This window comes from Scomber japonicus, chromosome 7 (genome assembly GCF_027409825.1).
Source record: "Scomber japonicus isolate fScoJap1 chromosome 7, fScoJap1.pri, whole genome shotgun sequence".
Taxonomy (NCBI): domain Eukaryota; kingdom Metazoa; phylum Chordata; class Actinopteri; order Scombriformes; family Scombridae; genus Scomber; species Scomber japonicus.
The window spans coordinates 12,725,044-12,869,222 of NC_070584.1; the positions used below are offsets into that span (position 1 = coordinate 12,725,044).

Here is a 144,179-nt window from a genome sequence, read left to right on the forward strand (position 1 = left end):
CCCCTCTCCTTTCAACCCCCTAGATGCTGGCCCTGCCCAGAATAAAATGCAGGACAACTCAGCCGGTGCTTCCACAGAAGAGAGGACTGACTGACTGACTGGCTGACTGCACACAGCAGAGCATGAGGCCGTTCACTTACTGCTTCACTGCCCCATGCTAGCTGACACACACTTGCTGACTGCCGCTCACTCTGACATATACAGACACACTCTCACTGCCTCTCTCTCTGTCTGTCGCAACCACACACCAGCTCTCTCCCTCCCATACTCACTCACTCACTTACTCACTCCCTCTCTTTCTCTCTGCCTCTCTCTTTCTCTCAGTATCACACACTCACACATACACACACTCACACACGCACAGTCACCAACACTCATTCAACTCCCTCTCAGCCACGGGTCAGCAGCTCAGACAGGCACCTTGTTCCTCTCCAGCTGGAAAGAGCAGAGCATCGCAAGGTGCACACACACACACACACGCACACACATACACACACAAAGACACACACATACTTAATCATAGTAACACACACATCAATACACATTCACTTACACACAAACAAACACATACATGCGCATCACCATACATCCCAGGACTTTATCTCTGGAACGGGAAAGAAGACTTCAGTCCAAGGAGGAGAACAAACAGAAACCAGGAGCACCACTAGAGAGGAACTTTTAAAAGTGGATTCATAAAATTACAACATTATATGAAAGGAGCGGACAAATAGAATCAAACAACAAGAGAGACGATGACAACTGGGGAAACTCTGACAAGCTGGTTGCTGTAGGAAGGCCTTCTGTCATCCCATGTTTCCCAAAGAGCAATTGGGTCATCGGTGACATCCAGAGGGTCTGCTGTGAGTGCCATTTCCCTTCCGTTCTCTCATCAGGACACCCACTCTCTTGTCATCCCTCCACTGGGACATCTCCCTGATCATCAGCATGCCTACAGCTTGCACAAGGTGCACCTTGGGAGTCTGACCCACCATGTGCAGATGGACGCCGACCGTAGCTCATCTCTATCCTGAACCTGCTCTTGGCACCATCACCACTGCAGCCTTCGCCGGGCGAGTTCTTCCCCTGCCCAGTGCAGCCTCCATTTGCCTGGCATGCTTCACCCTGCTCCTGGTCACCGCTGGCACTGCCACAGGGGCCTGTCCTCCTGGGTTAGGGCATGAACCCCTTCAGGTGCTGGCGAGTGGCATCAACTGTTCATGGACATTGGAAAGGCACACTCGCAGTTACAATCACCTAGAGGGTGACGTCCGACTACGGCGGCTTTACTCTGCCAACAAGTTCTTCCTCTGCATTGACAAAACAGGCAAGGTGGATGGCACTCGGCGGAAAAATTACGCAGACAGTAAGTAGCTGGCACAGCAAGAGTGCTTCTGTGTTCTGTAAAGTGTGTTGAGTGTCATTAAGCAGATAGGATGCCCTATGACGTTCTCACTTTTATTTTTATTGTTGGACTTTCTTATCTGTTCTTTTTTATAGTTAGTGCATAGGAATATCCTGCAGTTGTATCGCTGCTGAGCTATTTGTGTTGTGTTTAGAGCATGAGAGATGCGTTGCTAGGTAAGAAGGGAATACCCTAGTGTGGATTTAGGCTCCTCGTGGGACAGCCGGCACTGAGTTTACAAGAAAGCTGACTTGTGGAAAGACATTGAGCATCAGTTGGCAATGCAAGTTGGGCTTGGAAAAAATGCTACAGGGTCACTGGGGATTAACTTGTCAAAACTGTGATGAAAGTGCATCAGTTGTAAGTAGCAGATGTACACAGAAACAAACACAAACACAGACTCATTTATACCCATCACAGTTTGATTAGTAATTATTAATGAGACATACATTTGAAGTCTGATGTAAGCTCCAGAGAAAAGAGCTGGTTCTCTGTGTGCATGCATGTGTGAATAAGTAGTAACTTCAATCTAAAGCGGGTGAGTTTGCCTTTTGAAATGAAACCTGCAGAGGCATTCGGGCTTTCTCTGCGAGGCACTTTGCCATCACATTTTTCCGGAAATTGTGCACACGGAGTATCCTATCGTTATTGCTCTTCTTTGCACCACATTATGCCTTTCAGCACCTGCTCAGACACTTCCCAACATGATCACTGTGTTTAGTATGTGCAGATCCACATAGGTTATTCTGTTGGTAAGCCTGTAGTTCAATCTGTGGTTCAGGGACACCTGAGAAGAGGAGTTTCATAGAGAAGCTGTGCTTCTTCGGTGTGTCCATCAATGGGTGTCTTTCAGATGTTTGACCAGGTCAGATGAGCCGACTCTGGTCATGAGCTGACCTCCCTCTCCATTAGTCACTGACTGACTGACTGACTGGATGGTCCTTAGAGACGTTTATGCCTTTGACGGTAATATTTATGTATTTGGTCGTTAATGACTTTTTATACAAGTGGGTGAGTCAGAGTTTTTCCACACAGCTACTGGGGGCAGGAGCAGCTGCGGCATCCAGCGAACAGGCCAGTCAGTCTCTTGCCACTGTTTCAATAAGCTCCAAGTTGCAGACTGGATGACATTTGTTAACCTGTCGGGATTAGTCACCTGGCAGAATCATTTAAAACCACACACACTGGTAGAAATTCAAGTTGTGATGAATTATTATGGTGTTAAATTTGGACCCATGAGCTTATCCAAGCTGGGACATTATTCCTTCATATTAGAGGTAATATATGTCAGCTACCATAATAAAATATTAGTCCCAAACTCTGCTTGAATTTGACACTTCAGAAGTCATGTTATAAGAGTCATAGCAATACTAATTTGGCAACATGAGGGAATTTAAATTGAAACAAGTGTTCTTTGGAGAGAAGCAAAAGTTATGCCTGAGGACTGTGAAATTCATGCCTTTTCTTGCCATGGTCATGTCATTAATGCTTAGTTGCCTGCATTGGCTCTCTATGAAAAAGCGCAGTTCTCTTACATGTAATGTCCTCATACACTTCAGCCATCATCTTCTCATTTCCTTTGGTGGAAAGAACGATTCTCTCTGTGCTCACACAGCGCAAGGATGTGTACCTGCACCCTGAGCTGAGCACAGTGCCAAGCTAGTGGTCATGTAGGCTTAGCCTTAAATTGAACAAAATATACTTTGTGGTCAGTCTGTGGTAGCGCCTCACAATGAGACAGATCTATTTTAAGGCCATTTTGAGGTCTCACTCTGTTTCTTTGTGAGGCTACCATTACTACCATCATATCAGACTTAAAGCCTCCTGAACCAGATAATTTCTTGATACCGATACGGTGACCACGCTATAGAAGAGAGTGGGAGGACTAGCAGGAAGTTGTACATATTTAATGACAGGACACAGTGACACAGATACTAGACTGCAACATCAGCATAACGCCCACTGAAGTTAAGTATCACAAAATCATGCTTGAATATTTGTCACACAAGTTCAGACACATGCACAGACACTGTTTTTGCTTGTGCGAGATGAAGCACTACCGAGCACAGTTTAACCTACTGCAGCTCAGGTCAGGACTGTCCTCAGCCTGAATGCCCAGCAGTCTGGCCGACCCCTCCTCTGTCCTCTGTGTTGCCCTTACACTCTTGTCGACACAGCTATATTGCCCTGACAGCTCTGCCTGCTACACCCAGCCCCAACCCTCACCTCCACCCCACTCAGTTTTTCCAACCCCAACTCCCAACTCCCTCTCAGGTGCAAAAACAGTCGGAATTAGTCAACAGGCTCTCTCTGCTAATTGACGTTGGAAAATATTGTATCAATCCCAGTGGAACAGTGGCATGGAACAGCTGAAGGAAGAGGCGAGAGGGAGAAAATCTGACTGAGGGATTGTGGACAGGTTTGAAGGTAGAGAAAAATGCAAAACAGTGAGCGAGTGAGTGAATTTTTGTCAATTGGTCTTGAGTTTTAGATTATGAGAATTATAAGCTATTTGTATTACCTGCAACTATATTGAACAGAAGTTATTAAAATGCCCTTTTCAATTGTTACTAAAGGACAGACAAGATACTGAGTCTCTTTTTTTCAAAATCTTTCATCAGCAGACACAGGACTGGCTCAACCGGTATGAATAACATGTCTAAAGTGTTCCAAGAAAAATGTAACACACAAATATGTTCAAATACACATTAAAACACACAGACACTAAGGTGTCAGGTATCTGTTCCTGAAGTTTGTTATCGGAATCTGGCTTATCTGTCCTTTAAAGCGTTTGCTAATCAAACCAGAGAGATAGAAATCAGACAAGCTAAACAATGATATTATCATTTGACTACAGTCTGTGACACTAAAGACCTTAAATATAGATACAACTATTACTACAAAGCACTTAATCATAGAAGTTACTAAAATAGCTAATTGAAATAGCCACAAGAAGAGACAAAGTACATAACTTTAAGGGCCCGAAGAGGAGGGCCTCGGCATGTTTTTCTTTTGACCTATGGTAAAGTAGAAAATGATTGAGGGGAAAAACATACCCATGTGTTTACAAAAGCTCCAGAGGTACGCATCATATCCTGTCCTGGGTCATCGGTCATAGACCGCTAATTAGACAGTACTACAACACAACAGCTGTGCGGGCACACCCAGCAACCGTTTCATGATCAATTGTGACAGCATATCATGAGGTTAAGTAGCACAGTAAATGGAATACAGTACGGAATAAAGTGCTTGATATGCAGTCACTTAAGTCAAATTCAGTTAACACATGTAGAGTAATTGCAATTTTATAGCTTTATTTACAAGCCTGTGTTCTGTTTATTCATCTCTTTCTATTCCGCTTTACAAATTCTTAGGTCTTCTTGTTGGCATGCTGCTCTGCATACATATATATTTTTTCAGCCCATTTTAAAGGATGGACTGTTAAATTTTGGGTGTGTGGCTGAAGGCATCAAACACTTGTGCAGCCTCCAGGTAGTGACAGCCCATTCACCCTTAGGAAATAAGGTCACCTCACCACACCACTATAATCGCAGAAGTCACCGCGGCCAGACTCTATTCTGCCTCTACAGCCGTGTAGCTCTCACAGCCAGGGTGTGTTGTGTTTACCAAATTTCCCTTGGTGTGCAACATCTCGCTGTTTGATGTGAGAGTTTTCCGAGTTCATGAGTGTATTTGAGTTGGATGAGGCCCACGGGAAGAAAATCTTCCACCCCACTGAAAAATGTTGTGGAAATTATTCAAACTTGTTGTAGACAGGGGAAACTGTCACTCACCGAGGAGAATTCGAAAATTGGAAAAGACACAACGAGTGCTGCAGACAGATGACTTTATCCACCTAAAAGGTGTGACCAGTTTGACAGCATTGGCAGGGATGAGAATACGCAGAAAAAATAAACTGATAACAAAAACTATGTACATTTTTGTACATTTTTAGTGTGATATCCTACGCCTGATTCATTCTGGATTAATCGGTTGATTTGTAGCTTTAATTAAAGATAATTATTATTTTGTTGAAAAGAAAACAGTTTTATTATTTTATGGGAATATCAGAGCTCACCATTCTTGCATTTAAATATAGAACTTGCTCACTAATGGTTACATGCAATGTATGAACTGATACCAATCTCAATAATGGTATTTTGGCCAATAGTAATTTTTTGAATAAAAAACATTTTTTGATTAGGATCCTTTCAATTCCTTTTTTTGTGACAAACATATGTGCTAGGGTGTGCAACATGGATCAGTATATCCTTCTTGTAAACTCACTCTAGTGCAGTCTTAAGCAATTATCATTATTTTCCACTTAAGATGAGTCAGTAATATACTCACAAAGGCTCTTGTTAAAGGAACAGTTTGAAATTTTGAGGAATATACTTATCCATATGATAGTTAGACTGTGATAGATGAGAATATCGATAACACTTTCATGCCAGGGTTAGCTTAGCTTAGCATAAAGACTGGAAATAGCAAGCTTGGCTCACAAGGTCACAAAATTAAACTAACAACACCTTTAAAGTTCACCAAATAACACATTGTATCTTTTGTTTAATTTGGAAAAAAAAGTATAAAATGCACAATTTGGGTTTTTTTCGGTTTTGTGTGGGACTGTTTCTTGGCTGGGTGCAGTGACTTCCTGAAGACTTTTGTTCACTGTGAAAAGGAAATGAGCGAAGACTCCAAAAATAAACTTTACAAATGCTCTTAGGCAGAAAAAAAAAATCTTTGACAGCCTCAATGGTAAGCTAAGTTAACCGAATGCTATTCATATTGAATAAAAAAGATAAATTGAGCCAATAAGTGTATTTTCAAACATGTTTAACCAATCATTTTTTATACTAGCCACCATAATAAACTAAAACAGAAGACACATAAAATAAATGAGCACAAATCAAATAAAACCTGGACATTATAACCTTCAGGAATGTAGGACATATTGCATATACATATTATATAGATGTAACTATAGATCTGACAAGTGAGTATATATTTCTATTTGTAAATATATTTGGGAGCTTTCCATATGGATATTCTTTTATTTACATTAACATAAAATCAGACCTTGCAAAACCAATTCTCCATCAACAGCTCATGCTATATCTTTAGGCCCCAGTTTGGGGACAATAGCATTCACATGCCAAAGTGGCAGACATTACAAAATGCCTGTTCTGCGCTGTCTGCCATTTTAAAGGTGCAAGAAAGTTTATTCTGTCCTGGCCTTTCTACATCCTGATCATGACTCACCATTAATTCTGGTAGAGCTCAGACAGGGATGTGTGACTGGATCAACAGCACCAGGGCTGGAGGGGCTAAAGAGGGAAGCACCTGGCTGAAGGAAGTGCTTTGGTGTTTTGAATCGGGAGAATACACATGTTAATGAGGCTAGGAGAAGGGCTGGGGCGTGCTCTGCTCAGTATTGAGGTGGAAATTAAAGGCTGGAGGAGTGCTGGAGCGTTTCCCGTTGCTCATTAGGCATTATGTAAGGTTTCCTCTGGGTCGTCTCAACTGAGAGGGCATTCGTGGACATTTTGGATGCCAGCAGGAGGGTAAAATCCCACGAATCGTGCATTTATTATCCCCTCAATAAGGACAGTGGCCTTAGCCTGTGGGAGACAAATGAAAATTGACCCTTTGCCAGCTGTTCCCGGTATGAAGAGGTCAAAAGCTAAATAAAACATCACAGGTGTGTGCATACATGTTGAACATGCATCTTAAACCCCACGCAGTAACACAGACACACACACACACACACACACACACACACACACACACACACACACACACACACACACACACACACACTGTCCTGGGAACATTGCAGGACAAGAGTGTCAGTGTCACTCTAATTAGCCAAGCATCCCTGGTTTCTGCCACCAGGGTTTGATATCATGAATGGGCTCTAGAAATGTAGCAATTAGTAGCTAACAACCTTTACCAGTCTGGCTCCAGCTCCTCTCTGGGATTTACTGGGTTCATCAGCAGGTTTATAGAGTCTGACTTTGGCTCCAGCAGCCAATTCTTTTATAACATCCCACAGCTCTGGACATCCTGTGGGTGTGAAGGGAACACAAAAGAGAGAACTTCACAGTGCCAGTAACCAGCTACTTGGACCTTAAAGCAATTGATTCGCACTGATGCTCTGAAAAGCTTGTAAAAAACACCCAAGACAGACTCTGAATACAATGTTTAAATATATCAGTTTCTAAATTCTTGCAGGATAAAATAGTGTGAACATCATAAAGCAATTTAAGAGTGTAATACAGCAGGACTATGGCTAACACTTAAAATATTTCCTGAGCCAGAGAAAATAACCATTATACTTGCATCTATATTCCATCATTTTCCCCTGAGCAGACTATCTGTTGCCGTCCAAAAGCTACTCTGCCAATGATTTAGGTGCTTTATACACCATTGTAACGAGCCACAATTAATTACAGTATGGCAATGCAATATTGCACAGGGCCTTAGCCAAGCAGTATGTTTTTAAAATGGGAATGAAGAGTTTGGCCTTTTCCTTAATAACAGGACATTAGTGCAGTTATTACTAAGCGTGCTTTTTTTGTGAAAGGTGTAAAATAAGTATTAATTAGATCATCTGGGAACAGTCGGCCAGCTAGTCTTACTCATGCAACACAACGTTTGAAATCATTTGCCAAAAGAAATACTCACCAAGGAGCAGCTCACACATCACATCGCGGACCATACACACGCGCACACGCACACACAAACACACACACACACACACACACACAAACTGACGCAATCAGCCCATTGAGTCAGGGGTGACAGGTCTTGCCTCAACCTTAGATAGACCAAGACAGATTAATGGTTTTGTTTTGACCCTTCCAATAAAGCCTCTCACCTCCCTGCTCAAACTGAGCCAGACATCATGTCTTGGAAGGCATTTAACCACTGGCCCAGGAATAAAGAAGCTGAAAGAGAACCCCTGCTGTAGACAGGGGAAAAAAGAAACAACTTGGCATCCCTAAATACAGCTACGGCTGACTGGCTACAGGAGTTTAAAGGTTTACAAATTTAACCTAAAATCACAAGGAGCCTGGGACTGGGAAGCAATAATAGCAGGAATGCAATGCACCTGTTGCCCTAAAGACAGATATCCCCCACAGTATGATTTGGTCCAGATCATAAAGGAACTACTAAGAGTCAGTAAAATCAGGCGTGTCCGTATTTCTCACTGGTGACACTCAGGTATATCTGGAACTCCCTGCCCTTTTGTCTGTGAAACTGTAAGCTGCAGGAGCACATGGAAGCTTCATGGTGTTTGAATAGACTTTAATCTCTCTCTCTCTCTCTCTCTCTCTCTCTCTCTCTCTCTCTCTCTCACTCTCTCTCTCTCTCTCTCTCTCTCTCTCTCTCTCTCTCTCTCTCTCTCTCTCTCTCTGTCAGCCACAAACAACTCGGGCAATTAAGTAATAAAAATCCAAGTGCAATGCCTGGAAATCCATTAAGTTACAATAATTGTCTGATCTGTTCAGTTAATCAGAAAATCTTAACATTTCTTATCAAGCAGATATTGCATCATGTATTCCTGTGCTCTTATCTTAGAGCACTTTCAAAGAAGACTCTACAGTCGTGCTAGCAGCTCTATGAGGCTGTAATGCTCATTACAAAGAAAAGCAATATTTTATGTCAAATAAATATTTAATCATTTTTATCTAATGATGGCATGAGATTAATAGTCAGAGCATCAACAAAGTTAGCTTTTAAGTCCATAAATGCCTGCATTAAATTTCATGTTGATGCATACAACAGTTGTTCACTTGGAACCACAAATGTCAACATCATGGTGGCGCTAAAGGTACTGTTGTAGGATCATCCAAATCATTACTATCAGGACCATGAATTATCGTTGCAATTCATCCAACAGTTGTCGAGATATTTCAGCCTGGACGAAAGTGGCAGCACGATGAACCAACATTGCTGTCCCATTAAGCAATGCCAGACAGTATGAGACCATGATAGTGAGCCAGTAGTAGATACTATTCAATTCAACTCCATTTTATTTGTTAAGCACCAAATCCCAACAGAAGTTATCTTAAGGCGCTTTTCACATAGAGCAGGTCAAGACTGTACTCTTTCATTTATTTCAAAGTGACCCAACATTCCTCCATTGAGCTAGCACTTGGCGAAAAACTCCCCTTTAACAAGAAGAGAACCAGGCTCTAGGTGGGCAGCCATCTACCTCGGCTGGTTGGGTTAGCAGTAGATAGAACGATTAAAAAAGAAATCATTCCAGACCAAAGAGGTAGTGAGTATAATGAATGACTTTGATTGTGTTTCATACAGCTAGAAGTAGAATATAGCGCTGAGAATATGCAGTTCAAAGAGTCAATCATAATCATACAGAAGCTGACACTATTGCAATTTATAACTCGTAAATATAACAAACTCTTAAATTCGAATCTTAAACCCCCAGTCTGGGATTGGAGTACTCACATGATCTGCATTCCATTTATAGTCCATATACCAGCAGAGTTCAGAGTTCATATTTGAATATGGACCGTGCACAATCTAGTACATGGGTGGCAACTTAAAAATGCAAACCATATGGGCTGACGAATAGGTGAAAACAGGGTACATCTACTATCTCAGATTGAACCGTAAACGACGTGAGTAATGTTGGATTTTGACGAAATTTGAATAAAAGCAAACAATCTGAAAGTGTTTTGTTCTGCTACGTTAACAGCCTCCATGCTGTAGTTCTTGTGCCTTTAAGAGTGAAGCAGAGAAGTCATTATCTGGACTGAATAACTGTTTAGCAAACGCGTTTCCTGAAAGTAGAAGTAAGATAATTGATGCAAATGTGGCTGGCTAAAAACAGCAACTCAAGTGCAGGTCCGTGCATACCAACAGGTTGAAACCATACAGCTTCTTCTCTGAACTGCATTACACACATCCACCCATACCTGCTTTTTATCTCTAAGGCTATTTCACTAAACGAATGCGAGCAGGATGTGAGTATCGTGTCAGAACTCTTTGAATGTGTGCGTACGTTTAGAATGCATGGGCCTGTGTTTATGCTTGTGCCATTGCAGGAGCATGAAGTGGACCCTAAACTGAAAAAGATGTGCGTTTCCTCTCCCTAATGGCTAATATGAACCAGACCTTACCTTGCACTCAATTCAGATGCACGCGTGTGTGTTTGCATGCGTTCTGACTAGTGCACATGGGTGTTGTCTGGAAGACCATGCTCCTCATTAGAACGCAGAGGGTGGCACGAAGTGATATTGTTGAGGCAGTACAGTCCACACCGTACATCACTTTTTACTCTCAGGCTAATTTTTGGTTCTCAGACAATAAGAAAGTAGACATAAATTTAAAGAGTCATATACAGTATGACATTGGCTCTAGATAGATAACTTAACATCTAATTTTGGATGACTCAAGGAGATAAAATCTAGGTTTTCATATTAAAAGTGGACTGACACCTCTGCTGCTTTAAGTCTGCAGTGATCAATAACATTTAAACTCTTTCACCTTCATAGGCAGAGGCTGCTCTGGTGTAAACCTCTTGTATAACCCTCTATGTATGTTTGTATGCTCATATCATTCACTATCATCCACTTGTCTCCTTCTTTTTGTCTGTCTGCCACTTTCTACCTATCACCATCTCTCTCTCTCTCCTGCTGTCTCCATTTCCCCTTCTCCTCCCCTGCAGTGGATAGGATTGAGGTCAGGGCCCTTTGGCCAGTGGAGCAAGTGACAGCTCTGACAGAGCCCTGATTTCGCTCTTGTGCCTTCTGTCACCTCCCTGTATGCTCATCTCATTTTAATAATGTAAATATGGGGCAAGCTCAGGCCACAGAGAATATTCTGTGTCCTGGTGCTCACTCACTGTAACCTCACTGCACACCTGAGCCACACATGCACGCACATGTAGTTGGCAGTACTCTCCAAACTGAATCGGATCTGCTGTTGAATATGAAACTAGCAGAGAAAAACAGTAAACTTCTAAAGTCTTCCAAAAAAGATACCACAGTCAATAACATGAAGAGGCAAAGCGGATGTTGGATGGATAATGGGAACGATTCACCTCCAACAAGACAGTTTCATGATCATAGAATTGGTCATGTTAGTGTTAAAAAGTATCATGCACTGACAATATGACACTATGTCCATTTAATTTGGGTTTAATTTTCTTTGACAAGGGAATTTGGCCAATTTGAGACATCCGTGCTGCAAAATTGGATACATCAGTGATAAATCCGAATTTACCAGGTGTAATTGCGATTTGGATATTGACATGAAAGCGCTTTACAAGCTGGAAACTTGTTATTCTAGACAAATTCAGCAAGTTTACTGTTTATCTACAACTTGATTTTGGAATCAAGAGGCATTAATAGCTTCTAAAGCTAACTAATCTTTTGGAATATTGGCCAGTGTAAATTCACTGTGGTTTTATATTGGTTTTGTTCATAGATGACTACTCGTCTTAACTGGGTGAAGAGGTTTCTGTCGAGATCTCAGTGAAGATGAGCATAGGAAACTGTAAACAAGGCCTTTGTTTTCTCTTGATTATGTTTCCACTCAGAGTGGCTAAGTCTGGTCTGGACAGCCAACCAAACCAGCCACAGATGCAACACAACAGCTTACTGCAATTTAGTGGCAAAGGGGTATGACCTCAGTATAATGTGGATCCCACTATCCTGCCTGCCTCTCCCTGGGTACCAAAGCGCAGGAAACTGCAGAAGCTGTGAGTCACAAAGCTCTCGGCGGGCAGATCTGCTCGTAACTGTCTGTGAAGCCTTTGATAGCTTGCCGTTCGCTTGTTATGGATGTGATGCATGATTTGGAGGCAGTTTGCCCTCTCCTCTCTCCCTCCTTGATTAAAGAAAAGGCCTCTTGTCGGTAAGATTGTGGCCCCTCAGAACCACACAGGCACAGACAACCAAGCAGGACGCACACTGTGGGCTTCGTTAACCTTTTTCACCTCTGCTATTCCTTAGCGTCACTACACCAGTCCTCCACCACTCACCCACCCTGCGGGTTGTCCTCTAGTGTTACCTTTTTAGGCTCGCTTGCCCCCACCATGCTCATAAATTTGGGGTTTGATCAGTGGAGGGTCTTTGCCCTCTGATTCAGCATCCTGGAGGTTCCTAATGAACTGATTGATGTTCCATTACATACAATCACAGCTTAGCATGCCCAAGGAAATTAGTGCTATGTACCATGGAGTGCATGCTGACAGGACATGCAGGTACACTAATTACTGCCTAATGGGGAATGTATGTGTGTAGTAGAAGAGATTTCAGTGCTGGGATCAACTTTAACCTCCTAGTGGTCTTAGTCCAATTGAGATTCTTTAAGAGCTTTGTCATTGTCTTTCACTATACCTTCCTCTTTCCACTGTATCATTGACTGTAAAAGCAGTGTTCAACCACACACACACCACTGCCTCCCCACATAGATATCTCCAGATGTGGATGGTGATTCTTGAGTACTGGGCAAGTCTGTCTAGGGATAAATCAGAGAGACTAATCTGTCCTGTGAGGAGATGGAGGGTAATTGGTCACATTTGACCCCCGGCCTTGTGGACTGTGGGAACGCAGGCTTTATCTACCAACGGTAATTGGCTAATGAAACACTTCCGCAACTCCTCCACTAGATTGTCATCCACCAGTCGGGATAGAGTGAGGCATATTTGTGTATTTGTGTGGCCTGCACAAGTGGCCAAGAGGCATGTGTGCAACTGAATATGTGTGTATGTGTGTGAGTAGTCTAGAGAAAATGGCAGGATGCGGAACTCCCTGTGGCCATCTCCAAAACATTATCAACTGCATCAGTCTTATGACGCCTGCAGCATACCGATTCATCGACAGAACACACATTAATGGCTGTGTGGTTGCCATTACAGTTTAAATGTAGACTTGAAGAAGGAATGGTTAATGTAATTCAAATTAAATCTTTGGCCTAAGGCAGGGCTTTTTGTGTGCTGCATGTTGTGTAGCTACATGATTGAACATTTAGGTCATACTCACAACACCAAGGTCTAGAGGTGATCATCAACTGATGCATTGCAGTCAGAGCTGTGCATCATATTTTACTGAATTTTTCTCCTGTTTTGTAGTACTTCTGTGCAATAATTTATCTGGGCAAAGTCATGCCCACATCAATCGAAAGACAAGAAAACCAGGGTGGGGAGAGTGAGGTGTGGAGGTGGGGGGTTTACTAAGAAAAAAAAGGCTAAAGTTACGGTGGTGAGACAATGTCTCTGAGGTCCCATCAAGTGAGCCATTCATAGATGCAGGTCTACCAGTTTGTGGAGCCAGGGAGACACTCCGATAGAGTGGGGCCCAGGGTGGCCTTGTCTTTTTGTCCCAAGCTGACCCCTGCTCTCCTGCCTGGCCTCTGCGCCCCTCACCTGGCCTGTCCCAGCGTTTTGGTAACAGGATACCTGTAATTTGCTCTAATGGCCTTTGAAAGACCTGGCTGGGCTAATCCCTGGAGTACTTCTCCCAGCAGCACCGTATGAAAGGGTGGGGGTAACAGGGCCGAGCGCGAGTCCTGAAAGAGGACCAGCCAATGGATTGTGTGTGAGAGAATGTCACCCCTTGCGGCCGGTGCTTGGGCCGACGGAGTGTGGGAGTCAGCTTTCAGCAGATCACCACCATGTGGCTTGTTCACAGGCTCAAAAAACTGTAGACCAGGGCCTTGTAGAGAAGTAGATTTACTGCTTTACACCTCCCTCAGTGGCTCAGTCTGCCAGGCAGGGGGACAGGCAGAAGACCAGCCTGTATACAACTTTGAGAGCGTGCACTTCTCTAAAAAGTCTCTCAAATTGATTCCAGATTCCTTTCATAATTTGTACCATGTTCTTTATCAATGACATTTTGTCATTTAGTAATGGAAGAGATTGGTATCCCTGAGACAACTGTATACTACACCAAATGCCTTTCACACTACAGTATCTCCAAATAAGTGTTATTATTGGTTTCATTAATAATAACAAGAACCATTTGCTGAATAAAAGTTGTTGGATGTGTACATTGACTGATTAAAAAGACAGGGGGAAATAATGTTATCAGTTTCATCTGCACTCTCATCCCTCCAGAGATTTTAATGGAATGTGGGAACGGCAAGCGATATGTGGGCAAAACCAGCCCTCTGCCAGTCTTTTCTCTCTTTTCTTCCCATCCTTTCTATCCATGGTCCTTATTTTTTGACTGGGCGGGTCACATCGTGTGTTGTGTAAAAAAATGCACAAAGACAACACACGCATGCAGACCAGTATTCCTGTGTCCTACATCCTCAAGGTGAAGAGAAAAGTTATAGCCTATTCAAATGACCACACACATGCACACTGTGTGTACAGAGTGGTTTAGAGAGTGACAGCATGTTTATATCTGTGAAAGTTCAAGTGTGTAAGAAAGAAAAAAGAGGGTGCAAAAATAACCCTGTTTCTTATTTCCTTTTCTGTTATTTAAATGATGTGTGTTTAAATTTTTATTTGATCAAAGCAAACATGAGTTGACTGTCCATGAACTCAGAGCTAAATTATATTTAAAAAAAACACAGTTCAGGCTTCCAGACAGTCTGAGTTCATTTGAGGAAGAGAATCAGATCTCAGAGCCAGGTTACTCGTCATGTTGGCTTGGTCGTGTTGCTCTGTCTAATACATGGTGGCTGATCAGAGTGAAGGCTGGACAGTTCATTCACTTACTTAGAATTTTTCTTAACCTTCATACCTTGTTTTTAATCTTCTTTCTTCTATCGCAAATACGATAAAAAAAACCCTGAGTGTAATCAGTGTCTGCCTCAGTCACCCTTTCAGTCTTGTTCTTGTGTGTATGTTTTCAGAGCTGACATATCTCATGGCTTTGGCAAGAAGTGAATAAATCATCCCAGTCCTGTGAGAGTTAATAGGTATGATGCATGTCCGGAGACCCAGAGCAGACAGGCCGGTAGGGAGGGAGAGGAGGGGGTGACCCAGGCAGGGAAAGAACCAGACTGTGAGAGACAGAGAGAAAGAGAGAGACCAAGTATAGGACAGAGCTATAGTGGAGTGAGGGACAGACGGGCAATGAAAAGCAAGCAGGCTGGCAGATGGGAGACAGGAGGAAAGAGAGAAAGACAGGTACAGTATGAAGGACGGGAGGGAGGTGCTGCCTGTAGAGCAACAGCTGCCCTGCTCTGCAACAAAGAGCCACTCACACACAGACACATACCATTGCACACAACACACACACAACACACACACACACACACACACACACACACATAGACCAAAGCACAAATCGTCTGCTGGAACAGTAGAACTCTCAGAGTGGCAGTCACAGCCTCTGTTAATGAGACTGTAAATTTTATATTGCTGCCCAGCACTGGTTGGTCCATTAAATCAACCAGGGTATTGCATCATATTGTGCCTGATCACACTTATTCAAACAAAAATAAATGTCATCATGTCATCGCTATGTGTGTGAAACATTGTGGACAGTGACTCAACCATGGTGTTTTATTAATGAAAGTGTAGCAAAGCCTCCACTTTTCTCCCTCTACATCCACTCTCCTACTTTAACCAAGTCAGTTTACCTTCACTTTAATCAACATAGTTTCCTCTGACCATTACCAATATGTTAAGTGCACCTTAATGCCCCCACAAAACAAAAAACAGGGTAAAAAGTTTAATGGTTCTATAGGTTAATAAGTAACTCCAACTCACGTTCGAGAGCTGAAGAACATTCAGTGATGGAAATAATATATTCTAACTTGAAAGAAATGTCAAATGATGGCCATACGTTACAATGACAGTAAACCTCAAATAGTAAGGAACTGAATTGTAAGGTACATTGCATTGCATTTAATGTACAGTGATGTAAGTGTTATCCTGTCTGGGCACAGAGAGTAATATGATCCAAAGACTTCATTTCATAATGTTAGTATGGGTTAAGATCAAATCATTACCGGGCATAAAATCACCGTGGCACCCCAATCAGTGATATCAAAGCAGGAATGTTGCCTTTAAAAAGCAGATATAAAACAACTGCTGTGACATCACTCATTTGGGTGTGGCCAAATGAACGATAAGTTTCAGTCTGAAGAGCGGTGTCATATGATTTCATGCTTTATGTAATTTAGTGATGATAAATAATTCTATTTTGTGTAAGTGGAGTTCCTTGCAGATCATTTATGTTGTGTGTTGTGCATGTGTTTTTCACTTTAGTTCATCAAGTCCATAAACTACAGTGCTTCAAGATCAATCAGTTTTCAGTTATATGAAATCTGTTTTTCTTGGAAATCTTTCTGTTGATTCTGTTGATCGCCGAATTGTTCTCTGGAATACATAAAAGTATATCCTATCTCTTATCTTGATGAAGATAGTCTTGAGTGTCACAGACACAGTGTTCACAGATAGTGAGACTATAATATGTGTTGTCATACTTTTTATTTATTTATTATTTTTATGAACTGTACAGTGTTTACTATCAATCAAGCTACAGCAAAAGATAGAAAACCTGTGTCTTATTACACTGACAACCTGTCGAGCACCTATCTTGAGTAAATCCCAAAGACCGGTGGCTTGTGTGGCTGCAGGAGATGAAACACAACCTGGTGCAGCTGCTACATGATAGTAGAAGTAGCACACAGGTGTAGGAGTTAGCTAGTATGCAACAAAGAAAATATAATATGAATTACTTCTTTAAAGGAATATTCAGTTGATTTCCCATTATACCCATCTGTTAGTCATCAGTTAATGTGTATTGATTTGCATTAGACCATAGCTCAGAATAGACACTGTTTATTCCCACTGAAGTCCTTTTAGTGGGATTCCACATCATCTGCTAATCAAGGGCTCTGTGCACTTGATGGATTTCTCCCAGAGGTCAAAAGTTTGGTTGATAAAGTATACCCCACCAAAAGAAATTCTCAGTCAACCACTACAGTCATGGTTCATCAGGACTGTGTTTACTCTAGTGCTTCACTCAATTTGTGTGTGATTGTGAGTGTGTATGTGTGTGTGTGTGTGTGTGTGTGTGTGTGTGTGTATTGGGCTGATTTGAGCTGTTCCTCTCTGTGCTTTCCTGATCTGCCCTGTCATATGCTCACCCGTACGGATGGAAGGGCATAGGGATAATGGAAAAAGACTGTCCGTATATCTTCTGCAAACATAAAAATGCTGCTATTTTGGCATTCTGGTGATGGTGCACTTAGCCCCAATCACACTTGTAAACCTTAAATATTCAGAGCCACCTTAAAGTAAAAGTAGGTATAGCTGTAGCTCAACTGTCACTTTTAGTGCATGAGTTTACCTTCACAACAAACACTTGAAATGATTTAAAATGTCATTTATAAGGGATAAGACTACACAATAATATTTAAACTGTAAACTATTTAACCATACCAGCACACTGTGTTCCCTGTAGACGATCTCTAACCGTCTCAGCAGCACTGTCATATTTCACAGAAAATTGGAGATCAGCTTTCATATCAGCCACTTACCACAGTGAGATCATCACTGACCCACTATCACGTGCCACACAGCAGACATATCAGGCTCTTAGTATATGAGGCTCCTGTCAAGGCATTCCTTCATCTGTCATCCACCAATCAATATAAAGTGTTTTTCTTTCATTCACATAAAGTATTAGGAAGGTAACAGGCATGCATGAGTTTCAGACCCAATCTAAAGTCAATGGAACCAGCAGTGACAGTATATCTTTCACAGCATGTTTGAAAAAGAAGGAGCACTAAGCGTTTATCATCTATATGTTCAGTGTGACCTCAGCCATTGCAACAGAAGCAGTAATTCGGACACACCTTTTGTCTTGGATTTGATCAGTCACCACATGCAGTGTCATGATCACACCCTGACAACATTATGTTGTCAGGGTGTGAACAATAACCTCTGCCCCAAATCAATTTCATGATTGTGCTTTATTGCCTAAGTGAAAGGGCAGTGTGCAATCGTTTATGTTTTATTTGGCTGCCTTTCAATCTGCAGGTAAAACTGACCCAAATGACTTTTTTCCCTCTTTTATGTGAAACAAATCACTTTTTAATTGAAGCATATTCAGAAAAATCACATGCAAACAGGAATTTCTGTTGTGTTTTATATATGGTCTACTGTATATTCATGTTGTTGTCGTACATTAGAAAGCCTCAGTATGATTAAAACAAACTAGGTCATATGAGACCATACCTACAGGCAAAAGGGCCACTTTGAAAAGGGGGAAAAAACTTCCATCACAGCCTTCTCCTTACTGCATCCCACTTCCTTCACAATATTTCTCAAGGAACTCTCAACACAATGAATTGTACCTGTGGTAATTACAATGCATAACTTTGAAGAGTCTCTTCTCAAGTTATACATACAACAAGTGACAAAAGTAGCTACATAGAGAATGTCAAACCCTGGTTGCTTCCACTCCTTCATACCTCAGATTAATTGCTGCTAATCTGACTCCTAAAATTGCAAAAATGGTCAGACACTGGTTCCACCATTGGCAAGCAGTTTTCAGACACTGTTAAAAGGTCCATCAATCACTTCATATGGGGCATACTGAAGCAGAACTGTGTGACATGTGTGACAGACAGAGAGGTGTCAGGCCTCAAAGGTTTTGTAAATCAGCATCCATCAGCACCTGCAACACTTGAAGCTATAATGTTGGCTTGTTGCAATTTAAGCATTTGAAAGCATATTAAATGCTTAATTTAATGTCTAGTTGAATATGATTGTAATGACAGTGTAAGTTGTATGCAGGTTAAACATTTCCTTCTGAAATTAACTGAACAAAACCATCCTTCAAGCCCTTGCTAATCATTGGTTGGTATTTTACTGTACATTAAAGGGTTAATGTGCAAGTTTCCATATCACACCACCTGTGAAGGCCTCCAATACAGCGCCTGTTCTCATGGTAATCTCTCAAGGTGTTTAAAGCAATAGTGAGTGATGCAGCCTTTGTCTGAGTTGATACACACAGGCGGCTGCTTCGCCCAGTACCAGACCCTTCGAGGGGGTCATGGCAGATCAAAGGTGCTGGTCACAGCCATTAGGCCCGGCAGCCCAGACCCGACATGAAAAGCTTGTGTTTTGAAAAGGAGGGCAGAAGGAAAAAAACAACAGGGCCCTCTTCGTTTAAAAAGCAAGCAAACTGTGAAATAATTGAAAAGGTATGTCAATCAAGAGCAGGAGCACAGCGGGAACTCCAAGATTCCCAGGCTCTGCTCTGGTCAAGCACTGAGCCATGGAGGGCTGCTCAAGGGGGCAACCCAAGAAATTAAAGACCTGGGAAAGGAACAAAAAGAAGACAGGAGGAAAGGGGCAGACAAATCTCTTTTTCTCACTCTCTCTTTGCTCAGTCTTTCACTCTTTTCTGCTTTAAATGTGTGATGGAAGGAACCATTTTTCCACACTTTGCAGAGCCCTATTCAAAACCCTTGGTCATTAATAAGATCTTGTCTAGCTCTTCACCTCTCAGGTGAGTAACAAAGACTTATTGGGGGGAGCAGCCATTGGAAGCACCCGCCCCCACCACTGAAAACCCCATCTTAAAACCAGCACCTTCACCCTGTACCCGCTCCCTCCTCCTCCCCCATACCATGAGTCTGACAAAAGGGAACCCCGTGAGAGTGTCTCTCTCTTTCCTTTCTGCCTTTTTTTTTCCAAGGTCAGAAAAGGCTTGAATGATCTGACGATGGGCTAACGTCCAAAAAATGGGCTACGGAAAGAAAAGAAAGAGTAAAAAAAAAGACTGGGTAAAAGACTTTTTCTGTGCTTTTAAAAATCCCATAGAGGAGAAATAAATAGCAAGTCCACAGTTGACTAGACATGTATAGTGCAGGATTTGCTTGTAATGGCAGCTTGAGCTTATTGACAGTCCCAGCCAAAACATGTCAAAGGTTAAGAGATCTTGCCAATTGCAAGTGGGAAGCCAAAAGTACCTTTTTCATGAGCTCAATAGGGCCATCAGTTGATACTTGCTCAGCAGAACACGGCGAAGAAGTGACCCTCAGTTTCCAATGCAACTCAGGAACAAAGAGTTAATTTGTCTCCATTATTTCCTCTTTCTTCTTTCTTATTTTGATATTGTTCAAAAGATCTAAAACATCTCTTGAATGAAAATTATTTGCAATTTTCAAATACTTTAATTTTCTATCAACTTAGCAAAGAGACTAAAATAAGAAGTTTAAAATAAGCAAACTACATATTCTGGCCTGTCTGTTTAAATAAAATTGGTTCTTAATTGACACCAAAGCATATGTGATATTAGTGATAACTGCACTAAACAGCACTTAAAATATGTTAGATGGCACAAAGGACCTACATTTTAGTTGGTCTTACGTGGGGACATGAGTGTCCAATTGTGATATGTTGCATTGTTTAAGGATTTTGTGAAAAACGAATCAAATCTCTGAGCAGCTTTTAAAAGAGATTTATAATAAATGTTCAAAATGAAAATGTATCAACATGACAGTACATTTATGCACATCTGAAACCTAAACTCAGCATAAAGCCTTCCAGTGCAATGATTTGAGCAGTTAGGAAACCCCTCTAATAGCTTGAAATACCTCTCTCTGATTTCTCAGGCTTTGCACACAATGGCATGACTTTTCAAAGCGGGGACTGTGAGTTATATGGATCTAACTGGCCTTTATAGATGTGTGGTCAAGCGTCCAGAGCCCAAGTGATTCCTCGAAACAATGTGAAATCCCTATTTCATGTTCTCAGATCTTTTATACCTGCTGCTGGCTGCTACACCAGCACATATGAAATAACATGTAAGGTACTTATGAGACCTAAAGAGATAAAGGAAATAGGTTAGTTAGTTGAAAATGAAAATTAGAAACCTATTGCAACAGCTATGACCCAGAAGAACCCTTTTTATTGGTGTTCATGTTATAAATGAGGTTATTCTGTAAACCTAACAACATATTTTGCTGCACTTTAGTCTATTTTCTAGTAGTAAAATCTGTGTTTTAAACCTGACATGTTAAAGTAAAGGAAATGTGACTGCTCACACCCAACTCCTTGTAATGTGTTAGATGTGACAAACATGCTTCCAACACACCTACTGTGCTTGGAACTCAAAGCAGTAAATAATGGCAAATACTGCTGGCACCACTTTCAGGCACCAGCGGTTTTCATTGGCCTGGACTAATCCCCCATAAATCCTTGCAGCGCTCCAATCACCAGTCGGGCCTCAGCTAATTGCTTATGAGTTTCTTGCACGCTCCAGGTGCCACCATAGCACACCCGGTGTTTGTAAACACAGCTCGTAAAAAAAAAAAAAAAAAAGAGAGAAGAAGAAGAAGAAGGAAAAAAAAGAGAGAAGGCTGCCATCAAAGTGTTAATGTTTTCTCGGAGGATCAGAGGCAGCAGAGGAATGATGTGGGTGCAGCTGGGTTGATACCTGGATGGACTCGACTGAGGCGCTCCCTCACTTCCCTGCAGCTGAAGTGAGCAAAGCGAGTGCTTCATTTACACAGTGCTTCATTTTCCTGTCAGAGAAGAAAGACACTCAACAGGAGTTTGTGTTTGTTTACCTTCCCTTTGTTTTTAGTCTTTGTGTCCATGCTTAAAAGTAGATGATCTCACTTGGTAAGCATGACTAGTGATATTCCAAGGTGAAAAAGAAGTGTTTTTTAGTATGATGGGAGTAGCAGATGTGTGTTTTTCAGTTTTGGATTCCTTCAGATGTGCCCTTTAAAAGACAAGCAGCAATAGTATGATCACGTTAACAGCTGTCCACTAAATAATGTGTTGTTAAAGGCAGCTACAGCTATTAGATACAAAAATGAACCCTGTATACCTGACTTATTATTTCAACCACAAACACATTAAGTCGAGCCTTTACGCCAAATTCAGTGTTACCTTCCTTTTCGAACAAAAATGCTGGAATTGCATAAATAAATAGGTGGAAAAAATGGCAGTGCAGGGGGAGTAGCACCTGTGTGTGCGTTTATTTTTCATAGCAGAACAGTTTTAACCAGCGTGACTGTTCAGGAACTCAGTCGCTGCCCTGTTCAGGACTTGCGGTTGTACCAAAGCAGCTGGGGATCAGTTGGGTGGCCAGTGGTCCACTGCTGCTTTTATGACTCCATTTCCTACCACCTCTCGGTCACTCTGTCCCTCAGCACCTTGATCCGGTGCTGTGTTTACAGCGTCTGTCCAAAGCCAACAATCTGTTTTTCACAAATATCCAGCAGTGCCTAAATGACATGTTTTCGCTGCATAAACCTAGTTTTCAAGGGCGTAGAAAGAAGATTTCGTGCTCTGATCAGATAGCAGGCCACATCAGGGTGCTTTTGAAGGTACAAGTGAAAAGTCATCCAAACGAGAGCTTCTTATCCTTTAATTAGCTCCTATTCAGGACCCTGCGGTAAGCCTTCAGGTCATCTCCAAAACATCTCCCTGTCGTAGCCATGACAATGGGTGCGTGCCTTTATTTTTGTATGCACACAAAAACCAGATCAAGAGTGAGCCACATGGGACTTGTTTGCAATCAGTGCCCAGAGGAAACAATTAGCCCACAAACTTGCCAGCTTATTCATGGGGTGAAGAGAGTTAGAGAGGCTGCTTAAGTGGCCAGCAGACACGGGTTTTGTGTCCCTCAGTAAACAACATTGGACATCATCAGGGTGGAGTGTCACATCTGGAGTCAGAACGCTGTGCAGGCTCAGACACGGTGTGTGTGTGTGTCTGTGTGTGTGTGTGTCTGTGTGCGTGTGTGTGTGTGTGCGTGTGTGTGTGAGAGGAATATTATGTAGTTCAGGGAGGATACTTGTGCACTTGTAAAATTGTTCAATTCAAGCTTTTATGAGAAAATAATGATAATTTCCTGTCCTTTCTGATATGATCCAACTTATCCTGTTGTTCTAAATTCTCTGAGCTCGGCTGGTCTCCTCACAAAGGAAGCTCTCTAAGGGCCAGTTGTGTGTGTGTGTGTGTGTGTGTGTGTGTGTGTGTGTGTGTGTGTGTTTTCTCTTGTCTTGGGCTCTCTCCCCAGAGCATATGGCTGTCTGGTATCCTAATCGCTAATGATAGAGTAGCTTTTGATGGGGAAACTCCCAAAGCTAGATGTTGCTAACCCAGACTCTTGTTCTCTCTTTTATTTTCCAGGCCTGATGGAAATCCGATCTGTCAGTGTGGGAGTTGTTGCCATCAAATCTGTCAGCACCGGGCTGTACTTAGCTATGTCCAAGAAAGGCACGCTCTTTGGATCGGTGCGTATACAACCTGGCAACATTGTTTCACGGGGTCAAGATGGGAGGGCTGGTAAAGGAAGGGGGGAGCGGGTGAGGTATATATGTATAGGGGTCTTAAATGAGTGCCTACCCAAACATGTTTGATTCTGCTTAAGTGAAGAGAAATCTCAGGAATCTTCTGTTGGAAAGTCCAGAGAAAGGTCAGAGTGTTGCTATCAATCATGTCTGTACACCTGGGCCATGGTTGATGATACCTGCAGCCTGAGATGGCTTGTTCCACTGTCAAAATAGATAGCAGAGAAAAGAAACCTAACCAGCAATGACAAAGAGCCAGCTGGGCTCCCTTAAAAGTCTTTGCGTGCCATCTGCCAATTGCTGTTTTGTACAGCAAGCTTTCAGAAGTATTCACCCCTCTTTGTTAATGTCAGCCGCACATCAGACCTGAGGTGTGTGGTGTCTAGCTCATGAATTTACATCTTAGAAGAGGAGAAATCAGGGACAGGCAATCAGTCAGCGAGCAGTGATAAGACAGATGCCTTCAGCAAGCTACACAGTAAACAAGACATAGATAGACCCGAGGACTCATACCTTTACTAAAGTCTGAATCCTCCCATAATGACAAAAAGACAGGTGAATCACGTCAGGCTCATACCATCTTGATGCTATCACAGCCTCATTATGGCAATGAGATAGTCATCTAGAAAAGGGAATGCAGCAGAATCTCTTGTCACCTCAGTATCTTTCAAGACTCTCAAGACTATCTGATAAGAAGTGGTAACCATCCATGGAAAGTGGCTTTGCTGAGTACTGACTATTGTGTTACCTTTACAAATCAGTACATCTTTAGTCAAACTGGTAACTTGAGTTAAAAGCTGGACAAGACAGAGGATTTTTAACATATTTTAACGTGGATGTAGACTTTAAAAAGTAGCTTTTTTAAATTCACATCTACATTATGTTAACATTAAAGGATCAGTTCACCCAAATCAGAAAGAATTGTTTTCTCACACAGTCATGCAGATAGTTTTAATTTTATCTTCCAAAGATTTCATGATGAAATTGGTTCATGCTGCTCAATGCATGAAGGAGTGACATTCAAAAACTCTACAGCAATGTGTTTTTCCAGTATCAGCCACCCAGTTACTCAGAATATCTCACAGACCTCATTGTGATCGGTTTCAGAGATCCATGAAAACGTAACTGTGAGGTCTGTGAATTATCCTGAGTAACTAGAACACTGTTTCTGGAAAGCTGCTTTGCTGTTGGGGGATTCCACCTGTCATTCATTAATGTTTTGAGGAGCACAAATGAAAACTTATTGACCATCACTGTACTGGATTGATGAAGAAGACGATTTAGAGATGGATATCTCAAAACCTCCAACAGATTAAGGAGAAAATGTTTTAATTATTTTGATTTGATTGAAGCAACCCTTTACTTCAAGTCCAAACACTTCCACTGTGGTATTTTCAAGACAAGCTAAATACTCTGTGATGGAAAAACTCCAAAACAAAACAAATTCCCCAATAACAACTAACTGGAAACCTGGAAAATATTTTACTGGAACAACACCCATTAACTTTTGTTCACTTCTTGGAAGTTGGCTGAGTATAGTACAGCAGAAATAGCAGTCAGCCATTAAGTTTAGCTAAACTCACTTATACTAACTTCTATGTCTTTATTTATAGGTGAAATACAACCCGAGCTGCAAGTTCAAGGAGCGTATTGAGGAGAACGGCTACAACACATATGCCTCCCTCCGCTGGAAGCATGGCGGCAGGCAGATGTTTGTGTCTCTTAATGGGCGGGGGAAGCCTCGGCGAGGTCACAAGGCTCGACGAAGACACCCATCAACTCATTTCCTGCCCATGCTTCCGTCCTAGCTGCCCAAGTCTGAACTCTGACCTGCAACTGTGGCTGGGTCACCAGCCACCTCACACTAGTGTTCTAGCCATGATGGCAATCTTTATTTTTATTATCCCATCCTCCATTTCATGTACTACATTTTCTCTAATAGTGGCCGGGGCCTTTATTTACCTCAATCACAGATGGTTATCAGGCCTTTATTGGAAACAGGCTTATATTAGAGAGAGGCCATTATTTCTAGTTCCCTTTGTTTGATAAAGCACATTATTTTCTGATCTTCTTCTGTTTGCTCTGTCAAATTTTTGTTGCTGCATTACTAGTAATTACAGTAATCCACTTAATCTAACATGCAGAACAATACTTTAAGTTCCACCCACAACATATGGCAGTGCACCACTTGTAGCATACAGGTAGCATACTCATAGACGTATGCTTGTATTAAAATATGCGCCATTATCTCCATATTTAAACCATATCACATCTCCTCCATCCCCCTCCCCTCTCTGTGTAAGTTGGCATTGGGTGATAATATGTATATTGTTGACTTTATTAAATAAAAGCAGTGGGAATATATTCTACATTAGAGGTCTCTGCATGTACACATCGAACTGGAGTGACATTGAGGTAACTACTATTTAACTAGCATGCACATTATATAACAGGCACCATGAGTTTATCCATCCTTTTTTTCCCCCCGGCCAGTATTTGGGGCCTGCATTTATTTACTTGTGTTGACCATGGCCCCGGCCGTTATTGGAGACCCAGCTTGTAATTGAATACTGGCCACTGTTAGAGAAAATATGGTAAATGTACATTTGTTGAGGTTTGTAACATTTGTAGAATTAGAATAATTATATGTACTTTTAAGTTATTTTCTCCGTTTTCTAATGATGTTCGGTAATAAGGTTCAACACAGTAGAGTTATGCTATCCTCAGGCTTCTGTCTGGCTACAGTATCTGTCTGTGTGACTCTGTATGTACATGGAAATTTTACAGGATCATCTGTAAAGCTGTTTTTGGGTGACTTTAAGACAAATGACAGCAAAACCCATTTTAGATGTTCAACTAAAGAAAAAGGAAAGTATGTGGTGCAACACAACACAGAAGTGATATTTCTTAGTCTGAAAGGGCTTATTACTATTAAAACAAAAACAATGTTGAGATAGCTACAGCCTCCACATCTTCCTTGTTGCTTGGGATATACTGGACTGAAACTACTGGTTAAAGGACACTGACCTGCATCTGAACTGTGGAGATGAGATGCAAATTTCTTACTGACTCATTGAACAATGTACTGTTCTGTCTGTATATAAATGTCTATATAAGACAAGAACTCAACAGAAACAAAGATAACATGCTGGATTTCCTGAGATTACTTGTATGTTTTTGCATGCTTCTGTCTGATTGCTTCTCTCATCCAACAACCCACAGCTATTAGATTAGGAGTCTCGTCTACTCTCTAATTATTGGTCACTAGTTCAGTTGTGAAATAATAATAATAATAATAACATTCATTTCAGTCAATTAATGCATTATAGAGGCTGTAGGTACACCCACTGTCACTTCATTAATTTTGTACACACAGTAGTAAATGGTTGAAGTCTTGCTAACATTTTCTCGACCACAAGGCTGATGCTAATAGAACATTTAATATATTTAAGACATTTTGTACTCTTTAACTGTTTGAAGTTGATGTTTGTTATTGTTGACTTTTTGTGTTGGATTGTAGTCCTACTGTTAAAAAAAAAGACGGGAAAAAAGTAATTGTATTCAAGTCCATATACAGCTCATTTTGTATGGTATTTTAACTGGATAATGGTACATTTGTGATCCATTTATCATAAACAGCTTTCAGCTATAGGCCAGTAATAGGAGTTTGTACTGTATATAAGGCCAAAGTCTCAAGAAAAAAACATCCTTAGATACATTTCAGCAAAGTAAAATCATTTGAGTGCCTTGGTCCATGCTGAGTTTGGTAAACTTCAATAAAAATGTGGATAAATCATCGAGTCATGGTCCAATCCCTCATGCTGGCAAGCCCATGGATTTGTTCTTCATTTGTTTATTTATTTTCCATTTTGCTGTAAAATTGTGAAACATGATAATGGCATTCAATTCTGGCACACTGATTAAGTGTTGGTAACATCTCCATCTGAGCTCTCTGACACAGTCCCCCTCCTCATCGTAATCATGACAAAATTCACAGTGGGAGAGGCGTTGATGTGGAGGACCTCCCCGTGTCTGATGAAAGGTCCGTGGTTATGAACTATGCAAGGGAGCATCAAGGTCATTTACACACAGACAAGCCCTCCAGTGGCACAGGAGGCCACTCGGTCTTTTCAGTGAACAGAAAGGAGAGTCGAGGATGAATAGTGGCTGTTTGGGGTGAATAAAGGCCAACCTTTCAGCCTGTCATAATGTGAGATTACTGTGACGGGGTACATGTCTGGTCAGAATGGTGTGAAGTCACACTGTAGTTCAACTCCAAAGGTCTGGGTGCGGCACACAAATATCAGTATGGGGGGTCTGGGCTTACTGTTGCCATGCAAATGTCTTTGTATTCAGCTGTGCACCCTTGGGGGGGGGGGGGGGGTGTTACATTTTAAAAAGCAGAGACTTCTTGTAGTCTTTATTCTGGTTTTATTCAAATTGTAAAAGATATTCATCAAAATTTTAGTTACAAATAATTTTTGTACAGCAAACAGATTGTACTGTATCATACACAGTATATTTCAGCTTTTTTTAGCTTTCTTGTTGTAAGGAAATATTGTGTAGTAATGCAAGAGGAAGTAAGTTCCTTGTTTTACAGGTGTCTCTGAATATATGATTGTATGATCCAGTCCTCCGCTGGCACACTAAAACATGCACACCAAAGTAATCCCATTTTCTGCCTGTTCTCTCGATTGACTCGCCTCTTTGTCAGTGTCCTCCAACTCTTCTCTTCTACTTCTCCTCTCCTCTTTTAACTGTCCAAGAATCTCTCCCTTCTTCTTGGCCTGAGGGTGCAACTGGCTGTTGGTGCCAGTTCCAGGGACACCAAATGGGAGCTGTAATTATCATTGCTCCACCACTGTCCTGTCAGTGCGCTCGCCAGCAAAACAAGAGGGATCCTTTGGAAGTCCTGATCAAAAGCTCTGGCCTTTGATCATGAAGCAAAAGGAAAAACCTAAACACTGTGCAAAATCAACGTGGAATGTCCCAAAGAGAGCACTGGAGAATGGAAATGACAGCCATCCAAAAGACATCCTCCACTCCTCCTCTGCAATAACGTGTTGATGTCAGAAACACAGGTGTTTGGGCTGTGTTTGATCAGATCGCTGTGAGCAGAGGACAATGATGCTAGGTGTGATGAGTGTCCAGATAGTTAGCACCTGGTAGGTTGCAAAGCGGGTCGTGTCTTTAAGTTTCGGCAAAGGCACAATCTGAATTTGACGAGAACATCTGCAAACTTTAAAAAAAATGTACAGCACATTTCTCGACATCCACACATCCGTGAAAACATGAATGAATGCTTCATGCACAACCCAATAAAAATGGTGTTTATAGAGAAGGTTACTTTGAATTCTTCAAAATTAATTTGCAGCAGAGTGACAAAAAAAAGTAATAATAGAAGCCCATTTTGAGGGCCTTAGCCAAAATCTACAGGGGCACAAGTCATGCTGTTTCAGCGACAACAAACCATAGCCTCTGGAACCTTTGAAACCCTGTGTGGTCATTTTCTCTCACAGTGATTGAAAAGAACTGTGGTGGGTGGGAAAGAAAAAAAGAGCCCCTCACCACTCATAATACCAATCTTATGTATGTAGACGAAAATGGGAGGGATGGGAGGGGTTGCGGGGTGGCAGACGGACTAAGGCACAATTTTAAAGCGCTTATTGAATTGCCATTACAGCTCCTGAGACTAATTGTGGCTGTTGTGTGTCTCTCGGTGGCCTAGGGGGCTCTGGAGTGGCCCTGTATGCTCTTACTCAGTGGGGTTTTCAAACCGAGTGGCCCTGAAAGCGAACAGGACCACCATAGATCAATGGCAAACCTTTCACTCTTTCACAGGCCCTCGCTAATCCTTCTCATTTGTCTGCCATTTGTTGAGGCACATTCACAACTCCCTGAATTTAGGATTAGGCCTTGTTTTGTTACAAAAACAGCCCAAGTTATAATGCTGAATAGATGGACTAAAGAGTGGACAACGGATGAGTGTGCATGTGAGTTTGTGAGCTTGTGTGCATGTGTGCGTATGCTTATTAGGTATACACTATGTTTATAAGCAAATTTATGAGAATACAGAAACTGTTCAGTGTTTTGTTTTAATTCTCATTAAGTGGTACAAAGATGATACTGTAATGGGTGATGGGAAACAATACAACATTTTTACAATATCATGTTATCATTTAAATATTACAATTTGAGTTTATGTGTGTGTATACTTTCAAATTTGGATTTTGAGTTTCAAACTTTCTTCTACCCTGATAAACATGTCCATCCATCATTAAAATGTATATCGTTTAATGCAGCTTTGTTTAAACTCTTAAAACTTTATTTTAAATTTGGGCGATGATTACTAAACTTCCAGAGATACCAAATATGTCATGCTGTATAATAAAAGGACAATGTGTGCATAGTAATGCACAAAATATCCAGATATTATGATGAATGGCACAGATAAAACTAAAACAACAGGACATTTTAAAATGATTTTTTATCAATTAAAAGTTATTTTAAGAGGAATTTAAGAGGAATTCAGTTTAAAAGGGAGCTGACTGACTCTTTGCTGCTTGGATGAGAAGGTTGTAAAATGAGAATACTTGTATGACTGTGACTGTGCAAGAAAGCAGTCTCTGACATCTTAGTCTAGCTTTTGCAAGGATGCAAGGAAAAAACTATTATTCTTGCTCTTCTTTCCAACACTTCCAAAGCTCTCTTTTTCACATGCCTGGATACTGTATTGGGTGCTGGGAAACAATACGTCATTTTTACAACATCATGTCACCATCTTAGTAACCATGTCTGCCATTTCATATGTGTGTGTGTATTCACACAGCACATACACAAAAAGAAAAAGCAGAGACATAGTTAACTGTCTTGTGTTTCCTTTGGTAAATAAACCTTTCATAAAGGAGAGGGAAAACATGAACAAATTGATTCATCACAGTCAAATACCTGCAAACAAAAAACACAATTTCATTAAAGCAATGATTCCCTTTGAAGCACACAGTTTGTTCCTGATGTGCTCTGTCTGAACCCGAGAGTGTGCACGGACAGTCTTGGCAGCCTGCTGCAGAGCCATCATACTGAGGCCTTCTCATCACTGAGTGGATTAGTGTTCATGTCTGAAGGCACTTACTGGACATTAGACAGAGCTGCTGAGTGGCACATGCGCCACATTTCCCCTAAAGCCCTGCCATGCCACGCCGCAGGTATGTGGTGCCGACCAGCCAAACCCCATGTCAGGCATTCTCTGGATGCCTGCAGTCGTGCCAGACACTGGGGGACAAGGTGAAAGATGGATGGAAAGATGATTGTGTGAATCTGAATGGATGAGAGAAAAAGAAGAAGGGAAGTAAACAACTTGTTTTCTAATATGGGTGTATAAACAGGAAATACTATTATGACTGCAAGATGTACCGTGGAAGAAAATAATAATTGCCTGCTGTTTAAATTTTAAAGGGGAAGGACACATTTATAATGTGTGGATGTGTGGAGACATATAGTAAATCTTCAGATTCTGGTTCCAAGATTAAATTCAGTCCAAAGGAGGGCTATTTAAAGAAACCAAAAATTAGCATATTCATTTTCTTGCTGAGAATAAAGGTGCATTTAGGCAGTGTGATAACAATGTCTGTATAAATTTGCATGTCACATTGTGCCAGACGCTTATGATAAAATCTTGGTCATAATATTTGTCAGACTACATGATATCAATTTGAGGCATGTCAGTTTGTACACTGAATACATGCTGACTGAGTCACTGCAAGGTAAACAGAAAAAGTATCTGAAGGCAGAGGTACATTATCACCCTGCATCATCCATTTACACCACATGTACTGTATGTTTTAGAAATGCAGTAAAGACACATTACTTCATATTGTTTCCCCTCCATCATTGGTTTTTGTGTGCCATGGGCATATTAAGTAGATTGAGTGCTTCCCCCCCAAATAACCCCCCCCACCACCACCACCACCAAAAAAACCCCCAAACAAACAAAAAATCACTTATGAAATGTCAAATTGGCAGCAATCACATCGTAATTTCTGCTACTGTCAGAATTTTGTCTGTTAATCCAAAACCCCAAGATTTTACCATGTTTCTCTTCCAATTGTAAACATTCATATCAGACAGCCCAAAATGTAAGGGGGCCTTAAAGGATGACTTCACTGTTTTTCAAGTACCTATATATATGAAGGTGAATGCGAAATTGGACTCTTATAAGTCTATTCTGGCACCAGTCCTATATAAATGTTAAACTAACGTTACACTTTCCTTAAACTTCCCTGTATTAAAATTTCTATCTAATGTCCTTCATCCAACTGTAAAAGTCCTCCAGATGATGTGAAACAGTCTGAGTTTCTTTCAGCTTCAGGTGGACAGAAGAGCTCAATCCAAAATGTGTTTGAAAAAAAAAGAGTCAGATAAGAGGAGGAAGCGACCACCAGAGCCATGATACAACCACGGTCAAAAGAGAGGTGCTATGGGCGAGCTGTCTTTGCAGCATCTACCAGTACCTGGTGAAGATCGTTAGAAAGAATGAAGATGGGATTGAAAACTGTGCTGCAAGACTACTTTGTGGTACTTTGGTAAACCTGACTTCATTTTCTCACAGAATATATTAGATTTTGGCAAATCTCTGAACAGCAAACTGGTGAATATGTGTTAACTGTAACTTATGTGGCTGCATTCAGCTTGAGCACAATTAGGTCCCAGTTCTTATTTGTCCATAGTGATAAAAGAAACAGTGTTTGGTTGCTGTGCTTTTACTCTTTTCTTACTGCTCTTGTCTAAGTTAAGTATGAAGCTATGTAAGTATGAAGTGTGGGCATCACAGACCAAACATACATATATCTCTTTATATGTAGCTTTGACTAGTGGCTGTGATGCTGATTCGACAAGAACAGGTATTTTGTGTCTATATGTAACTGAGACAATACAGGATGGAGAGCAGACTTGCAAATGCCCTGTAGAGACATACTGTAAATCAAATATATCGATCAGGCTAGCAAGCCATACTACACCACTGTGACCAGTGCTGTGTGGGACTGGAGAGTACAAAGGTTACACACTCCTGGGACTAGTAAACCATCAAAATATAGAAATATAATCAAAATCTATACAAGCAATCAAAGGATAAAGACTATAAAATATCTACGACTATAAGAAGCAGATCACTGAAAAGGTGTTGGCAGCCTAAAGGTGCACAGACCATCCCCTATATAGTTTGGCTAGCTGAGACAGCCTGGCCACATATTGGCCAATGTCCCAGTCAACATCATGAGGTTGTCTTTGGCTGTTAGTGACTGGAAAAGACCAAAGTCAGGGCCGCTTCATGCAAAGTTTGAGTAAAACCTATCCACCCTGCCCCTCAAGCCCTGCTGTGTGAAGTAATTCTTCATGCCAGTGAAGCCAGACAGACTCTGTGTTTTGTCACTGTGTGCATGGTGTGATTTCTTCAGCACTGCAGTTTCTCTCAGTACAAGGATTAACAGGTGAATGTCAAAATCTGTTTTCTTTTTCCTGTAATAAGGTTTGAAATAAAACAGGTGAGAACGTTTTTATTGGATTAAAACCTTTGGGTTATATCAGACAACAAGCATGACAAGCATGTGTCAGTTTCCTAAGTCAAAGTCTGTCATCATGTTATACGTAGTAGAGAGAACTAAATGGATGCTGCATCCACTCCAACTGAGCTTGTGGTGGAACAAACTTCCTCTCAAATCATGGCAACTCTGAATTAAAAAAACAACCTGTATGATGTTTATGTTTAGTGATGGCTGTTATTCATACAGGTAATCTCTGAGAACCCTTAGCTCACAGTTCATGCTATAGTAGTGTATTAACATACAGTATTAATATTTTTCCTGTTGTTCAAGGTTCAACCTCAACATCACAGACTGTAAGACATGTACCCTTGTATTAGCAGGAAGACATGCTTATTGTTTTGCTTATGATGAAGGCAATGATCCGAATGCAGCCTACTCACTATAGAAGGCACACAACTACTGTTAGGAATACCCCTTACAGCCCGGTTCCTGACTTTACATTAGATTTGCATTTATGGAGAAGCAGCACCCTCTAATGGTCAAAAATCAGAGCAATATTAAAACACTTGTGTTGAACTCTGTCCCACTCTGCTGGATATCATGAGGTACTAACCAAAGTAACAAAAGCAAACATAGCAAGTAGTTGAGCTATGTAATGGTAGGCCCTATTCAAATGCCAAAACTTGTACAAGGCTTCAAGGGTCTGGTTAAACCAAGTCAAGTGAAGGGCATCTTTCATTTGGCTTTTAATGCAAAAGTCCCTCTTTGTGTTACTATCCCGCTGGCTCAGCACCCTGCAGAAACACTGTCCTGCAAAATTAAATCTCAATTCAAATTGTTATATGTTTCATTAGCAGACACAAATGCATTTTTATTTATAAAAGACAACATTCACACAGACACAGAGGAGGAGGAGACAGACAGTGCTGGTATTTCTCAATCTTAGCATGCTTTCCTCCCTTTACTGACTTCTCTATCACTGCATGCACAGATTCTGACCTCACAACCTGCACATAAAAGGCTCCACTGAGTCCAACACAAATCCAACGAGTGCACAGAACGTTTGTATAAAACCAGCAGCAACCCCATTCAAACACATTATGACATTTCACTTAAAGAATTTAATTCTGGATTATAAAATGATGCTCCTTTTGACTGCTAGCTGTGGAGTAATGCTCAAATAATTTAAATAATTTAAATTTGAATACGTGGTTGGTTTCATAACTGTGACTGTGGGAACTATCCATGCTCACATCTGCAGCTGAAAACTGTGGTTTTCATGTATATCCACACCAAAGAATATTATTGTGCTTGTTCATTTGATGTGGCTACATGCTATCCACAAAATTAAGAGAATACCCGTGTCTTCTGAGAATGAGAAACTAAAACACTCTTCGGTCTAACTCTTGTGCTCTGATGTGGGCTATCTGTTCAAGACTACTTCTTAGGTGACAGACTCATGCTTTGAGAAAACCTAATGTGACAGACATGTTATGCTGTAATAGTGCAGAATATATCTATAATTATCATCTATAAAACATGCAAACCTTGACAAATTATTTGCATATGTGTGTGCTTGTTTGCATGTATTATAGGTTTTGTGTTCAGGTGAACAGAGTTACATAAAACCTACAGCATAAGTTAAAAATGCTTCTTTAGATTGCTATCAAATTGTCAAAGAAATGTAACAAGAGCATTAAAATAGTTTCACAATTGTGACTTTGAGACACCAGAAGTAAACCTCTCAATTGTCACAGCCATTAAGTGTATCCACAGCGATGACCCTTGACTGTGCATCTATTTTCTTCACTTCCAAGTCCCAAAAAGTACAGAATGAACAAAGCAGAGAGACTGAAAGATACTTGAAGTGCAAGGCACAAAAGGAAAAAATAGAAATTGTTATTTAACTTAAAGAAAGAACAGAGTGAATAGATTCATGTGACAGATTGTACTCATCTATCAAGCAGTTGCTATTGCCTGTATCAATGGAAGTATTGCATCTTGACTCCTCGTTACAACAGGAATAAAGTTGTGCTGACAAAGGAAGGATGTGAGTCAGGGTGAAGTATGAGTATGAAAACCACAGAATTGCCCACAAGGCAAAATGGTATATAAGAAACGTCTATCTGAGACCCCCGAGATGACAGGTTGAGTTTCCTGCCAGCACGATGCATGGTCTGCACAACTTTCTGCTTATTCATGTTCTGACATGTCTCGGACGTGGTGAGATTACAAAGTCTCATTGTTTTTCTCTAGTCCTCAAATAGGACATTGATTCGTTTTCATTTCATTTTTATCATTTCAGGACTTGGGAGTGAAATCATACACTGAAATCAGTAGGTTTATGGTATGACTAACGACACATTGGAATTACTGTGGGCCACCTGCTGGGTGCACATGTGCGCTCTCGGGCCAGCACTGGTACCTGCCCGCACCCAGAACAAAGTGTCCCTCATTTGGAGGTGAGAAAGTTGGCAACCCTATCCTCATCAGTGAAGACTTTGTGGTTACTGCAGCACACTGTGATAACCCGTGAGTGACCTTTCCTCTTCAAGCAATATATATCATTTAAATAAAACTGACTATTCTGTCAATTTCTCAAGCATTATTTATTCAGATATCCTTTGAGTGTTGTTCTTGGCACCCGCAATCTCAAGAAGATTAATAATGACATGATGAGATACAGTGTAAAGAAATGCAAACATCCAAATTATGTTAATTTAACATCAGGGAATGACATCATGCTCCTCAAAGTAAGTATCTATTCAACCAAATAGTCCAAGGTAATATAATGTTAAAATCCACAATGCAAAATGTTATTTCCGTGGAATATACTGTATGTAACATTATAAAGTTATACATTATGTATAATTATTATTTGATAACTTGAAGTCTGATGGAGAAAAAGACTATGTGATAAAATAAGATGCTGTTAGTGCTTAACTTCCATTTACTTATCTCATGTATCTGTAGCTGTCTAGGAAAGCTAGCCTTTGCAAAAAAAAACTATTAAGCCAATAAAGCTTCATTAAAGTCATCGTATGAACCTAAAAGAAAACAAAATGTGCAGTGTAGCAGGATGGGGTTACACAAGAACTGCTGGTCAACCTGTTGATGAGCTACAAGTGGTGAATGTTCCTATCATTAACCAGGAAGAGTGTCTGAGGGTGTGGATTCAACTTCCTGCCAAGGTTATCTGTGCAGGTGGATATAAGACAAAGAAAGGATTTTATCAGGTATGTTTTCTGTGTGTTCATACAAATTGCCAGCTGTATTCTGGTTTTTAAAAATTGCAAATGCTTGCAGGGTGATTCTGGTGGCCCTCTGGTGTGCAATGGGAAGCTTGCAGTTGGTGTTGTTTCTTTCAATAATAATACCCAACATTTATACAGACATATCACAGTTTATTCCCTGGATCAACAAGATACTCAAGAAAAAGGATTGGATTCACAATTGTGTTTGAATTGTGGATGTATTACATTTGATGGTATTGTGGCTGTATTGCTTTGTGTAACTCACTTTGTCATATTTGCTATTTGACCAAATAAAATATTAATTCAAACTGTGACATCTTTCATTATTAGACATAAATTCAAAACTTCTTTATCCAGGAAAACATTCACAAAACCATCATCAACACATCACAGTAAGTTTAAGGAAGTTCACTTGTTTAAACATGATGTATACACTGCAGCATTTTCATATGAATTTCTGAATGCTCTCTTTTCTCATTTTCCTATGGCTGCATGAGGTTCACAGATTCAGAACTCACAGCCTGCACCTAAAAAGAGTCCAACACAAATCAAACAAGTTATATACAGAATATTTGCATCAAATCAAAAATTCACAGGTATAACAATGCTCCTGTGCTAGCTGTGAAATAATGATAAACTAATGAAAATATTAACAATTAATAATTGAAATCTAATTGCAACACTTTTACTTTCATAATGGTGAGTGTGAGAACACCGATGCTCACAGCTGCAAATGGAAACTGTGGTTTCTGTGGTTAATTTTTCACATCATATTAGAGTCACGTAGATCCAACTCAAAGAACATAATTGTATCTGTGTCACATATAAAGCTTAACCAGCAAAAGTTTAAATGATGTGGTAGTTATGCAATATCCACAAAAAATGAGAGCAGGTAAAGCAAATCAGTCCAACATGAACAATATTCAAGAGAATAAACATGCAAATGAAAAGGAATTGGATGACTAGTACAGAAAGGATACAGAATAGATTTGTGCAAAATAATTCTGTATTAAATGCATGATAATGGCTGGATCACCACTTTGTTTAAATTTCATTTGAAGACTATACAACACAAGCAATATATCAGTGTATGTAGTGTAAAAAACAGGTGATAAAGTGTGCTTGTGTGATATGTAATCCATTGCATCTGTCACTGACAGAAAGACTTTTAAATGTTGAAGTACTATATGTCACCAACAATACCCAAAACAAGACCAAGCACATTGCTTAAATTGTCTGCCTTCCTTTCTTAAAAGTTTGCAGAATGTGTATGCAATTTTCCAAATTTTGCAACCACACCACATAATCAAGCCATCTGAGGAAGCAAACTGTAGCATGTATACTGTGTGATAACATCATTCTATTGGACATGCAAGCCCATTACAGTTGCTACTAAGTAATTCAGCCTACTGATATTGAATTGCAGCAATTTCTATGACACCTTTATTTTCTTGTTACATGAAAAATGATTACTGTAATAGAAATGTCCAATTTAAAAGTAATGTGCATTCAAAAGTAATGTGCATTTCACTGAATGTGGCCTCTTCAAACATTCATGTCCTGTGTATTAAGCATAAAATGCACGTCACTTCTCGACATTGTTCCACTGTGGTAAAGTAAAACAATGCCAGATGAGTCATGAAGCCCCTTTCAGGCTGTCAGTCATTGGTTAAATGTCTTTAATTGTAACATGGGGCTCATAATCCTGATCATGAGCATACCAAGGCTAAACCTGAAGCTTGAAACTGTGGTTTCTATGACTCATCTTGTTCTCAAAGATTTTGGTGCAACATCTCAGTGACAAAAGCTCTCAGCAGCCCAAAGGACAAAGCTAAAAAGTAGATTAATAACAAAAGCATTGATGTTCATCTAAAATAAGCACATTTCAATGTGGGTAAGTATAATTGCATCCTAACAATGAAAGAAAAAGGTCTTAAAATGCACAAAAAAGAGAGCGAAAGTGCAGAAAAGCAAAAATGGTATGTGTGGTCATCACATACTGACTACACAATGTATGTGCGTCTTGCTGCTGAGACAGCAGAACCAAAGGCACTATATTTACTGGAACAGGAGTAACACTGCATGATACCACACCGCTTTACTGACCTCAAGCACTCGCTACAAGTCAATTAGTCGTCAACAGAGGATGTAGCCCATGATGCAAGTTTGAAGTAAGCAAACCACAGGTTGGCTTACTGAGCATATATATAACGGGGTCTACTTGACACCTGAAACACCACATGCTGTTTTTCATGCCAGTATGATGCGTGGTCTGCATACATTTCTGCTTTTTCTTCTCCTGGGATGTCTGGGAAAAAACAGTAAGATGGCTGAATCTATTATTATCCAGAGTACAAAAGGGATATCAACTCATCCTCTGTTTCTTGTTGTCTTTTCAGCACTGGGGAGTGAAATCATAAATGGAAAAAAGGTCCCGGACAACTTAATGCTGTACATGGCCTCTGTACAGGACAACAGAGGCCATCATGCATGTGGAGGATTCCTGATCAGTGAGGACTTTGTAGTCACTGCAGCGCACTGTGATTCCTCGTAAGTTACCATTCCTTTTCAAGAAATCCTTAATTCGTCTAAATTATTCAGCTTTATACATTTTGTTTGTTTTTTGGCACAACTTAAGAAAAAGCTACTGACAATGTTTGAATGATTACTTTCTTAAGGAACCCTACAAGTGTTGTTCTTGGCACCCACAATCTCAAGAAGATTAATAATGACACGATGAGATACAGTGTAAAAAAATGCAAACATCCATCTTACAAGAATGCCAAATCTGGTAATGACATCATGCTCCTCAAAGTAAGCACACATTTAAGCTGTCTCAGGCAAAATGAATGAATATTTATTTTATAGTACTCTTGTTTAGAAATAAGTATGCTATAGAAATAAAATCAGATTTTGTGTGTCTCTAGCTGTCTAGGAAAGCTCAACTGGACAACAGAGTACAACCAGTTCAGCTTCCACCACCTGAGATGAAGATGAAAGATAAAGCAAAGTGTCGTGTTGCTGGATGGGGTAAAACAAAAACTGGTAGAAGTGATGTGCTGCAAGTGGTGGAAGTGCCTATCATTAACCTGAAGACCTGTAAGACAGAATGGGATCAAATTCGAGTTAAGCTTCCCGACAATGTTATTTGTGCAGGTGGTTATGACACAGAGAAAGGATTCTGTCAGGTATGTTTTATAGAAAATGGTTTCTGGTGTTTAAATGGTTCAAACATCTTGACCAAACAAATAATTTTACTTCTTTCTCACAGGGTGATTCTGGTGGTCCTCTGGTGTGTAGCGGGAAAGCAGTGGGTGTTGTGTCCTTCAACATGAATAACAATTGTGACTATCCAAATGTACCCAACATCTATACGGACGTATCAAAAAACCTTCAATGGATCAAAACTATTCTCAAGAAAAAGAATTGTTAAATGTTATGTTTCAGCATGCTTGCTTTGTGTAGTTATTGCTGTGTTCTCAGTGTCAGTGTCTGCTCTTTACCTGAAATGCAAAATTAAACTCAAATTTCAAATGCTGTGTTTTCTTTCCCGTGGGCCCATTTTTCAAGTCAAGACATAAATGGTATATACGTTTAAAAAAAAACATTAACATTTAACATATCATTAATATATTACATAATATTAAGGTTTTAGGGTATGTTTGACATAGAGTATAGCATATATTTAAAAAAGTACCTCTTTCCTTCTATAATTTCTGTGGCTGATCTGTAGTTGATTTTCTGGCTATATTTACAGTATCCTATTACAGAAACAATAACAATAATAAATAAGCCTCAGTTTCATTTGGAGTAGAACCCCATGGTTTTCGATTAGACAAATGTCAAGAAATGATTTTTGATACCTAATCTTCAATTAATCAATCAATCAATCTCAATCAATCTTTATTTGTATAGCGCCAAATCACAGTTTATTTCAAGGCACTTTACTCAACAGTGGCAAGAAAAAACTCCCTTTTAACAGGAAGAAACTCAGGCAGAACGAGACTCAGAGTGGGCAGCCATCTGCCTCGACCGGTTGGGGTTGAGAGGAGAGAAAGGAAGGATAGAGGAGAGAAGCACAATGAAAATCAACAATGAAGCTAGAAGGTCCGGGACTGGAATCTGTCATCCGGACGTCTGCAGGCCCAGATTACCTGTGAGACCAGAAAGCACAGACAACTCCGGGGAAGAAGATTAGGTTATTGAATGCATTTATAGTACATGAATGTTAATGGATATAGATGGATGGATAGAGAGAGAGAGAGAGGAGGAGAGAGGAACTCAGTGCATCATGGGAGTCCCCTGGCAGTCTAAGCCTATAGCAGCATAAAATAAGAGCTCTAAGGGCCCTAACTATAAACTTGATCAAAAACAAACAATATTGAAGCTTTTTCAGACTGGTAACTGCACAGTCATTTGAAAATGATCTTAATAGAGCATTTTCCACCGGTTTCTGTGAGAATGTTGATCAGCAAATCTGAGGCTGGAAACTGTGGTGTTTGTGGTTCATCTCTTCTGTCACACTTATCAAGAAGTGCTTGTGGGTTGAAGTAAACCAGTACCAAAGATGTTATATCATGTCTGCATTGCTTTTTCAGTGTTTACTCTTTAACCTGTATGCAAAATACTTCTTTAACCTGTATGCAAAATACTTCAACCATTTCTGGTTGTGAATAACGATAGTGATTTTCATTAGTCTGTGATATAACCCATTGGTTTGTGTATTTGTGTTTTGAAGCCTTTGGTTTGGCAGTTTGACTGTTGCCAGCTTTTTGAGCCAAAAGTGACCATATTTAGATGAGAGAATGAAGCATAATGCTAGCTGAGATAGTGCTAATTCTAAAGTATTTTTTTTTCTAGAGAAAAAAAGCTTAAAACCATAAAAACAAATGTCCTTATTGTAAAACTGAACATCTGACTCCTTAGAGGGCCTTTTAGTACAGCCAAATACTGAATAAGACTTTTTAGGTGATCAAAGTGCTACAATTAACTTTCATGAACTGAAAACACCCTGAAATAGTTAGCTAAGGCTATGGCTATACTCTGTAAGTCAAGGGTTAGGACATAGTTACATTACTTTGCTGTATTGAAGATGACTTGAAGCTAATGATTGAGCAAATACACCCTTTAGGAAATAAACTTAGGAAACTGTTTACTGAGCTAATAAATCAAGCAAGAACTAGGGTCAATTGGACTTTTTTTTGTAGCAAGTGGAGTTGCTAAAAAAAAAAAGATTAAATAAAGATTTTGTTTGACAGTCTGCCACATACTGATAATACATATTCTTCACATTGCTGCATGATCAGATTCATCCACTATATTAAAAGAAATGGGGGGGCAAGTTGTGTCCAAGATTTTGGATAAAATGGAAGAACCTAAGAAGGCACATGCTACATTTATGGCAGCAAAACATGACTACTGCCATTAGTGGTCAGGTGGTCCTGTAGATCTGGATGGACCACAAACTGGACTTAATTCAAACCATTCCTGGAATAACGAAATATAAAGGAATGCTCAGCTAGCAGCAACCCTACACATAAATGAATACTGGTGCTACAGACCTACCTTGCATGGTCTTGTTGCTGCCACTGCCCTTAAAGCCACTTCCCATGGTGTCACTCAATTCATTACACAACACAGCTACTGTGAATGATATTACACATGTCAACATTACAGCTGAAGCAATTACTTACAGTTTCCCATAATGCAAGGATAAATATGAAATATTCTTTGCAAATATGCATCTGTTTGCAAATTTGTCTCTAGAACCAATCTAGGAATGACGTCACCATTTTGATTTTCTACAATCCACTTCTGATCCAACTAAAGTTTGATATGTTTAAGTAGTATCCACAAATATTGAGTGAGAAGAATGTACAAAAAGGCCCATATTGAACTAAACAGAGACACATCAATGAAGATGTTGAGGTTTTGGGGTCTCCACAGATGTGTATTTCTTCATATTCTGACATGCCTCAGGGCTGGATTATGCCAGCAAGGGGCCTTATAGTGCAAAAATGAGCAGCGGATCCACTCTCTGCCAAGTGTGTATTGTACAGAACGTATTTGTAACTTGATTGTGCATAATGTTTTTAAATAAAATGCACAATGTAACACTAGAAGTCACCTTTGATAAAACCAAAAGATTCCCATCTTTATACCGACACCCAACAGTTTCATTTTACTTTTCAAACTTAATAACCTGCATCATGGCAATCGGTTGTTGTTGAGACAACTGAATGTGGCCTAAATACAAAAATGAAATAAGAAGAAAAGAAGAAATTGATTAGAATAACAGATTATGGCGACCTAATTCAGGCTGTTGTACCATACGTACCATAAGGACACATGATAATGCAAAGATAATAATCGTGGAAACTTGCAAACTAGCATTGCTCAAAGGATGTGGTTATATAGAAATCAAGATGCTAATCATGTTACCACAAGTGACAACAGACAGCATTTCTGTATAAAAGTCCTCCTAAGACTACAGAAGTAATTCTTCCGCTGGCAAGATGCATGGTCTGCACACATTTCTGCTTTTTCATGCTCTGACATGTCTTGGTAAGTTTACCAAATTGCATTACCATTCTCCAGCCTTTATAATTGCTTTAACCTAATTTCGATTTTCTGTTAATCTTGTCAGCACATGGGAGCGAAATCATAGATGGGGAAAAGGCGAAGAAGTATATGTATATGTATATGGCCTCAGTCCAGAACAATGCAGGACATGTATGTGGAGGGTTCCTCATCAGTGAAGAGTTTGTAGTAACTGCTGCCCACTGTGACCGCCCGTGAGTTATCTCTCCTCTTTAAGGATGTCATTTTTTATTGTTTTCTTTCTTTCTTTCTTTCTTTCTTTCTTTCGTTTCTTTCTTTCTTTCTTTTTATAGTAAGAAATATATTAATTGTACTGACAATCTCTCAATGATTGCTCATTCAGAGATTTGAGCTTTGTTCTTCTTGGGACCCACAATCTGAAGGATGCTAAGAATAAAAGAAGAAGCATTAAAAAGAAATACAAGCACCCATCTTTCAAGAAAGTGGGACTTGGTAATGACATCATGCTCCTTCAGGTAAGTAGTTTTTGTGGTCAAATTTATTTGCATTGAAGTTGGGTTAAAATTGATAAGATTATACAACTATCACATGTGTTTGCTGTGGCCAGCAACAGCGTCCATAACGTGCGAGACAAAATCAGAAAGAAATGAAAGAAATGGGTGAATCACATAAGACCAATACAATATTGTGCAATATTCCCTTTTTTAAGTCAGACATTTGATTTGACAAAGGAAGATAAGCACAGCTTTAAATAATAAGGTTAACAATGGATCCGTTCAATCAAATGTTCCAGTAAGCATGTCAGTGAGTAAATATGCATAATACCAAAGACCTGGAAGTGGAACTGGTGCACCTTAATGCAAAACAGCCATACCACTGACTAAAAATAGAGAGGACTATCAGTGAGCAGCTGCCCTAGATGGGCAGGCTGGACGGTTGCTTCTGAACTGCATTTACCAAATTCAGATTTTAGCACACCACAAGGTATGTATATAGTGTTTTTGGCTTAATCCATCTATGAAATTACCAGATAAGGTAAATGTAAAAAAGATGTCAGTGCTACTGCCAAAATAGAAAAAATAAACTTGATATCACAACTACTGAGGGTAACTACAGTATGTTAGCCTGAAATCTGGTGAAGGAAAACAATTATATTAAATTAAGATTAGGCTACTATTGTTTTATTTTACTTTCTGATTTTCTGTCTCCAGCTGGCACAGAAAGTTCAACTGGACAACAGTGTACAAAAAATTCAACTTGCAAGATCTGGAGAGGAGATAAAGGACACTGTGCCATGTCATGTAGCTGGTTGGGGTGCCACAAAAAGTAAGGGAAGCGGCGTTGATGAGCTGAGAGAGGTGAATGTATCGATCATCAGCCTGCGATTATGTAAGGAGAAATGGCCTGGTCTTCCTGCCAATGTGATCTGTGCAGGTGGATATCCCACAGATAAAGGATTCTGTCAGGTACGTTTTCTGACATCAACTGATTTCTAGTCTTAAAATGGTATAAAAATCTTTAATTGAATAATAACCAAACAAAAACAAATGATACTTCTTCTCAACAGGGTGATTCTGGTGGTCCTCTGGTGTGCAATAGGATGGCAGTTGGTGTTGTGTCTTTTAACAAGAACTCAAACTGTACCTACCCAGATGTACCCAACGTATATACAGACATATCAAAATACCTGCCCTGGATCAATGACACTGTCAAAGGCAGAAGACATTATGAGTAACAATCTTGCACAAAGCTTTGCTTAAACATAATCTTCATGCAATATGGGTGTGTCATTGTGTCTTAAATCGTTCTTTCGCAATTTTATTATTCAGTCAAATACCAAAATTAAAATAAAATAAAAAGATACAATGTTTAACTTGCTTTTCTAGCATAGCATTTTCTAATCAAAGTGTATAGACAGGAGGCTCCAGCAGGTTTCCAACAGACCCGGTTCTTTTAATCACAAAAACTCTGTCCATCTTTGCAATATTCAATCAGGGAAAAAAATTAGCTATGGGTTATCACTCCATGGTGTTATTCACTCATCAAATTCACTTTTACTTATTGTGAACTTCATAAACAGTGAGTAGCAAATCCAAAAGGGCTCAGAATAAGCACAATCAAGACAATAAAAGATGAAGACTGTAAAACAGAAATAAAATCATGAATGTTGTCAATAGATGAAGTAGTATTTTGCTTAAGCATGCATGTAAATAGTAGATTAGTTTAGTAGCTTAATTGTCATTATATTGAGGGTCAGACAACAATATAACGAAATTTAGATAGCACTCCCTGAGCCTTAACAACATTTAAGACAATTAAGAAACAACTTAAGACAGAAATACAACATTAACAATCTAGAAGAAGTAGTTTTTAAGTCTTGTAGTGTGTGACTGAATTGTCCTGTATCGCTTGCCAGAGGGAAGTAGTTGGAAGTGGTGGTAGCCAGGATGTGTTGGGTCACCAATTACATTTAAGGCCCTGCCCTGACAGCGGGCTTGGTAAATGTCCCCAATTGCAGGAAGCTGAGTCCCAGTGTATCTCAAGTTGTTTTGTCTACATTGCATTCTTTAGTGAAATATCAAAATTCAAAATAAAAATGCATTTCAGACATCATGGTTGAATTCCTTTCTTGTGTCATTCTGATCAGAAACAAATGATATTTAAATTAATATGATGTAGCACGTTTTACTTCTGGGTGTAATTTTTTGAAAGTAGCTGTTAATCGTATTCTAATCCTCTATAGGCCATCTTTTTTGATTCAATCTTTTCTGACACTATCCCTGCTGCTTTAAGTATAAAGATGATGCTTAATATTCTGTCCATCTCTGCAATATTCAAACAGAAAAACACACAAAAAGTTGACAAAAAAATCAGTTTCTGTCATTAATTCAACATAAAAGGAAAAGCAAATAACCTGAGTGTATAAGACAGTACCTGACCCTTACAAGGAGAACCTGCAAACTGCAGGTTAAGAGTAATAAAATCAGGACTGTCACACTGCACTAAAGCGATGCAGCTCACAATTTTAGAAAAAATTGCACCACAGCAACGCAGCTTGATTTTGAGCAACCCCAAAAATGTTTTACCTAACCTAACGTCTCATTTGAAAATAGTTCCTAACCATAGAAACATTACCCACAAACCTGTCTGTATCTCACTATGCTGGCAGTGGTTCTGTCTCTAAAGTGACTGTAGAGACGTAGAAAGACTTAATAATGTCTAATTTATCCCAGTTTATTCACCTCACCAGAATGAATAAAACAGAACCAACTTACACACATTTAACCAAATTCATAAGTAATATTACCCACCAGTAAAAGGTCAAATATTATATACATGGTGCACACGTCCATCTGAATATGCAAATTAGTTCACTTGGTGTGGTTAAATAATATCCACAAACAGTAAACAAGGAGAAGAAAGTTCAAACAGGTCTAGATTGAACAATTTTTTTTTTGAAAGTGTAATTTACTTAACATATAATATACAAATAGCAAATGAAATAAAGGAGGGAGAATAGTTTGAAGATACTGATCACATTATGTTGTTATCAGTATATTGTCATGCAATGCTGATGGACCAAAACCACAAGCAAAGATACTGCAAGCAATAGAGATATCACAATCTGCACATATTCATTTTTCCGTTTTACATTTAAAAATAAACAAACATAACACACAGTATGCAAAAACTTCTGCTTCATGTTCTGACATGTCAAGGACAACTTAATGAGACTAGCAAATCATATTATTATTCTCTGGTCTAAAAATTGAGCATTGAACAATTTTCAAATAATACAATTCTACTGTTTAATAAACCATCAAGTCTGAAGTTACACATACACCATGAAGTATGCATTTATAAATCTAAGTAAGTCTTTAATAAAGGTCAACAATTTGTCATAAGCTAAAATCTACAGTTACAAATCTTTATGATGTCATTTCTGTAAGGTCATGAGTTTTTCACTTAATAATAAGAAATCACCAAAGGTTAGTGAGTCATCTGCATCTGCAAATATCAACAAGACATTAATAAAGGATTCTTTCAGTAATGCATATTGTCTTCAATTGTAAATATGAATGAATTAAAGGTACATGGTCAAACAGTTCATTGCAGGGTGTCTAATGAACTATAGAGTTTGTAAAAGACACAGTAAGTGTTAAGATAAACATACAAAAAAACAAAAAAACAATCTGAAAATGCAACTTTTGCTGTTATTACAACTCAGTTATAAAGCATGAATACATGGGTAGATATATTAACCTTTAAGGCAATTTTTCGTACATATTTCATACACAAAGAAATTCAAAGTGCTTTACATAATGCAAAATAATATAAAAACAGGAAAAGTACATTATTAGAAAGTGGTAGTGTATAACCCATATCAGACTCACCTGCAATGGAAATATCAATAGAGGTAATGCCACAAGGGTTTATTGACCTTGTACACATGCCAAGATTACTGCATAGCTGCACTGACATAGACTTCTTGTTGGCAATGGTATTTGTGATGGAGACATGTCCCGTGTGTCTGGTCCTTGCAAGAACCAAAAGCAGTACAGGTTGCTCTCGATGAAACCAGGAGCATCCCACCTTTGTAACTATAGTTCCTTTCATTTTCCCTGATCAAAGCCAAATGCCACATCCTGCCCACCCAGTTTGTCTTTTAACATGAAGGGAAATTTGCTGGAAAGACTAAACTGCAAGGTATTACTCCATCCTACTCCCTGTTACTGTGACATAAAAAGTTGTTTTTTCAAGTTGCATTTTTTATGTAGCTAGATAGGATGTAGCTAGATGTCAAGATAAAGTAGTTGGAAATTAGATCATACTAATCAGATTCTGCTGTTTAAAAGAAGTCTTTTTTACAGCCTTAAGACAAGTTGACTTTGCTGTTGGCATAAATAAAGCATGTTATGCACAAGATCCTGCACTTTCATGTCTTAACATGTCTCCGACAGGTTAAATTACATAAAACCACACTTTCTCAAGAGCAGTCTTTTTAAACCAAACATGATGTAACCCAAAACAAAACAGGAACATGAAATGATTCACGTAACACTTTGCAAGATTTAAATTTGAGCAACAGTATTCAGAAGTAAACCACAATTTCTCTTTTTTTATATTTCTTTCTTTGGCTGTGTAGTGTTTGTTAAGATGCGGTCACATACTGTCCGGGCCTCTTCCTCAGAACTATAGGAAGGTAAGAAGTTGGGTTTCTACGTAATATTACGGAAGCGTATTGCATTCACTTGAAAAAAAAAAAGAAATGTTTTTCTGAATTAACTACATCATTTAAGGCAACAGGCACTTTCATTCCCCTTTGGGTTTGAGACACTGGGAGATACTCCTGTCTTTAAGTCACATTGATGGTATTGTCATTAGTTGGTTGGCCATTCAGATCTGCTGGACATTGCAAAAAAAAAAAAATTCAGAAAAATAGGAAAAATTAGCAGGAAAATGATCTCATTAAGTCAAAAAAACATAACCCCCCCCCCCCCCCCCCCCCCCCCCCCCAAGTGAATGCAGTATGCTTCCGTATGATATAAACAACAAGTTGCTGATGGCACAATACATGTTCCGCACAAGATTCTGCTTTTTCATATCTTAACATGTCTCCGATAAAATGATAAGGATGCACAATCTTTTTTACAGTGAGCAATTGGGATATTAACTGATCTTAATGCCATTTCATCTTATTAATATATTTTTAGCATTATACATGAACTCATAAATGAGGGAAAAGGCTGCAGAGAAGCAAGCTTTCTGATTGTGTTGTGTCTGTAATGGACTAATGTAGGAAATCTAATCTATCTAATCTTCTGTCAGTCTGACTAAAAGTTGTGCTTCAGCATGCTTTTATTACATTGTGTAGTGTAGTCAGTGTACTTCATATTGTGTGCTATGTTTAGTTTTGATATCTGGTCACCGAAGCAAAAACAGAAGCATTATCACTTCAGTTTGGGTGGAAAGCTTACTACCACTGAGGTGTAAAGTGGCAGAAAGGATTTGCAGATGTATCAGTGGGTGAATTAATACATTTGTCTTTTTCACATACCTGTGCCTCAATGCATGTGCAAACAGAATTATTCTGAGGCCGCAATACGTTAAATGACACAAAGGTACACTATGACACACATGATGTAACCCAATATGAAACAAGACAGTGACAGTTAACAATCATACTCAGGAATAGTTTTGTCAGTATTCACACACACACACACACACACACACACACACACACACACACACACACACACGCACACGCACACACACACACACACAGACTTTTGCCACTTTGTTAATCATTTAGATATATGTGTGTCATGATACTCTCACAGTCTGGCTTTATGCTTCTTCCTGTAGACCAAGGGGAGAAGTTGAGAAGATGGGTTCTATGTTAATTATGTAAATTACACATCTTATTGCTGCTTAGCTAATTATTGTTTGTTTAGACAGGTTACAGCAATGTGTTCTTCACAGTTTTGCAGTGACTGTTGCAGGTTACAAAACAGTCTGTGCTGCTGCTTGTCTTATTTGACTCTAATCAGTGTTGTTCTGTTGGAGAAGTAACATGATTGTGTTTCCAAGTTTTTTTCTGCTGCTCTGTTTTTCCTCCTGTGCTCTTCCCCCAACCTGCTGATCTAACCTGCTCTGTATCAGCCTCATAAGTCCCCAGCCAATCAGCTCTTTTCCTGTTCTCCTGTTCTCCTGTTCACCCTGCAGCTCATCAGTTTAGTTTGTATTTAAGTCGTGGTTTTCAGTTCAGTTTTGTTGGATGATGCTTTGTTCCATTTTGCTGTGCCTGCATGCCTGAATCGAATAAAAGTTATTCCTCAATTTTACTTTGCCTGCTGTCCTGCATTTGGGTCAATTTCCTGTAACTCATTTAGACATCATGGATTTTCATTGCAATGTATCTAAAATGTTGCCTTCTAATCCATCTCAAGACATGACTTTGGCAACCTGAACCTTTTTAAGTATTGTCGAACCGGGTTGGTTGCGTATATGGCATGCGCTCTAACCGTGCTCTAACCACCTGCACGCCACTTGTTACAGCTTTAACACCACTAATTCCTTGTATTGATGATGAAACTATTTGAAAAGCATGTCTTTTGTAAACCCACAAGGATGTTAGCAAATACACTGAAGCAATAGAGACCACAAAATATGCAAGATTGTGTTCTCCAAAAATTATAAGAACAAGGGTCGAAGAGTTACATTTGACAAAAGACCATGGCAGTCCACTTTGTGCTTTTGCTGTTCTTTGTCCTAAATGGTAAGTAGTCTAATAACTAGAAGCATATTGTGTGTTCTATTCATAGGGAAGATATAAAATGCAAAAATAACTCGGATAAACATTAAAAAATTAATACATAAAGTATTTTGTGTTTCAGGAGCTGATGGGTCTCGTATTGTTGGAGGCAGAGATGCTCCCCCACACTCGCGGCCCTACATGGCCTCACTGCAGTTTCGAGGTAACCACAACTGTGGAGGAGTGCTGGTGAGAGCAGACTTTGTGCTCACAGCAGCACATTGTGAGATATCTAGGTAAGAATTCAAAGACAGGCCATTCTTCACACTACTTCTTAACACTTTTAAAAACCTCTCCTGACACAAATGAATTAGGAATGTGGACTTCTATGAGACCATGCAGGTCAATTCACAAATTAGACAATAACTTGACCTTAGTTGTTGTGTGCAACATTAATTCATTGCAACATCTGGTTTCACTTCATGTCTAATCAATACAAAATGAACTTGCCTGGTCTGAATATTTGCCAGACTCGGTGAGTAATTAATCACAGTAAATATTAGTTTTATATTTCTTTTTTTTAAACTGAAGCTAAGTTGCAAGGCTGAACAATTAGTAAAACTTCCATGATACATTTCTGCCATCAGCATTCATCATCATCATTCAATTTTATTTCCCAGACCGTACACAGTTGTGGTCGGAGTTGATTCCCTGACAGGTAATGAGTCGACAAAGCAGGAGTTCACCGCTGTTAGATCAATTCCACATCCCAATTATGATGGACATGAAAATGACATCATGCTCCTAAAGGTGAGGACACTTTAAACTGTTTAAATTGATGTGTGTGTGACAAATCTGTTGTCCACTGCTTCAAATTTTGAGTAGAATTTATTATTATTTCTAGCTCACACAAAAACAAAAAATGTGATGTTAAGACCACATAAATTTGAAACACACCATGAATATCTCTCTCTCAGCTCAACCGCAAGGCCAACCTGACAGCAGCAGTGCAGCTAATCCCCCTTATGAGGGGCCGTCTAACAAGAACCAGTCCGTGCATCACAGCTGGGTGGGGAGATATAGGTGATAATAACACCTTACCAAGCACGCTTCAGGAAGTCAACGTAACCATCATATCACGGAGGTCATGTCGTACAAGATGGGGAATGGTTCCCATCACCGGGTCAATGATTTGTGGCACTGGTTCCGGTGTGTTTCAAGGCTTTTGCTCGGTAAGAAAATACACTGGCTACACATGAGATCAGTATGCAAAGCAATCTTTGAAGATGATGTCTTTAGTGTGTATAGATGAGGAAAGACATTTTAGGTGTGCAGTTCACAACACATTTTTGGACATAAAGAAAAAATAATTCAGGTTATTCTAAACAAAGTACATCCATTGTTAAGTGTGTTGTGTCTTTTGTGTTTAAGGGTGATTCAGGTGGTCCATTGGTGTGTAATGGAGAAACAGCAGGCGTGGTCTCCTTCTCTGGCCGGAGATGCGGAGACCCCAGAACCCCTGATGTCTACACGCGCATTTCATCCTTCAGGGAATGGATTACAACTGTACTGAACAACAATTAGGAAAATTATGATAAACAGTAGTGCGCAAATATGCTGTATTGAATCATATAGTTCAAGACTCTTAAAATCTTAAAAATCTTAAGATAGTGCTGTGGTTGTTAAGGCAACATATTTTGTTATTGCTACACAAAAGGACTGATTTTGTTTAGTATTATACATCATCCACGAATCAGAGGTCAGACAAACTGTTACTTTCGACTTTACATTCATTCTGAAGATATACAAAGTTGAATATAATAATAAACTAAAAATATAAATGTATTTCCATGCATTGTAATGAAAATATTGTACCAAACAATGATAGCACCTTCACATGTAGAATAAAACAATGAATTCTATTAGTTGTTACAGCTATTTTGTCTCTTACTTCATATCTGCCGCATTGGTGAGTTGGCCGAGCTTATAGCCACGTGTTATCTAACAAAGTGTAGCTTTGGAGAGTGTTGTGTTTAAGTATTTGTGCAACAGTTGGCTTACATTTGAACAATATACCTGCAACTTAGTAATGTCAGATTCATTTTTGGAGCATAAATGGGCCACACGTACTGTACTTGCTTCCTGTAGATAAGCAATACGTGTGGTTAGACAGCACGAAATGTAATCAGATGATCTACCAATCAGCTGGCTGGCTTATAGGCCTATCTTATCTTTTTATCTGGTCTTTGCCTCAATAAGCATAGGGTACAGACAGAGTCTGCATAAACTGTTGCACAACTTTACAATGTTGTTAGTAACATAATAATATAATTACAGGTCATTTGAGGTTCTGCAGAAGGGAAGTGCTTCAGGACACTAAAACACAGTCAGTTGGGATAAAATATTAAGGCCACACTATGAAATATTTGTGAAGCAGGTGCCCAGTGAGCAGATATTTCCAATAATTAGCCCATTCTCACTAACCCTGAACATAGGTCAATGATGACTGTGACTGGTGGTCCTGTGGCTCCGTGCATTTATATCATGTTAATGATAAGCATTCATTAAATTTTTCAAGATCATTTGTGATCAAATGTGGTCATCTATGCTGCCCAATCATCTATGATCCTACTTGCAACTTGGGGTTGTAATGGTTTGGCTTAAAATATATAAAGATAAATAGTTCTGGGTTTCATTTTTTAGAGATCGCACACATGTAGCCTATGTGTTATGTATGCCTTGCAGTAATGAAGAGGACAAAATGTGCTTCAAGCACTTAATGTGGTGTTAGTTTATTTAGCCTACTTGATGTTTAAATGTACCTTTTACTGCAAAATTGTATCATGGTCCTATCAGTGGCATCTAATGTGAATGAAAATTAAAGTGTGTAGCCAGAAAATTATACTAAAATCACAGTTGACAGTAGTATGCCTTTATAACTTTGACATCTCTCTAATGCTGTCTGCCCCTTTAAGAAACATTTCGGTAACGAGCGTCACAGAAAGTCCTGACGTCACTTTACCTGTTGAGCTAGGTTGTCTTGTGTCGTGTCGTTTACGTGCACTAATACCGTAATAACGTGAATGCAGTATGCAGCACTATTCACTAGAACTGTAACTCCAGTTCAGAACCAATATTATTTTAATAAAGACATCAATTCCCAGTATTCATTGCGCGCCTGTTCATGCCCTTTTCTGCGGTCATGGTGATCCGTGGCTCTCTGGGAACCCGAGTCTTTTCTCCGTAACTACCATTTTCCACAGGTTTCGCGAGATTTACACAGGCGGGTTGTGTGTGGCAACATTTCTCTGCCAGACAAAGTGACCGATACTGATATGAAATCTGCGTTCAGGTGAGCAAAATGTGTCTCCAAAAGCAGGATAAGACTGTTAACAACCAGTTGTTGCTGTTGTGTGTTAGCTGCCACCGGGACACCGAAAAGGCGGATGTAGCTAGCCGCCTCCTCTTACCTTACAGTAACATCTGCATTGAGGTAGAGCGAGGACAGACGAGTGTTATTGATAACCTACAGTGTGCGGTGTAGGTGTGTGAGGTTTAGTTCAGCACAGGTGGGCTACGGCATGACTTGTGTAGTGTACTGGCCCGTGTCATCATATTCAATGTATGTTGCTAATGTAGCTATAAGTTATATGCAGCAAAATGTTACCGACTCCCGTTACATGCTGCTATTTGTCAGATTTTCTGCTGACGTGTTCGCTTGAAGTTGTATCAGCCAGATTTTGTCGCTGGCTTTTTATTTTAAACTTTATTTTAAAGTAAATGTGTTCTGACATATAACTGAGCCAGGCAGTGTCGCCTAAGAAGACTGTGCTTCACTAACAGTGACCTCCATGGCTGGAGTAGTTATAAGTAAATTACCCAGGAAGTTATTCCATCATGCTAAGCCATTGGCTGTTGGACTTGTCAGTCTATGCTCAGCAGACTGCAGCCTGTCACAGGTCCCCTCAGATAGGCGAGCCTTTCAGCTGAAGGAGAGGCCTTCCTCATGTTGTGGCATGCATGTGAAGTTTGACAGCTGCCATACTCAAGTCACATATTAACTCAACATTGCCCTGTCTTTCTCTTATTCAGTAGCCTTTGAATTTCTGGAGGCATGTCCAAGAAAAGGGGCAGGTATGTATAAACAAAGCTTCTGTATATGTTAAACCAGCAAAACCATAATGTCAAGGTTCTATAAAGAAATGGTACAAACATGGATGAGCCACTGAAATGAACAAATAGCAGTCATTTGACTTACAGCTGTAATATAGAACAAAAGTTCATATTGCATTTTGAAGAAACTAATCAGTTGCATTTAAGAGCATAAAATAAGTTTGGATATTGTTGCAAATAGACTTTAATAATAAACTTTATTTGAAGTGGCCTCAAATACAAATACTCATATGTAAAGAAATACTGAAAATGTTACACAGCCTGATAATGATGAAGTTGTTTCTTTATGTGTGAAGTACTGTACACACTGTTCTGTGTTGAAACCCCTTAATCGCACACAGACCTTCATATTCATCTGGCTTTTCCAGGAAGCGGAGTAGCGGGGAACTGAGTGACACAGTGAGCCCTGACCCCAGCAGCATTCTGGGAGTTCGCATTCAGCATAACTGGCGTGAGAAGGGCAACCAGAGTAAATGGAAAGGAACGGTGCTGGACAGACTTAGCGTCAACCCTTCTCTCTTCATGGTGAAGTATGATGGCTTTGACTGCGTCTATGGCATCGAGCTGTTCAAGGATGAGCGAGTGTCAAACCTACAAGTCCTGTCAGAAAAAGTTGGTGAGTTAGGCTTCTCTTTTAATCTGTGCCTGCTACTTTCAGCCATTCATGTTTTAGACACAGGTAGTCAGATAACAAACTCTGGGTCATATTTTGCCTTATTGCACGTGTGTCCACAGTAAACAACAAGATCAAGATACCTCCAGGGGCAGAGGAGCTAGTGGGCAAAGCCGTGGAACATCTGTTTGAAAAGGAGGATGGAGAGAAGAATGAGTGGAGAGGCATGGTCCTCTCCAGAGCTCCAATCATGACCAACTGGTATTATATCACTTATGAAAAGGACCCCGTTCTTTATATGTACCAGTTGTGGGACGACTATGCTGATGGAGACCTCAGGATTCTGCCTGAAGCAGGTACTGATAATTTGTGCGTAACAAAGAGAGATTGATACTTAAGAGAGCTTCATTAAGTCTTTTATAATCTTGCCCGAAGCTTTATAAATAAGATCAAGATTAACCACTATGAGACTTAAATAATTTTTCCACTTTGAAAGATCATCTAATTGTTTTTGGCATGGATACCATTTGAGTTCACTTCAGTGGTGAACTCACATGGTCCTTATAAAGTGGTTTGACTCTCATGAGTAAATGGGCAAAATTCATTATTTTAAAATAAGCACTCTTGACATATCAAGAGTGACAATTTTCTCGAAAAAGTACTTTTAATACTTTGAGTTCAATTCAGGCAGTGTTTTGTGGGGGAATTAGATATTTATGGTCTTGTCTTATCAGTGGTTTCATCACACGACTGTTCAAGAGGAAATGGGTGTGTTTAAACAAGCACAAGCTGCTGCTTCTAATTTCAGAATATTCAAATTACTTGGTAAAGTTAAACATTTACATTTCCTTTATGGAAGATACTATGATGTGTAGAACACTGTAAACAAAACTGTGCAGCCTTTATTTTCGACCAGGTGCTGCTCGGCTCAGATATGATTAAAATAGGCAGGATTCATACACTGGTCTTTAAAGTCTTGGGTTTGAAGAATGTGTTTTCCAGTTCTGTAAAAGATACATGACATTTTTTCAAATTCATCTGTATATACATCTTATGTCTTAAGTTGTTGCATTTTTAGTGATAAAGTGTAATGACTGGACAGCTGCAATGTACCTTTCAAAAAATAATAAGGAACCCTTGTTTTATGCCCACTTTGAGTTACTTAAAGTAGTTGTTGAGTTACACTCATTAATATTTAAACTGACTTGACTGTGGAAAAACTGTAAAAGAAAACAAAATGCTGTAGTACTGTCATAAGACAAATTTCATTGTAATATCAAACTTAAAATGATTTTTCCCCCTCCATTGTTCATTTCTTTCTCCAGAAAACAAGCACCTGTTGCCTGCAGACAGGAAGCCAGGAGAGGAAACAGAGAGTCTGGTGGGAAAACAAGTGGAGTATGTTACTGACAAGGGTGTGAAGAGGACAGGCCTGGTAATCTACCAGGTCCCAGCAAAGCCCTCCGTCTACTACATCAAATACGATGATGACTTTCATATCCATGTCTATGACCTGGTCAAAACCACCTAGACATAGTGGACACTTTATGTCACTCTCCAGCCTCCATCTTGCTTCTGTTTCACTCATCATTATAAACTGTTATTTAAAGCCATGGCAGGGTTGAGTAGTTAATGTGCTTTATTGTTCAGAAGAAAGTGCAATCTTTGTGTGTGTGTGTCTGTGTGTGTGTGTGTGTGTGTGTGTGTGTATGTGTGTATGTGTGTGTGTGTGTGTGTGCGAGCGCGGGTGTGTGCGTGCACAGCAGAACTGTAGCACCGCTATGCTTGGCTATTTCGAGAAGGGAGAGTCAACTTGTTTTATTGTTGCTGCTCTACTTTATACATTTAAGTTTGGACAGTTGAAGATTGCACTGCCCAGCAGCTCCTATGTGCAGTTATTACTGCACTTCCATCGTTGTCTTTAAGATAACAACAGATTAACTAAGCTGTACAAAAAAAAAAGCCTTTTAAAGCCACATTTCTTTGGATTATCTAAATAGTTAATAAGCATGCTACAGTATACACATTATGTTTGGAATAGATCCCTTCCACTGAAGCACTTACTGAATCATAGGGCCGGTAAATATGAATACATTATTTATCTAGCAGTACTATCAAATTCAATGTTAGTAGTGGAAGACATGAATGGAATCAGCGTTGTGAAATCACCATAATGTTATATTTTCAAAAGCCATTCCAGTGAATTTATGCTCATGTGGAAACATACGCCTGCACCTTTGTACCACATTTAGTATTGTTGTATCCATGGCTATATGAATTGGCTACATAATAAACTTATGTGATTCATGCAGGGCATCTTGTCTTTTAACCTTGAAGGAAGGTTTCTACACAGGCTCTCAATTTTAACAGCATGAGGAACATCAGATCCTTAGTGCTGTTGATGAAGATGCACTCCCATTTAAATCTGAATTCACAAAAATCATAAAGTGCCTTCAGGCTCGTCATTTTATTGCAATATTGCACATACAGTATCTCTGAATATCTGCGCTCTTAATGAATCATTGCATATGAAGGCTGCTATTTGGTTTTCATTCAAGCTCTTAACAGTATGGTGACACTGACAGCTTAAGGAAAGTTTTGTGATCATCAGTTTATATTAAGTGTTGTATTTTGATCTTTATGCAGTATGAATTGTTCTTTAAATATAACACGCATCATCTATGGCTGTGTAATCTCACTGTTAATATTGTGGGGAGCACTTTATTGTATAAAGTTTACATGTTTAGTTTAAGGTATGCTATGTAATTTCCCCAAAATGCTTTTTCTTTAAGAGCAAATGTGGAAAAATATGCTCTCCATCACACGCATGAAAATAAACAGAAGAAGAAGAAAAAAAAAAGTTGCAATACATTCAGATGACAGTATTTAATCTGTACAATTTGTGTAAAATGCCATGTAATTTTACCTGTTGTGGTTATTCTCATTCATGTGAATATATCATGAACACCACCAGCTTTTAGTAAAAGTGTTGTTAATATACATCAATTATAAACGGAATATATCACAGGTATAATCAACTGACAACTAACTCTGGTTCTAGTCTTTATAACTTTGTCTCTTAATCTTGCAACATGACATTTATGCTTGCAGTAGGTATTTCAACCCAACTCTGTCACTACAGCCTTCCTCATGTCATTCAGGATACCCCCCGCCCCTTAGTAAACTAGTCCACCAGTAGATATACTGTTACTGTTATTTTTGGCTGTTAAGACTCCGCATGCACCATCATCTGAAGAGAGTGCCTGGAGACTTTCAAAACTTGTTATGATGTTGGTAGAGAAGTAACAGTGTGTGACTGAATCAAGTATTGTTAGCTGAACCTGCATTGAAAAAAAAAAAAAAAAAATGTTAACACCATACATTACCACCAGTGGGGCTGTGGAGTATTTGTGTTGTGTAGAATGGAAATACAAATGACTGTGTGCTCCTTTTTTTCATGCTTTCAATCCCCTCCTCCTGCTCTGAAGTTGTAGCGACATCAACAGGCAATTTGTGTCATAATTATTCTGTCATGGGTAATAAAGACTTTTGCACATTTGTGGTGGTGGTATTCTTTAAGCACACTGCCATAATCAACATGCAATATAGTATAGATTTTTTTTTTTTTACTCAATGAATTGTACTAAAGCATGACATGTTTTGAGATTGATGTATTTATTCACAAACGGGTGAAACTGCATATATACAACATACATCTTCATAACATGATTTGTGTGGTTGGAGAACAAAGGGGAGAAAAATATTGTATATTAGACCGTTGAGGAAATTTTAATTTGTTGTTATACACTAATTTGTGGTATACACAGAATGAAAGGACATATTTTTAAAACCATTCTGTGTCCGATTGTTATGTACAACACAACTCACAGCCAATGCCACAATCATTTAGAGAACCACATTACCCACTTGGGAGACAACATTCCTTCTTTTCATCTAGCAGTTTTTCTTTCATGTTGGGTGTTTCTTCTTTCTTCTGAGGGACTACAACTTTTGAGGAGGTAATTTCTCTAAGTGCAAAGTCAAAAAAAAAGGATTGATAAATATCAGGTTGTCCAGAGAACTCTTGTTCACTTGGTGAGGTCTTTGACGTACTGCAAACCCTGACTTGTGTACTCAGTTGCTTTTGTTGGAGCATCTGAAAGACTTGAAATCGTCCACCGCACTCCTGAAATACAATCAATGGTTTAGGTTTGAGGCATCAACATTACATTTAAGATCTTAAGCCAAAGATAGATACTAATCTCAAGGGGGTCACAATTATCCAAATCAATGATTAAATTTTAAATTGAATGCACCACACTAAGGCCATGTCAAATTTAAATAATTTATTTAAAATGTAATAACAATAACTGTATTTCACAAGTGAATTGGAAACAAACTATTAAACCGAAATAAAAAGAAGAGCCACTAGATGGCAGAATATTACTTTAGTTTTCTCAAATGAAAAAAAAAACAGTATTAATCCTGCTGGCTTTCTAAAGAGGAAACTAAATTTAAATCATTTGCACTCGTCTCACAACTGACAAAAATGTTGCCACATGGGAAGCAGGAGGATTTCCCATCTGTGTTGTTTATCCATTATCTCTGTCATCAGTAAGCTACATAATGTTGTCTTTGAAATTTTGCTTTTTTCCCCTCTTTCCTTCAAACACAAGCTGGACATGCACAAATAGAAAAAAATTATGCTAGGATCCTGCTTTTGAATTCGAAGGTCCAAATCCAACACTCATTTTGATGGATTCAAAATTGTGTTACCCCTACTGATCTCAAAGTCAAAAGTGATGCTTAAATTGATTACTGCATCCATTTAATGCCAGCAGCATCAATGCATCTAATAATTGAAATGCATGGCCACAATTTCTAATCAGGGCGCAATAAAAAACACAAATCCATGACTAAATTTGCACACTCTATTAAAAAAGGATCACAAGCTTATGAATGAGTTCTTACCAGAATTCCAGGACTCAACAGGGGAAAATTCAATCGTAGGCATCGTTGGAAGCTGAGTCTGAGGAGAGAGGTCATTCATTAGTTGGAAACAGTGTAGTACAATGCTTTATAGTTATGTACATTTTATTACACTCAAATTAAAGCTTGTAGCACTTCAAAAAAGTTCAAGTAATGATTGAAATGTGAAAGACATCATTTTGGCTGGTCAGTATTGATTTGCCACTTAACATGAATCTATGTGGTTGAAACAGTGCACCAGACCTTCTACTAGCAATAATGATTATCTTTACTGGGAAGTGGGAATAGTCATAATACTCCAGAATTATAACAGAATACGAACACATTATGAAACACTGTAGGAAGAACATACTGAATCGATACTTGATCATTCACTACTTTAAGTGACACAATGGTGTCTACTATTTATGTAATTTCTTAAGAGCTAAAGTAAAATAAACCTGTGTGCTTATTGTGAATAGAGCTCAACAATTAGCCAATTCATTGATTAGTTGTCAACTACTAAATGAATCGCTAACTGTTTAAACAATCGATTAATCTTTTGTCCAAATTCTTTGACTGCAGCTTCTCAAATAAGTAACATTAATCTCTTTGAGTTGTGGACTGTTGGTCGGTAAAAAATACATACCATCCACGTATAATTAATTTATTACCTGGGCCTGAAAACCATCATTAGTAGTGATATCTCAGATGTGTAAACTATTATTAGTTTGAAATGCTCATATCTACATCAACTTTACAAGGTGTGACACAACGGAGGGTAAAATAAGAAGAATACTAAGAGCAAAACATTTTTTGACTCCTGTGTAAATGAAAATAATCAAACATTAATCACACAAAACAAAACTAATGAATGCTATGTTTATAAATGTGCTTTTGATGGCATTCTACAACTCTGTTTAACACGATCAGAGAATCACGCAACTGGTTATTACCTAAACAACAATGTTCTACTAGAAGATTCTGTCTCACATCACGCTCAGATCACTTTAGAAAAACATGTGTGCGCCTGGTCTGAAGTACCAATCTCACCATACATTCTGTGTTTGCAAAAAACAATCTGTGTGTTTTTTGTGCCTATGCACTGTTTATGCATCTGGCCACTGGACTGATTTATGACCATTATGGATCAGAACTAGATGGTTAAGCACTGCATGCTATCAGTACCTCCAAGCCAAAGTACTTCATCCACTCTTCCACGGCAGGTGGAATTACTGCTTTGGCTTTCTCCAAAGCCACTGAGCCCTGCTCACTGCTTCCCAGTAGACCAGAGTCATAGGCAACATACACAGCTCCTCCTGCAATGGTCACCTTGGTGGCCAGTCTGGGAATTAAACAGAGGCACTCATATAATAGCCAATAACCCTAAACCATGTCAAAGTAGCATTAACCTTATTAAAAACAAGGGTACATATTAGTACTACTGCAGTGATGGGCAAACATTAGGCTACAAAAAGGGTTAGGGTTAGCGCTAGTTAGTTTGTTAGTTTCAAACATTATCTCAGAATGTTCATACAAACAGAACAATGTCAAAGTCAAATAAATGTGTACAGAAAATACAATTCTTCCCTTAAGTTATTAAAAAGGCAAAGAAAAGATGACAGCTGGAGAGTTCACAGGGAGACTGCGGTTAGTTAGCCACACTGGCTAATCGAACAGTTAGGGTTAGCAAATACAGCAGCAAAAACGTATATGAAATGACCAATGAAATGAGAAATACTCACTTTATAAAAGGTAGAATTCTTGCCGCCATGGTCCACAGCGATGTGGTTTCCTTTTGAGTACAGTTATTCCAAGTACAGCAAGAATACACCAGGGTAACGTCTACCAGGTTAGGTTAGCTCATGTATCGCTTTAGCTTCACTGAAGGGCAACCCTGCCTTCAACTCTGTGCACAAGTTTTGTGTCAATAAAGTTGCCATTTCAAAAGCCAGCGCTAGTTACGTCAGAGCTGCGTCTTCGTTCTCCTCGGTTTATTTTTTTCTGAACCACGAATTTGACACTCTCATTTTTAGGTTATTATCATAGGTTATTATAGAATAAATCGGTTCATATTTTAATATCAAACAAATATTATTCTAACATTTTTGAGAAGAGGCCGAGTCTGATTCATATGGGAACATGTTTCAAATGGGTATTTTTTGTGCATGTTTTCTATGACTATATGGCCCTTCAAATATATATGTTGAAGAGGATAGGCCTACAATATTTGTCTATAAAAGGAATGGTATAATAATAATAATAATAATAATAATTCTTTCTTCAGTTCTAATAATCAGTGGGGGCTGGGGAGATACATCATCTAAAGTTGGGAACATAAGGGTTCATTTTGGATGCAGTTTTTTTTTTACAAATCTGTTATAAACATTGTTTTTTGGTTAGTCACTGTTGAAGTTAATCACTCAAGTCCTTGTTAAAGGTTTGCTGTGATGGTGGTGTTTAGGTCCTGGGTTATCAGTGAGTGGACTGGCTCAGTGGGTCTGAGACAGTAGACCTGATAGTGTGACATTGATACAGGCAACATCAAAGCTCAACTAGTAGGGCAGCGTGGTTCTGAGTTGATCAGAACGCAAAATATGCAAATAAACTGCATGGTTATTGTCCAAAATTGGGATCAGGGTGAAGTGGGCATGTCTGTTAAGGGGAGACTTGTGGCTACCCAAGATTGTCGTTCAGATATTATGAGACGAGGGCAATGTCAGTTCTACATTTGGAGCGTTATTAGCCTCTTCCAGACAAACGATGACATGATTGGTACCATTGGTGACCTTAGGCCGTGTAGAATCGACTGTAAAAAGAAGTGTAGAATCCGTGTCTTTTTTTCCCGGCATGCACCTGAAATTCTTCAAGATGGCGCTGCCCAGATCCAAAACAATTGGTTTCCCAGCAACAGTAGCCTACACAAACCAATGGGTATATCTCGTTTCTTGATTATTTGATTTATGCCTAAGACTTTGCTCCTCCCAAGGTTCTTTGTTATTTTTAATTGTATGCCTGGTGATCTACAAAATTACTTTCTAATTGCACCTTATAAAAAACCCAGTTTTTTTGTTTTTGTTTTGTTTGTATTTTTCTTTTAGATCTCTTTGCAATTTGGCAACATTTCATTGTACGTAATTGTATAGTCCTTACAAGAAGATGTATGTTTCTCTATGTTTTTGTCTGTGTGTTCAATAAAAAAAACAATGGGTGACATCACGGATGGTACGTCCATTTCTTAGGCCTACAGTCTATATGGTATATTCACTAGTTTTAAAACTGAAGCTGCCACAGTCTCGTATATGGCCCCGCGGGTCTCAGAGGGTTTAGTCTAGTTGTAAAGGCAGGGGCTGCTACAGTACTCTCCACACTAACCCTAACCCGTCCCACGCTGATTAAAGTTCAATGAGCCTTTTTATCTTAGAAACACCCACTTTTTACATCTGCTGTCAAAGGGGGAGGGAATAGGGATTATATAAAATGGCCTTGGTTTCTTGTGCAAGGCAGTCCTGGAATTATGGGTTTACTCCTGAAAGCCTACCACTTTTAAGACAATAAGCTAACAACTAGTTTACAAAATGAAAACTTTTACAAAGATCTTTTTAGCTAGTGTAGCTGTTGCTTTCCTAGCTGTCAAGTGGAATGCACCAAGTTTCCATGCAGGTAAGAGAAATGCAACTGCAATGTGAAAGTGATTCTGTTTTGTGCTTAATTGAAGTTGAGGTATTTATCTAACCCAGTTGTCTTCAATCCTGCTCATGGAGAGCTACTGCCTTGCATGTTTTAGTTATCTCCCCACACTAACAATTATATCAAGGGTCAATTATAATAATTGACCCTTGATAAGCTTCAGCTGCTTGATAATGAGATAATACTTAGACTCAGATGTGTTAAGGTGTGTTAGAGTGGAGAGATACTTAAAACATGCAGGACAGTAGTTCTCTGGGAGCAGGGTTGGAGACCACTGATCTAACCTTATGGAGCCTATACAGTGGAGTCCAAAAGTATGAGACCACATTGAAAATCTCTAATATTTTCCCTTGAACCTGGAAATAATAGGAAAGTTTGAGGATTCAGAAATATTTAAAAGCCCTTTCTCATGGCTGCTTGTGGAGCAGATAGGTTTCATCATTTTGAGTAAATGTGTTCCAAAGTCTAAAAAGTCAGCTTGTAACCTTGAGAAGCGTCACTACCAAACACCCATTTTCTGCAATTAATCAAACTTTTATGTGTTTTATTTTAGAAAATATAGTTTTCATGTGTGTACCACTGTTCAGAACTCTTCTAACTAACCATGTGCTGTCTAGCTTCTTTGAGATAGACTCAAAAATATCTATTTTTGTCACAATCGAAACAGTCACAACCGAAACATATGGTGAAATTTCTGGTTGTGACTTGTGACATGGTTGTTTTGGTAGTGACAAAATGGAACACTTAATGCTTTATTTGTTGGAAATAATACATTTTAGTGCAGTTCTGCAATTCAAAAGTATTTTAGTCTAAACTCTGTGTAGTTAAAATTCCGTAAAGTGACATAGTTTGAATACCAGCTGAAATATAACTTAAAGGTGCAGTCCACAATTCTAGTGGAATCTACTAAAAATAAACCTGAAAGGGATTCTGAAACACTCTACCTTTTTATTATGTAGAAAAATCAATGTGTGGGTAAATCTCTCCTCACTTACACCCTCTTCAAGACCCAAACTATCCAATAGCTGGTCAGTCAAAATCTAAGTCAATATTCATTATATTTAATAATATAATTAATAAAATAACTATAAGCCTAATATGCATGTAAAATAACAAAGTCATGAACATACAGGTCAGATAATTAAAGCAGAAAATCAGGGTTTACAGGGTTTTTATGACATACTGTAAGGTGGTAAAGTAACTGGACAATACCAGGAAAGTCCTTTCTTTTTAACCAGATTTCATTATCATCACATCTCTATACACTAAACCTATGTTTTCAGTTAAAGAACAGCTGAAAGCCATAAGCCTTGTAAAGAACCTGAATCTGTTGTGTATAACTTGAGGCCATCTAGTGGTAAGCCTAACAAATGAAATCAACCCTCTGAGTAAAGAGGGGCAGTGTGACCTGACACAGAAATCAGACAAAGTGCTAAATATTTTCCTGATTCTTGGTTAGATGTATGTAGCAAATAATTATACAAATGTCTGTCTTTTTGGGATGGCTCATAAAAGAAGGAAAATCAGTAGTACTACTAGATGATTAAACAGAGACACTGCTGTTTATTTTGTTGAGGTAGATTATTTAGATGACTTTAGTGAAGTATATGTCTTAATTTCAAGACACACCATTAAATATAAGATCAGGTAATTTCACAAAATTATAATGACCAAAACTCTATTGTATTGATTGTTCAGTACTACATGATTTATTAATGGTCTGTGACAGTGTTACCATGATATCCCTACCTGATGAAGTCACTGTTTTATCACTTTCATAAAATCCCATCAGTCTTAGTCCAGCAAATTTGGAGCAGGGGGATGTACATGGTCCATTGCAAGGTGAACCATATAACTACATGAACATTGGACAAACACACACTGCATTGGACAAAATATCAGTAGAAAATGATGATGATGATAAAAGTTCAATGTGTCCCTGGGGGAATTTTGGAAACGAGGCCCAAACCAAGCGAGTAATTGGTGATAATCTGACTTGCTTGTGACTGAGGCCTTATGTCATATCGTAAGGATACAGCGTTCAATCGGCTTTCTACAAGTAATGAAATGATATGGTTTGAGTGAATGGAGTAGTGTATGTTCACATCCCCTTCAACAATTACAGCATTATATCAATCAATACTACTACCACAACTTCATACATGTGACTTGACTATGCTTGATGACGACAAAGCACAAACCATGCTGAAATGGTATCTTCATATTTAAGCAGTGGGAAACAGAACATTTATTAAAATACTGTTAGTATGTATTTTTACATATCTACTGTCCATAATGGATATGGCTGCTGGATCATTTTAAAAATAAAGGTGGTAGACTTTTCCATACGTTAGTTCCACAAATACATTAATAAATGAACATGACATTGTAATAAGGATAATTTGTAAGAGGAGCTGCATTGAATTACTTCAAAAACAAAAAGTGACTGCTTATTAGAAACAAAAGGAGTACAGTAATAGGCTACAACATACAAACATGCAAAGAGGACATAGAATTGTGAGTATTAGTTTCAGGTCCTTTCCAGTGATTCACTCAGTGATTTTTGTTTACAATAACGAGAAATTAGTCAAAGTTGAGAAATGTCTCAATACACATTAACCTTAGAGGACTTTGACTGGTTTATCTTTTTATGTTATCAGCCTACATGCAGATTCTTCCAGAAAAAACAGAGATACTGTTTTCATAGAATGAAACTGTATTTCAGTTTCATTCTATGAAAACAGTATCTGTTTTCATTTTTTGGTTCAATGTGATAACACTTGATACACATTTTGAAATGACTGTATACAAATGCAGGCAAAATACCAGTAGGCCTGTTTTTATAACATTTCACCAGACGCATCAGTGGTACTCAAATTGAATGTTTATTTATTTCAGTTGTCACGCTGTGGTTACACTCTCATAGGATTTGTTTTTTTTATTGATATTGAGCAATGCCTTACCCAAAAAACATATGAATTTGTTACAGAATCTCTCAGAGGAGCCAGGGTATTGGTGACTGGGGCCAGTACAGGTATTGGTGAACAAATGGCATATCACTATGCCCACTTTGGTGCCCAGATAGTAATTACAGCAAGGAGGGGCAAAGTGTTACAACAGGTCAGTGAATCTGTCAATATATATAAACCAATGTTCTATCCAGTGGCTGAACAATTATGCATCTGCATCTGCAAAGTATTATAAAAATCTGGTTATTGGTTAATAACAAATTTTCTTTAGTTGGTTGAAAGGACAGAATTTCAGTAAGCTAAATATATATTTTTATACTCTATTCTGCAGCAGCATAGGATATAACGTACATAACACATTTATTCTGTTCTTGGCTCATAGGTGGCAGAAAAGTGTCTGAGTTTGGGAGCTCAGAAAGCTTACTATATAGCAGCAGACATGGCCAGTGAATCAGACCCTGATACAGTGGTAGAGTTTGCTCTGGACAAGCTGGGAGGTCTGGATTACTTGGTCCTTAACCACATTGGTCCGAGCCCCTTCAGCATGTGGGATGGAGATGTTGAACATACCAAGTGGCTGATGAAGGTAGATGAAGCATTTTGATGATGTATCACCATGTGAATTGAGGGGCAATGTATTGACCTGTGTGTGTGTGTGTGTGTGTGTGTGTGTGTGTGTGTGTGTGTGTGTGTGTGTGTGTGTGTGTGTGTGTGTGTGTGTGCTTTCCAAAGGCCAACTTCTTCAGCTATATTCAGATGGCTTGGAAAGCTCTGCCCTCCCTTGAGCAAAGTCAAGGATCACTAGTGGTTGTCTCATCACTTTTAGGTATGTTTGTTATTTCATTTTAAGGACATGTTGAAGTAAGCAAAGTATAAAATATACAATACTTGCATTATTAATTGCAGACTTTATAATGGATACATTTTAAAAGTGATGTTTTTTGTGTTATTGAATTAATAATGAATGATGTGGAATGATGTTTATAGAACCATTCCAGTTTTCTGTGTTTTTACCCCCTAATAACAAATAATGCATATTTTGGCCTCACTTCTTTTAGTATGTTAGGTGATGTAAAAAGGGAAAAAATTAGACATGGCCAAAATTAAATGTGAAGTTAAGGTAATCTTAATAATCTTGGTAATCTTAAAAACCTCACGTCAAGGTCCATTTAGGAGCTGTTTGATCATATAACTCGAGTTTAGTTAGCTGGTGGAGTTTGCCCAGTGGAATGGAGTTCAAAGTTTAAATTCCAGTCCATTTTTTAGCACCTTAGGAAGTAATATGTATAAAATTGTATGATATGATCCAAAAGCTAAGAGGTGGACTACGATTTTTTTGTGAAATAATGAAAAATGTTGAATAGCTAAATCTTTTATATTCTATACTTTATCTGATATTTTTATTTGCCTTTTCTTGGCCAACATGATGCCACAAATCAGTAGTTACCCTTATTAGATATTAGTCCATGTTTAGATTTGGTTACTTATTATTATTTTGGTTTTTTGGTTGCTTACTCATGAACATTTTCATTAAGTACAATAATGATGGAGTTCTTAATTTATTTCTATGCAACATATGTACAAATACAATAGTGTGAGTATAAATAGTAGTATAAATACATATCAGAAAAAGGCCTCAATTACATCAGACAAAATTGATAACACCCAATACGTATTTTAAAATGGCTGTATACAAATGTCTAGTCTAATTACACCTGGCAAAATTGAATTATGAGACATGACTCTTGATGCTTCACAGGTAAAATGCCCAGTCCTTTTGTGGCACCATATACCTCAACAAAATTTGCGTTGAACGGTTTCTTCGGGTCCCTTCAGCACGAGTTGGCTATGAAGAATAGCAACGTGTCCATTTCTATATGTATATTGGGGCTCATTGATACTGAATCAGCTATGGAGAAAGTCAAGTAAGTCAAGTCTACTGTGAGTTTTATAATTAAGCCCAAATAAAAATGTCTCAGGTACATTTAAATGATCAGTGTTACATTGCTCAGTGCACACTGATACATTTGTGACCAACTGATTATAGAGATATTCAGTATCTTTTATAACTCTGTGCAGATTTTAAGATGTGCAATCCACTGTTGTTAGTGCAGTTCTTTTTTATATCCTAGGGGAGTCACTAGCGTACCAGCCTACCCTGCCACAGATGCAGCCAAGAACATCATCATTACAGGGGCAACAAGACAGCCAGAGCTCTTCTACCCTTGGTTCACCCAGATTTTGATTCTCACCAAAGACTGGATCCCTTCAGCCACAAACTACATCATCCAAAACTCCTATAACTATAACCCATAAAGATATTTATTTCTATTACCATTACCTGTGTCCTAAAATCCAGATTACTAATTGGTTTAGAACCTATGACATTATATGAATAACTGACAACATTTCTCAATACAAGCAAGTTGGTCTTCATTGTATGCAGTTTGGCTTTCACCAAAACTCCTACTTTGCATCTAATACAGCAAAATTGAATCAAGGCTCGATAAATGAGTAGTTGGTGCTGTATTTTTAGATCTGCATGTATATTCAAGTCAAAGGTGTTTTGCCTTCTGGAGAGTTGGACACCTCCACCAAACTGTTTACACCCTGACCAAGGAGAAGTACCACTCCATTTTTCAGAGACATGCTGTAGCCTCTGGTTTATATCTTTGTCGAGAACGGTTCATACCGTGGCAGGATTCTTAGTTTTTTTTCTTCTGTAAAGCACATTGTAACATTGTTAAGAAAAGTGCTATATAAATGAAGTTTATTATTGTTATAATAAAACAAATTAAAATAATATATAACTAAATGCATTGCAAATGAAACCATTTAATAAACTGAATAATACAGAAATGTTGCTAAATATGTTTAGAAAAAGGACTTTCCTGATCTTTTAGTTACCACCTTAGAGTATATCTGTCTAAATGTTTGGATTGTTCAGTCTGAATTTTCTTCTACACCTTTCTGAACCATTTGGATAAGTGCTATCTACAATATGTAACACAACATTAATATGTGTAATATTTATATTTTAAATGAACTGTGGTGAGACTACTGTATTGCTACAAAAAACATTATATGTGTGCATGTGTACAAGCAAAGGTTTATCATAAATGTGTTAATCCTAGGCTATAGTCATATTGTCTGAGTGGCACCACATGGTAAGCACTAACAGAACACTTTTACACACACAGCAGACACTGCAAAACTATCCACAACAAAATACATTGTTTCTGATATTTGATACCTCTCCTACACCTCTATACACTAAACCTTTTTGTTTTATATGTTAAAGAATGGTTGAAATGCTGTAAAAAGGTCTTGAATCTGCTGTATGTAACTTGGGGCCATCTAGTGGTAAGCCTAAGATACCAAATAAACCTTGTGACAAAGGGCAGTGTGACCTGACACAGAAATGTGTGCTATTATTTTCCTGAATCTTACTGTGATGTACTGTATGTAGCAGATAATTATATACATGTCTGTTATTTATTTGTAAATTTGTATTTGTTTTTTGACCCTATCAATGAAGGTTAATTGAAATGGTAATAATTAATCTGAGCAGGAAAATCAGTAGTACTATCAAACAAACACACTGTGCTGTTTGTTTTGTTGAGGCTGATTATTTTTTAAGTATATGTCTTAATTTCAAGACACACCATGAAATGTAAACTCAGACAGATTTCACAATATTATAATGACCAAAATCTCATATCATAATATTGATATTTTGTTCAGTACTATATATAATATATAATCATTAATTAGTGGACTGTGACAGTGTTATTGTAATATCCCTTCCTGTTGAAGTCATTGTTTTATAACTTTTAGGCAAAAACCCAACAAAACCCAACAAAACCAAAAATGTATTAAAAACTATTAAAAATGCTAAGATTCTTTCAACCATAGTTCAGCAAATTCAGTACAGCACCCCATAACCCCAACCATCACTTTGGGGTGCATGGTCCATTGTAGTGTGAAGCATATAACTGGGATCAAGTGACCTTAACCACATGGACATTGGACAACCACACACTGCACTGGACAAAATAATTATAACTGTATAATGATAATGATGATGGAAGTTCAATGTGTCCCTGGGGTAACTTAGTAAATGAGGCCCTAAATGAACTAGTGACTGAGACCTTATATCAGAGATAGAACACAGCATTTATACATGTCATAAAGATGCAGTGTACAACCGACTTAATGAAATGATATGGTTTGAGTGAATGGAGTAATGTATGTTCACATCCCCTTCAACAATTACTACATTATATTATCCTATGAAAACTTCTATGGCAGCTTCATGCACATGATGCGACTATATATTTGATGGTGACAAAATATGCAGATATTATGTCCTCATATTTAATCTTAATCCTCGCCACTGGGGTACCGGCAGACTCCAAAGGTATAGATATCTCACAGATGTTTTTTTTAATCATTTGTTCCTAATGACTTCATATCATTGTTTTCTGTTTCTATTTTAATTGATGCTGGTCCTGAGGTCCTGAAAAGACCCCAGTCAAAAGCATCCAGTTCACACACTATATGGGAGTTAGGAACACTCTGTCTTTTTGAAGGCTTGGTGATAAGATTGTAAGATTGTCCTTGGGATAAAAGCTACAATGTGTATTCAAGAAAAGTATATATTTTCATTTTACACACACAATGATATTTTTCCAGATTACATTAATTACAGAACTAATAATGTTTTAAGAGAAAATAGGTTATTTTATTTTGTTATGATGATTGTTTCTAGTTCTAAGTGTCCCCAGAGATCTCAGTCTGTAGTCCTAATATCTTAAAATTTATTTGATTGAGACATTATCAACATGGCATTAATCAAGACCTATAATCATTTACTAAAACACTGAATCAGGAACTTTATATTATTCTGTGTTCACAATCAAGATATTAAATCATTAAAGGCCTTAAGGCATTTATATTTTATGATAGCTCGAGAAAGAATAGTGACACAGGAAGGCAAGATGGGAAGTCAGGTCACTATGAGCCAGCACTGAGCACACAGGGAAGGTATGTGCTGATACTACTGCCGATAGTACTACATGAAAATGCTGACTGCTGAGGGATGAGCATATTAACTCATTTATTTGAAAATAAAGAACTATGGATGAAAATAATAGTGGGAAATTTGGGAGATTTTGAAAACAGGTTTAATACTTGAAGCTGAACTCCACAAAAGGAGCAGTTAATTGGGTATATAAAACAGAGCTTACAGATTTGATAGTAAGCTATACTGAACTTCTGCATCAATATGTTGGTAGGATGGGGGTTAAGCAGTCCTTTGGTGGGAGAGGGAACATTTATTAAACCTACATACATTTCACTGACATTATATACAAAGTTTAAATTGTAAGAGGAGCTGCATTGAATTACTTTTTTAAAAAGTAGCAGCTTATTTGAAACAAATGAGTACAGTAATAGGCAACTAAATGAATGCAGTATCTAAGCATTCAATTAGCCCCAATAAAGAGGGGACAGGATTATGGCCAATAGTTCCACCTTACTCTGCCTTAAGGTCAGTGATTTTTGTTTGTGATAACGAGCAAAGAGTCAAAGTTGAGACATGTCTTTACACATGTTAACCTGCAACAACCTATAAAACTGAGATAACTTGTTCAATGTGATAACACTTAATACACATTTTAAAATGATTGTATTCAAATGTTTAGTCTAACTACACAGGACAAAATTGAATTAGGAGACCTGACTCTTGATGCTTCATCAGTAAAATGCCCAGTCCCTTAGTGGCACCATATACTTCAACATATTGGTACTGAATCAGCTATTGGAGAAAGTCAGGTTAGTCAAGTATATTATGAGTTTTATAATTAAGCCCAAATCAAATAGTCTCAGGTTAGTTTTTGCTCAGTGCACGCTGATACATTTACAACAACTGACAATTTACATCATCATATAATACATCACAATATTCTGTATATTTGATAGCTTTTTGATTTTTAAGATGTGCAATCCACAGTACTTAAGTGCAGTTATTTTCTATATCCTAGGGGAGTCACTGGTGTTCCAGCCTACCATGCCACAGATGCAGACAAGAACATCATCATTACTGGAGCAACAAGACAGCCAGAGCTCTTCTACCTTTGGTTCAACCAGATTTTGACTCTCACCAAAGACAGCCCATAAAAAATATATCTATATATATCTAGTCTAATACGTGTCCTAAAATTCAGATTATTAATTGGAACCTATGGCATCATATATCTACCCAAACTTAGCTTTCATATTCTTGTTCATATACACTATCTACCCAAATTTTCACATTTCCAGTTGGAAAAGTCGTTTCCATCACAAGCAAATGGGTAAGGTCACTATAAAGCATTTGACCCTTGCCCTCTCTTCATCATGTGAGATGTCCAGTTAGAGTCTAATGGCTTTTCTCCTGAGCCTGAGCCTATACCTCAATCTGTTCCTAACTGGACACTACAGCCAGTGCAGTCCACCTTCTACTGTTGTCATTTTGTGAAAATTTAAAAAAGGTTTTTAAAAATCCTTGTTTGCTACTCAGAAGATGACACACATGGCAGTGTTCAGTGGAAGACCATGTGGCCTGAGGCTCAAAAAAAGAAAATGAAGCTACTGAAATGCAGAGGATACCTCAAATGTTCACACTACTGCAGATCTATAGAAATATGTTTAGTAAAAGAAGAAAACAAGTAAAAATACATGTTCTCCTAACATGCTAATCTTTTTTATAGACAGTGGACACTTATTAGGTAATGTGTGTATATACCATTTTTGTAAGTGAAACATTATGTTATACATACGTGATATATAATATACGTATATACTGAATGACCCACTTGTTGAAAAAGTGGATTTTAACCTTTTCTGAACAGTACTTTGAATTTCCACATGAGGGCAGTAGTGCCAAAGTAGAGACATAAGATGCTCTATTATGAATGTCTCTGTACTCCTGTTTTCCCCAGCCTCCAAGACCTGCAAGTAATCAGAAATCATTTTTTGAAATACTGATTTTCTGCAAGAAATAATACTGGTGGTGTGTGTTCACAGACTGAATTATGTTGTTGTTTTTGAAACATCCATCACAATATCAATCCTCATCTTTTCACTTTCCTCATCTTAACTGCACCATTCTCTACCTCTGGACTCCTCACCATCTCCATTATTCTCTATTTCATTTAGTTTCATCTTTCTAAAGCTTGCCACAGTAGGTGTTGCAGACTTCCTACAGAGCAGGACTTTCTCAGCGGGTTCCTTTGTGTCTTTGTTCACCGTCCCCAAAGGCACCACAGGCTTCCTGTAAAGCTGTTGGCTCAATCCATCCTGGTGGTCTTTTATTTATTGTAATACACCCTAGAGGTTGTACCCTGCTGATAAAGTGGTTTTCTACTGTATACCTGGAGTGAGTTGTCAACATCACAAAAAATAAGCTACACTAAAACTTACGGTATGATTTGAAAAATACGTTTTCTTGGATTAATATAAATGACTCTCCTAGAATGAGAATACGTGGCCTTGAATCAGTAATATAAAAGTTGGGCATGGGGACTGCACAGTCCTCTTGCACTACTGCTGTTCTCTTGTGGTCTTGCGTTTTATATGACTGATGGGGAGAAGTCATTAAATACATGTTCTCTTTGTTCTAATCTTGACACTCTTGATGATTTGAGTGGGTTGTGGAGATGTTATAATCCCTCTGCAGATCCAGTGAAAAAATGTCTTCCTTCCTCTCAGTCCTTCTGTTTCTTTCTCTGTCACACACACACACAAATATGGTGGGGCCTCCTGGGGAGGAGAACAGGCATGGACTGGGTGAACAGCCAGAAACACCTGCAACAGATTAGTGCTCCTAATGCTTGGTAATAAATCCTCTCACCCTGCCCAAGCATCTCCATCTCCACCAAACATGATTCTTGTAGGCTGAGGAGCATCCAACCTCACCTAAAACAGTTATTATTATGCTCAAACAAACAAATATAAATACTCCAAATCTTGATGCATCCATGGATTTATAATGTCTTCCTCAGTTACTTTCCACTGCCATGTATGTTGCAAACAAACTACAGTGGACTTACAGGCTCGGTATCATTGTGATTTTCCACCAGGGATTTAGACTCTGCCATATATCAAGATCAAACATTTTCATTATGACTACAAAAACTCAAGGTCAAGACTAAAGCTGAGGTTGGCTGCTTTACCAACTACACATAAAACTTGAAAGGTGGCAAACTGATTGAACAATTGGTCTTACAGAGGATTGTGATTGAAGCTTCATTTTATTTTAATATCTGCTATACAGCACATACAGTAAATTCATCTCTATGTGGAAAGATAAAGAATGACAATCTGCATATGTGCTACAATAGTAAAAAATCAAAACCTTTTTTCATATGTCGTCAGTTTTACATTTGCCCAGAAAGTTTGCTGATGCAGCAGAAATGTCATGTTTCAGACCATAAATAGTCACCAATCCATGGAAATAGTACGGTGCACCTCAACCATCATGCACTAGACTCAATTTATGAGTCTTTCTTGTCCTGGTTCTTTGAACACAAAGGACACTGGGTCCACAACTCTCCATCCAGCTTCACCCATCAGTTACTTTGAGCACTACAAAAAGAACGGCTTTGGTGCACACACACACACACACACACACACACACACACACACACACACACACACACACACACACACACACACACACATGCATCGTGTCATGCATACTTGTTGGCTTGTGTGTGTTGTGTGTGTGCAAAATTTATCACCCACTAGCTAGAGAATGGGTGGCCAACTAGTGAGAATAGCACTCAGGAGCCTTCTGTGTGAAGGTGGAAAGGGGGATGGCAAAGTAAACGATAAGCAATAAAAAACGTACAGAATGTTATGTTTTTTATCTGTATGGTGTGGTGTAACAGTACTCCAGAAAAAAAAACTGACGCAAAAAAGTTATTCAATTTTAAAAACAAGCTGGAATTTTATTGGTTTTAAGTCAAATGCATTCATGAAATTCTGTAAATATACTCATTCACTTTCTTGTTGAGAGTAGATCAGGGGACTGAGTACACTCATGTATGTACAGTAAGTTACTTTTTGTACATACATGAGTATGTATGAAGCTGGAGGGAGCAGCCAGTTAACTTAGCTTAGCAGAAAGTAAAGAATGTGTGTGTTGCCTGTATCTGTGGGTTGCAAATTGCAAATTATAATTTCTTTTACATTAAATTATAGGCCTATTTAGGCATATTTTGTTATGTTGTTGGACAAAACCAAGCTAGCTTTTCCTCTCTGCTTCTAGTCTTTATGCTAAGCTAAGCTAACTGGCTGCTTCCCCCAGCTACAAGGACAGATATGCGAGTTCAGTCTTATCTAAGTCAGACATATTTCTTAGAGCATCACACTTCTCCTTTCAACACTTCGAAAGGAAACTAAGTTCAGAGGTTTGTTTTACATTGAAACTGCAGTAAAATTGCAGAATTGTATTGTATTTAGGTAGCCTGTAGAAGCTTGTAACAGTATGCGGCTGAATAAAACCACACTGCTGAATAAAACAATTACGTGAACATGTCCTGAATAATACAAGTAATGACTTAAATCACTGATGAAATATTCTATAACCGTAAATATTATAACCATAAATTTAAATTGTTCCTTGAATCAAATACTCATTTATTGCTTCCTGAAATTGAAACCAGCCATTGATCTACATAGTTGTGCAGGGCGATTAATTTTGAAAAGAATGTTAATCTTCCTGAATACCAAGCTTGTGCATGACCTCTGAAAAGTTTTCCCAAAACATTGAGCTATGATAACAAAAGGAGAGAGTGAGCAAGAGAGACGGGGGTGGGGAATTGGGGTGGTGGGGGTAAATTGAAAATCTATGAAAGAGAGCGTCAGTGTGAATAAAAATTGTGGGTGTGAGAGGTGGCTGAGGTGGCCCTGTGACCCCTGACCTGTTTCCCCCAGGTCCATTCAGACCAGCACAATGGTTGACACCTGTGTCCTTTCAGTACTGGCACTATTATTATTTACATCAGTCAGTGGGAGAGAGAGGGAAAGACAGAAAGAGGCCAGAGGTGCTGTGAAGCAGAGTACACCAGCCTCATGCCAACAACACCCCCCACCCTGCCTCTCTCTTTCAAAGACAGGTGCCTTCCTATCTCTCTCTCCCTCTCTGTCTGCCAATCTCTTCCTCTCTAATTATTTCAGATAACTCCAAACACATCAGCGGAAGGAGAGGATCCACAAAGAGGAGAGACAGGGTGTTTTTACATCCTGTACCTAATGGTCTGACATTGCTCTATTCCTGTTCTTCTGAGTAACTCAGTGAGCATCAGATGGTTGCAGCAGACTTCTCTTGGCACCCGAAGAAGCAAATGAATAATACCAAAACGAGCATCAAAATATGAAATGATTCAAAGTTATGATTTTTTTTTTTTTTTTCAAATTTCATGTACTTAACACTAGCCAGCACAGTTTCGGACATGTCTCAACTGATAAAATATAGAGCCATATGAAAAATTGTTGTGTGTTTTTAAGAGTTTAATGATGTTTGCAGGACAATCCTTTTGTTATGTTCTTGTCATTTATCGCTTTCTTTCTGATCAGGCTGGTGGGGAGAGTCACAGGGAGCATGGGTGGCAGGCTGGGGGTTACATGAATTTTTCTTTTTTTCATTGGGGGAGAGAAAGCCCAATTAACAAAGGATAAGAAGTGAACCGTAAACACCCTCAACAAGGCCCAACAAACCTAACAGAACAAGAGCTCTCTCTCTCTCTCTCTCTCTCTCTCTCTCTCTCTCTCTCTCTTTCTCTCTCTCTCTCTCTCTGTCTCTCTCTCTCCCCCTCACCCCCCTCTACTGACCACTCCTCCTCCCCCCTCGTGCTCACTCACTCTCTCTTCCACTTCCCTCACAAAAGGAAGGCTCAGAGCTTACAAAGTGCCAATTAACACTGAATGTTTGCCCCTCGCACCTCCCTCTCTGAACTGCTGACAGCTCTGGTGTTTGGGTTAATACCAAAGGCCTGCAAAGAATTATAATTCTCCTCCTTGCCCCATCCCCCCTTCTCTCCCTCTCCTATCCTTTTATTTTGTTTCCAATGGGGTGGTTTTACAGTTCAATGCACAGTCAAAGGGTGATATAAAATGACTTTCCAAAGAATTTCATTTGGGGAGAAGAGGGGCTATGTTGCATCGGGGCAGCCAGGGGCAGGACCAGGAATAGGGGGGACCCTGGTGAAACCGAGAAAGAAAGACTATCATATATTGACTGCAATTTTGTTTAATTGTTTTTTTTTTACAATAATGTAGAAAGATAATTCTCATGTCTGTCACTGAAGAAGATATTTTTATGAGTTCTCTCTTCTGCTCCTGTTTGCTCTTCTATCATTAGCACATTATTACCCCAGTTTATACATAATAAACATGTACATACATACAGTACATGTACACATACATAGTATTTCTCACCCAGAGGATCTATAGATACCACTTGAAATGAAGATGGCTGCTTGGGTCATTTATCCCAGGCAAGTCTGATTGCTGTGCTATACTTGTTTTTCTCCCTTGTGAACTCTATATAAATAAGTCAACTGAATAAAAAAGTGGCCAATGAGAGGAGGTGAGAGGGTTAAACTCAGAGACCACTAGACTCTTTTAAAGTTAAACTACCAGAATTCCATAACTACTAGAAGTACCACAGACAGGCCATTTTGATCATTGATATATTAAAATGTCATTTTATTGACACCCAAAGCCTCTGAAAGAAGCTGTTGTCATATCTATGATGTCACCTCCTGCCCCCTCCCACACACACACACACACACAGCAGTGTAACCCCCCCCCCCCCCCAGAAAAAATAAGCCAGGCAGATCATATTAAATCGTGGGAAATTTAGCAATTATGTAATATGACACCTATACCAAATATGACTCTATAATGCATAGGTCAATCTGACAACCTATGGGCATTCTAGGTAAAAATACTCAGACCTCCTTTATGTTTTATAATTTTAATAAAATAGCAATGTAAAATAAAATATACACATATTTAGGAGAAGTCAGGGTACTACAGGTAAATGGGTTTTATTTTAAGTTATGACACTGCAATATTAAAAAACAATCAAAATGACCACCTTGGTAGTTCTTCTGTTTACACTGTAGGTTTATACTCTGTGTTTTTGTTGTCAGAATTATTTAAAGATGTATTATTTTTGAAGATGAATTCTTATTTTATTGAAATTATTTTTACTTTTGAATGTATGAATTCTCCTGGTGTAAAAATGTAATAGAGTATATTTAATAAAGCATATTTAAAAACTCAAGGTACACTGTATATGTCTTCGTGTCCCTGGTACTTACTACTTGATGCCAACACGATGGAATGAAAGAGCCACATCACAACAGATGATAAGATAGGAGAAATGAGCAACATCGCTTTAGTTTTCCACAATAACTTTTTACCTCATGCTTCGAAAACCAAAGGAGAATTGATAATCGTTCAAGTTCACATGGAAAATTAATACCGAAAATCAAGATCAAGCTAATTTTTCTCTTCTACTCCACGGGAGGTTTCTCTCCTGAGTTCACTTTGAAAACCTGCGTAATAACCATTCATCAGGTGTACTGCCCCAATCAAACTGCCCACCAATTACAGTCTCTGCAGCATGGTGGGGGACAGCCCTCATGTGTTATGGCTCTTGATAAATTGCACCATAACTGAAGCCTTTATAATTTAGAGTGTACTTCGGCTTGCAAGGCTAAAGCCTTGCATATGCTACGGACAGAATCAATCATGTAGCCCTCAGTCACCTACAGGCACTGCGCCTTGGTTGACAGTATGTAGAGACTAGAAAATGGGGAGGAAGGAATCAATCCTCTCCCTGCGTCGCTCTCCCTTACAATGGAGGCGAACCTGCAGTCCGGAGGAACCGCCCACCTAAATACTGACGCGAAGCTGGACGGCAGGGTCCTGCGATGGCGGGCACGATTGCCAATTGATAAGTGGGACAAATGTGAAAGAAAACCACAGTTTGGGCCACCAAACTCCACGAAGGTGGTCCACAAGTCCAGTGAATTGTCGGGACTGCTGTCTGGTTGTCTATATTCTCGAAAACTGGGTATCTGAAATTGTGCAGAGGTGGCTTGGAATTTTCATCCAAAGCCGGCAAAGACACCTGACCCCAATGGGGTCTGGCCTCGCCCTCGTCCAGTGGAAATACTTTGAAAATTTCCAGGCAGTATTTCGTAGCCCTGGTACACCAAAATGTACTTAGCAGCCCTGGTGCACCAGCATTTATTTAGCAGCCCTGGTACACAGGCATGTATTCAGCACACACACCTAAACACGGGACACTATGTGCTGCTTTCTTCTTTTTACTTTTTTTCTGTTCATCAGCCTCCCTCTTCATCCAAATACACACATCCAGAGTTAAAGCACCCAAACCCAGGCGATGCAAAGCTACTATTACAAGTGACGTGGTCTTAAAACAAAAATAATGGAACTGAAAAGTAAGGATGGCTCGATCTCATACTTAGGATTGGTATCGGTCCAATACTGGTCAAAATTTCTGGATCGAACATTGAAAAAAACAACTATAGCCCGTCTGATCTGATACCTAAGCCCTAACGTTCAACTTAACTTCGCGCAACATGCCGTAAACAGAAATGCAGCTGCTGCAGCGAGTGACTGTAACAGTGAATTAGCCTAGCGCTCTTATCATGTCAGGTGTGTGGAATTACTTTGCACGCAAGGAAGAGAAAAGTTGCCTGTGTGGTTTGCAGAGGAGACAAAAGTACTACAGATACTTGTACAAAAAGGACGTACTGATTCAACTCTTTACTCCAGTGATCATTCATGCTCGCAGCCTCTCCAGCGGAGCAGCTATAGAACAGACTTAGTTTAACTGAATGACTTAGAAGTCGCCAAATGACTTGCTTTAACGAATTGTGTTTATATAATGCAGATTTGTAAAATATTACTTTTGTGAGGGTCACAATCACAGACTGTAGAAACTTAGCATTTCATAATTGTGTTAACAGCGGTGCAGCAGATGTAATGAAGTCAATGCAGCACAGATGCAAACTAATATTAAGCCTATAGCCTATTCATTATAATGTTGATGGACATAAAATGAGTTCTTTTTGACTTAATAAACTAAAAATGGTCGGATTGGGAACCCATATATGCATAATGTCTCCTTGTTGCATTTAGTGTTGATTTTTTTACATACAGCTCAACCCCAGAGGTTACATCTGAAAGAAGAAACATTCAAGTTTGCAGTTTTCACTGATTTGAAGTTTAAATAAAAAGTTTCTGGCTTGAGGAACATCATGGGCTATTTTATTTCTTCATTTAGGGGAGCAGAATATTTGTTGCACAGTTTGAACATAGTATTTTTAGATGTCCATATTAAGCAAAGTACATCTATACAAAGTATATGTATTATTAACAACTTAACAGAGGAGAAAAGAAGGTATGGGATTGATATTGGTATCGGCAGATATTCCAAGTTGCAGTATCGGTATCAACATCGTACATTAAAAAGTTGTATCGAGCCATCCCTACTGAAAAGACAAAGAACACCTGACCTCAGATAAAAAAGACTCACACCTTGGCACTTGGTAAGATAACTTCTGCCTGCACGCCATTCTCTGCCTAAACTCGGTCTGGCTCAACAATTTATGACCAAGTCTAGACTCCCCTCTTTCTTTAATTTTGGATAAGGTGCCCTGTCAAAAAGTGTTATTCTTGGGGATTGAGCAAAGCTTGATTGGATTTTGCTTTTGTCAAGTAAGAGGCCTCATGGATACTGATAGATATAGTATGAAAATAATACAAAGTTGCATTTAAAAGAATTGTTAGGTATTTGGGCAAATATGGTAATATGCTAATTTACTATTTGGCAGAGAGTTAGATGAGAAGCTTGATACTATTCTTATATTTACTATCAGCTGGTTAGCTACTTAGCTTAGCATGAAGGGAACAGGGAAACAGCTATTCTGGCTCAGCTAGGCTAGTAATAAGCTCTATCCAACAGTAACAAATCTATATAATATGAGCACCTTTAAACCTCACTAATTCACATGTCAGGTCTAGTTGTCTGAATCTGCACAAAACCTTAAGTGTTAAAATGTAATAGCTAACCTACTTTATCATCAAGAATATTACTGACCCTACTTTATTATTTCCAAGAAGATGAACAACAGCTCCTGTTAGGATGTCATCCAACGGCTGACAAAAGAGGTGGAGTGGTGCTGGTGGTGTGGAACCAAGCCAGACTGGCTTTATTTACATTCAAGTAAGGGGAGCTGAGCAGAGAGCTGACACGACCTGACACGGTTCATGGTTCCACCAGTAAAGGCTGGCTGGGCCTCCACCTCAGCCGTGGGACCCCAGGGTCAAAATGATCTGTAGCCTCTCTGGGATGAAGGCGGCTGCAGAGACATGTGACTCTGGTCTCTGCTTTGAATACAGAATTCTAGGATTTACTCAAGATAAGGGAAGCACAAACTGGGAACTTATTTCTTGAGGTGATAGATGAAGAATTCATGTGGGAGTAAAAAAAACAGTATGCGTGCGTAAAGAATCAGATTTCCACATTTCCAGACATATGATCGAGCTACAGTATATCATTTTTATCTTAAGATTTATTTGGAAACAGGTGCTCCTCCTCTGGCTGAGCTGCCAGGCAGCGAAGGAGCACTCAGTTTCCTCTGTGTAACATCTGATTCACATGAACTATAACTTCTTGCCCAATGACAGATCTTAAGGTCAGCAATGTGGCTGTGTCAAATGAGGGTCGTGAGAAAAGCAGGATGAAGCACGTGCCTAGAATTAGATGGATGTCAAACTTTTCTCGGTTTCTTTCTCAAAAATGGACACATTTTAGAGGAGTAATTTCTTTGGCCTAAGTACAATTACAGATCCCTCTCTCCCTCAGTGTAACAGAATTTCCTATTTCCTTCATTTCTGCATTCTTCTGTTTTTCCCCCTCCATCTTGCTTCCTTTATTCCTCCCGAACCCAAAGGAATTTCCCTCGATGAAACCAATGATGTGAGTGGTGTGTGCATGTCTGGAGTCTGTGTGACCCCATCAGTGCTGAGCGGAACAGAGTAGACGGGCCACAGGGGCCGAAAGCCCTGTGGGACCCAAATCTGGCCCTGGAACCAGGACCGCTCTGCACCACATTGGATCTCGGGCTGTAACTCACCCTTCTGTCTGGGGTTTGGGATGGCGTGGAGGTAGGGGTGAATTGCAGGTCAGCCATGGAAAAGCTTGCTTTATTGTCTGTCTATGAGAATGAAGGATAGAGGGAAGAGAGAGAGGAGAGAGAGAAGGATGGTAGGAGCTGAGGCTGGATGGGAGAGGAGGGGAGGCTGGTAGTTAGGCACGTGGGGAAGAACGGGGAGGAAAAGGAATGAATTAAAAATTAGGATAGGAGAGAAAGTTTTGACATGTAGGGTGATGGAGGATAAAAGTGTATAAAGTCTGAAGGTAGAAAGACAGACACCTCAGATTCCATGTCAGTCTCCTTTGTGATTTTCAGCTTTTCCATATGGCAAACCAAATTACAGTTTCACCCAGCAGAATACCTGTGAGCACATGGCATCTTTAAAGCTGGGCCAATACCCTTGACACAGTATTTGTATCAAACGGTAGATCAAAAGCAACTCTTCCAGTATGTATGTGCTCTACACTATAGGTAACGGGCTTATGAAAATTATATTGAGTGCACTTGACAGTTTTGAAATGCTGCACAGAACAGCATTGATAGGGGCACTTATACACAATACATTGAAGCAAATTCAGAGTTCTCTAGGTTATCAAATGAGATGATTTCTACCAGATTTTGGGTGCCGAAATTCTCTGCTGAAAGTGATTGATGAGTGCTCAGTAATTGTCCATTGTGAGGAGATGTCAGAGGGAGACGGCATGTCACCTCGCAGTGAGAGTAAAAGAGCCTGCAAATGGAAGTGATTACGTCTAATATTCTCCATCTGGGAATGATTGCCTCAGAAGACAAGTTTCAAAGAGGAGTTTGGCGAGGAGAAAAGAAAGAGGCAACACTAATTTGCACAGGATTTACAAATCTCCTGAATCGAATTTGGGAATCTTTGTGCACATCTTGTTCTATTCCCTCAAGACAATCATTCATGAAATGCGCGCACACATGCATAAACATCCCCCTGTACACAAATAACTCATGCTGTTCTATTGCATGGATGTATTTATGGCAGTGAGAGAACTCATTGCACAAACTACAAAAAATCCAGAAAATAATGTTGTAATATTCCCTGCAGCATGTTGGATTTTGAGACTCACATATCAATACTCAATATATCTCTCTATCTGTCTGTGAGCAATCACAAACCACCCAAGAAATTGTTGCCAGTGTGTCAGAGTTGAGCTCGAGCCAGGTCAGAAGTGATCAAAGACTGCTGGAGAGAGAGAAAGAGAGAAAGAGAGAAAGAGAGACAGAGAGACAGAGAGAGAGGGGGGGGGGTTATCTGGTCCCAATTACATTCAATCATGGGAAATTGGCAAAGTGCAAAGCGAGAGAGATCTTCATGATGAGAGCAGGAGGCCAGATGAGCCGAGGTGGTCCGCAGACATTTCTGACTTCAGAGAGAAGACAGAAAAATGAAGATTGGGACTCTGATCGACATTTTTTCCCTTATTTTATTTGGAGTATTTTCTCTACCTCTCTTTGTTGTGGAGTATTGACTTTGCCACTGTTTTATCTTCATTCTGATGTAATGTGTAAAAAAAATAAATAAAATAGAAAAGTGCAGTACCTGTCAAAGTTTGGACACAGTTTTAGAAAGTATGTCCAAACTTTTGACTGGATGTGTAAATCTGCATGAAATAAAGCAAATTACACATTAAAATAGAAGTTTCTAGTTTGATCCAGGTTGTTACATACATACATGCATACATCACACCACATTAAAAACATCTGTTTTTATATTTTTTATCATAGTGATGATCAGTATAATGAAATATTATTTAATATTCCTTACACGCTGTTATCCTTGAAATTTTCTGTGAACAATCTGCTAATGTGATCTCATGTTTAATGAAGCCATAACATGAGAGATCAGTGCTTTGAAACTATTGAGAATCAAGGGTTTAAATCATTAACTGCTAATAATGTATGACAATGTAACGATAAGTTAAGGAAACTTTAAAAGATGATCAAGCTCAAACAAAGGCTTCTCATTGTATACAAAGGCAGTAAACAGACCACATTTCCACGCCTAATGAATGCTGATAAAGTGAAAGGAGATAACCAAACATGCATAACAAAGGGGATTTCTCTCACCAAGGATTTCACTCTGATTTGTCAAGTGGCTCCTTCTCCCCTCTGATTGGTCAGGAGCGCTCACCAAAGAATGCCAACAAAGTGACCCTCCAGTGAGCACCACCTCCCTCAAATCCCTCCATCCCCCCAACCTCACCACCACCCCCGGCTCTGTGTCCCTCACCCAACCCCCCTTCCTCTCTCCCCCTAGCCCCCTACCACCCCTCTCTCATTCTCTCCCAGTTGCCTCACGGCTTGCTGTGACCCATCTTGCACCTCCCGAAGCCCACAACAGAAGCTTGGTGTGTGAAGAAGGTCAGGAGTTCAGGCTTGGCTGAGGCTCCATCCCTCCCTCTGCACAGAGGAGGCCTGCCCTGCGGGTTTATAATTATCTGCCGTTGGCATTCAGCGCAGGTTCAAGCACAGTGCAAGCGCTGGCACCAGCGTGGGGGGATGCGCTTGGCTACACACTTGGTGATTAGTTGTCCCTAATTGTCAGTTCCTTGTTCCTTTTTTACCTTTCTCTCCCTCTGTCTGTCTCTCCCCCTCACCAGTTAGAACATCTTTACATAAAACTCGGGGCTTGGTTTATTGTCCCAATGCACTCGGGTGTGCTTCTTTCTGCTTCATTATTTTTTGGATCAGTCTTGCAACATTTTATAATTCCAAATGTCTTCTTTCTGGCATCTGGACATGAGTTTCCTTCTCACAGATTCACACATCCAGTTACTCAGATCTTGCGCAATTGAGTGAAGAGAACATGCAGTGCCTCTCTAACGGTGCAAAAGCAAAAATGTTCTGCTTACAAATCCGAGAGTTGATTAGTCTTTATGCAGTGAGGATGAATGATGGATGCTGTTTTACGTCCCATTGCTTTTTATGGTAAATTTAAATGTGTAAGTGACTAATTCAAGGTTATCCTCATAGCAGGATGGCTGCTGAGATGACACATTGGAAAGCACAGAGTTTTGTAAACCTCTCTGATGGCAGATGCAAAAAGTACACCATAAAATCCGTCCAAGGGAAAAGATGAGGAGACCTAAAGTTATACGGCCTCCACAGATGGTCTGCCTGGGCCACAGCCACTGATATGGGAAAACCAGGTGGCCTTGAACGTGTCGTATTCTTGTCTCAGTTTTTTAAAGTCTTCTACCAAAAGTAAATATTCTTCATACTCACCTTGAACTTGAATCTTGTCTCTTTCTCAGAATTTTTGCAGGAATATTTTCAGTCATGTGCTTTGATCCGTTCCTGCTGTCTGAATGTCTTTTCAATATCAAAATAAATACAAATCTTTCATTTTCAAAGGATGTACATACATACTTTATTTTATGATTTGCTGCATATTTTGTGGAGCAACTGAGTTGGTTCCACGGAAAGGTGGATGTGTGCTTTCAATCAGGCATTTATATTGGCACTGACAGGCAGTGTGATAAATGACATTGGATAAATCCATTCCTCAATGCCTTCAGAGATGTCTCCGCACCATTAGTCACTCACACTAGAGATCTCTGCAAGAGTCCATCATTGCTGCTCTGAGAAACACATCTGCAGACCTTGAGACAGACCCTGAAATGGGCTGACAACTGAACCAATACTGTTGGGGGCTATTGGGGGAGTAGAAAGAGAGTAACAGCAGTCAGGCAGATGTGGGGCCTGGATGGCTGCCAGGCAGCGCCCCGTCATCCCACAGCAGACCCTTCATCTCAATATGAGTGAGCTAGAGGGAGGGAGAAAGAGAGAGGTGAGAGAGACAGAGAGAGAGAGAGAGAGAGAGAGAGAGAGAGAGAGAGAGAGAGAGAGAGAGAGAGAGAGAGAGAGAGAGAGAGAGAGAGAGAGATGTGGAAAACAGCAGGGAGTAGGAGGAGGAAAAGGGGGACAGGCATAGATTTTGTACAAAGGCTCCATGACTATTTCTCCATCTGAGAACATCCTCCAAAGCTTTTGGCATCAGTACACCATGACTGCACACCCACAGCTCAATCCGCAGTGCCAGCTGATCTTAAGAAGAAAACCCAAATTGAATTTGAAATAATTTATTGAGCAAACACCTCGCTGAATGCAGCACCTTGAATAGCCTATTATTCGTTGACATTTTAGTGGAAAGTAGAACTAGTCCTTTGAGCCTTCCATAAAAATCTATATTTAACACATGCACAGATGGTTGGAATAAAAACCCACATTTGCCCCTCTTCCCCTCTGTTTTTGGTGTGAGGAAGAAGTTTAGATTTTTGCCAATTTCCAAGAGCTATGCGAGATGAGACATGGACTTTTGACAGGTGTTTGTTTGAATATCAAACAGAGCCGTGGAGGCCTGCAGATGGCGGGCAGATTGCATTCCAAACAGGGGCTTCAGTCTGGGGCCAGAGCAATGGGGGGAGAGACCATCTCTGCTCTTCAATGGTTCTCGAGGGGAATGGATGTACAACCCTCTCGTCTGCATGACTATCATCATTATCATCATCATCATCATGGCCTTCACCACTGGAACAGACGTCTGTAGTCAGTCTGTCCACACTTTGTTTTTCCATTAGCTGTCTGTGTTTGATGTTTGCTTTTGTGTACTTAGCAATCTATGAGACTGAATTCTGAACCAAAACACAACAGAAGAAATACCTTTTCATTTGGTAACATGATATTTTAGTATTAATTGTTTTGTCTGTTACTCAGAAGAGTAATCAAAGGATTGCAGTGAGATTATTACAGAAACTGTCTATGTAAACACACATCACTTTTATAGACTTTGAACTTTGTCTGCTTGCACATTGAGGGATTATTATAGAGACACTTAAAATTTGGTCAGTTTTGGTTTTACCTTCAGGAAAAGTGGTTTAGATTATTTGTCTTGTTTACAACCTGTTTGAATGCACTGGATACCCAGACTGCTCATGTTTCTTGCCCTGTGGAACAAGTTGCTGCATTTTTAGATCTAAGTATTACAATGTTATCCTCATCAATAGAAATAATTTTCAAAATTATGAAAACCAAGCTGTAACTAGCCAGAATTTTCCTTTAACAGGATTGGAAGATTAGTATAATAGGTGTTAGTATGATTAATAAAACAGCCACAATGAGTTCTAAAAGTTTACTTTTCCTTGAAGAATGCTACCCTCACTTACCTGGTATGGTCTAGACTTGGGCACTGATCTGATCAGTAAAGCCTTTATATTTCCTTCTCCTGTGTAATATTATGCAAACAACACCACAACCAGGTTGTTGATCATACAATTTTTAAATTAATAACACAAGTAGAAAAAAACAAAGATTCTCTGTAGTTTATTGAGGAGAGAGGTCATAGTTTTTTAGCCTTGAATTTCCCATCTAAGTTGCCGGTGGGCTGGCTGGCTGGCTGATGGCCTGGTTAGCTGGCTAAATGACTGATTTGCTGGCAAAATAAAATGAGAGTGGGAGGAAGGTATGAATAGCTGGCAAGGTGCACTTTGGTGAGTCAACAGACACTGGGCACTTCCAGAAAAGGTCTATGTGCTTTGGTCTAATGCAGAGGCAAGTTAGTCAGTTTGTTTGTTCTAGCCTTGCTGCTCGCTCTCCTTTTTGCAGTTTCTTTTGCATATCTTTATTCTCATTAGTTTGCAGTTTGTTTTCTCAATTGTTTGTTTCGAGAATGTCATGTGAACTATGTTAGTGAGGAGAAGAACACAACACAGAGCTTAGCTATGTGCGTAGCTAAAATTCAGAAGATAGGAAAGTCAAAAGAAGGGGTTTTCTGCCTGAACACAGACTGAGATCGCTCCTGTAGACAAGCCCTGAAGAACATGGCCAGTGTCAACAGGAGCCAGGCCACAGCTCAGGGCTCCTGCCCACACATACATCACCTCTTTGGGGTTCATTACATAACCTCTACAGAGAACAACTGGACAAGCTGAATGTTGTACTGTTACCTCTGCAGGTTTTTGTTCAACAGATTGAAGTAGCTCAGCAGCTGTATCTGTGTTCACTTCTATGCAGGTACTCTGTGTCCAGGAACAGTTTAGGAACTGAACCAGCAAGAATAAATCCCCACAAGGCAAAGTCAAAATTCCCCTTGGTTCTATTTTATGTTATTATTTTTTGTAGAATGGAGAGATTAAAAAAAGCAATTCAAGACCATCTGCACTTTTAAGAAAAAAAAAGTAAAAGTCCACACAACGTGTACCAGATGTGCTTTTAGGCTCCACAGCCAAGTCTCCATCAGCAGCTTGACTCTCTTTCCCCTGAGGGTGGCAGGCCGGCAGCATGCATAATGCCTGAGCTGTTTCATGCAACAGGTAGCCTCAATTTCCACATTCACCCCCACAGCTTTGTAGAATAAAAGGCATTCTGCAGATCTCTCACTGTGAACAAACCCACAGAGGAGAAGAAGAGAGTCTGATAACCCTACAGTTCCATTGTCAGCGTCCCCATGCTGCTTTCTACTGTAACAATGACCTGTGTAGATGAATGCATGGACTCCCACCCCACCCCACCCCAGCCCCCACCCTTCCCTAACCCCATCCCACACTGAGGTAAAGACATGAGGTTATTTTCTTAACCCTGATACAAGACAAATAGAACTCTCAGGGAAAGGATCCGGGCCCAAATTTGTCTTTTAATTCTAAAAAGATTGCCAGGGTGGGGGATACGTTCACTGGAATGTTTGACTCCCATCTTTCCAAGAGCTGGGGGGGATGGGGTTGAGGTGGAGGTGGAGGGGTCGGACGTTAGTCAAGCAGAACTGAGGAGTTAGTGGTTGTTTACAAGGAGGCTTCTCTCTTTAAGTCAGGCAACTTCAATCAAGTTCCCTTAGAATTGTTCCTCCTGTAAACACAGAAAGTTTTCATTGTACTTTCACTCTGACAGAAACCACATGACATGGGTAATTGTGAAAAGCCAATAAAAGCCCACATGCTAATACTGGCCTGACATTATGACAACAGAAAGTGACCACATACCGTAAACAAACTGCAACAAGTGACTTTTGCCATTCATCTGCGACTCAGTAGTGCTCTGATAATATATATATCAAATCTCAAGTGTTACATACTGTGCCAGAGAGGCCAAATAAGCTGGCTGTTACTGAGCCTCGCCCTGTGTGTGGTTGGTAAAAGTCGACTTATCTATAAAAAGAGTTCAAGGTGAGGAAAGCCCCTCAAACAAACACAAACTTTGAACAAAGGAGGGATGGAGGAATCTTTGCTGAAAGAATGTGGCTCCTCTTTCAACTGTTGGTATGCTTGCGGCACCTCCTGTCAAGAGAAGAAAAATCCCAGGAAGAAACAAACTCAAGAAATGCAAAACAATGCCAACCTCCTGCTGCCTGCCGATTGATTGATTGGGACTTGTCGCCTTTCTCTTCTTTTCAAACTGCTGAAGGCACTGAAAGACCAAGTTTAGACCTCAGGCTTAATTCACAAACAGACACATGAAGTATTTTAACAGAGTTTGTGTGATGTGTAGGATGAATTTTAATCAATGAAAAATCCCAGATGTAAACATTATAATAATGCTTAATCAATGTAAAGACTATTTTTTAAAAATGTTGAGTCATTAGTGACTTTAAAACTTTGTTTCCTGAGAAGAAAATCCTGTTCAAGTCACGGCCAAAGAATCTTGTTGGGTTGTTTGTTCTTTTCCTCTTGTTTTGCTTTCCTCTCCTCAAGCTGCAAGTCTTTAGTCAGAGCTTTGCTTTGACAGGTGAAGATCAACTGGAGTCATCGCTATTGGCAACCATGTGGGATTGGAAGGGAGAGGTGGCCGCGGGGTCAGCGGCAGCAGTTATTCTATACCTATGCAATAACACACCCGGCTGGGGCAGAGTTCACAACATGCCTATATCCTCTTCCTGTGAACACTGCAGTACTATTTCAGATTTAACTCCAGAGTGGACTTTAAGATAGCTCACCACTTTTTTGTACTCCCTGTGTTGATTCCTCTGTCCTGTCAACAAGAAATGATGGATGGCATCAATACAAGTTCATGTGTCAACATACTGTGGTAGTTTTCTTTTCAAGCGTGCCATTACAAGAAGACAACTATCCTTTATCCTGCATCCTGTTTTGTGATGAATGGTCAGAGAGGAGCAGTTGAGCGTTATTTGACTTCCGCTGCAGACACTTAAAACGGCGAAATAGTGATTAGAGTGATTAAGCGGCAATCACATTTGTAATTATGATAATGTCAATTGAGCTTGTCAAGGATGAATAATTTCAGAGGAGACAGTAAAATATACCTAACAAGGCTTTTCTCAGCGGTAAACACAGGGCTTTTAAAACTGTAATTAGCCATTTAATGCCTAACACATGGCTTACAAGCCATCCATGGGCCCAACTTCCCTTCTATCAACCACTTTCCCCTTCTCTCTGTAGGACACACTTTTCACATAGCTGGAAATCTAACCACACAAATAGGAAGCTCTCTCAGTGGGGTGGGGGTAAGTCACAGGCAGGCGTAATTCAGCAATTGTGGGACAAATTGTTATTTTCCTGTGCTTTAAATAGACACGCAGATGCAAAATAACATTCTTTCTGGGTCTACCTTTGCTCCATGCAGTGAAACATTTTTCTGACTATTATGCACTCCCCCCCCACCCCCCCCTTTTATTAGCAACCTAGAACTCAAATAGAAAAGCTACACGTGACCCCTGCAAGTACTATAAAACGTTGTGGGCTAAAGAAAAAGACAAGTTCTAACACTAGCGAATGTAGCTCCCAACTTACCCAACCACCCTGTCTATCCCACAACTACTCCTCATGCATCCTCTTCTCCGTACACCCACCCAAAGTGTTCAAGAATTCCCCCTTGAGAGACAGACAGAGATAATTGGTCACAGATTTTTGTTGGCAGGACACAAAGGGACCTCCTATTCACCCCTGTGCAGCTGTCTACTTCCCATTCTCCCATCTCTGCTCCCCACTAGTTGAGTCCCCTCCAACGGTTCCCCCACCACTATCACCATCGGACCAGAGCTGAGCTGCTCCCCGTCCCCAGAACACAGCCCCTTTCACTGCCACAATAAAGCCATCAGGACACATGCCTCTCATGACCCTGACCCAAAACCCTGTTCTAGCCTCCTTACGCCCCTAGGCCTCACTGACATCTATGAGACCTTTGAATCTGTTACTAGTTCTCTTTGATAAAAGCTGTTCCACTAATTAGGGATCCACTGGCCTTGATTAATGCACTTGTTGCCAGATGCATGACTCAGAGTCAGGATCCTGGTCATGACACTACAGTATAAATATTTTAAGATATGGATTGGGGAATTATAAATGATTAGCAGAGATAAGCCTTAGTGCCCCAGCCTGATTTTCTGTTGGTATTTGAGTTTGGGTGAGTACTATTTCTGTTTTAATCTGTTCAGGCATGTTGGTTGCTCATTTTTAATACTAACTTCTTTTTTGTTATAAAGATGCCAATGCTTGTATGGAGGTGTATGCCATCGTGCCACCAGAACCATTATTGGAGTGGTTATGCCTCAGAAGGTGGAGCAGATCATCCACCATTCAGAAGATTGCTGGTTTGATTCTTGGTCCCTCCTATCTGCATATCAATGTGTCCTTGGGCAATTTACTGAACCCCAAATTGCTCCTGATAGCTGTTCTAGTGGTGTATGAGTGTGTGTGTGACTGTGCATTAGATATATCCTGATGAGCAGGTTGGCTCATGGTAGTCTCTGCCATCAGTTTATGCATGTATAAGTATATACAGTAAGTACAGTCTATTAACTATTTCAAACTTTAATTACAGAATATGTATAATATCCCAGTTGATAATACAACTATAGTATTGTTCAACAGGTCTTCTATCTCTATTAACATATTGTGGAGTATTACTTATTGAATAGTGAGAGAGACATGATTTGTTCTGTAAACTACTTTGCAGTGAATGCAATGTGGGGGAAGCATTCAGATATTTGACTTTTAAAGTTAAAAAGTTAAAATCTCCATGTAAAGTTAAAGCTCTGCATTCAAAATCATACTTAATAAAAGTACAGAGGAATATTATACTTGAAGGGATTTGGCTGCAATTTTCTATATTTTTCTTAAAGTCAACACAAGTCAACAAAAGTTGACTAATTTATGTGCACAGCCAAACCAACAATGAATGGACTTTTAAGTATTGTGTTTATATCCAAAGCCCTATATCATATTCATTTGCACCATAGACATCTGTTGTTGTTCAAAAACTATTAAAAACACATCAGTGAGCCACACTGCTGCACTAGGTGACATGTTCTTTTGCCACGAAGGCAATGGCTACCACAGTTTGTTTTGAAATGGCTCCAAACACTAATGACAGCAATCACGGTTTCAGCCTGCATAGAGTAGTTCCATATAAGCTACACACCACAGTGCATGCGCAGGTACATTTATAGAGCTTCACTCACTTGTTGTGCTACATAACAAACTCTCTGTACTTTGTGCTACACTGTGAAATTCTAGAAGTTATGATATGTATCAGTTCATTGTTGCTTTGGCTCTGAACTTTAGATTTGTTGACAATAAGAAAAATATATAAAATTGACAGCTTTATCCTTTAACTGTTAAAAGTAAGATTAGTCACTGTGCAGCATGAAGCTCCCTGTCAGTGATATCTTGTTATTGTACATATAAGTTAAATGTTATTTAGTCACAAAGTCTCAATGAGATTAAGACATCACAGCAAGACAATTCAGTTGGACAAAGCATCACACATATGCTACTGGATTATTGTTACTGACTTGTAAGGTTGACAGAGACTTAATTTTAATTGCTTTATAAAGTGTTGGGTAGTATAACAATGCATCATACTTTATAAACTTAAGACAGTAACTATAGCTGACAATAAATGTAGTAGAGACAAAGTATATGATTACAGTACAATATAGTGGAAGTAAAAAAGTGCTAGAAAAAGAGAATACTTAGGTAAATTGTGCTAAAGTAGAGTACTGACATAAATGTACTTATTAACTTTCCACCACTGTTAAATTATCAATGTGACTCACAGACTGGAAAGCAAAGTGTACAGTTTTTGGCTTTACAGTAAGGTGGCCTAAGTTATTTGAGAACATCTCTACAGACACTACTCAACAATATGGCAATGATATTAGACTTATTAGCACAGACAGTAGAAATGTGTTGATACAGGAAACAGGAGAAAGTAGAGCAACACGTTTCACCTTCAGCTTTCTGCACTCTCTCCTGCTTCTACCTCACATAATGGATTACATGTGCGAAGTTGGTGTTGTGCCGAATACTAACACGACTATAACAGACACAAAACAGACCAAAAAAAGAAAGAGGCACAAGTAAGAATTTGCATGGTAGTGAGAGAGGGAGGAAGGGGGGATAAGAAGGAACAGTGAGAGTTTGGTGAGGAGGAGAGAGAAGGAGAATATAAGGTGATTACAATTCCAGTCACAGCTAGCACAGCAGTTTGTGCAGTGATCCTAGATTTCTGGAGCAACAGAGCAAAGCTGTTCCCGAGGGGCTCATGGGAAGGCATAGGTCAACCACCCCTTTCCTGACTCACCACATGTTAAAGGAATTCAGCGTTGCATTGTGGGATATGACACCAGTAACCCCCACAACTAAGTTTCCAAATTACAAACACATACATTCTCCAAACCTGTCTGCCATTTCAACGATGGAAAAAGTGTTGATGCAAAATGTGAATGTTTAATGTCTTGATACGAATAAGTAAGGCACATTTGTCAATTTTATTTCAGTGAAAAAAAACTCTCTCTCTTTTTGTAGTTAGAAATATGTTGAAGGTTTTCTAGTTTACCTTTTATCTCCCATAAGATAGTCCATGATGACCTCACTGATGGATGACTCAGAACACAGGCTGGATTTTAGGTATTAAACAATTACTTATCACAATATTCTGGCTTTACTTTGAGAAAACAGTCCTTATCTGTTTACCAAATGGAGACAGTGCAATTGTACTATTGTAACAGAAAACAAAAAGATAAGGAAGGCAGACAAACAAGATGGCTCTTTTGTAGAGGCAAATGTTTGTAATTCAGTTTAACATTCCAACATGCAGCTGGAGGATTTAATACATGTGTCACATTCCTCTTCTCTTCTCTTCTCTTCTCTTCTCTTCTCTTCTCTTCTCTTCTCTTCTCTTCTCTTTCCCTCAGCTCCCTAACATGAAACTAATTGCAGGTTATTAGTAATCATACCTTGAAGTTATGGGCTGTAACTATCTGCTGCTCAGCCCGGAAATTGAGTTAGCTAGGTAATGAATGAAAACTGAGCCTTCAGAGTTTTCACAATCAGGGACAGAAAATGACTGTGTCATTATTACATGGTGAGAAAGTTTCTGTTCACAGTGTGCGCTTGTATTTACTGGAGCTAAATACAAGTCGGTGAGAATAGAGTAAATAGAAATCATGTGGAACAAACTGTGACAATAAACAATTTTCAGACAGCTGATAGGAGGATTATGGTAAGTAAGTGTATTATTCATAACATCACATTTACAGCACCAAATATGCAAGGAATGAGCAGCTTTTAAAACATTATAAACATATTGACAGCTAGAATACTTAATGTCTATTTATAGGACTGTTTCACAGAGCAATTATTCCCTGGTTTTCTTGTCGTGCTGTGGGGCCTGGAACTATGTTGGGGTGGGGGTAAAGCTGATGGACATCTGTCAGCCAGCCGAAGAAGGAGAATAAGAAACAAACCTGCAGGACTGACACCAAGAGAAGGAAAGATAGAGGAGAGAGAGAAGGAGAATAAGAAGTTATCTGATAATTTAGGAGGGAATTTCTTTTGCATTTGTGGACAAAACTGTGATGGTTCATGAGACAAACAAAAGAAGGATCTGTCCAGCCTGCAAGGGCTCTGCCTGTGCTTCGCCATCTCTGACATCCACAGCTTGAGTCCCTGTAAACCCAGAGGGACTATTTGGAGCCACAACAGGCCCGAGGGAGGGTTTGGCCACAGGTGTTGCCCAGCAGCTGCCATGGATCTGTATGCACAAACACACACAGCCTGCACTAATGCACATTCTGTGTCACATGTATACCATCGAATTGTAGGCATATAAGTGCATGCCAACATAATTGTGACAAAAGAAGTCTCACAGAAAGAACCACAAGTATGCAAAGACATGGCTGAGCTAACAGCATGAGAGATACATATACGTACAAGCAGACACACCCAAACACACACACACACACACACACACACACACACACACACAGATATTCTCTCCACAAACATAATCCACTGCTGAGCCAAATGATGCATACTGTATATTCAGACAACAGGCTATTATTTTAAAATATTCTTCCCACATCTGGTCTGCACACATGCCAGCACAAAGTCTGCCTGTCGCTCAAAGAGGAGGAGAAAAAAAATTATTCCCTCATGACACAATGGCATAAACACGCAAACATATGCAAACACCACACATAAGTTGGATCAGCCGCAAATGTTGCACACACACACACACACACACACACACACACACACACACACGCATGCACAGACTCACTCACTAACTCCAACATGAAAAAGAAAAAGAGAGAAAAAAAAGTCCAAGTCTACGTTCATGTGCAACCATTCTCACACCCACACAGATTCCTGTAAGGAAACTCCAATGCTGCTGTCCATCTTTCAGCTATAATGCTTAGACACACACGAGGAGGGAAAACCCGCAATTTTACAGTTTTACTGGCTGGTGTTGACTCGATTTCTGGGTTATGACAGTCTACACCACAACAGCCGATATGTCTTTCTTTATGGCAATTTCAGTTTTGATCAAAAGTCAGCCCCACAGACACTGAATTTTACTCATTTTTATTGGTGTAACACCAAAACAGTAAATGTCCATACTGATTTCATTATAAGGAGTACATGCTGTATATTGCAAATGAATTAAACTGAAATATTGCATGGTTGAGTTGTCCATTCAGCATCCCTTTTTTCCTTAAGCATAAGCAGAATACCTTCTGTTATATAAGCCAAAACAACAAGCTTTAATAAAAATGGTAAACACTTACAAACTGACCAAGCGACTACTCATTTTGTAAGCAAAGGGAACAACGGCTGCATTTTATCCTGGATTCCAGAGCAATGAGGCAACAAATTAAAACAGGCATTAGTGGTGAATTTGAGCTCTCTTTCGGAGTAACAAGACACATGACTGACAGAAATGTTATGCAAACCCTCCCACAGTTGTCCCTTTCATTGGTCTTGGATTTAAGCTTGTTGCCTACCAAAAAGTGTGACTCAAGGAAAGAGAAAAACTAGAACTAGCTGGGTGGGATCCATTAAAAGAAAACTGTTGCAGCCAGCAAATGTCACTCCACAACAAAGCAACTAAGATGTCACATAAGACCCAGACAATGAAAATGCTGTACAGGAGCTTCCAACCACCTCCACGTGTTTTGCCTATTAGCATCTGAGAGTGTCATGTGTCCTCTCATTGCACTAAACAGAATCAGAGCTCGCCTGATGCTTCTGGTTTGCTTGTGTGTTTGCAACCAGGCCTTCCTGACTGCCACTCTGAGCCAAAAATGCAGTTCTGAGTCTCATCAGGCTGAGGAGCTGCCTTTCCATACCTCTTCACCTCTGTCAGTAGATTGCCTGTTTACATGCAATGGCATGCAAGGGCACAAAAGCCATTTCTTTAGTTTTCTGATGATGTCAAGAGGGGCAAAACAACAGAGCACGACCCAAGGGGGCTATAGACTGGGTTCATATGAGCCTCTTCCCAGTCGAGGGTCTGGGATGTTTGTGCCTGGAGATGCAGAGAAGTGGGGAAAGTGGAGAGTGAGGTGAATCTATGTACCCACCCACCTACCAACCCAATCCCTTGAGCTGACACATTTCATGGCTGCTATAAAGACGAGACACTGCCCTCAATTTCCTATGAAAGAGGCCTAAAAAGGGTAACAAAGCATATTTTCGTCCACAATGTCTATAGAAAAATGTGGTTATTATTAGGAGACTTAAGGGTTTTTATATTTCTTTATAATATTTATGTAAGGATCAGGGTTAGAAATGAAAAGAACTTGGTCTTAACTGGTTGCATAACCTGGAGAGTGAAACTGTAATTTACGAAGTGTATAGAGAAAGACTAACAACTTTTTTTTTCTTTTTTATCTCTCTTTATTGTGGCTTTGTTGTCCAGAGAGAGTTAACATGATGGATTTAGGGTGTGTGAATGTTGTCAGGGATTTTGACTCTACAAGCAAAAGGCCCAGGGTAAATAAACGCGCTGCACATTTTGGATTAGTAGATTCAGTAATGCTGATGCATGAAAGTTAGGTGGGTGGTTATTTGTCAATACTGCAGGCCTTGTCTTGCCCTTCTGTGTTCAGACATCATACTGTATATCTCTCATCACAAGACTGCGCTGGAGGCAAAGAGAGGAGCAAGCATTTGTGGGAGCCTGTTTGAAATGATTGTTGTGCTCCTCTAACGTTTGTATTTGTCTTTCAGGAGGCACGGGGTGGAGGAAGGCGGAGAGAAGGAGGGAGGGAGGGGGCAACTCTAAAACCTGACAAATTGCCGAAAATTGCCTTCACACAGTCATTCCTGTTTGGACACACTTGGCACATCTGGTTGTGATCTGGCAACAAAAGCGCCGTGGCGGAGGGCTCAGCTCTCAGAGTGGTGCCACATATTATTCTCTCCTCCTGCTCCTCTCTCTCCTGGTTTAGTCTGCAAACACACTGATGTTCATCCCTCTTTCTCTCTCTTCTCTCACTCTCTCTCTCTCTCTCACTCTCTGTGGGGCGCTAGGAGCTGATGGTGTTGTGTAGTAATGCTTGGCTGTTGTCCCGCCAGAGCATTCCTGAGCTCCTCTCTGACTTTAAGGGTATCAGTGGGTTGTAATTGAGGCGTCTGCAAAGATGAATGCACTGCACAGTGACACTACAAGCAGCGCACACTTTCAAAGGGGAAAGCTGCTCACAATCTGGCAACTTTAAACACAGCCAATAAAATGATCCCACAGATAAATTCTCGGTGTTTGGCACGATACAACATACACGCCTGCACACATACACACACACACACACACACACACGCGTAGTGGTTCAAAAGTGGAGCATCACAGTCTGCAGTGATCTTTTTGTTGGTATGTGACTCTGATCACAGTGTGTGGTGCAGCGTCGTCCAACAGTCTCTTATAAGTCCTCACCTCATTGTTTTAGTGTAGACTTTACTAATCTCTGCACTCTGGACAACATCTGCTAGGATGACTGCGCGTTTTCCATGTTAGCACCACTCATGATACAATGTCTCCATGGAAAAACACATGACATGAATAAGAAGTAAGCTGCACCACTGACTCAAACAGCTCTGGGAAAATATGCCAAGAATAGCTTCAAAAAAGCATTTGGACAATATTTGACATACTTTTGTCTTCAGTTTTGCATTATGCAGCTACAAAGAAGAAGAAAAAAATCGCAGCTTATTACGAATTCCAGTGCGACTGTATTGAAAAATGCACTGGAGATTAGTATATTTCTATGGAACATATGCATCAAATAAATATACATTGGATTGTGAAGTAGAGGAGAGGTCATGGGTAAATACTTGTAGTATTGTCAGTCCTGCAGCTGTGTAGCTGGGAGAGAAAAACTGAGTGCACAGCTGCAGACTTCTCAAATTGCTTCTGCCTCAGTTTCCTGCCCTTTTTACCGGCCAGGCCAAACCAGACCCTTATTAGACCCACCCCCACCTTAATAATCCATGATGTCACCTCAACATCACTTTTTTGCTTTTCTTGTTTTTTTTTTCCATCTCTACTGTTGGTGCCACCCCCATTGTTTGTTAAATATTAACAGGTGTTGGAGCAGAGAAGGAGAAGTGAATCCAAGGTTCTTCTGTTCCTGTCCGTCTGTCTATCGGTCCATCTACGCCTATCAGCACATCTGCTCCACTTCTGACTTCCCCTGGTTTGTTTGTCCATCTGTATTTGTGTTTCTTCCCCCTCCTCTCCCTCTGTCCCCCTTTCAGTGGAGGGAGGCTGAGGAATGATCAGTCAGGCTTTGATGCCGCTGGCCCCTGCCCTGGCTTTCCACAGCACATGAGCCCAGGCAATTACGAAAGCACTCCTAGCCGACTGCTATTACTCTGAAATGCTCCTGTCTGGATCAGGAGGAAGAGGAGGAGGTTTAAGCAAAGATGGATGAAGAGGAGGAAGAGAACAAGGAAGAGTCGAATAAAATGGAAAAGAGCAGTGTCTGATTTGATGTAGCTCTATAAACTAAAATAAAGTAAAATTCTATTGCAGTACAGAGGCTCCATCTGGTCCATGATTTTAAAAGATATAAAGACTCAAAATAGAAAATTCATCCTGGCCTGGAACCTGTGTATCACTCTGATTGGCAGCTGTCCCGTCTAACCACTCTTCCTACTCTAGGAGAAGAGGGAATATGGACGTCTGGATGCTGGAGCACACATGTGGCAGACAGGAAGTACTTGGGTATGAGGGGAAAGGGGGAGCAGGAAAGATGATGGCCCCTTTATCCCTAGCAATCATTAGACAAGACTTCAGAGGAAGTCAGAAATCACCATCCCATATGATCCATACTTCCCGTCTTCCCAGAATGTAGGACGGTGCTTTTTCAAAATATTCAGTGTGTGTGGAAACAGTGAGTCCACAGCTGGTTACAGCCTGCCATTCAAACTACACAATGGTCTGTCTGTACACACCATCTACTACAAATAAATCATGTGGACCATCTCTTTGGTTAGGGACAATTATTCTCTGCACTTTCATTTGCACATTGCAAAAGCATCTGCCAAGAATAACATGCAGAGAGACAGCAAGTGCAAAGCAAAAGGAAAAACAAACAGAAGAGCACACTTTATATTTAAATACAATTTTGTGTGGGAGGTAAAGAGAAAATAAGGTGAAGAGTTGGAGTCACTTTAATAGTTTTACCTTGAATCTAAAACATAGCACTGACTAACAGGAACCCTGATGAAACATCATCCCTTTATGCTGCAGATTTAACAAGTGAGTTAGTCTGCTCCAGCCATAGTTATCCTGCAAACTGAAACACATTCTGAATCATGGATCGATGACAATCTTGGCACATTTCACTTAAAATTGTGGAAAATAAAACTGAATCTTTCATGCTTCCAGAACTAAGAATGAGGTGCAGCTATTAGAGTTGGCAGCAAGGATGATGTTTACTTGTCTGGAGACTAGGAAAATAATTGCTTACTCAGCATTTGATATTCCACCACTGAAAGCAAATTCTGGAGAAAAAAAATACTGTTTTTTTCTTATCTCTGGAAAGCTTAGAAAGTATTGGAAAATGATGTCATATTATACTGAATATCTTTATTCTTTGCGATGGATTAATTCAAGTCATGACAATAACTTGGCTAATCCTCTATATAAGAACTCTGCAGGAAAGCTAGCTTGCTTCTGCAATTTCCTGACAAAGGGAGCTGCTCTTCTGCATCCAAGCTTGTCTTCTGATTAGTCAGCAAGTGAGTCTCCTTTCATCATACTTTCTCCTGCTGCTTCTTCATGTACAATACACATTGTGACTGTTTGGAGATGCATCTGATTTGGAAAAAAATTCCTGCTGAAAGTGCTTGTCCTATTACTTTTTTATATGAACTTTATTGAGGCTCTAGTATTACACATACATCACATCATGATACAATACATTTAACCCCAAAGATACAATACATTCAACCACAAAATGCCATCACTCGCTTTGTCAATGCAGCTGACCAGTGGCTTTGATACTCAAGTCATTTTGACACCATGTTGGGTGACAGGTTTAGTCATGTGTGAGGGGAGACATCTCTCTGTTCACTATTGTCAAAAAACACCAGAAAATGTTGAACATAAAAAAAACAATCCTTGGAATAAGAATGACATAGGGCTAATGTAATGAAATCATACTGAGTAAATGAGGGATGTGCTGGAAGCCAGAGTGCATGGTTTAATCCCATTAAATTTTCCAAATCTATTCCGAAAGAGCACACACATTTGAAACAATAGAAAATCTGTTCTTAAGACTGCAGATCACCCACCCGCCCCCACCCAGGCCAGCTCTATCACACTCCGCCTCACACCTGCTGTGTGCCGTGAGAGGAGGGAACAACTGGAGGCATGGACAGTGTGTATGCGTGTTTGTGTGCATGTGTGTGTGTATGTATGATTGTGCTTGGAAGAGAGCACAACTAGGCATGCATGCTCTTGTATAAATGAGTGTGTTTACGTGCGCACGGACGTATAAGAATGCGTCAGTGCTTGTGGCACAAGGCATGGCCTCAGCTCAATTTAACCCTCCGCTGAATGCCACTCTGACGCCAGTCAGACTTTGTGTGGCCGCATACCTTCACTGAAGAAGATATGGAAAAAATCTGTGGACCAGTAAATCTTAGAGATTACGTGGCTCCTCTCAGCTCTGGCCTCAATAATGCCCTAAATCCAATGGTGCCATGTCACTGCAATTTGGGGCTTTTGTTTTTAGAAAAAAAATGAATCTCCATACCATCTCACCATCAGTGGTCTTTGACACTCTGGATGGGGCTGTTCATGTGCATGTGTGTGTGCTGGAGGAAGGATTGCTGTATGTGTGTGTATGTAAAAGAGAGGGGAGGCATGAGAGAGCGGATTATATGTAGAAATAGTTATGGATCAACTGAAACACAACATTGGCTTGATTTTTTTAATTGCCCCTCGGCTGCAATGAATGGCCGATGCAGCTGTCTGCGTGAACAGCTGCTTGCCTAAAAAGATTGGATGGAACAGACTCTGGGAGGGCGGAAAAAACAATGTGGGATGAATCATATGCAGCCTATGAGGTATTTTGCAATTTCACAACTTTGAAAAATGCATGCAGGATTAAGAATCACTTTTATTGGAAATTCACATCTGTTCCAAGACACATTTCCCAGGGAGCCTGCAAAGATGCATTTTCTATGCTGTCTGGACAAGGCAGAAGCAATATATAACAGTATATAACTGCATAATGTAAACTAAAGCAGACTATGTTTTTTTTCAGCTTTGTTAATGTGGAATTTGTGAGTTTACTAGTTGCAAATTACAACTGTGGAAGAACCAGGGGGTCTAAAAGATTTGATGGAGCAGTCTGTATGGATTTCCTGCAGAATATTTGTCAGACTTGAATTAAGTACTGTTGTTTTGCTCTCTCCCTCCCTCTCCTTCAGCCTGAGGCCTTGTGGCTGACTACTCCACATCTATAAATCACCAGGAACGCATCTCGGAGTGAGTGCACTGAGTCAGTCTGGCAAGGTTAATCACATTCACATCTCCTCAGCCTGTTTGTGGCAGTCAACTTATAACCAAACTTACATTACAGGACATGATCCCTCTTGTTTGTGAATTCTGCTCATATCGTTCTTTATAAGTCACGCCACATGAAAGTGTTGGATGTAGGTAGAGCTGTGGGTCCATAGTGTTTTAGTGATTGATACCTAGCATAAACAGAGGTGTCTCAGGTGTTTGAACAGTACAAATAAAGCCAAAACAGACAAAGAATAGCTATAAAAGGAGAGCGACAGATAGGGGTGGGGCTGGGGTATAGTGCATGAGGATCGACCATAATAGCAGACAGAAGTCTCATTCACGTTGCACACATGCTCAACTTACACTGGGGCCAATGGTCGGCTGCACTCATATCCTTCTGTCTGTATGTTTGATGGAGTTTTAGAGAATACGGGAAGCTTTCCAAATGTGACACATGGTTTCAAGCCTAAGAATATCTATGAATATGACTAGTATAAGAGTAGTATAAGTGTGGGTGTGTTTGCAAGTGTGCGTGTTTCCGAATATGCATGCGTATGATTGTGCTTCAATCTTTTTTCCATTCTATGCTTTCACTTTTTTTTCCCTCTCTTCTCAGAAGTGCCCTACCCAGATATGTAGGAATTAGGCCACATCGCTCACTACCATCCTACTCTAATCAAAGTGCCGATTCTTGAAACAGACAGCTGTTGTCATGTGCCTTGATTCCAATGGCTATCTGTCCCTGTAGCTGCCCTAACTTCTTAGTTGGCCAGCTGAAGTTGTAGGGGAACGAGGGTTAACGGCTTCTGCCAATCCTGTTAGAGCAGTGCCCCAATTCACAACACAGCATACGCCATAAACATACTGATCCAAGGTAAGTTTCTTTTTTTTTTTTCCTCTGTGGCATGACTTACTCAGGAAGATCAGAGAAAATAATGCTAATAGAAACACTGTTGAGAACTGGCTTTGAATGTTAATTTACTGTAAGAAAAAAAAAAAAAAAAAAAAAAGTTTAATACATTTCCAGGTGTTCAATAACAATACAAAACTAACACATTAGCTAACTTGGGTGTCAGTGATTACTCATAAACACAAACATAGCAGATCATTTCCAATATCGTATTGTTTTAAATGTGCAGAGTGAGTGTAAGCATCTGTTGTTTTTTCTATTACCTAAATGTGAACGTGAGAAACATCTGCAAAAAAGAAAAAGGGGAGCAATATCAATATCAATTCCCCTGCACTGCATGTGGAATTTTCCCAATGTAACAGGTCTGTGCTGAGAGTATATACTGTAGCAATGAGTCAACTTGATTGGTAGAAGTGTACATCCTTGCCATGTTCCTTCATTTTTTGATGTCCTTAAACCAACTTTGGCATGGGGGAGGATTCTTTGAATAGCTTCTTGGTAGATTAAAATTTGGTAGATTAGAATGGCTAAAATTACACTCTCATGAGTTATTGTCTATGTACCTATTCCTGGTTCAGGGCAGTTGTTCTGGGTGGGCCAAGGCATAGACAATAGCAACGGTTGCATACTAACTGAAGGACATGCTTCATCACAAATGCATCTGCAGATTAAGCCTCAAGCCGTCAGGTGTTAAAGGGGAACAGTTGACAGCATATGGCGAAAGAGTTGCTTCATGTTGGGCTAAAGATTCGTGTAGAGATTTTTTTAAGCCCATGGAACATATGGTTTTCATGACCCTTTTCATGTCATAGCTTAAAGTAAAGAAGTGTAAAGACAGCCAGAACAGCAGAGATAAAAAAATTCCCTATATTAACAACTTGCTTAAAATGTATTTATCTGTGGAACGTATTAGTAAAAAGTCAAAGATAGAAAGGAACAAATGATGGAAAAAGAATGATGAGAGGCACTGTGCAAGTCTCTTTGTAGTTGACAGCAAAATTGACCACAGTCATTGATCAATGAACAGGAAAACATAATAAAACATCCAGAACACCTAATTTTACATTCAACATTTGGCCATCAGTATCTTACACAGCTTTCATTTGGTAAAGATAAATGAATAAATCACAAACTAAAGATGAAAATACAATATATTTTCTGTGCTTTCACACCAAGGAAAATGATGAGATAAGAATTTTGTGGGTATTGAGGATTAATTAGCTCTTGGGTACAGAGGTCTTATTAATAGTTCAGCTCTGGGAGCAAAGAGAGTTGTCATAGATCATTACAAAGCAATTTGTTGCTTGTTTCCACAATGCATCATGGCTCAGGTGACTGGAAGCAGGGAGTGTCGTCATGAAAAGAAAAAGAAGGCATGTTCAAACAAAGTCGTGCTGGAATAAGCCTCACAGGTTGCTCTTACATTGGACTGTTTTCATATATGATTTATTAGTTTAAAAAAAAAACTTGGCCAGGAAAGAAGGGCAGAAAAATATTTGAGAATTCAATATTGGGGTGAGGTTTAACCATCAAAACACACACACACACATATACAAACACATAGGCCGGGCTTAGGTCAGAGGTCAAATAGCCCTGAACTCTCTCCCTTTAGGCTGAGGACATCAGAGGTCCCTCTGTGTACTGCTCTCCATTTATTTTACCCATCATCCCTCATCAGGCCAGGATGACCCTGTGACCCCAGAGCTAGGGTTACCTGTCAGTTGACTGTCTATTCATGAGCACAGGGCTTGACGCTGTGTCAACATTTGTTCTTTGAAAAAGGAGGGAGGACAAAGAAAAGGGTTTGGTTCTGTGTGGTGAAAATCAAAGCCACAAACAGAAAAGTGAAAGAAAGTCAGAAAGAAATCATTTGTTTTATATTAAGATAAATGAATAAAATGTATCCCCTTTGCTTCTAGATAGAGTAAGTTCAGACTTCTAAGTAGCCGACTCTCTGCACACATGACATGCATGTGTGATAATTCCTGTTTACGCAAAGGCAAAGATCCAAAGGAACAAAGTAAACAGATGCCTGCTTGGGCACCTATTGAGGGGTACCTACAAAAACAGTCCAGAAGCCCCCCCGCCCCCCCATGAGTGCTGTCAGCTATCAATCAGGGTGCCGTAAGTGGGATCCTTGAGTAAAGATACTATCAATGCTGCCCCGTATACACTCACACCACAGTTTCCCTTATCTCTGCTGAGATAACAGATCCCCTCTAACAGCGAGAGGCCTGAACCAGACACACACACACACACTCTTTCTGCATCTCTCTCTCACTCTCTGTCTCAGCTGTGCTATAGGTCACTTAATTTCAGTCAGGGGCCCTTAGAAAAAAACTGTCAATTTGCTCTGGTTCCTGTTTAAAATTCAATAAGTGTGTCTCTTATATTGCAACCGTGTGGTGCTAGCGGAGGCTACAGAGGGCGCGTGCTACTCCTGATTCCAATCTCTGATGTTATCAGCCCCTAGAAGAAACACGATACATGTCTCAGTTGACAAATCTAGATGGGCATGAAATTAAGCAAAAATCAGAAGCATGAAACATAGTCAATTTCCTGCATCTGTTCTTTTTTATTATTTTGTAAACATTGTATTTCCGGAAAAACTGAACAATGCCGGTTAATAGAACAGATGGTTCAGGATTGTGAAGTTAAGCAGCTTTTTGTTTGCAGGTTGAAAACAGAAATTTAATAGATAACTGTATGTCAGATTAGATTTTAATACAGATCTTCCAGTTTAATTGCCACCAAATGCATCAACTCTGCAGGCTCTTAAAACAAACTGTAAGTTTGCCATGATGCATTGTGTATACTGTATGTAAGGTCAGTGCAGTTAGTTTGTCACTGGTTGGAGAAGAGCGAGCTGAGGAGATAGTCCTGGACTGGCCCTGTTTTCAGGCTTGCACCAGACCACAGCACGTTGGGCCTAATAACAAAAACAAGCATCCTGGTGTGGAGCTGGTCCCACAGTGTGAGGACCTTAATGAGGAACATGTGGAGCTGCCCAGACACACAGTCAGAGGAAACCCAATCCCTCAAACCCTCCCCCCACCACCACCCCCATTCCTTCTACCATCCCCCCCACTCCCATTCTTTCTTTCTTGCTCTCTTTCGCTTTACTCTCTACATTTTCTGTCAATAAGTCCTGCATTTTAATAAAGTAGCATTGTTTTTTGATCCTCTGCACTTCTCCTGGTTTCTGTCAAACATTATTGTTTGTCCAGAACTCAAAACCCTTTCCTCTTCTTTCTGAGGTCCACAGAGACGGCCTCTTTAGACTTTATTTTTTTCCTATTGTACCAGAACAAGTGACCCTCTGTCAACAGGAGAAATATACTGGCCTTGTTTTTTACCTGATATACACACTTTCAGTCCGCCCACTCACTCGCTCACTTTCTCCAGCTTGTTTTAGAGCTGGAATATACATATTTGCTGGGTCATGCAATGCAATATGCTCATAAGGAAACGTGGGAAGAAAGAGGTCTTTCTCCACTCATCAAACCTGACAGGCGGTCCAAGAGTTTCTTTCATGTGCTGAATTCATCCTTACCGTCCACCTGGATCAATTAACTGTTTGCTTCACTGGTCATCAGTCCTGCAGTGTGGAACCTCAGTTCATTTAGTAGACAGCAGCTCATGAGTGCAACTGCATGATTTGTGTTTCAGCTTTGATATTTTTTGCCTTCTAATTATGCGTATCACTACTTCTAAAATTGATTATTTTCTCATCTTCATCTGTTACAAACTGATGTAAACAATGTGTTTTCTCCTTCAGGAAATGCCGTTGATTGATTGTGAAGACTTTAACAGGTGAGACATGCCTTGCAGGAATTAATTGTTATTTATCTGCTGCACAGTATATCCTCACAACCAGCAAATCTTTCTCACACACTGTGTCGCTGAGTCCAAGTTGCCAAGGGGAATACGGAGTGTAACCTGTTTGGGAGGGGATTAAAATGTGACCATAAAGCACAGCCATAAAGCAGATCAACCAACCAAGCCTCCAAAATTAGCTGAACAAACAGAGTAAGGTAGAGCCCTCTTGGGGGAAAAACTTGGCACACTGGATCCAGTGTGACAGAGGCCCTTCTGGCAGCTCAGAACAATCCAAACGTTCCACTTGGGTTGAGCTGTCTTCGTTTCCCCCTCCACTATATATATCAGTCCCACATCAACATGGGCCTGTGAAGACCTTTCACAAGACTGACAGGCCACCTGAATCACACAATTGTGTGGCCGGAGGAGCCAGCATGTGTATAGAAAAACCAGTGATCCAATAACTGTCTGGGTTCACTTCTCTCTCATAAAGTCAGGAGGGAGGCGCAGAGGGAGACCCATAGCTCCAACCCAAATGTTTCAGCTGCACCAAAACAAAACCCTAAATCTAATTGCAGAAATTATGCAAACTCTGACTGTTGATTTTCTTAATACCAATATTTTATCCAGTAATTGGTTGGTGCATTAAAATTCTTTATTTACATGGCACAAAAACCACAGAGTGTGTCTCAGGCGAAGGCTGAAAGCTTACGAGCCTCTGTGCCTTGCAGATGGTCCGGCCTCACAGCAGCTGTGCAAATGAAAGACAGAGTGTCGTTGAAGGAGTGAGAGAGATGGAAAGTTGGCCACAAAAGGAAAAGAGTAAAGTTGCTAACTGAAAATGTAATGGAAAAATTAATGGCACACTGAGATTTGCTGAGAGAAAATAATTGACTCAGTATTTTATCTGAATTTTGTAAGTGGCTAAAATAAACAATGCCCATATGTTCTTTGGCAGGTAACAGGCCACTTGGTTATAAACAACTAAAAACAAGACATAAGGAGATATAACAACCATTCAGAGAAATGGTGAAAACCCCACAGTGTAGGTCAATACCTATTCTCTACTTTTCAGCCACTAATGCCAGCCGTTAAACATGAGTAATAAGGGTTCTAACTTCATGAATAAAGATAATTTAAGCAAGATATAATCTGTTAGTTTGCACTCACGATTATCACTCAAACCCTGTTATTTAAGCACCGTCTGGAGTGAGAAAACAACAGGTGAGAGAATCCTGCTTAATGCTGAAAACACACAAACATTTGTCCTCAGGAGGAGGAGGAGGGGTAGTCAAGCAAGACAAATGCCCTGAGTGCTTTGTAGTGCAAAAAAAGTCTACTGCAATGAAGAGTTTGGCTCAGATTTATACCAGCCTTTATTATATGTCACTTCTGATACCCTGAATGGCCTCAAATTCTAACCACAGCTTAGATATACTGTGGATAATAGGCAGTTGTATAACTATTATAACACAACACCCTGTGATTCTTCAATTATAATCAGGGCAATTATAATTTCACACCGCCCCCTCTGATGTTGGAGGCACTTTTCCACTGTCCCCATCCCCAGTAATTGCCACTACATGTAAATATCAAGTGGTTAGTGAATAATTAGTCTTTCATTGGCCAGCAATCACCTCTGGGCCCCGTCTACACTTTAGACCCCTCCCTCGTAGAGCCGCCCTGAAGACAGGGGCCCCTTTTGAATGACAGCGCTTGGGAAGGAAGACGAATTTTTGTCTGATTTCCCGCAGCCACAGCGTCGATGAGAAGCAGTCGAGGAACTCCATTCTAACTGAATGGATTGGTATGGGGAGAAGCGGACCTCAAATCTCGGCTAAGCGGCAGCTTTGGGACTGTGTAACGTTGACGATGGTTGTACTTTCGCTGCTGTTTCGACCAGGTAAGTTACTGCTTTTCAATCCGTGCTCCTCCACTCTTGCACTGCATGCAAAACGTAAAGCTGTGTCCCGCACTCCCCGGAATGGAGGTGGAGATGGAAAAAGTTAACTTTTTCCTGGCGTTTGTGTGGCTTAACTCAAAGTCTTTAACGATTTTTAAAAAACTTTTCTTACACGTATGTTATTTGCTCAAGTTTCTAAGTGTTTGGTGTTTTTTAAGAGGGAGAAAAGTCGATGTTGTTGGAAAGTATCCCGTCCACTGCGGGGACAAAGTAATGTCCTGTTGCTGCCGAGTACCCCAGCCTCCAGCCTCCGCTTGTATCGCTAGCCGAGCAGCACGAGTTAACTCACTTCACGGACGTGTTTTTGACTAAATTTACCACATTTCCCACGCAAAACAATGCCACCAAACTATTTGTCAACAACCGCTTAACCCTTATCATGTTTTATCCAACGCAAGCGTCGCTGCTATTAGTTTTAGCTAAGCAAGTTACGTGAAGTTACGGCTTAGCTGCCCGTTAGCATAAGCTAGCTCACTAGCTGACTGGCGTCCAGCCTCCGTTAGTCGGACCAAAAGAAAACCACGGAGCTTGTTTTTAATACAAAAAATACCGCCAACCGGACAACAAACTGTTACTTTTAGTATTTTAGTCACTAGTTTAGCTTTTACACCGAACTTTGGGGGTTGTAGTTGTTGTCGAGTCAAGCTGGACCACGGTATTTTCCCCAATTCATGCTTCATTTATTAACTGTGTTAGCTACCATGCATGGGGGTCCAACTTTTTGGCCTCTGAACGTGTTGGTCGGTCCTCCGTCCCCAAACCGAGAGGACAGGAAGCCAAACCACCAGCTAACGATTACCAAACCTAAACCCAGTGATGTTCATCTGTTTCACATGTTATGGTCACTTCTTTTAAGTGCGTCTCAATTTTGTGTTTATGTCAAAGACTTCAAAAGTTGGCACAGATTTGATACGAGTTTTTTTTAAACAAGGAGCTTTGTTGGATGTTAAAGTTGTGTTAACTATTGAATCTCAAGTAAAAACTATCATTAAGACAGTACTAGGTTACTCTTTATCTATTTATTTTACTGTTATGAGACAGTCACCTGGTGAGTGTTAGTAATACACTGATAATGACCTCAGTATTGATGTGTTTAGTGTCTTTACTAAAATGTACAAAATCATACGATTAAAAGTAGCCAGGTATTAAAGATTTAAAAGTGACAGAATATGCTAGATTAGACATGAAAAACTAAGCCATTACATCTCAAAATAATAATTTAATCATGATAAATAGGGGTTACAGTTTCAGCTAAGAGCAGTTTAGAGCAAATTAATATAATACTTACTGCATTGTAAACATTTACTTTTTCAGGCACACAAATCTTTTCTTGCTTTAATCCCTATTATTAATCAAATATAAAGATGATGAAGACTCCTGGAGGCCCCCTGTTTTTTATTGTTTTGGTAATTTAGCTTGGCTTAACTGGATGTAGCACCTAAGGTGTTTTCTTGTTTTTGTTTTGTTTTTAAAAGTCGCGTCATCATTGAAATATGCAAAAAATATTTGCTTAAAGTCATTCAGAAGTTGGGTACAATAATATAGACTGTCTCACACACATAATTCAAATATACTTGCCAAAAGCTGTGTCAAAAATGTGTTTATTTATGTGAGTACTTAAAAAATAAAATATTGGGTGTTAAACAACTGCAGCCTAAAGAGTGGGCCCAAGCCATTCAAAAACAGCTTCTTCATTTCCATCTGTCTACATAAACAGGTGCATATATAATGTACTAACACATAATACACTAATATCTATATTGTTTGTGCTTTTTTTGTTCTCACGTTTGCCACGTGCTCTTCACACTTGTTGTTACTCTACAAAGCACCGCAGAATTAAGAGCCTTAAGGCGGGTGCATGGTTGCTGATGGCTGTGCAGGCAATGGTTGTCAGAAAGTGTCAATCACAGCAGACTTGGGTGACCCCGCGGCGAGACAGGGGAGGCCCGTTGGAATTCAGAGGAGGGATGTTGAATGCCTCTAACTTGACCTCTCGCTCTCCATCTCGGTTTTATCAGGGCCCGTTGAAGTGCAGCGACTGTGAGATGCATTAATCGTCTGTCATGCCCCCTCAGTGCATCAGGCTTTCATTGAAAGGGAAGAAGTGGTGCAAAATATGTGAAATCTTCATGCTTATCTTGTCGTCTTTGTCCGGGCGTTAGGAGATTAGATGGAGCTTCGGCATCTACAGGAGATTATTCTGTTGCAGTAGAAAAGCAGTGTGTTGCAACAGGAGTGCTGGACGTGCAGTAAAAGTGATGTATGTGTTGTGGATGCTGGCTGATGCTGAACTTCTGTCTGTTGGAAATGGAAAACGAAATCCTACCCAGTCGAGAGGTCCGAGCCTAAAGCAACACAGAACTCTACTGAACTTGATGAATATCCCTGTTTTTATTTCCCCCAGCAGTAGTCGCAGTCCTTTGTTTTGCTTGATCATTAATATTCTCTTAAGAGCCATAACTTGACTACAACCCTAAAAATTGGGCTATACCACCCAAATATCACACACTGTGTTTTGCTGCCCCCTCCCCAACACTCCCATCAGCCTCCAGTTTGGACCTTGACTTTGCTGAGCAAGCGTGACTCTTTGTGATATTTCCTCTTGCAATCCTCTTGAAGTCAGTGCCCCCATGAACCGAGCCCTGCCGTGCCATGTAGTGTAGCTTAATGGACTTCAATTACCTCAACAACAGCCAAACCACATTCAGCACCCTCAGGCAAACTAACACAGGTTGGTTTCCTCCTATGGTGAGACTACATGCTATTTCTGTGAGGGCTAGTTGGGGGAAATAAGTTTTGACTGACTCTGTAGCACAGTGTGGGATCATGGCCTCGTGAGCTCATGCATTTGAGTTTTAATGGCTCTCCTGATTGAGCTAAACTTGATAGTGGAAAAGTTTTGACTCTGCTGTTGCCTCGTGCACCGAGCTGAGGTAACGTACCCATAAATGTCAGATGGATTTTAAGATTCTTATTAGGGATAAATGATTTTTTGTTTAGTATGGCTTAACACGATCAGTTTCTGGAGTAGTTGTATCAAACAATATCTTCGTCAGCAGAGAAGACAGATTAACCCACAACTAACACACGTTTCACAAACCTGGTGACATATTAATGACACTGCACTGCAAAAATGCTGATGATGATTGTTTTTGTTTTTCAGCTCACTGCCAGCAGTGTCGAATCCAGCGCTGCAATGCGGAGTATGTGGCTTCTACCTCACCCTCTAGTGGGCTTCAGGAGGACGTGGCTCTGGATGTGGACTACTGCATCGCCCTGCGGGCCTACGCCTTGTGCACCCGCCGGCAGGCACGGAGCTGCCGGGGTGACCTGGTCTACCATTCGGCTGTCTTCCGCATTAAGGAGTTATTCTCTCAGCACAACTGCTCGAGCGACGGGCCCACCTCCTCCGCAAAGGTCCCCAGCACGTCTCGGCCGGCCATGTCAGAGCTGTGCGACTACGAGAATCGGGTTCTTGTCTCGGGCTCAGCTGGTCAGCAGAAGAAATATGCCCACTGTGGATTATTCGGAGACCCGCACCTACGGACTTTCCGAGACGAATTTCAGACCTGCAAGGTTGAAGGGGCGTGGCCTCTGATAGATAACCGCTTCCTGTCGGTGCAGGTGACCAATGTGCCTGTCGTCCTCGGCTCCAGCGCCACAGCGACCAGCAAGGTAAGAGCAAATATGAAGGGTGCGCCAGAGTTAGTGTCAGTTTAGTTGCAATGCTTATTGTTTTTAATATGATGTCACTTTAGAGTAGAAATCTTCTACCTTTCTCACTACAATCGCCCTTTATCCACAAAAAACCCTCAGATTTTAGTACGTTTGAAGCTAACGGCTTGCCTGAGTAAGCTGCTTTGGAGTGCTCGCTCGCTCGCTAGCCTCAAGTATTGCCATAAAGTATCAAACATGTGAAGTTAATCGTCATTCCATGGTGCCTCTCGAGCCTCCAGCATTCCTCTTGTCTTGGAGCTCCTTCAGATCTATGAGGGGAAAAAGAGAGGAGGGAGTCCTTCAGTGGTGTTGAATCACAGACATGCTTGAGCGCTCTACCTTTAACACATGGGTGGTCATATGGTAGTGATTAACGCTCACTCAAACATTTTCCTCCACCAGCACGATCTGGAATGTTTTTTCACCCCTCTGGTCAAATAATTAACTGTGCGCTTTTTGTGTAAATATGGAATAATGTGGAAAAATATAAGAATAATTGAACAACGGCAAGTTTTTTTTTAATGTAGATAATTAAATAGGCTTTTTTTTGCTCAAATGAGTTCATCCTGAGGGGGACTTGAATTGTATTGTAGTCATTTGTTAAAAGCTGCATCATATCTTTATCTCTATTTGGTGCTTGAAATTAACATTGGTCCATTAAGCTGCTTTTATGATATGAATTTTATGTTTAAATAGTAAATAATTTGGTTCCTCACTTTCAGCTAATGCCATTGACTTTGCTAAACTTACAAATTTTAATTCTCCAACGTGAAAATGAACAATGTAATATGTGTGAGATTTCCGAACAAGCTCTTTCAAAAGCTTTTGCGGTGTGTCCTGGTGGTGCAGCCTCATACAAACCTGTGGTGGGTTTATCTCTGCCAGCACCCGTATGCCCTCATCACACTTTTGGAGTTGTTTTCAACTGCCAGACTTAAGACAGGAAATCATCCATCAAATACAGTATCCTCGCAAGTGTAAACGTAACCACAGCCACCGCTTTGTTAAGGTACTTTGAAGAAACTGAGGTTAGGCCCCAATTTTTCAAAGCTCAGCTGGATTACAAATCACAGTCGGTCACTGAGCGAGTATGAGCGTAGCCAGCGTAGCAGGAGGGATGGAGGACTCATGGAGATGAGGAGGCAGTTATGAAATGGTGTTTGCCTTTATAGATGAGTTATTGCCATTATTTTTAGCTCCAGTGTATATATATTTTTTTTAGGTAAAATCAATAGTTATGATTATACTTTGTGGTTTGTTTAAGAGCTTATCTGTTTGGTTGATATTAGCAGTAGTCCAATCCAATCATGGATTAACCCGCATTACATTACACATTACAAGAAATCACTGTAGGTAAAAAGGTCAGTGTTGGTCATCCACTGTGTTTTACATGTTTGGTTTGCTGCTGCCACCTTGTGGTGTTAGTGGGTACTGGTCTTGTTCAGTATTCATTTTGGTGTATTTTCCCAGGTTGGAAATAAGAACAATGAAGTGATTATCAGTATATTTCAGTAAAGATGTGACCTTGTTGGGCAATTGATTTATGTAGGAAACTATCAAAAGGTAGATATAATATTAAAGTTAGAATAGTAAAATGACGGTTTGTTAATACTGATCTGATGTTTTCTTCCTGTTTCAGATCACAGTGATCTTCAAGTCGTATCACGGCTGTACAGATCAGAAGGTGTACCAGGCCACCACAGAAGATCTGCCGCTCGCCTTTCAGGATGGAACCCGCAGCGGAGGTGACAGTGGCAGCCTTACGATCGTAGAGCGAGGTGGCTCTGGCGTGGGTCGGCAGGTGAAGATACAGGCCCGTTACATCGGCACGTCCATCATCGTCCGGCGTGTGGGCAGCTACCTGACCTTCGCAATCCGCATGCCAGAGGACACCCTGGACTTCTCGGAGGACAATGGCGGTCTGCAGCTCTGCCTGCACGGATGCCCACGCAACGAGCTCATCAAAGAGCACATGCTGAGCCGCCAGCAGCCCCGCCTGCCAGGTGCTGGGCAGGGCACCAACACAGAGTTGGGTCCACTGCGGCCTCCTCACCAAGTCTATACGGTAGAGCGGGCCACAGCCAAGTGTAGAGAGACTCTGCAGGTGGAGGATGTGTACTTTCAGTCCTGCGTGTTTGACTTGCTGACCACAGGAGACCCTGAGTTCTCTATGGCAGCCTACAGCGCTCTGGAGGATTTAAAGGCGCTGCCGCCCAGTAAACTGAAGCAGAATCCACCAAGGACTCCTCCTCCCCACAACAGAGGGATGTCACACACATCAGCAGCAGTTAACAGCAGCTCCCAGCTCGCACTCTTACTCCTCATTCTGCTGCTTTTGTAAAAAAATATATATATAAATGATTTTTTTTTTTTAAAGAGTGAAACATGGAAACAAACAGAACGTGGAAGCATTACCAGCTTGAGGAAAGAGTGACTTGAGCTCTGACATATATTGTTTTTTTTAAATTTGTGAATGTTGTGATCTTTTTCTCTTTTTGTCATTTGAAGGAATTCACAAAGATGGTGTTTCTCCCACTTTGCATTTTTTCTGGGTGATTCACACATTGGTCACATCATTTTGAAGAAAGATAAATACAACATGTTGTTTTCACATGCTCACTATTAATTGGTTTACGAAAGAGATTAGCTTTTGTAAATATACAAGTCATCATAGTGCACAACCTGCAAACACTCCATGTATGAAGATGCATATGACTCCATACTCTATGTAAGCAGTTTTGTTATACGGAGCAATGTGGCTTCTAGATCCTGTATAATCCAGTAATATCAATAGCACTTAAAGGTTTTAACAGCAAGTTTTGTGTATTTAAATGTTATTTCTTTGTCTATTACAACTATTCTTTCAGAAATTGGCATGTTAAATACACAGGATCCAACAACTGTATGTAAAAACTACCTATGCATAATATACAATGTGTCAGTGTGATATTCAACAATTCTCAGTTTTCATCTTCTGTAAAAACACTCCCTCTTCAAGCTGTTTGGCTTCCAGTTTTAAAGGTTAAAAAACCCCACAAATCTTTATATAATAATATATTAAAAGAGTGTATATATGTGTTTTATATTGTGTACATTTGCCTGTGTATAGATGTTTTAACTGTAATATGTTTTACATTTGTTGTGTTTAGTAGGTTATTTTTGAGTCATTTTAAGAAAAGTAAACAAATGTGTTGTGCTGTATCTGTAATTTTCTGTATTAAAGTGTTGGGACACTCCTTAGTAAGATTGTTTCTCCTCCTTTTTTTGTCACACTTGTACTGAAAATCTTGCTAGGAGAAAAGATTAGAGTGGAGGATTAGTATTTACATTTTTTACCACCACAAATCATGGTCTGTAGTTGTGGTAAGAGGTTGTTTATCAGCTTTTATCATCCTCTAAACAAGAGGTCATGAACTCTTGTAGTTACTGTGGCTTTAAAATGGAAATGCTTCTTCTGTTTTTGGTTCAAGACCTCCAGACAACCAGACAACCAGTAACAGCACATAAACCATATAAATGCAAAACATGGAAAAATCTCCAGTATTGCACAATGGCAGTGCTTGCTAAATGTGTGCTTGTGATCCCCTCTCTGTCCAGGTGGGGTCCTCAGTCTATAAGGCCTGACAGCTTTCAGTATGAAGACAGTTTTGACAAGCTGGCTGTGTAGCTGTAGGGATCCACAGTATGTTCTCAGTCCCCTGTGTAAATGCTACCTCTGAGTGCTGAGCTGGCTGCTGCTTTGCTTTTGTCTGCCAGAGCGCTGCATGGCTCCAAATAGGATTTAGTGTGTGGTTAACACCAGGTTAGAGTCAACAACAACAGCACAGGGTGCTGATATTCACATTATATCTGAACAATGAGCGCTGTGATTACATAGAGGGACATCATCAGTTTTTTATCACCATCAAAAATGCAATCAAGAGAGGCCCTGCACGCTCCTTATGGAGACATTAACAATTCATGCTCTCTAATTAGCAGATGTAGATTAAATTTATATTCTGAAGTGAGTTAAAAGTAACTTGATCCTCATATTGCTCTGAGCATGGTTTCCCACTCATGTACTAATACTTTATCTCTCCATGCACCATTTTCTTCAAATAAAGACACCAGTGAGCTGCTTGGTTTGGATGATGCTCAATGAAACGTGTCACCATTTTCACCCATTACATGTTAAGCACTTTACAGATATTCTGAATGAAGTTGGATGACTTCATCGTCTAATTATTAATAGTAGGAGGACAGCAGGGAGATGGAGAGGGATGAAGAAAAGGAGGCATGTGATTAAAAGTAAAACAGATTTTTACCACTAATTGGACCTTTTAAAAGTTGTTTTTCTTGGCATTGATGACATTCATCAAGCATCTCTCTTTGGCTCACCTCACAATGTTTCTTTCTCTCCATGTGTGTTTTCAGATGAGTGGTACACTGAGATGATGAGACTCTATTTGCTTTATAGTTTTAAACAAACCTAAAAGAAAAAAAAAAAAAAAAAAAAGCTTGAGGCCTCGACTTGATTCATGTCATCTGTTGAGATGCAGCCATGTGACAGCACTGTCAGGCAGCACCAGCCTTATATAATAACCCCATGTGAGAACGCCCTCTCTCATGCTTGAAAGGGGTTTCTTGACAACTTGAAATTTGGAAACTCCTTTAAAAAATGTGTGTTGACATTGAAAAGTGTTTTTTTTCTCTGTCCATGTAAAGTATTAGTGAGGAGGATGTAGCATATAGGGATGCAGGAAACTGCTCACGCCTGTATGGATTGCTCGTCCACCCTCTTTGAGCCATCCTGTCTTGACTTTCCCCTGTAAACAAGGACAATTACCAAGATAATGAGTTGAGGAAAAAAATGTGCTCTAGTGATTGATACTCTCAATGGGGAAATTAATTTGATATTAATAGAGCACTTGGCAAGATAAATAGATAGTGGTGTGTGAGTCCTCTCCTTGATTGATAATGGATAGATTGATGGCTGTCTTAATGCAAGATGTTCCTGGGACTTAAATGAGGTGGCCTTGATGAGGAGACACTTTTGCATCACAAGATGATCAAGTGTTCATGGAGATCACTTTTACTGTTATTTAAGTTAGAGAGAAGTTTACCCAAAGCTAAAAATATTAATATCAGATAATGTAGAGTCTGATGTAAAGGGATGACTGCTGCATAAAACATCTTGCGTATGAAAAAAAACAACATTCAAATGTGGAGCAGTAAAGACCCTTTGTAGATTAATTGATGCAAAAGTATGCATGTTCAATGGCACGTGGGATGTTCGTCAGCCACAGTTGTAAAATCCTTCAGCTGTTCTTGTGAGGTTGTGTTTGCCTTCACTTTCACAAGTGGCTACTTAGATGATCACCGTGCGTTATTACCACAGTTACTGATGACTGCTAAGACCCCCCTGACCTTCTCGCCAAAGCATTTTGCTTAATGATGCACTCAACGTCTGATTGTTGCACCGAGTGGAAGACGTTTAACATACACACACGCATTACACCCTGTTACATGGGTCACTGCTGCAGAACAGAGAGCGAGAAGTTACTCATTTCTCAGGGAGTTTATGTGAGAGTGTGAAAGTGAGTGTGTGTGTGTGTGTGTGTGTGTTTTTTTTTGTTTTTTTTTAGACAGCTCTAGTCGTAGCGATTATACAGCTATCTCACACCGCAGGCTCTCTCATACCTGACCAACTCAATCCTTCTGTGTCTCCTCAATAATCGGAGTGACAGCAAGCAACTAGACATATCTCACCCACTGGCTCACTCCAGAATGGGTGACCTACATATCAAATCATACGCTCCTGGCTTCTGTGATAGAGATTTGAGGGGTATGGGGGTGGGGGGGGGGTGTGGTGGTAGCAGTGGTGGGTGGTGGGGATAACACTGTATGATTGGCAGTCCTACTTTAGTAAACACGTTGCATCCCCTGGGTTTCTGCCTCTTCATATGTATTCTCCTTTAAAGGTAAAATACCACGACTAAAGGAGAAACAACCTGCAAGTTCTACAAGTTCCTGCCATTTCAGCAGTGCTTCCTCTCACTACTGTAACAGTGGGGAACAGCTGAGAACACCTGGTTGTCTGAGTGTGTGTTTTTATTAAAGAGCCTGTGTCACCAAACTTTTAACAAATGGCCCCCCGGCACCCTGACGCCCCGAAAAACCCAGCTCGGAAATTAAGCATCTGCATCATAAATCTTGGAAAGTTACAATAATTTGCAATTCACTCCCTCATCAAAGGCAATATTACCCTAATTTATTATCTCCCTGCACGAGGGGCGCGCAAAGGCCGTGGAGATAAGAGTTTATCAGGAGGGGGATTGATTTTCATTAACTGATTGTAATAAAGATAAACTGCCTGCCGTGCACACTGACCAAGAGTCACACTTTATTGTAATTGGGACAATTTATTTCATGAGCCAGTGACTCTACTTTTTTGTCCCACACCCACCCACCCACACCCACACTCCCCCTCCCCCCCACCCACACACCCCCTCTCTTTTTTCATATCTCTCTGCTCTTTCAAAATGTGAATGTAGCATCACAGCTTCTTTTGCTACAGTGACTTCTGATGTATGAGGAGGAAGTGCATGTGGAGGGGCACGTAGGCTGTCTGCAGATATGGCATCAGATTTATGCTCCTGGCATGAAAACAAAGCAGTAGTTACTGTATGTAAACTTGACTGATAACTTTATGCCTTCTTTGTATCAATTTACTGCCTCCTGCTTGTCAGAATGATAATGTTAGTTGTTCCCCTGTCTTTCTCTCACAGCTATATGATCCATGATACCTCTCAACTGAGAAATGTCTGATGTTTATGTGCTGTTATTTTCTTTTCCTATTCTCTTCCCATCGTATATGTCCTTACACACATTTCAGCTGTAGCGTGTTTCCCCCTGAAGCAGAGCAGTATCAGGTGACCTGCTAACTGGTAAAGCTACAGGCCTCCAGTCTCCACAGTGACAGATAATCTCAATCATCCTACATACTGCACCACTGAGTTTTCCATGTGAGTATAAAATGACTACATTTCCACCACTGAAGCTTCCAGCATTTTATGATGAAGTCTGAATTTCAAAGAAGCCTCCTGCAAACTGCCTCATGTCTTACAGTATGTGTCCACCACAAAAACAGGACAGATATTTTAAAATACTGAAGCTATAGATGAGCATAGCAGCAGGGACGCGGTTATCCTTCAAAGATGACATTGCCACGGTTACATCACTTAAGGTGTCAGCAACAGACTCTGAGGTGGTGAGCTGTGAGAGGTTGGCGAAATCCGCAACCTGTAAACTTTCAAGGTCCTTGAGACAGCCGAGGAGAGGGGGAAGCAGTTTCCCTGTGCAACAACTCCCCCTCTCTTTGCATTGTGGTGTCACACTCCATTCAAATACATAACATAACCCTGAGAAAACAAAACAACCAGTTTGAGTTTTTATTGTAAAATTGGAAAAAAAGGAGAGAAAGAGAGAAAAGCCCCAATAAGCATTTCTTTTTGATACATATCTTTATCTTACCATAATCATAAATTAAAATGAAAATAAAAGAAGAGGCAAAAAAATAAATAAATAGATAAATAAATAAATAAATAAATAAATAGACATTGAGTTACATACTTGACCCGATAATTATAAAATTATTAAATCATCAGTCATTAATATGAAGTAATCTAAGCAGCAAGTATTAAGAAATTTCAACAGGGGAAAAAATGTTTGGTTTCTCAGGCTAATACAGAACACTTAGTTTTTTTTTTTAAAGTTTTTTTTTTGTTCATTTTCATAAAAAGATACTGCTTTCCCTGTTAGTTAATCCATGCTGTACTGACGCTGCCACAAAAACAGGTGGCGCTCTCCTTTAAAAAAAAAAGAAGAAAGAAAAACAACCTGTAAACAGCATTTTCCTCCTCCAGGCTTAAAGAATAGTACTGAGATTCCTCTTTTGCGCCCTGTATGTCAGTAAAGTCTACTTCACAGACTCCATACTGTTGTTTAAATGTTTTTGTTTGCTTTGTGCTGAGAAAACCAGAAAGTTAAACATCTTTATAAAGCGAAAACCCTCCACCCTCCCCAAACCCCTCCCCCATTACAAACCCTAACCTATACGTACCCAAAGAAAGGTCCTGTGCTGACTTTCCATAATATACAGATTTCATATTTATAATAAGTTACTATCCTTAGCATTCAAACCATAGTTAAAGAATCATATTGTTAATACAAGTAGTACCATTTTCATAATCTTTAACCCTCCCAGCCCCCTGTTGAGCATGCTCAGAGATTGAAAGGGCAACATGATAGGATGACAAACATGAGAAAAAATAGAAAAAAACTAAAACATGGATGCGAGAGTGAAAACGATGATCAACTTTAGCTTGACTACATGCAGCTGAATTAGAATGGGAACTTACTTTCTTTTTTAAAAATTTTGTCAAAAGTGTATTTTCTGGTCATTAAAACACACAAAAAAACCAACTCAGGCTGTTTTCTCGAATTTCATTCATTTCAATACTTGTTCTTCCCTTTGAATTTCGCAGTGGATATGTATATGAAGGCCTACTGTATGTACAACATACACAACTGCAAGCTGTTCGGGTTGGAAACAGTTCTCCCTCCGCAAAACTTCACTTTACAGTTTTAATTGTGTTCAATCAAATTTTGGCAGAATGAAATTAACTCGACATCTTTTCAAACTCATTACGTTTCAGCCACAGCTGGCATCTTTAATTTGCGTTACCCAAGCTGTTGTGAAGGCCAAATTTAATTTGATTTTAATAATTCAAAAAACTCTCCAGTGGAAATCCCATGAGAAAAGATTTTTTGAGCGGGTTTATAAGGCCCTGTATGGCCCGGGGAAAGAAGGGGCATATATCACGGCTTCCTAAAGCTGCTGGGTGGAAAAATCCTATTGTATATCATTACAGGCTGGTCTGACCCTCTTCCTAAAAGGTTGCAGTATATCACAAAACCAAATACTTCATTCTACTAATAAATATTTCCTGAAAATTAGCATAGGCCTATTTATAAGAATCATCTTAAACCACTACACTTTCCAAGGAATCCAGCACACGTCTGTAAAGTCTGATGAGGAAATGCAGTGGATATGCTTGCATAAAATTTGGCAATTCATGATGAGAAAAGGCATTTTTAAACATTTCTCCTCAACATTCCTGCAGCAGAACAATATAAGTAAATGAGGGTCAAATGAAACGTACAGTATACATCTCCCTTCTAATAATACTGATACAGGAGACACAGTATATTCAGTGAAGGCATCAGGAGATAACATTTCTCCTGCCAGACTACAGAAGTGTAGTAGTTTTCAGAAGACAGCATCGTGATTCGATGACTGAAGCACGAATGTGTCTACAGTTAACGGCCATGATTGGAGTGCTGAGGTTTCTGCTGAGTCCTGAGGGCCAAGCTGCTTCAGAAACTGAATAAATGAATGGCATGATGGAAGAAAAGAGTGGATGTTAATGGAACAAATCTGCGACTTAAACTGATTTTCTTTTTTTCTTTTTTTAAACAGGGATTTGGTGAAAGCAAAAGACTCATGAAAAGCAGATTTCATCTCGGATGTACTGTGCGTGGGTCTATGTGCGTCTATGAAAAGCATCAGCATAGATGATGCAAGTTCTAGTTAATTAGTCATATCTGAAACGGCGTGATGTGTCGTGACCACACTGTATAGGAGCCATGTGTGACCGGCGCTAATGGTAAGCTCTCGTCTCGTTGAAGCAGCAGCAGCTGTAGCAGCTACACTTACAGGCCTGCTGCTGTCTAATTGATGGATCATTTTGCTCTTAATTTGACCTCCTAAGGCTGGTAATGCCAGGTTGTTCTTCACCGTATACAAGCTCATACTGTGCTATTATACTCTTTGGAAAAAAAAAACACAGCTGCTCTTCACTGAAGAACTTGTACAATCTGCTCTAAACATCAGAAACAGATCTTGTCACAGGGACGCAACACCGCCGAAATTTTGTAATTTCTTTGCAATAATGACATTTAGTGTAACACAGGACGTGCCACCTTTGTCAGATTTGGCATCCCTTCTGAAACTATAGATGGTAGTAAAAGACAGACAGGCAGTGCTGCATCGCTCCCCCATCCAACCACTGAGAGAAAAATGAACTCTGTCACTCAGTCAATTCATTCAAAATGCCAATGTGTAATTGATTGTGCATCTCTTGCCCTGCGGTGCTGCTCCCCATCTGATCAATATTATCATTATCCTAATTATGCTGTGGGTTAGCTCTCGGCCCCCGTGAACTGATGGTCCCTATTAAGAGAGAGATATGCTGGCACTTGAGGTGAGAAGAGAGAGAGAGAGAGAGACAGGGGAGGAGAGAGAGAGAGGAGGGGAGTCTACTCTCGCCTGCAGAGAGCAGCTGGAGAAGCTTGGCAGTGGGAGAGGGCACGACCCGGCAGGGGCCACTGTGACACGCCGATGGAAATTTTTACAACTGCTCTCAAGCTCATTTGTATATTTTATTAAGCAGTTACAGATGCTGTGCTGTTTTACTGTTGCGTATCCAACTCAGCCGGGTGGCACTTTTACCACAGTGCTTTATGGTCAGATTATCTGTAATATCTCGGCTTTAATGATGACATGGAATGACTCTTTCTGGCACAGACCGGAATGACTATCCATTACAGAATTGCGACGTGCCACCATAGCTGACACAAATAATAGAGAGCAGCGTCACATGGCTAAATACACTGTAGGTCGGTGCTCTGCTTAGGCGGTTATTGTATCACATTTTGGCACTACAGGACTGTTTTCGTCTTCCCGACACAGTAACACCAACAGATCACACCTCCAAGATGAAATGCTGCAACACGGATGAAGTAATGAGTGGCAAAAGAACATATCTGAACATGCCCGCAACAATGTCTAACCCACATATTCTACGCCACTAAAATAGTATAGCTTTATTTTTTATACATTTTTTTCCTGTTTTGTTTTAATATTCTCAAACCCAGTAGCTATAAATGTAAAAGGAAAAGAAACCAAAACCCTTTTCCTCTTTTTTTCAACCTGAAGCTAGTATTTCTTCTTAAGTTTAACATTGTAATATTATTAGTAGTAGTTTGTAGTATTAGTATCATTAATACTATATATTACTGTTCAGAACAATAAAAATGTTTGGTCCTTTGGTCCCTTAGGGGTGAAAGATTTGCAGTTCTACTGTTGCTAATGGAAACCTCAGTGACCTCCAAGAGTCATAGTTCTGCGCTTGCTGAGACGGTGAGAGAATAAGAGAAAGAGGGAAAGAGAACGAAAGTCTGTCAGTGGACATACAGAATAGCTTCTTTTTTTCCACTGTTTTTCTTGATCTTCAAGTTTTAACCCTCATTTGTCCAGTACAGTAAAAGCCACAAGCGCCTCTTTCCTTATATATATGTGTATATAATATGTATATAGAAATCTATTTGTTGTTGCTGCTTTTTTGTTTGTTAGTTTGTTGCTTAATTAACAATTCAAGTCTCAACAAGAAAAAGTTCTGTTGTTCAGTCTCATCTCTTTTCAGTTTTTTTTTTCTTCTCGTCTTTCTTGCACTGTGCCATCTGTTACTGTTAAGTCCCCACGGTGAAGTGCCTCCTCTTTCGCATCTTCTTTTTCTGCCCATAACCTATATCTTCATAAGTAAATGCTGATATGTCTTCAAAAATTCCTTATGTGTTGATTTTTTTAAAACATATTTTGCTTTCAAAGAAAAAAAGTTTGACTCCTCCGAGATATCTTCACGTGTCCTCTAAAACCTGAAAAATAGAACAGAAAGGCAATTTCAGATCTCACTGCTCATTAAACTGTCATTCAAAAGATCCATTTCTTTAAACTTTGGATAGTTCAATATGGCTCTATTATATCAGTGTAATGGTCTGGAGAGCGCTAACCCACACTGCCGTACCAATCCATCTTTGTCAATCATGATGATGACAGATTTTCCCATAATTAATATGCCTGCTGTGCTGCATATGAAATAAACCCTTACAGTTTCTACATGTCTACAGATACTAAACTCTGGACCACTTTAAAGTTTTTAACTAAACATACAACATATTTAATACTTCAATAGATTTAAAGTGGTGTTAAATCTTCATTTTAAACAGACACAATGTTTAGGATCCAGCTACAGTGCTTTGAGACTTTGTAGACTCACCTGTGCTGCTGCAATGAATACTAAAGGTAGGCTGTGTCAGTAAGGGCGGCTGGCATCCTTCGGTCTCTTTAGCTGGACTTTCAACCTCTTCATCCCAATCTGAAAGCCATTCATGGCTTGAATAGCTGCCTGTGCGCTAGCAGGGTTGTCGAAGCTCACAAAACCTGTCAAAAAGAACAAATTCATTAATCCTACTGGGAAATGAGCCAACTGTGAGTAAATATTAGACTCAACTGCCTAAAAAATAAAAGAAAAAAAACAAACAAACAGGTGAGACACATAAACAAATTCTCAGTAATATCTCTGCTTGATCATCCCGGTCTACAACACACAGGTGTTGCAGAGATTCATGTTCCTGTCTAGCTCTACATGGAGTCTAGATGGCGATGTTGAGGCAGGCAGTACCTCTTTGCACACTGGTAAATGCTGGTAGTCTGTGATAGCATGATATGAACACAAATAAGTATTTTTGTCTGTTTCATAGTTTAATATGTCCACAGCAGAAGCCAACATGTTCAGATTAGATTATGAGCAAATGTACAACTTCTCATCAAGTTTTGTAACAACTGAAATAACAGATCATGATGGGACTCCAGGTGCAACAAGTCCTGGAGGATTGCTATCGAAAGGCATCGTTGTTGTGTTGTTTGGTCAAAATGTACTAGTTTCTTCTGTGGTGAATTAACAGCAGAAAATATAAATCTAACCATATTTAGTAAGAATGAGTCCATCTTTGAAAATATTGTTAATAGACATGAGTGTTTGCAATTATGTCTTACACTGGATCTGTTATGCAGGTGCTTGAGGAGATTGGCAGATTCAATCCGATCATCCCTAAAAATATTATTAACTTAATAATGTATTCTGACCACCTCTAGAAATCCCAAAATGCAAAAAAAGAACAACCACGAGTCACTGTGCAAAGTAGTTCAGCCAAAACAAGAGCAAACATAGTTCATCATAAGAAGACAAGTCTGCCTCAGACACAAAAAAAAACCCTCAGTGCATTTCCCCAAGATACACCCCTCCTCAAACCCATGCTGAACATCCTGTTTCCATCATGTGTAAAAATAAAGCCTTGAGAATTCAGTGACCAGAAACTGCAGTGGAGTGTTTCTCCGCTTGATGCGCTCCCCTGTGTCTGTGGTGTCATTAGGAACAGTCGATGACCCGTGAAAAACAGCAGGAGCCTCTCCACGTCCACAGCCACCTGGGAGAAATGTCTGCCTGGCCTGCTTGGCTCTGGGTTGGCCCATTAGGGCGAATGCTGGGCATCGAGGAGGGCTGAAGGGAAGTATGAAAAAAGTATCGAGGCAGGGAAAGGAGGTGACCTGCTAACCTGCCATCAGGTTAACACATTGGGGCTGCAGAGCAGAGATGAGATGGAGAGGAGATGCAGACTCTGAGCCCTCTGCTCAGTCCTGTCACACATTACAAGTGTGCTTTCTCATTCTCTCTGTTTCCCTCTCTTTTGCTCATCATCAATCCAAGTTTATCCCCTCTTTCTCCTTTCTAGATTAATTACACCATTGTGCCCCCTCCTTCCCCAGGCCTAACATTATGTTGTAAATGCATAGTGTATAAGTCAATACAGCAAATAGGTCTTCTTTCATGAATTTATATGTTATTAAATCCCCCCTGGGAGACAGGGCTGGCGATCAATTTTGCACAGGGTTCTGTGGTTCCCTGAAGTGAAAACAAATGCTGATCCATAATTGTCCTTTGTCCCCCTCCCTCCCCCCACCGCTTCACCCCACCACCTCACCCCCACCATCCCAGCCTGCCTCCTCAAAGTTTTTATAAGCCCTGGGGCTTGTTGGTATGTGTAGGCTGACAGAGCTAAATGGGACAGGAGGCGTGAAGGTGCGAGTGTCAGCCTCAGCGGTGAGGGTATTGACAGATATTAGGGTTACAGAACAGTGATACAGATGCTGATACAGCACCTCCAGGTTTTCAGGTCACACAGCTGCCAGACAGAAACAAGGACGTGGGCCGTGATCGAATACATCATGGCCAGTTTGGCTACAATGTATTCATCACTTTTTTTTTTTCCACAGCGCTGACGCCAAAACACAACAGTCATCAAGATGCAAATTCAGGTCAGTCAGTCAGGGGCAAGATCATTCACTTCTTCATGTCTGTGTGCTGTCATCATCACAACCAACAGCAAAACATTTCTTTTGCAAAAAAATCTATATATTATTATTTTTTAACAAGATGATTGTTTAGTGAACAGCATAAAAATAATGAAAGAAAACCTCCATTATTGTGAAAATGTAATTTTTACTAGGAAGCTTCAGACCCTAGCTTTTTTTTTACATCCATGAATGTCTGAATAATTTTACAAAACTACAAAAACTGTTCAAATCATATTGCTATGTGCCCGACTCCTGCAAACATCATTTCACTCAAATGTATCTATTTAAATAGCAAAATTGAGTTTCCCCTGCTTCTACTTTTTTATATTGAGCATATCTGTGAGGTCTGTGCATCCAGACCTGGCATTCATGCAGTGTAATAGCAAAAAAATATTTAGAAACAAACAAACAAGCATGATCATACCTTGAAAAAACCCAGAGCTCCTTCTGAGAACATGTCAGCTAAAAAGTCCCTCATTGTTACATAATGCTACAACTGTGTGTGGACTTGACAGCTGTGTACGGGTGGTAGTGAATAACTCACCGAAGCACTTGCTCTGGTTAGTTGCCCGGTCCATGAAGACTTTAGAGGAAATGACGGTGCCGAAGGGCAAAAACATCTGCATGAGTTCATTGTCTCCAAACTCCTGTGGCAGGTGGTAGATGAATAGGTTACAACCCTCCGGACCTAGACACAGAGAGAGAGGGGGAGGTATAGACAGAGGAAGGGTGTTTGGAATAAGTTATTGTGTTTTAAGGCTGTATATGTGCTCACTGCTTGTATGTGGTGCATACAAAATCAAACTGCATGGTCCTCTTAATATATACAATGACGATACATTAATAATAACATAAAAACATTTGTTGAACTGGCTTTCTAGGCTACCCATCTGCTTTACATTAAGTCACATAAATGTCACTTTGGCACAATGACTAACAATACCATGATATTTTAATAATATGCTTTTGCCACCATGGATGTTTTGCCACTCCTTTATTTTATATTCACATGGTATTTGTGTTGCAGGAGTTGCTCTCCAAAAATAAACAGAGTATACTAAATTAAGCTGAGAACTAATTTCAATTGTGAATGTGAAGTTTTATGCATGCAGTCTAGCAGGTCAAGTAAATTAAGATAAGTGGAATTAGATTTCCAGGACATCTGTGACATTATCAGTGATTAAACATTGCTATTCTTAAAATGCATAAACCAATTGAAACATTTTTGCCTTGATATTCTGATACTGTATGAATACTAAGAATGCATTTCAAATTTCTATTGACATTTAAGAACATTTTCAGATTAGATACGAATATGAAAGACTAAATCTAGTCAACTACTGATTAATGTGCTGCAAAAGCCCTGTTTTCATACATACACTTACAGACAATACGATACACTTACACATCTGTGCCATATGTATAATTCACTGTAGATTACACAACTTGACTGCAACCTGAGGGATTTAAAAGAGCCAGAAAATAACAGCTGGCTGCTTACGATGCAACACTGAATTACTATTTTGTAAACCTGCAGCATATTTGAGTGGAAATCATCCCACTGCATTGCAAGTTACTTTGAATATCTTAAAATATCTTCTGCTCTACTCTGCCTCTCTTGCCTCCCTACCACTACACGCTGTCATTAATTTTGCCCATCTGGTTTGCAATGCCACTATTCTCACAGATGAAAATCTCAATGAAAAAGCATGGGCCTGTGTGGATAATGTATAACTTATTTATTTTTCAGATGTACAGTATAATATAGTCGTATTAACAGTGCTCTATCATCCTTTATGTATCCATTACCTAAGATGAGATGTGAACTGCATTAGGTAATATTGCTCTCTCTGTTGTTCCGCTTTATTACCGAGAATGAGATGTGTACAGTGTCAAAGTAATATTCTTCTCTCACAGTCACATTCTTAATATATGTATTACACAAAATGAGGTGTGTACAACGTAAAAGCAATATTGGTCTCTCACACTCGTCTTCTTTATATATATCTATTACACAGGATGAGATGTGTGAAGTGTAAAAAGTAATAATGTTCTCTCACCCTCACCTTCTCTCTGCTGCTGCTGCTGGATGACCTGGGGTGGTTGGGGCAGTGTCTGGCCAATGGGAGTCAGCGTGGTGGCGGGGTAGATAGCTGCAGAGAGAAAGAGAGGGAAAGAAAGAAGTGCAGGTGGTGTAAAACGCTGGAGCCTAACAGAGAATGGTGTCAAGGATGCTTAAGGTCGATCACACAACAAAACGCATAATCAAAGGCTGTCTGATGTTATGTTCTGAGGCAATATCCTACACTATCTGAATACTCACGCTCATACAGTCTCCCTCTAATAATTGTCTCCTTGCTGCTCCTCATTTAGCATTTACAGCTGATTGAAAAACACATAAATCCAGCACTGTACACAAAGCATTCCTTGGCTCTCACCTGTGTATTGTTGTACTCCGGTGAAGGCTTGCTGGAGGGTGTCAGCAGCGGTGGGGCTCTGGGTGGAGTAGGGTGGCAGGCCGTTGGTGTACACAGTCTCCACGGCTGGGTGTCCGTTGGGCTGATGAGGGATGCCAGTGAATCCGTTGACGATGGGTGTGACAATGCTGGGCACGGCAGAGGTGGTGATGTTGGCTGGTGGAGAACTGAGGCCTGCTGGGGGGAAAAAAAGGTTCACTGTTACCAGATCATGAGGACTCAATCTACAACCTGCTGACATTACAAAACAGTTTAAGTATTAAGACATAAACACGTGTACACAGAGACGTGAGCCTTTATTGCATAGAAAGAGTAAACACTTTGCACGCGCACACACACACACACACACACACACACACACACACACACACACACACACACACACACACACAGACGCACACACGCACACACATACACACAGACAGACAGACAGACAAACACACACACACATAGACACACACACACACAAAGCTTGTGACCGCGAGCTACACTGCATCTCCTCTCTAATGCAAGGACACGGGTGCGACGTGAGTCTGTCACATATCCGCCGTTTGTCGTGACACATCCTGCAGGATGGCTGGGTAGTCAACCTGTGAAAAATGAGCCTGTCTGTAGTGTTTGTGCGATACCCTGCTGGCTCCTACTGCTCAAGATGATGAAACCACTATGCAACTTCTGAGGGGAAAAAAAGAAAAAGATCTGGACTAGATAGAAGGAGATTACAGAGGGAGATTTGCTTGAACGAGCAGGTAGCAACAACACAAAGACGCCTCTTACTTTTATACATTATAAAAAAAGACAAAATAACAACAGTTGGCAGTTTGACAAATGGGTGGGTCATAACATATATGGTACACGCCTGAAAGGCAGCTGCAGGTTGGTTCATGAGTGGAATTGAAATTGGATGCTCCCTGTCCTCTTTCATTCAATGCATTTTAAAAGGACCCTCCTTCGGAAAGTGTTTCCAATTATGCTGGGAACGTCAAAGTACCCATTTTGAGCAGAATCTCACTGTGTGATGGTCTCTCTAAAAGGGCTGCTCCGTGGCAAAGCATCCAAGCTTGTTGAAGTACAGCTCCCCTGAGGACCACCTCTCAATCTGGAAACCTTCGCCCTGATTGGACAGAAAGCTCAGGTTGTCACGGAAACCCTCCAGCATGCCATATCCCCACAATCTGGTGCCTTAGTAAAGAATGCTCTATGAGAGGTGGTCCAGATAGGGTAAACAATCACATCCAGTATATACATCACATTCGCTGAGATTTATGCTAATGCTACGGTAAATATGCTGTAGATCACAAATTGAATCCTCCCACCACTGAGTCACCTACATATCAATGTGGAATTGCTTTGCTTTTTCCCAATGTCCTTCTTCTCCTTCCTCCTCTCCTCTGCTTGTTTTCCTCTCCTCTCCCTGCCTCAGCATTTAAGTCATGAGGAGGCTGACAGTAAGGCAGGCAACTGCAGTGACCAGGGGAATTGCCCAGGTCCAGTGAGAGCTATTGTGTCTTTTGCACTGGTTTCCTTTTTTTCCCCCTTTCTTTCCTGAAGCCTCCCCACGATTGCTTGTTTCCTGCGGAGCTGTGATGAATTAGACTGCAGCTTCAGCCCATTCTCCTACCAGGACCCAGGAGACTGCCGCTCCTATTCTGAGGGCTAGAGACAGCTAGTCTGCTCGGGCCACACGCACTCTACTGTACCGCCAGATAATGCACCCTCTCCATCATCAGGCAAATTCATTTCCCAAGGCTTAGCAGTGCTGTGGGAGCACGCGTCTACGTATGTGTAGCAGTTGTAGTGATAGTAGGAGTAGTAGTGGTAGTAGTAGGTGGGGTAGAGTGTGCCCCTTACATGCAGTTACATAAGTTCAAGAGGACATGACATCGGTGGTAAGGGCCAAAAGGGAGTAACGAAAGTAGCAGTCAGGTTATCATGTTGGAAAGGTCACAGCAGGGAATAAGAATAAGAATCTAAGAGTAATAGGAGTAAAAGGGAGCATTTATATTACAGTGACGCAAAGCTCTGAAATATTTAACACAAAATAAGGGAGCAGCAAAAGCTTTCAGTAGCTTTCCTCGATTGAACTAAAGCAAACAGTAACAAATACTAGAGGAGCTAGGTTATACATGTACTGGGTCACAAAATGGAGTTGAGATGTAAGAAAAAGACAATAAGCGACACCATGCCCAATAAAACAATGATTACATGAGAAAGCCATTTCTGTAGTCATCATCTCTATCCTTGCTGTCACAAATGTCCAATATCCAACATGAGCAGACCCTGAAAATGTTCTCCTCAGCTGAAATGGGGAAGTATTTCCTACTATCCTGAACTAGAAAATAAGACATTTTCATTTTATACCTCAGTGGACATATAGTTCTAGCATTGTGGGGAATTGTATTCATAGACTGTTTACAATGCGCACACAAGAATGCCAATATACATGTGGCTGTCAGTGTGTGCTGTGTGTATTGGCCTGTAATAATGACATGCTGTTCCCCTCTCTGGCATGGGTGAAGATGAAGCTATGGGACAGCAGATTACATATTCTACACAGACAGCTCTTAACTAGGACTTCTGCACTCTTAGTCTGCACTGTTAAACACAATGTATATGTGTATGTCACATATATTCATGTTACGAAAGCAAATTTACTTTCATATTCTTGCTGGCTGCTTCTTTGAGGGGGAAACTGTTGATTTGCTCTTTGCAATGATTGCCTCACGAAAGAAGTCTTCACATGTGACAGAAGTATTTATTATGCTAATTATACATTCAAATCAACGAGGAATGCTATACCCACACTGGAGAGTGCAGTCATTACCAGCACAAGGACTGTCTTTCGCTGGAGCAAGTAATAAGCACTCAAAACAGATGCTTTCATCTAACTGATTTAAAATGTGATGCATTTAGACCAAAGAGAAAATGTTTGCCTGGGTCCTCAAGATGTGAATAATAAATCTGAATATGGGAAGGGCAGCTTTTTCAAAGGCCAGTAGATAAACCAAGAAAGACTATGTGACTTTGAATACTGTCCTTTAGATATTAATACATATTTGTGTAGCAAATAAAATGTGACATAAAATAAATGCACTTCCAAATGAACGTGTTTCACTTTGTCACTAACTTTGATATACATTAACGTGCAAATCAAAATACAAATTTCAAATGTGATTAAGTCTGTTGTGTGTTAGATAACGTGTAATTCTGTTTCTTTTTTTTCATTGCTTTATTTTATGAAAAACGAAATGCAGTTCCAGGATACACACAATGAGTTTTAGTGTGAAACACAAAATGTAAGCTTAACTTTTTTTGTTTACAATAAAACTATATAGGCCACTTTTAAGGGCTCATCACAGTCAAACATTCAGTTTGTGAGTTGAAGATTCCTCTGTTAACCTTCCTCTTTAGTTTATCAAACACATAGTCATCATCTTAACAAAGATTAATGATGTGCACTCCATCTGCATTCTGTAATTTGAAGGATTTTCTGCATGAGTAAAGCAGTGTTAGCGCATCACTGATAACCTTGTTAATGTTTGTGAGAATGCGCTTGTATGCTGATGATGTAACTCCATACTGACGTGTAACATCTCTGGCTGAGGGAAGCTAGCCAGAACGGAGGTCTCTGCATAAAGAATAGATAAATAAATATCTAGAGAGACAAATGAAAAACAACTTTGAACCATTAAAAGTCCATGGTGCTCTTGAGGAAAGCTTGTTCACCAGCTTGCCCGCTAAAGAGCTCAGCCTCCTAGGAATAATAATCAATAGCAACCTGTCAAGGTCCAAACACATAATCAACATCACCTCCATCAGGGCAGCTCAGAAAATGAGAGCTTTGAGGGGAGTGGCCACTGAATTGAACATGCAGTGTTGAATCTATAAAGGTCTGCAGTGCTTCACTGAGCCAGGGAGTGCTCCACCTACAGTTCTCACCTTGGCCTGCTCAACAATATTCAGAAGAAAAAGGCCCAGGACACCACCTGCTTTCCCTACTGTTAAGGTCTTGTAGAAGGTGCACACCCACCAGTGGACCTACAAGCTATGCTCTCTCCACCATATGTCAGGCAGTGGGACACTTGCCTATTCACAGAACAAACTCGACCACATTGTCTACCTTCCTGTGTTAATTACACCTCATTGGAACAAAACCTCTCTCAAACGGCTGTTCAAATATGGAGTAGCCTCCTTAATTAATGTGTTGGACAGATAATAGGAGACACCAATACATATTAATTATAACACATTTAAGATTTATTTCCAGCAGATGTTAAACGAGGATGATGTGAAACTTACACTGCTAACCTTCAATATGAAATACAGCAACTTCCCACACTACTGAGCCTCCAGTGCTGTCTGCTCCACTCCTGAGGCTAATGTACATACAATGTACCGACCATACCAATGTGCCTGCCTTTCAGATGCCTGAGCAGACCAGCTGGGTAGATCGTAAGGCTCTGCTGCTCTTGCAGGGTTTAGTTTTGCTCACACAGACCAGATTTGGTCAGTCTGAGAGCTGTGGCTGTACTCTCTGAAAGTACTTGTACACACAGGGATAAGGTATACCTTTTGCTGTAGCAGAGCTGTTCTCTTTTGCTGCAGGGGTTTGTGAGCACTCTGATGCAATATGTTGGATTTATACAGAAAGAGGAAATTTGTATGTGAGCGACAATGGCACTTTGTGCAGCTGGACATGTTTCTATGGTGATACTTCTGCCCTTGAAGTCTCAAGGAAAGCAACTTCAATAAATGCATCTTAATAGTGTGAGGATGTGTTCTGGAGGTCACACCATCAATTAAGACACACAGGTGTTCATTTCCCCATCTGACTCTGAACAGACTACAGCACTGCACTTTGTTCAAAATGGCTTAGATGTGATAAGTTACTCTAGTTCTGAATAGTTGGGATTCTCATTTTTTGGTCATCAGCTAAGTCAGAACTAAGCATTTCTGTTTTTTAATATTTTCTTCTTGCATGTTAACTTCTGACCTTATCTGTCCTTGCATTTGTTTGTTCTACAAATGGCCATTAAATATAAAACATCTGCGTAACATGTAAGTGTGTCATGGAGGACAGGTGCACATATTGAGAAAGATCACTATGTCAAACAGCTCATTAGTTTCATGGTGTTTGTCACCATGGAAGTGTTCTGCATCAATGGTGTAACCGTGCTCGAATCCAGCTGGGATGTCGCAGCACATCCAGCCTGTCTGTGAGTGGGTTGTCTCTGGCTGTGGAGCATCTGCAGTATATTTTGTGTAATATGCACTTGTGCATGTACAGCTTCAGTGCAGAGCAGCACTATGCAACAGAACATTAGAGTGACTTTGATTACACACTTCTCACATCCTAACAAAGCATCCTTGACACTATGTGTTCCTCACCACATATACACAGCGGGATCTGCATCGCTCTCCGTTTCTCCCTTCCTCTCCTCCCTCACCCTCTTTATCTCTCTCCCTCTCTCTTCGCATTACTCAGATTCTCTCTCTCCTGTTTTTTTTTGTGTTTTTTTTTAACTCCTATTTCTTCTGCATCGCTCAGGGAGCGGCACCTGGTGAACATTATTTTCAAAACGCATCATCATGCATCATTGTAAGGATACATGCTCTAATCAGTCGAACCATCTGGCAAACGGCTTATGCACCATCAAGCTTAAATGCTTTGCATCTGTTGATCAAATGGATGTCTCATTGTTTTCAGAGTAACACCCTTAACCTCTGAGCCTCTTTGTACTTTGGCTTGCTGTCACAAACAAGATTTTTTATGTTGCAGAGGTTATACTGATCATTTAAATAAAATATTAATGTCACACATCTACCTCAAGACCAGGCAGGGTTTTCCATCTATTAAATTACTACCTGAGCTTAATGTTAATGCAGCGCAGTATGTGCAATTTGCAAAGGTGGTAATCTACCTTTCAATAGGCAGTTGCTCTCATTTTGGAGGGAAAGGGGACGTTAACCTTTCTACCTTTTATGCCTTTGTACATTTAACACAGTTGCCAAATGTCAGTATTTATAGATTTATTTTGAGCTCTAATTTGGTTAATGAGACAACTTAATGCATAAATTAAACCTTTGTCAAAGCAGAGAAGCACCCTGCTCCCAGACCCTAAAAACAGATTCTGATATTACAATGAATTATTCTACTGACTCATGGCAGACATCCTACAGTCTCTCAGTAGTGTCAGAGTCTCTTGGCCTACTTATACAGACAGCCTTGCCAGTAATGTTATGTATTCCTTCAATGAACTCTAAATAAGTCATAGCCACAAGTTTGAAAAAGGGAGGAGAGAGAAAATAGCTGTGTATACTAAAGCAGCAAGCTAGGCTACCAGCTGCTGGCAGCCACCCTCAAATTAATGAATGAAGACAGGGAAAATAAAACATTTCATATTTATGACAGTCCTTGAAAATTAACGAAAGCCCTGCGTTCTCTCAAGGATTAATAATATATTACATTCAATAATAAAAGATAATCAGGCGACTGTGGCTTACACAGAGGCATGTCCGAAAGCAGAAAAATGGCAGTGCTTCGCTCACATCACATTCAGAGTTAGAGACTGTCAGAGATACACAAAGAGCACAAACAATGCAATCAGACTGGATGACAAAGCCCTCCCACCTCCCCCATACACACACACACACACACACACACACACACACACACACACACACACACACACACACACACACACACACACACACACACACACACACACACACACACACACACACACACACACACACACACGGTCCCTTACATTACAGATGCATCTTTCATCAGCACTATTGTGTTGCAAAATACAGGTATGCATGCTGAAGACAAAGATATGAATTGCCATACTGTCAGTGCTTTAGCCATCACAACAAGAGGCTTCTCAGCAAGACAGAGCTCCACTTTTAATCACTGCCTTTGATTGATTATTCCTGCCCAAAAGTGCACACTTTGCACTGAAAACATCACCGTGAATATTTGACAAATGGGTCTCCCCTCTAGATGTATTGAACTTTATGGTAAAAATTATTGCACATATACTCTACAAATACAGGATGTGTGTATACTGGCATGTTTCATCATCTCACTTTATGTGCATGTACTCCTTTGACTTCCAGTGGAGACATACTTAATGAAAAGGTTAATAAGGATCATGTAGCATTGATTTCTACAGATTTGTCCTGTATATTTAAATTCCTTGACCGTATTGAATTAAGTAAAGCGGGACCAAACAGCCATTGCATGAAAAAAACCCTGTCCCTTCTTTGTGTCTGTAGATGAAAAGTGAACAGAGTTTCAGTTTTAGGGAATATTTTTCTTCCCTGCTGAAACCACAGTACAGATTTTTATATAGCCTAGTACAGCAGGTTTGTAGTAAGAAAGAGAGATTCTTATGATGACTATAAAAAAAATTTAAAACAGGCGTTACTGCACTGATGGCAGTACTCGCTCACACTGATTGGTTTAAAGTTACCAAAGTCATCACCTTAAAAACGCAATACTGCAGTGTTGACAAAGTAGGTGAGTAGAGCACAACAAAGACTTGGATACTGTATTATTTATTTCAGCTCATGCTTTTGTTGAGTGGAGAATCTTGAAGTTTCCTCTGTCTCAAGGAAAATGAAGGAAACACTGCTGAATAAGCAAATGTTATGCAGTGGGTAGGTATTTCAAAGTCCTTCCCTTTCCTCTGTAATGTATCTGCATAGGAGGTGTTTGTTATGGAAAACAAAACCAAACTGCATGCAGATCATGCACAAGTGCTTCAAAGCACAAGGTCAAAATACTATGGGGAAATTAGCGGCTTATCTGTGAACTTACTTATTGATATTCCTTATTCTGCTGCTGCTATCCCCAAATATTTTCTGCATTCACAAACAACATAAACATGCAAATCCCACTGAATGTATTTTTTCAACTTAGTCTCTCTTTCTCTCCAGTGGAATAATTTTGGATTATCAGTAAGCAGGCACTCTATTGGCCTTGCTGCAGCTCTTTTTTTTGTTCTCACGCCGGGCGAGCACACACACACACATACATACACACATACATACGCACACACACATACATACGCACACACACATACATATGCACACACACACACACACACACACACACACACACACACACACACACACACACACACACACACACACACACACACACACACACACACACACACACACACACACACACACACCCACAAAGACACACAATATTCATACAGACATTATTGAAAACAAAAATTGACCTCCTACAACAACCTCACTGACAGGAATAAATAGATATACACATACACACAAAGCCCACACACACACAGACATTGACTCAACCACAGAGAACCTGCCACTGGCGTCACCAACACACCTTTACTCCACAAACACACACACACACACACTTACGATAGGAAAGGGAATGAAACTGTGTGCTCACCCAGGGTTTGATGAAACTCACCCGACACCGGGGTCATGGGAGTGGGTGGCAGGCTGTTGATGTTGAGCGCCCCCATCTGGTGGATCTGTGTGGCAGGGAAAGCCACACTTGGCGTGAGGTAACCTCCGTGGCTTGCTGCCATGATGGCTGCCTGCTGCTGCATGAGCTAAAGAAGATGGACACGGAGAAATGGGTGGAGGAAAGATGGGTCGGATGAGGTGTGTGAGGGAGCAGGTGGGAGAACGGGGCACCAGAGAGGTGAGGGGAGGACAGATTGTAATGAAAAATATAGTAAGTTGGGAAGAAGTCAGACAAAGGCGGGAGAAGGGGGGCAAGAGTGGGGAGAGAAACACAGCAAGGGCAGAACAGAGGGAGGGATGTATGTTGAGGTTGATGGATGGATAGTGCATGGGAAGTACAGAGAAAGTAGAGCGGAATAAAAGAAAGGGAAGAAAAAAGAAGCCTGTCAACCTATGTTTAGTGAATCTGTCTATCCTCCCAGCAGGAAGCCTGTCACCAGCTGCAGAAACGATTTAATAGCTGTCTGTTGGGCTCATACAAATCAAGGCATTGACATGTGCACATTATCTCTGTGCTCAGGGAACAGGCAAAGTTTGCAGAAGAGTTGCAATGCTTTTTCCTTACAGTTGTCAAACTTCACAATGCTGTTTGACTGTATAGAATTGCCACAGACGACTCATCTCTAATTTTTCTGATGTATTTGTAATGACTGCTGCTTGTAGCCTGACTGATTCATCCAGTTTCAAATTTGCTTTGTTCTATGATTTAGTCTGAAACCACAAGGCTTGTCTCTGGACTACTTTTGCCAAAATAGAGGGCATTTCGCAAACAGAATACTTTTGGGATTAGAGCTTCATTAAATGGCCACAGTCTTTGCTTTGCTTTGCTTTGCCAAATAACATTGTGTTTTTTGGCAAGTAGAATGACATTCTGTTTAGAGATGTCACTTAATCCACACCCTAAGTCATTTCAACTGTGTTTTTAAAGCAGGCATAGCTAGCAACTCAGATTCCAGACCATGTTAGTAATACAGTGTGTTAGTCAGAATGTTGCAATGGCAGTCGATTCTCACCCATTGGACAATCCCACAAAGAGATCGAATCAATAGCCTTTCATTCACTCTGCATTTACTTAGCATGAAGTGAGAAGGGAGAACTGAAATTATTTTCCATCCAATGCAGCCCACTGAGTGTTTATTCAGACATGCGGACACAAACACACACACACAAATACGCAACATGCATGAAGAGCGATAGAGACTATTTGAGTTTCTGCACTCAGCTTAAATTCTCCCTGTTCAAACCACATGCTGAATGCCTAATTCAGAAAAAAATCCATCACTGTACAATGGCTTTTGCAGCTTGTGAACCAGTGGGTTTATCTAGGGAATCAATACTCTTTTGCAGGCTATGTAGCTGCCTATCAGGCATGCAGACCTGTGTGGCGTAGGAATACAAACACAGCTGGACCAACCCCTTGCCCCTGTCTCTGCATCTGTTTAATACTGCATAGCTGCTGTTTGTCAGGAGAGGCGATGATCGTTGTGGCCTGAGACTGACTTGTATAAGCAGAAATCAAACTCTTCTGCCAGAGGCACTAATGCTAATGACGATATTGTGAGACAATGACACTATAGAATGCCACTTTGCTTGTATTTGCATCGGGACCCTGCAACAGAAAAGCCAATTATTTTCCCTCAGTGCCCCTGTCAGGTAACCTGAAAGCGGCTGTCCCGCTGTAGAATGCCCAGCGCTGGCATCTCATCCATTAGCAGCATACCTTGCCACTGCTATCTATTAACGCCTTTTGTCATTTGCATAATTTTATCAACGTGACAAATGGGGATCATCCATTCCTTTCCAAATAAGATTAATTGAGCTTTTAAGGGGTCATAGCTACAAAAGAAAGCAAGGGAACAAGAAACTAAACAAAAGCAATGACAGAGAAACAAACAAAGAAGTCTAGAGGATCTGGGGCTCCCTTGCTTTGGCAATCCTGTGACTGCCCCCCCCCTATTAGGACATGAATAGGGTTGGACATCAGGATGAAGGGTCTGACTGGGCTGGTATTAGCCTATAGAATAAATACATTGTCACACCGCTCACTGTTTCTTTGTCTCTTCTAGGGCTGTGCTTGCAGCTTTCAGCAAGGACCGGAGGTTTCAGGCTGATTCTAATGAGCTTTCAGCCTATTCGTTGTGGGTCCTGTGGCCTTAAACAAGGTGCAGGCCTGGATGGAGTAATAATGAAACACAAATGTATACAAGCGACTCTGAAATACTAGCCTCTCCGACAATGCATGTCTTGGAAAATGCAATCCTTAATGCCATCCGTCAGATTGTCATGGATAACAACTCTGGCATTCATTGATGCTTCGTTCCAAATTAAAATGTAGCAAATTGGAAACTCAAGCATGTAATTATGTTGGAATCCACTGGTTATTATAAACTGGCTCTGATAAAAAAAAAATAAAAAAAAAAATAAAGAGCACAGAGCAGATTAGTTATGTTGACAGAGATATTCAAAGTCATTCCATTTTACTTTTCATATGTATATTCCTTTTTTTTCTTTTTCAAAATTTCAAAGGCATTATATTCAAAAGCCATTCCCATTTCTTTATTTATGAACTAACCAGCAGATAGCAAATGTCTCTGGCGGAGAATGAGCAGAACTGAGTCTTCATCATCACAGACACAACCTTTTCTGCTTCCTCTTGGTAAAAAAAAAGGAAGAGGGAAGAAAAGGCAGACGGAAACAAGAGGGACAAAAGAGAAGCACACAGGAGATGAAAGGGAGCAAAGAAAGTTGGGCTCCAGCAGCATTCATTTAGTGTCAGACATCTGCTTTTTTATTGCAACCTGATGGCATTACTCTCTCCTGGTGCCAGCAGGCAATCACCTCTTTATCACATGGCAATTATCTCCGTAGCGCTGCTCTGTGACTCGCTGACTCTCAGCACTGTCACATGTGACCCCTTATAGCCCAACCAGCTGGGGATGAAGGGGGAGAGAGAGACAAAGAGAGGCAAAGTAGGTGAAAAGGGTTGAAAAAATGTGAGAGAGAGGGAGACTGTGGGTCAATGAGGTGAACTAAAAGACTGAGGACAGAAGACTGAAGCTGAAGGGCCTCATTTGTTACCCACATGCTAGCAGGCTGCATTTCCACAGGAAGATTTAATAGCTTTTTTCATCTCTTATGAACTTTGTAATATGTGTGTGTGTGTGTGTTTGTGCTAAGACACATTATGGAACTGTAAAGAGCTGGTCCACACAAGTATAAGACAACTATAGCCGGTCACATACATGCCCGTGTGTGTGTTTATGTGTGTGTGTGAAGTTTACAGTACAGCCAAATGATTCAGTAATCTTCTACCATCATTTCTTGAGTGTGCTATTTTGAAAAATTAATGTGAACCTCTCCAACAGGGGGAGATGTTTCCTAATGTGAGTTTACAGAAATCATCCACCCACACACTGTCACTATTAGCACCAAGTTAAACCAGTTTCTCTCCTCTCATTTATCTATCACACACACAGTCTGATGCATCTTTTAGGGAGGTAAGAGGGCCGCAGTGCTGGAGGTGACTTTAAATCTAAAACTTCTCTCTAGTCTTCGGACACTGTATAGCCCTCCACCTAAAAAGAGACCAAGAAAAGCTAAAATGGCTGTCTTCACAAAGATCCATGGCTTTAGAAGAGTAGGGTACAAAAGCAACTTGAATCATATCTAATTGTGAACAAATATGATGTTTGTGTCTTGGAGGGGGAATACAAAAGGTAATAAAAGCTGGTTTTATTACTTGTATTCAGCGATTCATGGGAGAACTATTATCACTCACTACTAACACTGGAATGAAACATGGAATCACACTCTGGCTCTCCCCTGCTTGTGTTTTATGAAATCACCTTTTTGCAAATAGGATGTCTCCTGTCAGAGCACAGCAGTGTCTGTGTCTATCGAGAAAATGGCACATTTCTCATTTTTGGCATATGTTGTCAGTGTTGTACCCCTACAATTTGTGTTCAGAGCCCCCTCCTTCTCCTGGTTTGACTAAAATCCAATTTACTGGCTGTCAGCTCAACTCTAATCCTATCCACTGCTGTAGTGGAGAGGTAGCTCTTTGAATTTACCATTTACTGTACTCCCTGGTTATAGCTATATATACCATCTCTCCCCACGTCTGTATTCTATACTGTGCCACCTCCTCTTCTCTTGGCCAGTGTATATGGAGAGTAGGCGAACATGTAGTGTGTCTTTGGAGATAAAGTCTTTTTTCTGTCACTGCAGGTTTTTCGTCTTGGGGGAATATGTGTAGTTTATCTTGCCGTAAAGAAACATTCATTGTATCACTTCAGCATATTCCCGGTGACTACAGGGGAATCAAGGCTGCACACCATGTGCATGCAGCCAGCACCAAAGACTCTAATGTAATCTAATGTGTGCAAACTGGGTACCCACCCTAAAGATAAGTATATTTCTCTTTATTCCACATTAATGCGCACACTACCATAGCACTCCGAATCACTATTTAGTTTCATTAAATAAGTCTTTAGCAAGATATGAAGACAAGAGTCTTGCTGATAATCCATTACTGCCTCTTGTGAACTCATTACTTTATCAAAAGTTGGGGTGAGTTTATCTCCAAGGTTGCCTTGCCTCATAGTTTCTCCACTGACTTTCTTTATTTTGCTGAATTCATTATATCTAGGTACATGGCATCCATAGTCTGTGATTCATAATATTAATACAAGGAGAATTTCACCTTCACCAACATCATTCATGCTGTATAATCTTTGTGTCGAGAAACCACATACATGCAATTTCTCCTTTAGATTTAATGGTAATTGATTCTCCCTAATGCTCAAGTATCCCCCATGCCCTTGTTACTTTCACTTGGAACTCAATTTCTTAGCATCATCCTGCTCTTTGTCATATTATGTGTGTATGGGAGAGAGAGAGGGAGGAGAGAGAGAGAAAGAGCATTTGCTGCACAGTGTGTTTGAGTGTATACACTCTTGTGTGTGTCTGTATGAGTCGACACGGGTCTCTGCCATAGTAAATAAGAGTCATGGCCAACCTGAGCGGGGCACAATGGTCTCCCCGCAGACCGCCACTGCCTCCACCACCCCTTAAACATTTGCATTTCTCCACATTTCCTGGGAAAGGACTGCATTTCATGAATGGTAATGAAGGTGGGAGTTTTACTGGAGAGAGCACAAGAGATGGCCTCGCAATTACTCTGGGATGGTCAATTTGCACATTTCACACTGGGTCCCATGGCTGTGATATGAAAATGAGGGAAATGGATAAGCCCCCCAAGACCTGACTAACA

The 144,179-nt window shown here is 40.0% G+C and overlaps 8 protein-coding genes and 1 pseudogene across 58 annotated transcripts in view; 7 read left to right on the top strand and 2 right to left on the bottom strand.

Moving 5' to 3' along the window:
- The first annotated feature begins 990 nt into the window (after nt 1-990).
- On the top strand, nt 991-25,467 carry fgf22 (fibroblast growth factor 22). The gene is made up of 3 exons (XM_053322381.1): nt 991-1,363; nt 23,499-23,602; nt 25,273-25,467. Exons 1-3 carry the CDS (start codon nt 991-993, stop codon nt 25,465-25,467), a joined length of 672 nt encoding a protein of 223 aa, XP_053178356.1.
- A 2,173-nt stretch (nt 25,468-27,640) lies between these two features.
- LOC128361811 (mast cell protease 1A-like) lies at nt 27,641-36,664 on the top strand (annotated as a pseudogene).
- A 2,051-nt stretch (nt 36,665-38,715) lies between these two features.
- Nucleotides 38,716-44,970, top strand: LOC128361812 (serine protease 53-like). The gene is made up of 10 exons (XM_053322370.1): nt 38,716-38,776; nt 38,855-39,005; nt 39,134-39,269; nt 39,383-39,643; nt 39,727-39,883; nt 42,942-43,019; nt 43,102-43,249; nt 43,399-43,531; nt 44,228-44,482; nt 44,584-44,970. The coding sequence occupies exons 1-10, from the start codon at nt 38,716-38,718 to the stop codon at nt 44,749-44,751; spliced, it is 1,548 nt and encodes a 515-aa protein (XP_053178345.1). The 3' UTR covers nt 44,752-44,970.
- Nucleotides 44,971-50,252: 5,282 nt separating this feature from the next.
- LOC128361520 (mast cell protease 1A-like) lies at nt 50,253-51,957 on the top strand. The gene is made up of 5 exons (XM_053322008.1): nt 50,253-50,295; nt 50,414-50,567; nt 50,952-51,081; nt 51,249-51,503; nt 51,703-51,957. Exons 1-5 carry the CDS (start codon nt 50,253-50,255, stop codon nt 51,853-51,855), a joined length of 735 nt encoding a protein of 244 aa, XP_053177983.1. The 3' UTR covers nt 51,856-51,957.
- Nucleotides 51,958-53,540: 1,583 nt separating this feature from the next.
- Nucleotides 53,541-58,610, top strand: LOC128361521 (spindlin-1-like). The gene is made up of 5 exons (XM_053322010.1): nt 53,541-53,623; nt 54,364-54,405; nt 54,813-55,060; nt 55,180-55,413; nt 56,383-58,610. The coding sequence occupies exons 2-5, from the start codon at nt 54,386-54,388 to the stop codon at nt 56,586-56,588; spliced, it is 708 nt and encodes a 235-aa protein (XP_053177985.1). The 5' UTR covers nt 53,541-53,623; nt 54,364-54,385; the 3' UTR covers nt 56,589-58,610.
- Nucleotides 58,611-58,716: 106 nt separating this feature from the next.
- micos13 (mitochondrial contact site and cristae organizing system subunit 13) lies at nt 58,717-61,931 on the bottom strand. The gene is made up of 4 exons (XM_053322011.1): nt 61,771-61,931; nt 61,214-61,370; nt 60,029-60,086; nt 58,717-59,243 (listed from the first exon to the last, which is right to left on the bottom strand). The coding sequence occupies exons 1-4, from the start codon at nt 61,797-61,799 to the stop codon at nt 59,146-59,148; spliced, it is 342 nt and encodes a 113-aa protein (XP_053177986.1). The 5' UTR covers nt 61,800-61,931; the 3' UTR covers nt 58,717-59,145.
- A 1,589-nt stretch (nt 61,932-63,520) lies between these two features.
- Nucleotides 63,521-69,133, top strand: hsd11b1la (hydroxysteroid (11-beta) dehydrogenase 1-like a). 2 transcript variants are annotated; one of them, XM_053322457.1, is made up of 6 exons: nt 63,521-63,688; nt 66,705-66,835; nt 67,067-67,270; nt 67,417-67,510; nt 68,444-68,609; nt 68,817-69,133. In XM_053322457.1, the coding sequence occupies exons 1-6, from the start codon at nt 63,604-63,606 to the stop codon at nt 68,998-69,000; spliced, it is 864 nt and encodes a 287-aa protein (XP_053178432.1). In that variant the 5' UTR covers nt 63,521-63,603; the 3' UTR covers nt 69,001-69,133. The 2 variants fall into 2 exon arrangements, with proteins under 2 accessions (XP_053178432.1, XP_053178434.1); XM_053322459.1 differs by having other exon boundaries at nt 68,852-69,118.
- Nucleotides 69,134-109,672: 40,539 nt separating this feature from the next.
- Nucleotides 109,673-116,840, top strand: rgmd (RGM domain family, member D). The gene is made up of 3 exons (XM_053322013.1): nt 109,673-109,840; nt 113,064-113,575; nt 115,257-116,840. Exons 1-3 carry the CDS (start codon nt 109,747-109,749, stop codon nt 115,956-115,958), a joined length of 1,308 nt encoding a protein of 435 aa, XP_053177988.1. The 5' UTR covers nt 109,673-109,746; the 3' UTR covers nt 115,959-116,840.
- An 8,971-nt stretch (nt 116,841-125,811) lies between these two features.
- celf5a (cugbp, Elav-like family member 5a) overlaps nt 125,812-144,179 on the bottom strand; it is a 178,502-nt gene continuing 160,134 nt past the window's right edge. For 8 of the 50 annotated variants that reach the window (XM_053322898.1, XM_053322897.1, XM_053322896.1 and 5 more), the window contains 5 exons: nt 138,845-138,993; nt 130,331-130,557; nt 129,980-130,066; nt 128,518-128,601; nt 125,812-125,939 (listed from right to left, as the gene is read on the bottom strand). In XM_053322898.1, the coding sequence (XP_053178873.1) occupies nt 125,812-125,939; nt 128,518-128,601; nt 129,980-130,066; nt 130,331-130,557; nt 138,845-138,993 (675 nt within the window). Of the gene's footprint in view, nt 125,940-128,457; nt 128,602-129,979; nt 130,067-130,330; nt 130,565-138,844; nt 138,994-144,179 lie in introns of all 50 variants that reach the window. The other 42 variants (XM_053322928.1, XM_053322925.1, XM_053322924.1 and 39 more) reach the window with 10 other exon arrangements.

Excerpts from the sequence above, each read along its gene's own strand:
- fgf22 (XM_053322381.1), top strand. The coding sequence starts at position 991 with ATGTGCAGATGGACGCCGACCGTAGCTCATCTCTATCCTGAACCTGCT. Across the intron at positions 1,364-23,498 it reads GCGGAAAAATTACGCAGACA|GCCTGATGGAAATCCGATCT; the intron begins GTAAGTAGCTGG and ends TTTATTTTCCAG. Across the intron at positions 23,603-25,272 it reads AAGGCACGCTCTTTGGATCG|GTGAAATACAACCCGAGCTG; the intron begins GTGCGTATACAA and ends CTTTATTTATAG.
- LOC128361812 (XM_053322370.1), top strand. The coding sequence starts at position 38,716 with ATGATGCGTGGTCTGCATACATTTCTGCTTTTTCTTCTCCTGGGATGT. Across the intron at positions 38,777-38,854 it reads GGGATGTCTGGGAAAAAACA|CACTGGGGAGTGAAATCATA; the intron begins GTAAGATGGCTG and ends TTGTCTTTTCAG. Across the intron at positions 39,884-42,941 it reads TATTCTCAAGAAAAAGAATT|ACTACAGAAGTAATTCTTCC; the intron begins GTTAAATGTTAT and ends AGTCCTCCTAAG.
- LOC128361520 (XM_053322008.1), top strand. The coding sequence starts at position 50,253 with ATGGCAGTCCACTTTGTGCTTTTGCTGTTCTTTGTCCTAAATG. Across the intron at positions 50,568-50,951 it reads GCACATTGTGAGATATCTAG|ACCGTACACAGTTGTGGTCG; the intron begins GTAAGAATTCAA and ends TTTATTTCCCAG. Across the intron at positions 51,504-51,702 it reads TGTTTCAAGGCTTTTGCTCG|GGTGATTCAGGTGGTCCATT; the intron begins GTAAGAAAATAC and ends TTTGTGTTTAAG.
- LOC128361521 (XM_053322010.1), top strand. The coding sequence starts at position 54,386 with ATGTCCAAGAAAAGGGGCAG. Across the intron at positions 54,406-54,812 it reads ATGTCCAAGAAAAGGGGCAG|GAAGCGGAGTAGCGGGGAAC; the intron begins GTATGTATAAAC and ends TGGCTTTTCCAG. Across the intron at positions 55,414-56,382 it reads CAGGATTCTGCCTGAAGCAG|AAAACAAGCACCTGTTGCCT; the intron begins GTACTGATAATT and ends TTCTTTCTCCAG.
- micos13 (XM_053322011.1), bottom strand. The coding sequence starts at position 61,799 with ATGGCGGCAAGAATTCTACCTTTTATAAA. Across the intron at positions 61,371-61,770 it reads AGAATTCTACCTTTTATAAA|ACTGGCCACCAAGGTGACCA; the intron begins GTGAGTATTTCT and ends TTTAATTCCCAG. Across the intron at positions 60,087-61,213 it reads TGAAGTACTTTGGCTTGGAG|ACTCAGCTTCCAACGATGCC; the intron begins GTACTGATAGCA and ends CTCTCTCCTCAG.
- hsd11b1la (XM_053322457.1), top strand. The coding sequence starts at position 63,604 with ATGAAAACTTTTACAAAGATCTTTTTAGCTAGTGTAGCTGTTGCTTTC. Across the intron at positions 66,836-67,066 it reads GGGGCAAAGTGTTACAACAG|GTGGCAGAAAAGTGTCTGAG; the intron begins GTCAGTGAATCT and ends CTTGGCTCATAG. Across the intron at positions 67,271-67,416 it reads ATACCAAGTGGCTGATGAAG|GCCAACTTCTTCAGCTATAT; the intron begins GTAGATGAAGCA and ends TGCTTTCCAAAG.
- rgmd (XM_053322013.1), top strand. The coding sequence starts at position 109,747 with ATGGGGAGAAGCGGACCTCAAATCTCGGCTAAGCGGCAGCTTTGGGAC. Across the intron at positions 109,841-113,063 it reads TTCGCTGCTGTTTCGACCAG|CTCACTGCCAGCAGTGTCGA; the intron begins GTAAGTTACTGC and ends TTTGTTTTTCAG. Across the intron at positions 113,576-115,256 it reads GCGCCACAGCGACCAGCAAG|ATCACAGTGATCTTCAAGTC; the intron begins GTAAGAGCAAAT and ends TTCCTGTTTCAG.